The sequence below is a fragment of the Aythya fuligula genome, chromosome 4 (genome assembly GCF_009819795.1).
Source record: "Aythya fuligula isolate bAytFul2 chromosome 4, bAytFul2.pri, whole genome shotgun sequence".
Classification (NCBI taxonomy): Eukaryota; Metazoa; Chordata; class Aves; order Anseriformes; family Anatidae; genus Aythya; species Aythya fuligula.
The window spans coordinates 67,106,822-67,231,175 of record NC_045562.1 but is presented as its reverse complement, the minus strand read 5'-3'; the positions used below and the strand labels follow the sequence as shown (position 1 = coordinate 67,231,175).

Here is a 124,354-nt window from a genome sequence, read left to right as displayed (position 1 = left end):
TCCTAAAGCTTAAGAGTTATACATTAAATACTCCAGTGATATAAAAGGACATAGCACCCATTAGCTTTACAACTTTAATTCTTTTTTCATGATTAAGTGATTCTGCTCCTATTATTGAGGGAAACATTAATATTAGTCTCAACACATTGTGTGACTGAATGAGGATATGTGCTGTAAGAATAACTGGTGTTTTAAAAACTTCCAAGATTAAAACCCATTTGAGAGCCATGCTAAAATCACAGTGGTGGAGCAATGTTGGATGTTAGGGGAATTCACAATAGCATTTTTGAGGCTGTCAGTGCTAGTTGGTAGCTGAGTATTTTTTTCTCATGGCAGTGAATAAAATGAGCTGGTTGTCTGAGCCCAGATCCCACTGCAGCCAGGTATCCGTGCCAGGGAAACACAGCTGGCAGCAACTGAAATCAGAGGTAGGAGTGGGTGAACAGGCTTGGAAAGCGATGCAACTGGATCCCACACCGTGATGAACTGAGCTGCTGAAGCAGAGCCACAGTGCGGTGTGTGCGGGTTGGCTTTGCAAGCACTCAGCTTGTACCTGGGCTAGGGATAAAGGGGGAATAAAGGGATAAAGGGGGAAAGCTGTCTGTTCCTTTTGATCCATAGGGTAGGTAGCTTTAAATCATACTGTGTATCATCTGTGCGGGACACAACAAAGCAGTGACAGCACAGTGGTTATGAGAAAATGTTTAAAACATCTCTGTATTTTAAGTGGTTTTCCCATGTTTGCTTCTTATTGTTTTGGTAACATTTAGCTAAGAATTGCTCGTGCTAAGTTATTTCTTTGCACAGATAAATGGGCACGTTTATCCTATCTTCCAGCAAATGAGTAGCTTTGTTCTAATCAAGACCAACATTACACCAGTAAAGCTCAAGAGAGGGCTCAGTGACCTGTGACACATTTTGTACTTTTTGTGTGTTTTGGAAAATCAAATCTTGACCTCAAGCAGGTTAAAGCTTGAAACTCAAATACAATAATTGCTGTCTTTATAAAACCTTGATCAGTATTTTAGATGAAACCATCTTACATTGTGGAAGTGTGCCTAAGTGGTGTTTGGTGAGCAATATACAGTTATTTAACTGGAAAAAGAGACAGCTGAGGGGAGGTATAATGATGTCCTAAAACCCTGAAGTGCTATGGAAAGGGTGGATAGGGACAGACAGTTCACTCTCTTCTAAGACAAGAGTTAGGGACCATCAGGAGAAGCTGGTAGAAGCCAGGTTCAGTTCAAAGAGGTGGTTCTTCACCCCAGAGTATGAGACTGGTGAAGACCTTAGCCAAAGGATGTTGGGGAGGTGGGAAATTTACATGGGCTGCACTAGTAAGTAGTTGAAAGAGACGTACTGAGGTTTGCTAAACAGTCAAAACTCATGGGATCGAAGAAACCTCTTGAGCTTGAAACCCCACAGCTTAAGCTGGGTTGTTACGCACGTGGAGGTTGGGTGGACACAGCTGAAGAGCATCTGGTTATCCAGCCTCTGTGCATCCTTAGCTGGTAGAGCTAGTTGGTTAATTTAAGATAACTGAAATTTGGTCTGTTTTCTTTCTGAAAGCTGGTAAACTGAAGAAAAAGAAGGCAAACAACAACAACAAAAAAAGCTGTTTTTTAAATACTGAGTGCAGCAAACTGGGTCTGACTCTATCAAGGATTCAAAGGAGACTCAGGCTGTGTGCAGGAAAATGAAGGATGTGGAAAAACGGAATTTTCTTTAACATAGGGAAAAATCCTGGCACAATGCCTGGAAATCCTGTAAACAAGGGAACATGGGAAAAACATTCCTCCCTGCTCTGCACTGTTATGCCAGCTATTGACATATTGTTTAAAACAATGACTTCTTAGCTAGGACTTGTGAAAATTCATTACTTGGACTTAGAAATAATAATATTAGTTCTCCATTTCAATATCTGGCAGAAAAGAAAAATTAAACCTGCTGGAATAAGTTGCCACAGATCATGGAGTTAACAAAAACAAATGTGGAGAGCCTATCTCTGGCTGATGTTTTCCCCAGTTTTGCTAAGGATATTGTCCAGTTTTAATTACCCTGTGACTTCAGCATTATAATATGGCTTTAAGTTACCTTATTATCCTGTGGTTTCCACTACTAATGAAATCGACTTGCAAGTAAAAAAGCAGCCCATTTGAAGCACTCCTTGGCAGTGTAATCCTTTATCTTGCCAGTTAGTTCTTAAAGATAATCAGGCTTTATGTGGCTTTATTTCTCTTTCACTTTTCCCAGTTTCCCCTTGTTGAAGCTCCACTTACAAAGTCAGTTCCTCTTAAGGCCACAATGACACATAAAACAGGAATTTGATGTTCCCATCCTTTTATGTGGATGAGGGAGATCCACTGACCTACAGCCTCAAACTGTAAAACATAGTAATGCCAGAGATAAAAACAAAACAAAACAAAACGCTTAGAAAATCCTGTAGCTTTCTAAATTTTATTTAGTAAACCAGTTCTCTCATATTTCACTCGTTGTCATGGCATCTGAGCTTCAAATTGTAGTGGTTGCAGCCTCACAGGCTCCACAACAGTGACAGTCTTCTTGTTTATTGTTTTAAAAGCTCTGTGAAGAATAGAAAATACACATATAGGCAAACTTGAAAAGGGACTTTCCCCTCAGGATTACTCTAGCAGTGCGCCTTGTCAACAGATTTGTGATATAACAGACATGCAAAATAAACCGCTGCGCAATTTAGCTTTTGGGGCCTGCATGACAAATAACCGCTGTTTTATGAAGGCACATAAACAGGCTTTGCAAAGGGACTTTGCAAGAGATTTACTGCTCCATGGGAAGGAGCCAATACCTGACTGCACCATGCACTTTCTCATGCCCTTCTGGGGGCTATTTAGTGTCTTTTAAGGATGCTGGGTCCTTCTTGCACTACTTCTCCTCCTGAAAGTTTTGGGCTCTTTTTCTTGCCTTTGCTGTCATGTGCATTGTTTGATTTCTCCTCATCTTGTGTTGGAATTTACTTTCTTGACAGAAAACTGCCAAAAGGCAGTGGTTCAGCCAGCAGCCTCCTTGTCTCTTTGGCACAGAGATAATCATGAGCCCATTTTGCTTTTTTGGAAGTAGCTGATTTTCACCACAAAACTGAAATCATTGACTGTAGTTGTTTCTCTGCAGGGGTGTTTCTGCTCATACTACCTCTGACACAGTATTGCTAGTGAATATTGTCATTAAAAATCGTCTCTCTTAAGGTCATCTGTGGCTGGCAGACCAGACTGGTGTGTGGTAGCATGCTGCAGCATCTGCAATGAAACAGCCTAAGGCATCTTTTCTCCAGTTCTCAAAGATTTTGAAAAGCTTCCAAAGGCTCTGCTAGAGAAAGGCCCCAGCCCAACGGCAGGACCTCTTCAATAAGTGTGAGAAGCCAAAACTGTTGCAAGTCCAAGCCACTGCTCATTCCCCACCGCAGCTCATTGTGCTGGGTTTAGAAACGGCTGTATTTTCTGCATCACCAGGCAGATTTCCAAGCTCTGTGAGAATGTAACAAGCCAGTGTGACAACAGGGCTGCTCTGCGGATGGTGTGGGTGTTTGCCCTGCAGCAAAAACAAGTGGCACATCCAAACAATTCTCTGCCTGTGCTCTTGGAGTGTCCCAAGGTCAGCATTGTGGAAGCAGGGTACTGAACAACTGGTAGATTTGTGAATCATAACCCAATGCCAATTAAAACACAGGAAAAAACTTTCATTGATCTTACTAAAATATTTCCCTGCTGTAGACCCGCTGTTATCTTTCACCAGGTCCCTCTTGATTTTTTTCAGAAGACCATTATCTGCTGGGAAGTGCTGGATGATCAGGTGTCTGCAAACCTTGCATGCATTACTCAAAATGTTATCAAATCCAATGCGTTACACATGAATGAACATGTTTTCCGAATTGCTTGTGTGGAAGATAAGGAAAGAAAATTGTTTATATTTTTTCATCCTAAGTGATCATTCTGTTGAATAGTCTAAATATTGTGTTGTACAGTTTGATTTGTATTCTTGTTTTATTTGTGGTTGTGACTTTAAACTTCTCTATAATGGATTTCTAATATGAAAATGCACATTGAATTAATTTCTCATGCCTTGTCTTTCCAAAGTATTGAGAGATCTGTACCGCACAATGATGTGTTTATAGGATCTTCAGTGTGTCAAATATCTAAAATGTTAATTGTGTATTACTAAATAAATAATTTATACCACTGAAACTGATAGTGGCTTGTTGACATCTAATTTCAATGTAGGGGAAAAAAAAAAAATTTTTTTTTTTTTTTTTCCAGTTATTCACAAGGAAAAAAAAACTACATTATAATGACTACTGTACATGAACTTAAGTCGATGCATTTTAGAAAGTTGGCATTTTGTCCTCAACACTGGTTCTGGTGGAGTGTGACTGAGCTGGGCACTGGCAGCCATGCAGTGAGCTCTTGTCCCCATAGCACAGCTGATGGGACCTCCTGCCATTTGGACCTAGCACTTACATACATCACAACTTTAATGACAGTATGAGACAACTTGGAAGCAGACTGCACTTTATTAGAGCTTGCAAAAGCTCTATAGAGGAGCTTCTTAAACCTGGCTTACATAAAAAAATCCTTTAAAAGAGAGTTTTTAAGAATTCCTGCCAAATATTTATATACCTTAAAAATAACTCATCTTCAGGAATTTAATAATAGTGGGTTAGATTTTTAGCCTTTAATTAATTCCTTTTGCTTTATTCGAGCAAGACAAAGGAATTGCAGTCCTAAGGTATGGCTGTGGCTGCATGTTTTCCAGGTACAGACTAATCCCTCTTTGGCTGTCCTGTTGCATAGACCTGGGGTTGTCCAGCTGTGCAGTTTCTGCATGGATATATGCACTAAAACTTCTCTGCCTAGCTGCAATGTATGAATGCACTACCAGCGATCAAGAGTGGAACAACCTAGGGCTCAGAGGGTCAGTGTTTGTGTACATTGATGTTAATCAGTGATGTGATAGTCCTTAAATGGTTCCCATCTCATTCACCACCCTTGTCATTTGTGCTTTGAACACTCTGCCAGCAAACACCCTCCCAGAGCAAGGGTCTGTGCAGCAATTTGGTTACTAACATCAGAAAATAATAACTGATGGGGATGGGACGAAAAGTAATTCTTCAAATTCCATGCCAACACTGTGTTATCTGCATGACAATCTGGTACCAGTTTCCAGTAATGGTGCTGAATCCCTCCCATGCATCTACGCAGAGCTGTAAAGGCACAAGAGCAACTGCAAGCACCTATAGCCTGCACCAGGTATTCTTAAATACTTTGTGACTGCTTTGCTAGGACACACTGACCTGTGTCTCTCTGCTCACCTCTCTGCTCATGGTCTCAAAACAGTGTATAACTTAGCTCAAGCCTCAGTTTTGGAGCAGGCTGGCGAAGAAATGAAAGGCCAGCTAGAAGTACATCTAATTTAAGTTAATCCTCTTGGAGTGGAGAAAACTTAAATCACAGCACAAAAATGAAGCTAATGTCTGTCTTCTATCCTGTGAGAGAGAACTAGGGCCTTAATGATTTGAGTCTTTCCTGAAAAGATGAACCCATGTTAAGGGAAAACTACCCTTTAATTACTATTCTCCCTCATTTAAGAGACTTGCACAAGAATCCCTTTCAGTAACTATATTTGCTACTTTATGAATGACATAAACTCACATACCAATGATATTCACATAACTTCCACCTCTTCCACAATTTTAAAGTTTCCAGAGCCAGTCCTACAACTAGGATGAAGCAATGCCTGGCTGAGATCAGTCCTCTGTATGTAAAGCAGTTAGCTGAAACTTATTTGCAACCAGGAGATAATTGGTGGTGGTGGGCACATATCTTTGATCTTGTCCTTGCTAATTGGAGCATTGAGTAAAATGTGTGCATGTGCGTGTTAGAAAATCCAGCACAATGCATGCCACAACTGCACTCCCTGGCGAGGGGGTGAAGGCAGAAGCACAGTGGTGCCAATCTTCATGTTGGAAGGTGCCTGATGGCCAAATCAGCCATCACAAGACTGACGCCATGCCAGTTTCCTGCAGAATGATGATTCTGCCGTTGCATTTTGTCTGTTTGATGAAGAACCTTTCCCTAACACCCAGCCTGAATCTTCCCTGTCCCAGCTCCATGCCGTTCCCTCGGGTCCTGTCGCTGTCCCCAGAGAGCAGAGCTCGGTGCCCGCCCCTCCGCTCCCCTCATGAGGGAGCTGCAGGCCGCCATGAGGCCTCCCCTTGGCCTGCTCTGCTTGGGGCTGAACAAACCAAGGGGCCTCAGCTGCTTCTCATATGTCTTGTCCTCTAGACCCCTCACTATCTTTGTAGCCCTCCTTTGGACACTCTCTAGTAGTTTTATACCCTTCTTACACTGTGGCACCCGCAGCTGCACACAGTACTTGAGGTGAGGCTGCACCAATGCAGAGGGCGAAAGGACTTGGCATAAGACATAGTATTCCTTGCTGTGCAACTCCGTAACTAACAGCACTGGGCCTTGTGAGAGCAAAGTCCACTTAAATTCAAAATAGGCTTAACAGAGCGGATCTGAAAGTCATGATTTCCCTCCTAGGAGACACTGTCTGGGATCTTTTTGCCTAACTTTAGGTGTCTATTCTAAAGCTGCCTTTGTGCCCTGAACACAGGTGTTACTTTATGTAGTTGATAGAGATATAGTTCATCTTGTCTGTGGAATAAATGTGGAACAACAAATGAGTTGAAACATACATTTGGATGTGTGATCTGTACCTTAAATTTCATTCTTCTCTATTTTCTAGGTCTCCATTGGAGCCTCAGTCCCTGCCTCAGATGTAGATACATATGCAGCAGGTCCCTTGAAGTTAGGTGGGGTGAATCTGATCTGCCAGTTTCTCCTGATGTGTGAACAATGTAAGTCAATGACAGCTCAGATTGTTTCTGCAGCAATTACACAGAGCAGCAATTACATTTCTGCAGCAATTACAAGGAGTGGCACTGGAGTTACAGGGAAATGAGGGGAAAAAAAGAGAGAGAAGGAAACACAGCAGGAGTATTGGCCACATTGTGCAATCTGTAGCCTAGACCTATTCTTGGGGCAGGCAGTGAGGCAGCGAGTGGTACACAAATCACTTCTGAATTCAGGAGTTGTGCATCAGAGAGAGAGCTGCTCACTGGTAGGAACCCCAATCTCCTCCTTTTATGCTTTTCCCTGCCTTTTTGGGGGGAGTGCAGAAAAAGTGTCCTTTAGGCTCTGTCAGGGACAGCGTCCCTATTGCTTTGGTGACAAAATTAACAGACAGAGTGACCAGTTAGGAGATGATGAGGGGCAAACATGAAAACAGAGAAAGTTTATGTACCCTCTGGGCTTTCTGCAACATGAAGGCCTGGGGCACCTTCTGCCTCTGCTGACCTCTTGAGGGCTGGTGGACCTCAAGAGGATTTTCTAACATGAGCGTAGTTGGGTTTGAACCCACAGGCTTTTGGCCTCAGCCACTCCCTCTGGCAATGAGTAACTATGCTGCAGTCTCTGAAAGGAGGAGGCTGTGGACAGATGATGGCAGAAGGAGGTCATACAGAAGAAGGGGAGGCCATGAGTAAGGGGGCTTTTTGTAGGCAGCAAGAGGGGAGCCCTGGATGAGGGACAACCATGTCCCTCCCCACCTTTCCATTATGTTACCAGCTTTCCCAAATGCACTGGGATCTATGGCACTGAGAACCAAGGGTTGTGTTTCCATGTAGATACAAGAGCTCTGGTGGGGAGAAAGGCAGTGTGAGGAGGAGGCAGGAAGAGAAAAGAAGAAAAGGGACATTCATGACAGATGGGGAAAGAGATGGCAATTTGTCACTGAAATAATAATTAGAAATACCTTCTGAGGACATCCCCTTAGAGGTTTGCCACAAGATTTGTAATGTAAAAACCCCAGGGAAAGCCTGGGCAAACACTACGCTAAATTAGCAGGTGGAAAATACAGATTAATAAATCCAAAGCAAGCATCCTTATGGTGACACTGCAGCATCCAAGCAGCCCTGCTGGCCCTAGGCAGCTGCTGCAGTGACACCGAGTGATGAGTGTGCTCCCTGTTCGTGGCTTTAGCAGAGGATACCTCATCGTGTGGCCTTGCCTGGTCGCTGTACTCAAAAGGCACAGTCAGAGGCTCTCCGAAGGGTGTTGCCTGGCACTCCAACCCTTGCCACGTGAGCTACCTACAAAGCACAAAGTGAATGCTTAATAAGGCATCTGGTTTCCATACATATATACATATGGGAAAAAAAATATGGAAAAAAATATATGGTTGTGTATGTGTAGGTTTCCATATAGGCTATTATTCGAGCTGCAATCAGAATAAATAAAGTGATGTTGTTGACCTCTGCTCCCTGTCCTGCCATAGGCAATAACCCTGATGCTGAGGCAAGCTGCAGAGCTTGCCTCCTTCCCGTGGGGCTGACCCTTACCCCTGAGTGCTCTCTCCAACCTTGAGAGGGAAGATTTCAGCTGCCTTCAGCTGCAGAAGTGGAGCCACCTTCCCTCACACATGCCTGACTTATAGACCATTTTAAAGTACGCCATGGGGGCGTCTAATATGCTAATGAAGAAAGTGGGTGGAAGAGCAGGAATTTGAGCACAGCTAAAAATGTACATGCCTAACAATTGCAAATCAGCCTGTGCTGAAGTTACCTAAATGGGTTGGCATCAGTGGAAGGTGGGTGCCTCTACACCTCTTCTTGTCAGTTTGCTGTGAGTACACGGCTAAAAAAAAATCATACGCCTCTCTATATGGACCTGCTGTTTCAGCCAGGGTTATCAGTAAAGGTTTATATCAAAAAGTCCCTACTTTCCACTCTTACTCAAACAGTAGGAGGAACAGTGTCTTCATGTAAAGACATCCCAGACTAGTTGCAGGCATAGTATTTCAGATATGCTGTGGCATCTGGGTGCATTAACAGATCTAAGTATCATCTTGAAACGGACTTCTAAAATATTGGTTAATTTTTGCAACTGGATTCACGTCTGGGTTGTGTCAATGAAGGTTCTGCATATTGTGGCTTGTAGTAAAGCCTTAAATCACTCACAGATTTGTGTGATTAAGGGTATAAAATCCCAGCCTGGTTTCCTTTTTGAAGCTCAAGCTCAGCTACTTTTATATGACTTGATTTTTCAGATCAGAACTAATGTTTTTTGGATGCATGAAAGAAACATTTGTAAGTACAGCTGCAAGTAAAGGCAGGACTCTCATAATACATAGCTGCAGTTGCAGTGGCTGAAATGTGATTTTACAGAGTAGAAAGCTTGAGGCCATTACAAAATCAGTAAACAGAAAGGCGGCCAGTTGAAAAGAGAAAAATCACAAGCAGGATATTGTCTGATACGACATCCTGCCAATGCAAAGCCAGGTGTGCCAATGGGGAAAAAAAGTGAAACAGAAGGTGGTGCTCACAGGATTGCATTTACATGCTGCTTAGTAGCACCCAGGGGTGCTTGCTGCTGCTGGGAAGGCTGTGGCTGCTGGGTGCTATGTGAGAGTTGTATGTCTGCTCCTGATATGAGCAGGCAATGAACTGTTCAAGTTGAGCTGGGGAAGGGAGACCAACACAGAAACCCTGTGTCTGGGGAGGGACTGCACTGCTGGTGGAAAGAAAGGCCAAAGAGGTAATCTCTGAGGGATTGCAATGACATAAAGGGCTGGAAGGTGTAGGTAAGCAGCAGGATGTGGGGCATGGTGAAGAGTGACATCTAATGAAAACACACTGAAGATGGTGAGATGCAGGGCAGAGGACCCTAGGGAGATAATCCCCAAGTCCAGGTGCAGATGTGTTTTCATGGGGACTCATGACAGCAGCACAAAGGTCTGCAGAGCCTCCAAGGGAAAGACCCAAGCCCTGCAGAAGGCAATGGTGAAAGGAAGACCAGCTAACACGTGTACAGAAGATGTTTGCTCTACCTGCCAGGTGCTGGGGAGGTAGTGGAGGCTGCTGGGGAGGTCACAGTCTGGGATGGGACACACACAGCTAGCGTGTTGGGGTGAGGGATGAGGGTGGTGAGGAACTGACATGAAAAATAAACACGATAGATCTAAGAACAGATTCAGTCCCTGGAGAGAAATGGGAAAACGGTGCAGAGAACCCCAGAGCTGTGAGCTCATGGTTGAGGGAAGCCAGGAGAGGCGCTGGAGGAGCGTGGGAGGTGAGAGGGCTGAGGAGGAGTAAACATTTGGGTGAAGGCGTATCTTTCAATCCCAGCAGGATCTGCTACAGCGCAGCAGCTCCAAATCCGTGTTTGCTGGATCCCAGCTGCCCAGAAACCAGACTTTTGCAGCTTCACTTTTACCAGCATTGTTGCTGCTAGCAGCAGGGGGGGGATAGTTTGAGAAGGGATTGGTTTGCTCTCTCACAGTGTGGCTGAGGTTATGAATGGCCGAAAATATTACCAGCAAAGCCTAGTGCAGGAGAGGATGAAAAAAGAAAAGCTACAACCATGTATATTCAACATTCCCCCTCTCTTCCCCTCCCACAGATTTCTGAAGCTCCCAGGAAGAGGGAAGGAGATGTGACACCTCAGGGTGTTTGCGGTTGCAGTGTGCCCATGTGGAAAGCGGTGCCTTTCAGGTGCTACGCTGTTTAAGATTCGTATGAATAACTCATCAGTCTGGGGCACTTTCCAGCTCGATTTGAGCCAAAGCTTTTCTTTTTTCTTGCTGAAGTAAGCAAATAAACAAAATGATTTCAGCTTTCTTCCATTGCACATGGCCTCAGTGAACGAGGGCAATGGCTTTTCTCTGGGCTCCACTACAGAACAGGGAAGAGGAGGTGGATGGAGGTTCACTTCTTGCCCAGCAGTGAAGACCCTGGTTTTGGATGTCAGCAATCAGGTTGAAGTTACTCTGTTTCTTGAGACAGCTTTGACCTGTGCTCCTGGCACCAGGGTTCCCATCTTGTCTTATTTTAAAATCTTTAGAAAATCGGTAGCCTTGGAACCCAGGAGCATTACCCTCTGTTTTGGTGATTAGGATAGTCAGTAAGAAGGACAGCCACATTTTGATAAGTACTCCCAAAAGCAGGTGATGGGAATGATCTCAAGCCACAGAGGTAAAGTAATCCTGTCCAGCAGTGACAGCAAGGTTGTAAAAACAGAGGACACCGTTGAACCTTCAGCCATAGGACATTCCTCCCCAAGTCTGCTCAGTACCCGATACACAGGTGTAAAAGTAAATGGATGCAAATATGTTTGAACCTGTCTTCTCCATTTACGTCTAGTGAACTCCTTGATGAAAAAAATGCAATTTTATTATTTAATGCTGGTGGCTGACTCAATTTACTTTTTGTTAGTATTGAGTGATTAAGGATGGTTGTTAACATTGCTTCATTATTACTAAATAGTTCAGAGTCTGGGCTCAGTCTGGGCTTTTACTAATTATTGCTAAATGTGAAGAAATAAAAGCCATTGCAATGTGGGAAGTGAGGAAAAGACAAATGTATGAGGCAGCATAATCAGTATGTGATATACCCCCTGCAGCAAGCATTTCTGTCTCTTTCTGCTCATTTATTGTGTGTTTATTTGCCTTTTCATTTTCCCATGATGATGTTAATATAAAGGGAAAATGACTGCTGAAACTGAGGGATTTTAGCCTTTGATACAGAAGAATTACAGCTTGCAAACATGATAAAGACTTCCCAGTCTTACTTTGAAACCTTTCATTGACTTCAGCAGTAGCAGAAGCTGGCTCTAAATGCATTTGGATTATGTGTGCTCCACAGGAAATGTTCAATATTATGTGCAGTGAATTTAAGAATCAGGACATGCCTTTCTTTAAAAGGAAAATGGAATTTTCTTAGAAAACAAGAACCAGACTAGCTGCAGTTTCACTGGTGGAATGAGCTGCAATACAGGCCCCATGCTTTGAAGCTGCCAAATAACATTGCTCCAACTCCAGGTCTTTCCTCTATTTCCTATTTTCAGATTTCCTCTATTTATAACATAAATATTCCTCTATTTATAACATAAACACTGAAGAGATATATATATATATATATTCTCAGTCTTTTATGGAGCCTCAACTGAAACAGGCACTGAAAGAATTCTGAAATTTAACATTAGGGACTTTATCCTGAGTGTGACAGGGACTGTTTCCATATCACTGCTTCTCTTGTTGATGTTATGATATCTTCTCTGTCCATACACAACTGTTTTCTCCCGTTAGGGAAAGTTTCCTGCAGTATGCTGGAAATGATGAGTCACAGGCAAAGCGGTTCGAGAAGGCAGAGGAGAGCAGCTCAGTGGGCTGATCTGCCTGACCCGTGGGTCATCGTGTGGTGCTCTGCCTCCATCTCTGCTTAGTCGAGTCCCGAGGTCACGCTGCAATTCCCGTAAACTGCCTGAGCACCCGGGGTTGCAGCACCAATGTACATGAGTAAATAAAAAAGGCTGCACTTGCTGGAGAGTCCTAAGCTCCGTGCTGCTGATTTTGTACCCATTTCTGTTATTTTCATGCTGGAAGCTCTGTGCAGCTGGATTCTCTAGAGAGTTAAAGAGTTAGGCATGAACATGTGCTGGGAAGGGTTGTCTTCTCTTCTTGGTGCCTTCGGGGTCTTTCCCAGCTCACCCAGCACTGTGTAAAGGTCTATGAGTGTTCTTGTGTCTCAGCTCTCTTTACCCAATCTGTTCCCAAACTGTCCCTGTGTGCAAACTTATGCTGCTCATGACAAAAGCGTCAGATGGGAAGACACAAATATCTGCAGCCTCCCATGTTCTTCATTCTCATGAAGTCCCAAGTTCCCAGTACCCTGTGAGGTTTCTAAGAATTGAATACCAAAATTAAATCTCCAGTTTCTCCAGTTTTCTGAGTAGTTTCTTGCCAATTAAATATTTCTTCCTCTTTAAAAAAAAAAAAAAAAATTTTTTTTTTTTTACAGATTCTAGAAAAAGCCTGTCAAAGGCAGGCAGACTTTCTCCTGGTTATAAAGAACCCATAGGGTCACTAATCACTTAATGTAATTTAAATTTTTTTTTCTCTCTGGCAGTAAGATCTGCTCAGACACCTCTCTGCTGAATCTCTGTAGAGCTTAGGGATATGGTTTAGTGGGGATTGTTAGCGTTAGGTAGAGGTTGGACTCGATGATCTTGAGGTCTCTTCCAACCTAGAAATTCTGTGATTCTGTGAATCAATGCAGGCAGTGTTCCTATAGTAGTTGGGGTTTTTTGGTGGTTCATATCTGTCTGAACCCTGAAATCACTGTTGGGTGATTCAGAGCTCAGAGGTGATTCCCATTACATGGTGATGCTCCTTGGGCGGCTCCTGGAAGCAGCCATGGCAACTGCTTGCTTTGATGTCTTCTTTTGCTTTCTGCCTGCAACATCCCTGGTGTTGATTCTTCCTTTTCCTTTTATTAAGGAACCAGTTTCAGCCAAAAGCTAAGAGTTGTGACTCCCCAGAAAGATGTTCTGCAATTCTTGCTTGTAGTTCAGTGCCACCAAACAGCAACCAGGAGCAGACACACTGAAGGGGGACAAATAATTTATTTTTCTACTTTCTTCCTTTTAGATATATGAAAAAGCTTTCCTACAACCTGTCTTGGTCACCACTGAAATGCTTTTGGTCCCAGAAGTAGATGGTTTTTATTCTGGAAAAGGATGGAAGGAGATTTTGAGTATTAAAGAAGCATCTTCCTTCTTCTCTTGCTGTCCAGGCCTCACTCTTCTCTCTTTCTGCAGAGCTTTTGGGGACTTTGGATGGAATACTAACCAATGGCTCCCCTGTCCCCCCTCCACCCCTCCACAATTTTAGGAGCATAGATGCTAAGAGATGTCTACAGGTCATTGGATAGGAATTACTAGATGGAAGTGTAATGACCTAAGTCAAGAATGAGGGTAGGAAGTGGAAACCTGTGTGCCAGCTTTGCTAGGTGTCTCCAGACAGACCAGACTGTCTCTGCCTCTCATTTCCTATTTGTAAAAAGAGGAAAAATTAGACAGATCTGTTCTGTGAGTCCACTCTAAAGCTTTTTTTTTTTTTTAATTTCAAATCTTCAGGCAACAAACAATGCATAATGGCATAATCTTTTTCTGCTTGTTTGCTCTTTGCTAAATTTTGAAGGAGACAGTTTAAAATTTATGTGGTTCCTGCTGTTTGAAGCCTTACTGACAGTAGGAAAGTTTTGTCTATAATTCTATATCTGCATAATTGTACTAACAGGAGCTATTACTGTGATGACAGACACAGCAGCGTGATAGCACATCCAGTGGAAATTCCCTCCAACATGATAAACCATCATAGAAAAATCGTGCCTCTCAGTCCCAGGGCCTTAATGCCATTGTCGTGTTGGGGTAAAAGAAGAAATCACGCCACTTCCATAGCTGTGCCGGTGAAACTTCTAAGGGCAGAGCAAAACTTAAGCAAGGGCCATGTTATTCCTTCTACTGCTGTGGCTCTGTGGATGTAGGGTGTGAAGAGGTGTGGTCCCTGATTGACAGCAGATGGCTGGCAAGAGCCTCCAGCACAGGCACAGTTATACCAGCCAAACCTGTGGATTTTGGTTGTGGGGCAAGGTGGGGCTGGAACAGCCTCCACTGGCGAAATCTCAGTTTTAGCAATACTCTGCATCCCAATTAGAAGAGCTTCTGTGCAGCTATCGTGGGCAAGCACTTGCCAGACAGATGGCTTTGCTCAGGTGGCTGCAGAAGGGAGATTTTTGGTACACCGACTGTTTTGTCAGTGCTGTGTGTTCTCTCTCCTTTTAGTTTTCCCAGTCCGTTGCTCTGCAGGGCTGTTGTTGTAAGTCACAGCTGGGCAGGTAACCATCTGTTAATGAGTAATTCCTCTGTCTGATACTGGCATTGATCTGTTCCATATTTTGCAATGCAATGTTGTTTCCTGAGTGGGCTTGTTGGGAGCTCCCTGTTATTGCTATACCGTGCTTTTAATTAGCTCGTGAAGGGAAGATGGGAAGTGTCTGGGTGCTAAATGATTTCTGTTACAGGCAACATTGGATCAGCTGCTCTCGAGGTGTCCTTAGCTATTTTATGAGCCCAGGGGAGGGAAGGGAGGATACTGCTGTCTATTAGAGGGACAGGCACTTTGTAACCTCTTTGCTCCTTGTGGTTTAGGCAGGGTATCTCACTCCATGGCATTCCCATCTACCCACAAAGACATTAATGATTAACGATAAGAGCTCTGCTTACTTAGAAAACTAAAATACCCTAAAGTCAAGTAAATTACAGTGCCTTGTGAAAGTTCCTTGCTGATTCACCCTCCTGCTTCAGCCCAGCCCTGGAAGCTTCCTTCTGCCAGGAAAAACCTTTGTGAGAGGAGAGTGAAGATGAAAGCCTGTGCTGCTTTCACTCTTGTCTTGGCTCTGGCTCTGAGTGGTGACTGTTTGAGGATGGTAAGTGTGATTCCTCTGCTTTGGAGTGGCTGATCTCCTACGTGCTGCCTGGCAGGACGATGTTGCCCAGGGGCTGAATGAGTGATGCTGCTGGCCAGACGGAAGGGAAGAGTGCTTCGAGTGAAACACAAAAGGGGTTTGTTAGATCAGGGCTCTCAGCAATGCTGACTAACCAGGGGCCTGTAGGATGGCTTGTCCCTATACATTTAAAGCAATTGCTTACATGCATGCTTGCTAGGGGCAAGAGTGAGGGGGAGTAGGGACTACTAAAGTTGTAATACTTTGAAAACGCATCTCAGAAGTGTGTTGGTGCAAGCAGGTACCTGCAATAGCATGGAAAGAGAGTGCTACCCCACCAGGCTTCGCTGCTAGCTGGTAACAACATGATGGCAACTATCTCCTCCTATTGCTGTTTTCATGCCATGCCTGTCAGTGTTTTAAACACGTTTTGTGTCCTTTTTGGGGAATATCTGCAAGGCAGCTGTGGCACTGCATGGCCATGCCAGCTTGACTTTGCCAGTTTGCTCGAACCCTGCTGTGGCCCGGCATCCACCATGGCCTAGCTGATAGCTCTCACCCACACTTGCGTGTGGCACGGTTAGTCTTTTATCACCAGCTAGATTAAAACTAGCTCAGGTTTTCTTAACTGATGCTATAATCCTGACTGTCCAAGTGAAGTGCAGAAGTATTTCTGTAGATGTTGTAGGTTGGAGCAGAGAGGGACATTCACAGTGCCAGGGACAAAGATCAGCCTTGGCTGAAGCCATCAGGGACTTCCCAGTGCAGACAGAATTAGCACAGAGGGTGAGTGCTAAAATTGTTTCTTCCCCAGAACTGTTCAAGCCTACCTATATATCTTAGCAACAGCTTGGCTTTACTGCTTGCTTACTACATTTTCTGCACTGCTCTATGTTCATCATGTGCTGCTTCCTTGACTGCTTTCATTATATTTTTATCTTTCTATGGTTCAGCTGTCAGCAGCTTTGGTAGCAGCATTTTAGGTCTATTACCTTTTTTATTATTTCCTGTGGCTTCAAATCAGCTCAGCCTAGTGATCTTTGCTTGCTGATTGGTGAACCCAGATAAAGCAGAGGTTGGTTTTTAGCTAATGTCCTGGGGCATACAGCTAAATGGAAGAAAAAATCAAAATTTTGACTTTTTTTTTTTTATTTAAAAAAAAAAAAAGATATTATTTGTAACTGTCAGTTGGCCCCAAAATGCACGTGTTCTGCAGAGAAACAGGGCATGTGTCTCTTGGCAGTAGAAAGATATAATGGAGCAGGGCTTCAGACTTTTTTGTACTGTGCTGGGTTCTGGTTTAACAGAGACCTTTCACTAGCCAGTGTTTACTTACCCTGGTTCATCAGGTTGTGCCCCCAGCTAAAATCAGGTGCAAATAATGAGATCTTTGCAGAAAAACTGAGAGAAACACAGCTTGAGGGCACCTTGGAAAGCATGTTTGTCTCTACAGGATGGTTCCCAGAGTGAATTTCTCTCTCCAATCCACGTTCTCTTTTTCTCTTTGTAGCACTACAAATCTGGGGCAGGAAGAGGCTCAAAACATGAGTTCACTCACCCACAAGGTACAAAGTCAAATCCAATAGGTTTCATGACAGTAAGAACGATCTGCCTGTCTGCATCCATGCTGTGCAAGCTGGTAGTAAGCCTGTCTTTGTTTCAACATGAATAAGGATTATGGAATGGTTATGACAATATTAATGTCTGCGTAGAGGTGAATTTGGGATTAGCTCAGGCATCTAAGATAATTTCCCTTCAGGTGGGGATTAATGCGAAGGTGCTGATGGGATTTTCATTTTTTTGAGCTGGTGTGACTTATGTTTTCTCACAACACGGTCAGGCTGTAGATGTGCAACTCCCTTTATTTTAATCAGAGCTGTGTCTGCCCTGCATTTTAAAGTACATGAACTCTTTGTATGTATGGGTTCAATTTCTGACACAGCCCTTGATCTCTGTGTGAGACGAGGGTTTGAGTACCATGCAATTTGCTGCACTGCCTTTATTTAGATGGCACATTAAAAATCAGATGTCCTGGCTGTGTGCGGGCATTGCAGACTTCCAGTTTTAAAGCTTTTATTGCCCTGCATTTTTGCCATTATGGATTATATGAATTGGACCATTAGTGGTGCCTTTACATCTCAGAACAGTCTTTAACGACCTATGGGATGAAATATGTCTTCTGGATGGATGTGTTTTCACAACTGTCCTTGCTACATATAACAGGAACTATCATACAGCTAAGGTAAATATCTGAACATTTGCTCAATTCGTTCAGATAATTTTCAAATAAATTTGAAAACCACATTTCAAATGTTTCAGTGATAGCAAAGGGTCTTGTGGAAGCTATTTTGCAGTGGCAATGCAGAAGTGATGGGGTGACTGTAATTCCAATTGGCCAAAAAGGGCTAGGACCACCAGGCTGGGTTATTTTTTTTTCCATAGTGCTAACAACTGGCCTCAGCAGCTCTTTGACATAATATGACAGGGCTTGAAATGGTTAACAGATATTGCAAGAGTGTGCAGGAACCCCAGCCATAACTGCAGGGTAAGCTCAGGACATGGAGTGATTGCACGTCGTCACCAAGAAATGGAAACATGCTGTGCTGCAGGCTTGGTTGTACGCCCCATTTCTCACCTACAACAGCTGTTGGCTTCCCATTCATGCTCCTGGTTCTCAGAATGGATTGCTTTTAGTTTAATGGTTAAATAAGCTCTGACAGTTTTCCATTGTCTTTTTTTATCTTCAGTCTCTTTCATTCTCAACATTCATCTTGAAGGATTTTTTTCTGTTAGACTCCCACCACCCATCCTTACAAAACTATCGCTGACTTGGCAAATGTAAAACTTGCCCTTTTCAGACACCAGTCCCATTGATTTATCTCCATTTATCCCAAAGGGATACAGAATTATCCGTCACCCCCTAACCTTTCCCTACAACCTTTAAAACCTTCTTTCCCCTGGCTGTTTCTATTTCAGTTTGTACTGCCTGGTGCCTCAATTGTTTTAAACAGATATTACAAAGTGAAAGGTAGCCTGAAAGGATGCTACTTCAGAAATCAATTTAATATGCTATTACAATACTCCATAATTAGAAATGATAATTGCGATTAATGAATATAATTGGCATTTGCTGTACCAGAAATTGTAATGTATTTTGAGCTTGAAATGATCTGTGATCTTTACCACATAGCCCATTACTCTCTGTTGACTTAGTCATTATGTAGGATTTTTGGCCTCTTCTTATGCACTAGAAGTTGCAAAGACACAGAATCCAAAGCACAGCTGAAAAACTTGAAGTTATCTATCTTTACAATTTCATATAATAACATACAATACGTGTATATATACCTGTGGGCTGGTGTTCATGTGCATGATGAGGTTTTTATTCTTGTATTGCAGTGTTTACGGAGGATGGAAATTTATGCAAATTTCCTTTCCGGTATGGCGGAAGGCTTTACCACTCTTGTTTATCAAATATATTTTCCCGAAAGAAATGGTAAGTTAATGTTGTTCACAAATGAAGACAATGTTCAAATGAAAGTGTCATGCTTTTGGTATTTTAATCTTATTTTTGTAGTAACTAAAATGGGCTCATTCTTGCGCCCACTGAGGGCAATGCTGTTCCACTGCTGATACTCATGGTCCTTGGACCAATAGTCGTGCACAAAGGGGGGTGAACCCAGTTGTGGGGTCCTTAAAACCACATAAATCTCAACAACTGCAGAAATGTTTTTTTTCCTTGGCCTTCAGATTGGAATTGCAATTCTATCAGTGAGGAGAGCTGGTACAGAATGAGCCACTACCAGACAGCAACCCTCTGCTGAAGGCCAAAGGAGAGAGATGACCACCTGTAAGAAGTGACACTTTGTTAAGAAATTGGTTGATTTGTGTGGGCTGTACTTGTAGTGCAGCAGGGACAAGCTGATTTTTGAGGGAAGTTGACTTTTTCCCCCGTATCTCTAATTTCTATTCTGATTGGCACCAGACTCCTTTTGCATGGTGCATTACTCCTGAGTAGAGATTTATTCTACTAGTATGTTTAAGACCAGGTCTCCTAGTTTTGAGCAAAGGTTGTTCTTTCACATGTGGAAGTTGTTAGTATTCATTATTCATTTAAGGTTAAGGGCAGTCAGGTGGGAACCCTACTGCAGCAAGCACTGAATAAACAAGACTAACTTGCAGACAAACCTGTCTAATGAGTGTATTAACAGAAACCAAAGGCATCAAAGCAGGGAGTATATGGGCACCAGTAACGTGAGAATATATGCACAGATGACCTATGTGAAAGGCACATACATACACATTTTCAGGATGAAGATGTTTTGTGGAGTGTGTATTGCTGGCCCATGCAGGACAGAACTTGCAGGTTTTATGCTGCACTATTTTTTTTTATTTTTAGGATCTTTATTGTCTTTCTGATGGCACATCTGTTTCAAGTGCAAGGGCAGGTGTAATACAAACAACACAATGTGTTGCAAATGGACACAGAGCTTCAGGTTAGGAGAGCACATCTGATTGTCCTCAGCATCCAAAGATACAATCCAGACAAGAAACACCTCAAGGATTCAAGAACTAAAGGAAGGGAACTGGAATAATTTTCTAGTGTGAAACCTGTCCTTGATGGACTGCAGCCACAATGAGCTTGACCTTTGGACCAATTTAATCTCATGCAATGTTTAAGATGAGTCTTGTTAATACGTGACACTCTGTGTATTTGTTTTTAGCCAGTTAGGCTACAGAAATGGAAAACCCGTGAATGTATGGGATCCAAGGTTAAAGCATACTTTAGAGCTGACCTTGGACACTTCGCAGTTGTGCTTCCTATTTTTTTTAAAAGCCATTTACAAGTGGGTAGATGAGGAGGGCAGCTGGAGCTGTTTGGTTTTGACAGGCCATTTAACCCCATGGTTGACCTTCTGGCCAGTGTTTACTCTTCTTTCATAAGATAAAAGCAATGCAGTGTGTGACTTCAGGCACGCAGATGCCAGGAACAGAGCCCTGAGGAACTGTTGGGAAATGTGCTCTGTGCATGTTTGTGTGTGCTGGCATCAACCCCGTGTGGGCTGATGGTGAAGAACTGGTCCCAGGGGACAGACAGGTGAGGACAAGGCTTAGCTCCTTCCTGCTGCTGCCTGTCCATGAGCTGCAAGCAAGGATGGAGATGGTGGGAGGCTGGGAGCCACCTGCCTTTTGGGAATGAGACCAGACCAGGAGAAATTGCTCCTTTTTAGATATTTTGCTTAGTCTGCAAGGGTTCTCTGTAATAATTGGCTTTCTGTGCTTGATCAAGACCAAGAGAGTTCTGGAGTATGCACTTAATGAGTACATGTTCTTACTCCTCAGGTCAAACCTTAAGGCTTGACTCAAGGCTAGACTGTGAGCCAAAGCCTGCTTCCACTGGCTTTAGTTTTGTTACGTGCGTTCTTATACTTCCTATGAAGCAGGTATAATGCACTAACCCGTGATGTTAGGTTTAATAAAAAGACAGTCCTGCTTCAGAAAGCATTTAAGAGCAGTGTCTATCTTAACACAATGCAGAATATCTCACTTATGAAAGCTGAGATGTTGATTAAAAGGGCTAAAAGTGTTAAGAAGATCAGACATGACCTTGATGATTTCTAGCATTAAACATTTCAACATAAGTCAGAGTTCTGACTGCAGTAACCTCTCCCTACTTAATTCTGAGTGCAACAAACAACATTGTATCTTTATAAATATTTATCGAAAACACAGGAAAGAAGACAAAATAATTGCAGTATTCAAATAACAAACTTCCTTTAACAGCATCCTGTATTGCATTCCCCTTTAATTATAATCTGTTTTCACAGATAAATTCCTATTTAGCATTCTCTTACCAGGTACTAAAGATGTCATGTAAATTCGCCTTTTGTGTTAGAGGAAAAAAAATGCTGGAACTGGTGATGAAGCTCATTCCCACCTCCAGAAACACAAAACAATGTAGGGATGGACAAAATGGGGGTGCAAGTGCCAGGGACACCTGTGAGAGCAAATGTGGCTGGTCTGAACTGATTAGATCCTGTGGCTGCAGGGCTGCTGCTGAACCCTGTCCCTTTTGCTAGTGGTGGGATGAGCTCCCCTGAGATCTCAGGGCTCAAATCCTCAAAAGAGGGCTTTTTGTCCAGCTGGCAGAAGACAAAAGGTAATGAATTTCAAGCTGGAGGGTTTATGGTAGTTGACAAAAGAAGAAGGATATGCAGGGTGAGCCAGGAGACACCAATCATCAGGCTTTGGTTTCTGCTGGTGCTGGCGGTGGTTGCTTTGGTGGTATTTGGCAAAGTCAGGCTATCTCTCATGGCTGGGACAATGCCTAAGGAGGCCAGAGGGAACCTCCAGGCCTTGAACACAGTGATAGCACCAGACATGACCACGAAGCTCTTTCCTTCCACCTATCTGGCTCCAGCTCGGTGCTTTGTGTGGTCTCCAAAAGGTTTTATTATTAAGGCTCCCAAAATGCTCCCAATAGATAAAACAATGGATAAAATAGCCTTTCTTCCATTTGTTCTACCTATCAGTTAGGCCACATCTGTGGTCCACCATTTTGTCTGTCCATTCCTGGTTCTGTTCCGTGTTGTTTATCACACATAGGTTAAAGTATTGGTTTAATCAACCCCTAGTAATAGTGTACTACTGATTCTGGTGTAATTCAATATCTGTGTATTTAAGTTTTCACTTTTTTGTTAACAATTTTATGTGACAGGCTGATGTAAAGACACTTGTTATCCCATAAATTTTGAGAGCGGGCATAAGTAAAACCAGCACAAAGAAAAAATAAGCTGATATTGGCTGGTCTGACAGCTGGAGGCAACATCCTGTGAAAGACCAAAATGTTACCACACTTTTGGAAAGCCTCCCAGTGAATAACAGATATGAAAAAAGGAAAGGAGGGAGAATAGTGAGGTAGCTTTGAGGATGTGCAGAGCTTGTCCCAAACAGTAAGAGAAACGTGGCAGAATATAAAAAACTTATATGAATGTGTAGGAAGCCTGGCACTGAGGAGGCAGCCTGGCAGCCCAGGGCATGATCAACGCCTTCGTAGTCATAGTCACTGTGGGATGATAAGGAATGAGGGGACAGATTGTGAAGAGCATTAGGTGAGAGAACCAGTGGGTTGCAGGAAGCCACTGGAAGAAGCAAAGGCAGGACCTCTTACGACAAAAAAAAAAACAAACACACAACAAACCTTTATGAAGAAAAAAATTGAGCTCTCTATTTGCTTCTAATGTGACACCTGCTGGACAGAGTCCAGAGAGTATTACTTTTTGTATAATTTTTCCCCCTAATGACAGGAATTTGCTCCAATTCTTTATGACAAATACTCAGTTAGTTCTACTTTTAGATGTATACGGAACCTTTTCCATTTGCCTCCCCCATGCTGCTCAGTGTAACACCACTCTGCTAAATCAATAATTATGTCATTCAGAAAACTCTCCTTCCCCATCATTACTGGCACAAATGAAATGTGAAGTCTGAGGCCATTTTGCCAACAGTAACACAAGTAACACACTGCTGAGAAGCACTTAACTCACTGCAATCTTCATGTGCTGTCGACCATCCTTTAAAAGAGCATGATGATCCACTTGCCACCAAAAGAGCACAGGGAAATTTCCATCAACTCCCCGCAGAATTGCAGGGACCTTAATGCCTGTGAGAAAGCAGCATCTTTAAGAACATGCTGAGTTATTTTGCATTAGAATACTAAGCACCTTTCTTTTCATGCACCTTATATGATTGAGGTCAACTAACTTAACATGCGTGGCCTATTCAGAATCTCCATAGGAACCAAAGCATTTTAAATACCACATAGCATCTAGTTAAGAAGAAAGGTAGGGCAGTTAAAAAACACAGATGTGCTCTACAATAAAATTTTGACCTAGCTTCTAGGGTCCTGGAGTAGAAAGATAATTTGATAACACGAGTGTTCAAAGTATAATGAAAATGCAAATAATAAAAACAGATTATCTGACGTGTTAAATAAAGAAAACCTCTATTTCTTCCAATGCCCTGTAGCCACACATTTCCCTATGTGGTGACAGATGGTACAGCTAATATTTATTACAGAACCATAGAACCATTTGATGGTTTAGGTTGGAAAAGACTTTCAAGTTCATTAAGTCCAACCATTAATTGACCTACTGAGCCCTATCACTAAACCATGTTCCTAAACTGTGTCCCTTAGGGCCATGTCCAGCTAGGGAGGATGTTTTGGTGGATGGAATATTGGGACAGGACGTGGACCTCTGGGGTTCAGGCTTGATTCAGTCATGTACTCCCTGCATGACCTTGGGGAAACCTATAAGTAAGTCTACCTCTTCAAGAGGGGAATATGAACTTAGTGCTCGTGAGAGTGCTATGAGTCTTGGAGGCAACAGACAGATAAAGGCAAAAGTGCACAGACTAAATGACCGTCAAAGTCTGCCCGGATGGTGCCTTGGTAGGGTTCTCATAGGCAGTGTAGGGTGCAGGATTCAACGTGCTGCTCTGCAGAAAGGAGAGGGTTTATCCGTGCCTTTGGAAACCACCCATACGTCAGTTATTTCCTCATTTTGTCAGGCAAACTAAAAATTAGAAATACTTTAAAGGAACTGAGTGTAAAATATGTTTGCTGCTGCAAGCCAGGAGAAAGTCCCTCTGCGGACAGTCTTCTGCCTCCGCAGATTATTAAAGGTAACTGGCAGCCATCAGAAATGGGTTGGGTCCTGTTTGGCTTGTTCTGTAATGAATAAAGGAGACATAATTTATTGGCTTTGGTTTTGGTTTTTATTTCTGTCTTTTGTTTTCTAGTCTTAGAAATAGAAAGCAGATTTTTTTTTTTTAATTTTCCTTTTTCTGGAGGATTCATTGGGGATCTTAGGTTCTGCTTCCACATCTCATTCTTAGTCTGTATTTAATTTGAAACAGATGGGGCAGAGCATCTTTAACAACAACAAAAAGGCATATATTTTCCTCTGGTGTTCAGAGAGTTTGAATGAAACAGATGCTGACTAGGAAAAAAGTATGAATTTACATATTGCCAAAGAGCAAAGGCCATGTAGTTTCAATGTAAAAATATATTCTTGGCCTTTCTGGACTGAGAGCAAAAAGACGGTGCCTGGCTATAATGAAGCAATGTTTTGAGGGGCACAGTGGTCTGTAGTAGCCCTAAGCCTGTGAACCCTCATAAGCATCTTCTTCTCTGTAAGATCTTTATTTAAAGCCAAAAATCCCAATATTCTGTGCACAAATTGCTCCAACAACAGCCGGGGTGAAACAGCTTCCCATGCTTGCCCTTCATTCTCTGTGATTGTGAGGGGTCCTCTTGCTTCACCTGGTGCAACATCCATGCTGTTTGAAGCTGCTCTAAGCTGCATCTCTAATTCCTTCCAGGTGTTCAACAACGCATAACTACGACCGCGACAGGAAATGGGGGTACTGCAAGTTGTTCTCCAAAGAGCAGACAGGTAAGGCAAACCATTGCCTAGTCACACCATTTACCTGCTTCCTACTTTGCCATCTACAGCAGGAAGGGAAAGTGCCTTCTGTGCAGCTTTTATTTGGTATACACAGAACAAGCCTTCACACTAGCCATTTCTGGGGTCTCTCTGTGACTCTGCATAACCATAGCTGTGAATTCATAGCCATTGAATATTCATAACCACGAGGCTGTGAATATCACAGAGTCTTTAATTCACTGTTGACTAACCCAAAGCCATGGAGAGAAATTATGGCAGAGCCAATATGGAAATCTGAGCTCCTGCTGAGCACAGAGGTGATCATCTTCTCCTCCCTCATGCTTTGGAGGTGCCTTTTAGTTTTTCCCTAATCTAATCAGCTACATTTTCTGTCTCTTTGATTATTATTTTTTTAGAAGGTACAGAAACATTTCACACTGTGTACAACATACAGCCATCGCTTTACAGCTGTCCTGCCTCAAGATCTCAGAGTAAGGGGTAGGCCTTCAAAACCAGTCTTTCTTGGGCTATGGGCTGCTTCAGAAAATACAAGAGGACAGATATTTCATTGCAAGAGAACCGAGGGAGAATGAAAGGGTTATTTAGCCAAGCAGTGCTACAGCTTCATGTGGATCACCCCACTCAAGTGCTATGATTACCTCATTGTGAAAGTCTGTCTAAAACGAGAAGCCAAGATCTGTGGCAAAATCTCCTTTCTATATAAGTCACTCCTAAGTGACACAGTGGGTGAAAGCACCACGTCCCAAGCATTCCTGTGGGGAGCATGCATCCCTGTCCTCAGCATTACCTTGATGGCTGGCTCTAGCATGGCTGTCTCCCCAGCTTCATGGGCTGGCTGCTTGGGGATCTTATTTGGCAGCATATGACATTCATTTTGAGGCATCTAACTCATTCATTTTGCAAGGAATATACACATCTAGTCCTCAATTTATACAGTGACAGGGTGGCGTTGAAAAATCGTATGTAGCACTGATTAGACTTGATGCCCCTGTGTCTATTTTTGGATCTGTGTCTAAATGTTGATCATGTTCCTCTGTTCTCCTTGATACTGCTTTCAGATGTGACCTGTCTTGTTTAGTCTGTGGAATCTGGCTGGACAACCTTATATGTTCCCTTCTCACTTTCAAACAAAGGACATTTTCTGCCATCCCCTTGCAGGGATTTCTCCATCCTGTCAGGAGACTCATTGTCAAACATATTACAATCTACCAGAGCACTTGAGAAGCCAATGCTGGCTGAATCATCCTGAGAGTCTCAAATTAAGCAGTGTGCAACATCATCATTTTAAACTTAACAACTTTAAATTATTTTCCAGCCTGGCTTTAAAACAGATCAACAGTAGATCAGAGACAAATGGCCTAACCCAAAACAAGCAGCAGTGCATGTGCCTTTGTAATGCAAGTGTGCCAGACATGAACACAGACTTTATAGACAGTTCATGCTTGCAAGAGTCAGGTCATGAAGGTTCCACTTCCTTATTCATGGGTGTCCTCCCAGAGCGTGAAGTGTTGGAAGCAGTAACTCATGACTATTTTAATCCTCCAGTGAAACCGTGTCACAGTGGTGTCTGGCTGATGGCAGGAGGCTGTTTCAGTGACTGAGGAAGCAGCTCGCCAAGCCCCATGCTTTGCATTTCCATGTTAGTGAGCATCCTGGCAGGCACAACTCAGGTCCAGCCCCACCAGTGGTTCTCCGGCACCTGAGAAATGCCCCTGGGCTCTGCCCTAAAGTGAATTTAAAAGGAGGGTTCCTGCCTCTCTCTTGTCTTTCCCCATCCTTACTGCTTTTATTTCCCCACTCCATTTCTTCTCAGAACAGATCTTTCAGCCCTTTTCCTTTCCTTTTCTCTTTGAAGTCTTGGGGGTAGAGTTTCTGTTGTGCTGTTTCTTCACTGCTGTGAATGAGTCCCAGACCACCCTGGCATCACTTGCTGCTCCTCCTATACAGAAAAACACAGGGCTTATAGGACCTGTGTCCTTTTGGGACCCAAGATAGTCCATTTGGCCAGGAAAGGGAATTCCCCAGTGGAGGATGGATTTACTGGGGAGCCCTCCATCTTCCCCCTCTCCCCACTGCTCCTCCAGGGGTTCCTCGTGCCACCTCTGTCCCGCTCCCTGCCCATCACTGTGGTCCTGGCAGCCCCATGAGCAGCTGTCTCCAACTCTTCAGCTAATTTTCAGCTGTTACTCTCTGTAGGGTGGTTTGCTAAAAGAAAGGCTTGCCAGCCCATCTCTTGATGAGGGCTGTCAGTGTACTACAACCCCAGTAAGGCCTTTCCCTGGTTACTGGTTCTTCTCCAGAAAGCAAGAGTTGTGTGTGTGAGAGTGAAAAGGAAAAGAAAGAGAGGGATGGAATCATTGCAGGCTGTTACAAAGAAAATACTTTATTTCTAGAAGCGTTAAGGATTTTGTAAAATTAAATATAAAAGTATTAAGATGTTTGTTTATTTATAAGCATAGTTCTATTTTATTTACTTATGTATGTATGTATGTATTTATTTATTTTTTTAAGCAGCAGGCACTGTATTTGGACTTGGAAAAGGTTTAACAGATCACCAGCCATAGGTTAGAGTAAAAGTTTATGTTGAGTTCTAAAGGGAGGAGTGGCAAAATGGCTGAAGGGTATTTCAAGCAAAGGGAGGAGAGTTCACTTGGTGGGGAAAATAACTGGGAAGAGGGCAGGAGTCAAACTGAATAATGCTGATCTTCTAAACATGGAAAGTATACCATTTTATTGTGAAAAGAATCCCATTAATCTAACCTAATCGCACTTTTGGGGGAGTCTCAGCTGCTTTATAGGCACCTGAAAAGCAGTTAAAAGTGAAATTCTGGGGGGAGAAAACATCCTTGGCTGACTAGTGAGAAGTGTGCAAACTGGGATGGGAAGGATCAAAGACTGAAGCATGGACTCTCTCCAGGCCCAGAATGCCCTGTGTACGTGGGGAGTCTGCTTGAACCCATTGAAGCTGCTTGCAAGTTAGTGTTAAGCAAGCATTTGAGGCATCGATCCAGAAAAATACTTCTGCCAACTTCCAGAGAAAGTTTTACCAACAAGCCTTTAGCTGCAGGGTGAAGTTAAGCTTGGGTATAAAGGCTCTGCTGGAGGGAGATGTTAGCACTGTGCAGTACAGAGCCAGAGCTCACAGAAACAATACCTGGAGCGCTTGTTCAAAACCCCCTGAAATTAGCAGGAGCTTTATCGCTGCCTTTGGGAGATATTTGTTCAGGTTTCTAGAGGATCTGCCTTTCCTGCCCCGGAAATCCTTTGGAGAGCATGTGTAGTATCCGCCCGAGGTGAGCACCTTCATGGACATGGGCCAGGCTGTGCCTGCATGGCTCAGATTTATACAAATATATAGGCATACATGCACAATGCCCTTATGTATGGGACCTCCAGATCTTGGGCAGCCTGTTAATATTACTGCTCAGGCTGCTGAACGTCTGGAAATCTTGGACGAGTGGCCAAAACCCTGATTTGGAAAAAAATGTCAGACAGCCAGACACCAAGTTCTTTTTTTAAGAGATGTTTGGACTGATATGGAAAGAAGAACTAGAGAATTAGTGCTGTGTGGGCTGCGCAGGCAGGAGGAAGAGGCACCACTGCAGGGGGGGCTGTGAGGAAGAGCAGCCCCTGGGAAAGGTGGGTGGCAGAAACAGAAAGTTTTTGTGGGCAGATACGGTTAGACAAGGCAAGACAAGGCTCCTGCTCATTCAGCAGAGCTTCAGAGAGGTGAAGCTGAAGTCAAAGTGACTGCTAGCAAACACAGAGTGTTTTTCCCATGAGAGTGGGGAGGTAATGCTGGGTGGCTTTAGACATTGGCTGAACAAGCAGGGACTTGGTACTCCCTGGTTAATGGTGGGCAGGATTCCTTACAGAGAGGTGTGAATTGTCCGTGTGCTTAGAAGCATCTCTCAGAGGTAGAAGTTGGTCCTGGGCTCCAGGACAAGAGGGGAGGGATGCAGAATACCCTGGGGAAGTCTGGCAGTGCGTAGGTGTGATATAGTGAGGGACCTGGACTAGGAAGGAAAGGAAGGGATGTTAATGCTCTTTGCAAGTTTAATGAGGGTACTGAGCACTGCTGCACCAGAGGATGGCCTGGAGACCAACTCATGGTTTGGACTTGATGGGTATAGGAAATACAGAATTTGCCTTTGAAGAAACATTACGTCACTACAAATTTCATAACTATCAAGCAGCATGAACAGGAGAATCATCACTGCCTTTACTTGCTTTCCCTTGATGTTATCCTGGAGTGAAACTACCAGTGAATACACCCAAGGCTGGTATTTACACCAATTACACCACTCTGTCCTGAAGTAAATATTTTGATAAGTGCAGGGGAACCTTCCCATTTACACTGCCATAGCCAAGTTCAGGATCTGCTCTTTCATGCTTCACCTCAGCTCTGTATGTGTGTGCCTGTGTCTTCATACATTACCTCCCATATTTAGGACCACACTTTAACCAAAGGAGCACTTGGGTTGAATAACTCTACAGCTGCTCTTGTAGAGTTGGACTAGCTTTAACAAAAAGGATTGAAATGCAGACAAGATGTTAGGCTAACTCTTCCACGGGTGTAAAATATGTTGTTGGTTGACTTCAGGGGAGATACTGTCCTGGATACTATCTGGAATCAGGAGCTCTGGGTGGCCAGCTAGACTCACAATTTTTGTTTTGATGGAAGTAGAGCTTCCATCACAGGGCTGAGAGAGTCGTCCTGGTGCACCCTCTTCTCTTCCAACCTATTTTCCCATGATTTAGAAAATTCCCGTACAAACAGATACACTACTCCGGTCCAGCTCAATTTCATTTGGCCTGATTTATTTGGACGTGCCCTTGTTTTGCTTCAAAAGTTTTTTCCTTTGTTCCGGCTGTCCTTTCATTTTAGACATAATCCAAAAACCCATAGCAAATTCCTCTGTGGAGGATCATCCTTCGTGTCATTTGAAAGAGAAGATGCATAATCCCGGTTATTTCTGTTGAAATGCGAAGCATGCAGGGCGGTAATCCGGGCAGAGGCAGAGCTGCAGCCTTCCCTCCCCAGTGCAAAGGCACAGCTCCATCTTGTGGGCATTCAGCCCATCTTCTTCCTCACCATACAACTTCATGCGTGCCTGAACCCACCACCATGGGACAAGTTACTCTGGTGGAGAAGGTTCAGCACAGTGGTTTGCTCTCCTTTTTAAAAAAGCTGGGTAAGTATAGCTGCTCTGGAGCTTAAAACAAGAACAACGTGAATAGTTTGGATAAAGACCGTTTTAGATTCATAGGTGGTATTAAAACCACTGTGCATCGAACCAGAATGGTTAAGGTAACCAAGCCGACGCCTAACACAACAAAGCACGGCTTATCTGGCAGTCATTAACAGCAGCTTCTTATGTGGCCTGCCTAGATTACTGCGCAAACAGCCCTTGCCAAAATGGAGGGACCTGTTTTCTCGCTCACGGCCATAGGATGTACCACTGTGCCTGTTCTGAGGAATTCACGGGAAGGGACTGCCAGATGAGTAAGTATCTTCTTACACGAGTGTTACAACATGAAATACGAGCAGTAAGTAGAGCTCATTAAAGTTTGCTTAATGAAAAGGTAGTGTTGTTGTGATGGGAGAGACCACTGCAGCATGGATGTTTGTGTAGGCGGATTTCCAAATGGTTATGACAGACAATCCATTAGTGACAGGACAGCTGAAAATAGCTTGATTATACAGTTGTAAATCCAAGCATGCTCTGAGCCAGTAAGATATTAAGTTATGGGAAACACAAAGAGCCTCTTCCCCTCCCTTTGCTGTTTTTAAGATTTAAATATCACTTACATGTTTGGAGAAGACTAATAATACCATCTAGTAGGTAGGGCAGGGAGACATGAAAAAGCAGCAGCATTTCAGGTGACGCCTTACTGCTTGTGCATATGCAGACACGGGGCCATTTCAGCTTCTCCTATGATGTCAGCCTTCCACCTGTACAGCTTCTCCACCTTCAGGGGAGTCATTTCCAAAGGTGGAGGAGATTCAAGCCGAAGAACTTTGCTTGGGTCATTTCTCCAGTTTTGTGGTGGTGTCACTCCCAATTTACTGCATGTCAAGGGAGGAATTTGGCTTTTACAAGGGCTTTCAGGTACACTTGCTGTTGTTTAATAAAGGCTTTTTCCTGAAGCTCTAGACTGTCTCCCACCATAAGCAAGGATGCCCTTTTCAGTGTTGGTGCTCCACCATCTCCAGCGCAACCCATTGCCTGTGACTGACACCATAAAGTGTGACAGACACAGCAATACATCACTGATTTTATTTTTTGTATTTGCTGACTGAACTTTTGGGAGGGCTGAAATGATGCTGCCATGTTAACTGAGCTTTAGGAGAAAGCCACCTCTGCCTTGAGGTCCTTAGAGCTGTGGCTTAGCGCAGCCACACCTTGGAGGCTGGCTTCTTTGAGAAGCACCAGCTGTCAACAAACATACATCAATTCAACAAGAAAAAAAGGGAGAAAGGGTATGTGGTGCCGCCTCCTGCAAGAAATAATCTCAGAAAGCCTGTGATGTTTTTTAAACTGTGTTTTAGGGAAATGTTTTGACAACAGTCTCTATGAGTACTTTGATGTGGGCATGACCTGGTCAAGAGTCCAACAAGGAGCTGTGGAGCAGTGCACATGTGTGGATGGCGAGATTGAGTGCCAGAGTATCAAACATGAACGTAAGCACACTTTTTTATTGCAGCTCTTGACCAGCATGGGGGATAAATGATAGTAAGGGTATCAGGGTCTGAGTGGTGTTACCAGAGCCAGGCTGCTATTGCAGCTCACGTGCCCTCCCCAAGAGGGCCATATCCTCCCATGTGTGAGCAGTAATGCTGACCCAGGGAATCACTTTAGTGTGTCCATCTTTATTAAATGAATTAAGCTGAATTTTAGTGACAAGCCTTAGTGCTGTCCTTGACGGAGATTCAATCCTGAACTGCAGTGCGTAGGAATATGCAGCAGATGATACAGTAGAAGTGCTGAAATTTCTGACTTTTCTCTCTTCCAAAGCTGTAATGTGCCTGAGAGACACACCCTCCTCTACTCTTTCCCTGCACACCTACAATTACTTGAAGTTACTGTTTCCTCTGAGATTTCTTCCCAAGCCTATCCCAGTGTGTTAACTACTTGCCTCCAGGATCCCATTGCCCTGCATCGAACCCAGAGTCCCCATGACTTTAGGCTCAACATACTCATTTCCAACCAGGGTGATGCTTAAGTTGTGAAGCCTCCACCTTGTTTTGGGCACCCAGGTGCCAGACAGAGTTATCCAACTAGCTGCAGGGCATGTGCTCCAGGTTGTCACCTATCTGATGAAGCCATCATGGCACCTCCCTTTTGAAAGGATAGATGGTGGGAAGCAAAAGTATGCCTTACCTCTGTGTGTATGCTCCAGTATGGCTATTGTGTTATTCAGTCTGGCTGACTGGATCCACCCCCCTAGACTACCAAATAACTTAGAGTACCAAGTAAGCTTCACAGAAGCCCTTTGAAGTAACTAGGTGCTTTTATTTCCACCTTACAGAAGTGGAAATTGACATATGGAGAGAGTTGGTGGCTTTCTAGGACAATGGGAGTCCTTGGGAGAGCTTGTAAATTTAATAGGACTTCATATTTCCTCGTTGGACACCCTAAATATTTGGCTGAGCTTCCTGCTAGATACCTCATTACAAATTTCAACACAGCTCTGTGGCAAACTTGGAATTGGCAGAACCCTCTGTACAGAACAAAATGCTAATGCCAACATCATCACCACTGGTAATAACAATCACCACCCCCTTTTATCTATTGTTCATTAATAATATTTTTCAATAGCTATGCTGACATTATCCAATACAAGTGAAAGCAATGAGACAGACCTCAGTGGGCAGAAATCAGCGTAGTTTCTTTTTCTTCAATTCATATCAGGTGTAGGTCTGAGATGAGTAAAAAGGAAAATCTTCCTCAAAATATATATGCAGGAAGAAGATGTACTAAATTAAGGTAAAATGGACGGATTCTCTTGAATTGCTTGTATCTTTGATTTAATCTTTGTCTTCTGCTTGTAGGTTGTGTTCGTGATCCTTGCATGAATGGTGGAGAATGTAAAATGATTACCTCCAGTGGGGAAATCGTATGTGATTGCAAAAGAAATTTTGTAGGAAAATATTGCAATATTGGTAAGTATAACAATGTTCTGGCGGGCAGGGAAGTTGGAATTTTCATGTATGTATTAAGCGTAGGGATTTTTTACCTCTTTGTTGTATTTTACCTTTGCAGACATTTCTTGTAATAACAGAACAGTAATGTAGAACTTCACAAACAATTTTTAATGTATTCCTCCAGTGTAGAACGTGACACACTCTTCTTCACTGAAACACTGCTTCTAAAAATATTTGTTCATGTCCTTAACTTTATGGAAAATTAAACACAGAAGTTTTAATCTAATTACTCATGTCCATAAAACTAAGTGCATGTACCCATTTTGTAGGGTCAGAGTCACAGAGCTGTTACCCAATACAAATGCTTCCCCATGGATTCAAGCATCTTGTGCTGTCCCCTCATGAAATAAGGAGTTGTGCTCTAACAAAAGCTAGCAGCTGGCTATATTTGGTAGCACGAGGTTGTTGTGAGATGTAGACAGAGATAAATGTACACCCTTTGTTTGGATTATTTTGTACTTCAAATTAATATCACATTTAGCTCTGTACAGCTTACCTAAAAAATTCTTACTTGTACTGGTGGGTCAGGGAAGAGAAATCTGCCCTTTGGTGTCTGTGTGCTAGCTCTCTGCTGCTTCTTATTTGTTGCTGCATTGTTTTTGGTATAACTTCACTGCAGAAGATTTAACATTTCTCACTGCAAGGGTTACATCTCTTTGTAAAGCTCACCTGAACACTAAATCTTAAGTTGTATCAGTGGCTGCTTTTTAAATACCAAATATATTAGGCATAATTTATAATACACCTGCACTCATACCAGCCTGTGATTCCAACTGACTCATTGGCTGTGGCTTTCAGTACATAAACCCCAAGACTTTGATCTAGATTTCATCAAAATCGAAGATAAGGCTTCTGGAAGATACGGTGGGCACCTATTTGGTCTGATTGAGTGCTTGAGTTAAAAAATAAACAAAAAATGAGAGCACTAATATATAAGTTGGTATCTGGTAATCTTCTCTGTTATTCTGGGGGTTAACAAATTGTGCAGCCATCTATTCAAACTGGAAAAAATCTACTTGGGAGACTGGCAGTACAGCTAGAATAACAGATATCAGGAAAGAATTGGCAAATTGAATGGTTTATGAACTGGTCCTGAACCTTCATTTACCAGATACCTGATTAATCATGTGAAACAAGTTTGTGACTCTTGGAAGTAGCTCACTGTAGCTCTGTTTTTGTCCTTCTATTGCCCCAGTGAGATTTTTCCTGGGCTTTGCTGCTCCATGGATTTGGGTGGCAGGACTGCATGTATACAGTGCATTTGCAACCTAATATCCTGGGGAGGACTGCACACTGCTTCACATGAAAACACTTTCCAAATTCCTATTTAGTTATCAACTTCCCATGCCCAGAGCTGCAATGCTGTATGTAAACATCCGCCAAGCATGTCTGGGATTGGGAATGTCAGGATGGCAGTGTTGTAGCTGTAATACTGGTTTTCTGTTAGACTGGCTCAGAACAAGAAATAAGCAGGTGCTCTTGATTACTTGAAAATAATAAAAGCAAACATTTGGTTTGCTAAACAAATGGCTTTAGATGCTTACAATCCATCTGCATTCAGCTGCCTAACACCCCCACACAAAACGGGTACTGAAGGATTGTGTTTATGTGTCAAGGGCTTACAAAGAAGTACAAAAATGAAAAAAAAAAAAAAAAAAAAAAAAAAAAAGAAGCCTCTTTGCCAGGATTTAGTCATTCTAAATTAATGCAAATAAATTAGTTCTGGAGTCTACTGACCTGATAGTGCCACCACTCAAGTGCAATGGTATTTTGGTGAAAGCACAGGGAGTTTGTGATCTCACAGCACAAGGAACAGATTTCTAAATATGTGTTGGATTAATTTATTCTTCAAACCTTCAATTTGTTGCTGTGAGCACAGCTGGCTTGTTTTTTTTTTTTTTTTTTTTTTTTTTTTTTTTTTTTTTTTTACAGTCTTGTAGTTTCCTTTGTCTCACAGGACTGAGTTGGGAGGTTGGTTACTCTTTAATCTCAGTAGCCTCTGGTTATAATGCTTGATTTAGAGAAAGTTGCAGTGTCCCCATCCCAGTGTCTATAAAATTTACTTTATTCTAAATTGTTCATTTGTGGAGGCAACTTTAAAACCAAGTTGTGATGTAAAGATGCCTTAAAAAAAAGGAAGGAAGGAAAGAATGAAGGAAAACAAAAACAAAACTATTTAATGGACGATAAGTACCCCCAAATGTTATTGGGCTGTGATGTGATTGAGATCTCTGTGATCTGCCCTTGACTTCTACAAAAAATAACCAATCTTCATGTATTTCTAATAGAAAATCAGCTAATTTGTCTTAACATCATACTCACAAATATAAATAAATGCAGTGTTATCCGGGGTGAGATCACAAATCTGAGTACTGTTGTGCCTTGAGTACTGGTAAAGTAGAGGATAATTGAGGAGTAGCGCTACTAGCAGGAAATTACAGAGAAATACTTCTGGTCTGAGGAATTTCTCAGCAGACCACTGGATGTTCATATTTGATAGACCTTTACTTGTTTTCCACTGAATTTGTCTGAACTTTATAGAACTTTATGATTTCACCTTTCAGAGCATGCCATGACAAGAAGTTCCAGAATTTAAATAGATGTGAAGAGAAACAGTATTTTCTATTGTTAGCTTAAAACCTACTCCCTGATAATTTCATTTCCCCCCACTTTGTACTGTGAGTAACAGAATAATTGTAACTTTGCAGATACCTATTTATCTGTCCGTTGATGGTCTCTTTTTCAGACTATGGGGTCTTGATCACAGCTTAAAATCATTTTTGACAATTTTTATCATTTTCTTGCAAACAATCATTACAGATATTGCCAAGCTATTCTCATAATGGCCATGCAGTTCTTGGCAAATTGTGAGATGGATTAAAAAAAAGTATGGGTGGTGACAAATGTAACATAGGACATGTCTATAACAAAGGGGATCTATATACAAAAGACAGTTTCTAATATAGATTTCTATTTTTTTGGTAATAATAATTTATTTTCTAACCCCTAAAGAAGAATCCATCATTATTAAAGAAAGACCTGACATTTAAAAAATGTTCTAACACAGTTTCTGCATAAGATTTTTGGAAAGGAAAATAGATTACAACACTAAAAAGTCCCTCCCCAAACAGATGCTGTTTAAAATTATGCAGGTATACACTTTTAATTAAGCTTAATTCATAATAATTGCACTTACATATGTATTTGTAAATTAAAAAAAAAGAAACACAAACAAGATTTTGTATAAAGAGTAACTGTGTTCACTTTGGAGACAGAGCTCTTGATGAGGGAGCTCTGAATCCAAGCTTTAAGTGAAAATTCAGAATTAATTATCCAACCAAGAGTAGCAATGCTCATCTTACTGTACAGAGAAAGTCGCAAAAAGGGTTCAGAGTCAGCACTTTGGCAGTAATAAAGGTGAGAAAGAAATGAAAACTAAGAGGCATGTAAAGGTGATACTTTATCTGTGGCCCAATCTGGCATAGAGAGTAGGGGAGAAGGGAGGGAATTGTGAAGATGCTGAGGGAGATGTTTAACTTGAGAAATGTTTAACTTCATTGGAGGCAATAACTCATGACAAACAGTAATGAAGATGTAATTGTAAAATTACTTTGATATTTCAAATTTCTTTGAACCAAGAGAAGCTGTGGTAGAAATGTTCCCTGAATACTAAGGGACACAAAGAATGAGGAACAACTTGAACAGACGACAGATTAATCATTTATACTTGGCATTTATGCAGATATTAAAGGGACTTGGAAGGTGAAGGAAAGAGACATAGATTTATTTATTTATTTATTTTTAAGAAATTGGTGCCTTTAGGCTTTTGGGGTCGAAAAAGCACCATTGTATTCATACTGCAGGCCTTAGTTGAAGTGCAAGTAGGAACTGGTGTATATTTGGCTTCCTTTCTGCAATAAAAACAGTTCCTTCTGACTGTGGAGTGCTTGCTTTAGTATTGTTTTGGGGTTTGGGTTGCTAGTTAGTTTCGTGGTCTCAATGGAATTTTCAAATGTATTCTCAATTTATTGGTGAATGTTAGTGGTGTATCTTTATCCTCTAACTATTTGCCAAGCCTTTTCCTGAAACACTTCCACAAAAAGTCATCTGCAGATGACTTTGTTTTGCTGACACTGAGCAGAGAAATAGTTTGCAGTCATACGTGGATAACTGAGGTGGGTTTCGTACTACATATGCCAATGGTTTGTTAACTTTTAACTAGATTTTTGGGGTGCATTAGGTGGTACGATGGTTTTGATGGCTAGCTGGGGTTTATTTCTGTTTCTGTTATTGTGGTATTAGGATTTAGCAATAATTCAGGGTCTGTTCTTGTGGAACTATTTACAAAATTTAGGTAGCTGTGTATTAAAAAATCAGAAATAGCGTTTGCTAGTAGTTTGGTCATGGTAAAGCATGGGGTTGTTGAGGGTATTTCTGAAAACCCCTTATGTTTTCCAGTGGTGATGGTTTTTCTTTTCTTTTTCTTTTTTTCGTTTCCTTTTTATTTTTTTTTCCCCTGTAGGCTATTGGTAATGGAATTAGAGGGACAACATAGCTTTAAAGCAAGTATGAGTTGGAATGCTAATTGTGGAAGGTTTATGGTTATATAAGGAGATGTGTTGGTTTATGTCAGAAGTAGGTTGAAGAATTTTAGAAAAGTAAAATGACAGAATAGATGAATATATAATTATATACAAGAAAAACTCTTGGCCACATCTTTGAGTAACTGGGGGTGTTTGAGTTAATAAAAGAAGTTGAAAAAAAAAAAGAAAAAGAAAAAGACAGCAAACCCACCCTCTTAGTGGCTGTTTTACTGACATAGTGTGTTTGCAGTTTTCTGCTAAAAAAGGTACTTTCGTAAAGGAAATCTAGCTCTGGAGGCTGGAGGGAAAGTTTTAAATCTTTCCTTCTGAAGAAGATAGCGAGAAGATAATGAAAACTTTTTATGTTTACCAATGGCATTCTATAGCATCATTATGGTTTGATATGGTTTGGAGAAGTGACTAGATGGTTTGCAAGCATAAAGTTTATGGGTTCCCTAGGAGGTTGTGCAAGGTTAGGGCAAGGTTTATAAAGGCAAGGATAATGAAGAGGACGCCTAGGGTACTGTTGCAGAAAGTACTGGTGCAGTAAAGGTGGCTTGGATTTTTACCAGATTTTGAATTATTTCCAAAAAGGCTGCTGGAGCTAGTTTCATGGAGAAAAACTAGGTCTGGTAGGCTAAGATCTGAAACGGTAAATGGTAGGAGGAACTGGAAGATGAAGTACATGAACATGTCATTATCAGCTGAAAACGCACCTCTGATTCACTGCACTAGGATATATAACAGATGGTGGACAGGAGACTGGTGACAACTGTGGCTTCACAAAGCAATGTTCATTAGGCACTGTTTATGGAGATGATGAATGTGAGTGGAGATAGAGAGGCTACTCTGATATCTCTGGTTTCTTTACAGAGTTAGGAATTATAATAAAGATTTTGGCTTTTATAGAGGAAAACACAAGCAAAGAAGGGAGCACCATTTGCATACAGGCTGTGTGTCAGTCATTTACAGTGGGCATAACAAATCTGGGCTACAGAGGAGAAAGCTAATGAGCTATGCTATCTGTGGTATGGTGTCTTGCAAAGATTAACTTTATGAAGATCAAATGATAAGGACTAGGACTAGACAAAAACTTCTGAGGAGACAGGAGTAGGTTGGAGATCAAAAGAAAACTTTATTTTTTACAAATAAATGTATTTTTCAGATGTTGGTGGGCACTGAAATTTCTATGGTACCTTCTGTGTGCCTGCATTGGTGCCTTTTTAGTTGATTAGTCTTTGTCATAATCCTAGTATAAAATAATATCATTAATATTAGCAGCTGATAATATGAAGCAGCTGCTTAGTCCTTACTCTTATGATAGGTGGTTAAGGGGGATGTAGTGAGATGCAGGAAGATGCAGACTTGTGGTAGAACTCAGAAGTTCCACTTAGAATATCCACTACAGTGTTTGCCTCTCCTATTGTTTTCTTTCTCCTACCAGGCCACTCTGCATGCTTCAGGTGCTTCAGAGAACCCCCTCTTATTGCTTGCTCTTTAATGAGCAAGTGCTCGTCTACTGGCCATCATTAAGTGCCAGAACGTCTTTTTCTGTCCAGAGTGTATAGAGTAATTTAAACCTTTATACAGAAAGACTCAATTTACTCAGAAGGTAGATTTATACATTACTTTTTATTAAAATAAAATAAAAACCCTTCAGTTTTATCTCAGCTGATTTAAGTATTTGCAAGTGCAAGATTACAAAGATAAGTTGAAAGACAAATATGTTAAACAATAAGTCCAGCTGCAGTGAATGGTGTGTGCAATCCTTAAGTTAGGATGCAACTTAAAAAGATCTTTTGTGCTATATAAATCACTGTTTTTCCAGTCCTAAATTCATTCTTGTTTCACATGGTAAGTTTCTATTAAATTTAATTCATTACAAAGGGATGCCAATTTTCCTACATTGCTGCATCATTTTTGGCTCAGAGAGATTGTTTTTGTGTTTCATAATAAGGCTGTGGTTTCAGTGGGGATTTATTTCAGTGTTAGGTGCTGTCAGACTGGAGGTTTTATTGCTATTCAACAAACTGGAAAGCTGGTTCATAATATGAACCGATTATTTGTTATAAATTTGTTATGTGTTATTTTCTGTTGTATTAAATCATAAGCCCAAATAGAAATATTGAGATCTAGGTAAATATTATAAATATGTGATAGAATTACACAGAAATATACATCCCCTTATATTTCTGTTATGGTTTATATTCATTAATTTGCAAACTCTGAAAATGACAGTAGTTGTTATTATTCTTACTTTCGGAGACAGGGATTAGTGCATGGCAATATGAAGCAGACTGCTTGAAGCCAGGGACAGCCTAGTCCTGGGGCTGCTGCCTCTGTGCCTTAGACTTCATATTCTCTTCATGATAGTGTGAAAAAGATGGCAACTGCTTTCTGTGCCCACCTGGCACCTTCTTAGTTATTTACGGAGATTTTCAGTGGAACAGGGAGGGAGAGTTTGTTCTGAAGAAGAAGCAGATTTTCTTTTGGGAGGATGATGAAGAGCAATGCCAGGTTAATACGTCCTTCATAGATCTCAGCATGGTGTTTGCTATACTTTATCCAGCCAAGTCTGCCTTGTTGCTCTCAAAACACCCGAGAATTCTTCAGATTTTTATACAAGGAAGCAAAATGCCTATAGGAGCAATCTGTACAAATGCTGGAGACTCCTTTATGTTACACATTCATTTATCCTGGGAACTCACAGCTACCCAGGAAAGGAGACTGAGGAACCTCTAGGTGGATCAAGAAAAGACAAGCCCTTCCAATGAATCTGAGCTCATATTGAAATGAAACTTGACTGTAAAGGACTCCTTGGGAAGCAACAGTGCTGAGGCAGTATAAGCAATAAATTTATACTGAGGCATAAAACTTCATCGTTCATTGCTATTCATCTTCATTGTTAATAGATGAAACATGACATGTAAATATAAATTGATAGACGCACTAGAAAGTTTTCAGACAGGTATGAATGCCCTGTCTTGCAAACAATTTACTGTCTAGTGAGTGCCAAAGTGCTCGCTATGCCCAGCACAGGGATAGTAGGGCATGCATTTGGCTCCGGGGCTTCCTGAGACACTTACACAGTAGTGGGCATTTGCTCCTGGAAACCTCTGAGGATGTTCTCCTAATTCTACCAAGGTTTTGCTTTTCTATGATTTTCTAAAGATCTCTTCTATCTGGATAATTGATATTTAAGACACAAGAAAAGACATCTTGTAAGGGCAAGTTTAAGCAGAGAGGGGACTTCAGCCTTGTCCTCTTACCTCTCTCCCTTCCTGCCATGCGCTCACATAGAACAATACAAAAAAAAGAAACTCATCTCACATTGTATTTGATAAAAGCATTATAGGTTGCTCATGGATAAAACAAAGCATTACTGGATGAAACGGTTACTTAAAGCTATCCTGCCCCAGGATTAGGACCATCAGAGGAAAAAAAAATATTGGCAGAATGAAACAAGATATGCATATCTGAAAGAAAAATAAAGTAAAAGCTCAAAAACATTAGGAAAATCGTGATGAGATATTTGGGAAGAAATATGAAAGTTATGTTGTTTTCAACAGAAAGACTTCCAAAAGAAACTCATAAAATATTCAGGTATGTAACTACAGAACCTGATACAAGGTCTGGTGATAAAAAGGTCTTGTTAAATGTTTTCAGGAAGTTATCAATTAGAACTGGTTGGATAACTGCTCTTTTTGGTTGCTTTTAATTTTAAGACCTGAAACTGCTTTTTATTGGAAAACTAAAAAATCAATGAATTGGTGTGACGTGCTGATAAAACATGCCACAATAACACAATAAGAATGTTTTATGTGAGTTATTTAAACCTCTTGGATTTTCAAAATATAACAAGAAATTATTTTAGAATTTTAATGATTTTTTTTTTTTTTCCTGAAAATGAACAGTGATGATAGCGGTATGGGTCCGCAGAATAAATTGGATCTACATTTTCATCAAACTGAAGTTTCAGATGAAACTTCATCTGAAGCTTCAGGCCACTTCTACTCCAAGGCTGATTTGCAGTACTGCAGGAAAGTGAATGAACAAGAAAAATACGTATATCATGCCCTCCGTTACTTTCTTCCACATAGGAAAATAAATACATTTCAGAGATATGGGAAGCTGCAGAAGCTATAAAGCATTCAGAAGGAATAACTCCCAGTCAGAGAAATCCATTAAGAACTGCTGAAAGCAGACCACCTACACACTGCTTCTGACAGAGGCAAAAGGAGATTTTTCAGTTCTAGTTCAAAAAAGACTATTAGAAACCAAAGATCTATAAGACTACATTCATTCCAGAACACATTTCTGAGAACTTTTTTTCCTGAATTATAGGTATAAAATGTATTAGACTTTGCGTATACTTCTTAGTGGCTTTAGATACATAATGAGCTGTGATGGGGGTGCCATGGTGGTAATGTAAGCCAGTAATGCAAGGAAACAGCAACTCTGTTAATTTAGATGCTTCTCCGCAAGATGTGAGATTAAATTACTTTACTCCTGTGCCAAAAATACCCCTTAGAAAACCAAAACCAAAGAAAAAGTGTCTGAGAGATATTACTGTTCCTCTCAACAAGTGCAATATGTAATCCAAACTTCTTAGAGGAGGAAACATGAGGGATGATTTAGAAAGGGGCCAAATTCTTCCAGTTATAATTTTCTGGCAGCTTTAGCAATGACTGGCAGACATGCAGATACATAGATGCATTGGATTTTAAGCCTGACAAGGTTGAGCGCAACTTGTAAACACCATCTGCAAGATGTCCAAACCATTGGTGTTGGAGAATATGGCCCCAGTTCTGCACTGAAACAGAATCTTCTTTCATCCTCATAAAATCAGGCAACTCTAAATCATTTCTGAATGTAATAAATACACCACAAATAAAAACAGCACCTGGCATTTCCTTGGATAAATGGAAGATTTTTGCATGCAGCATGATGGTAGTATTTTCATGACACTGTTTCAGGCAAATAAAGCAGCTTAACTTGCAACTTGCCCAGAAAATAAACGGCAGGTCGCCAAGAAATGGGTACTATTGCTAACAATGCAAATGGAAGACAAAAATCTTTCCCGTGAGCTCTGAGATTATGGCTGTTAAAAGATTTGTTTGATTGAATGTTATATTCCCCTGTTATTGAAATAAAGGGAGCTTGATTTAAGGGGTGGGTGGGAGGAGGAAACGTAGGCTCGCCATCTCAGGTGCTTTTGTTAGGCCAAGCTGGAAAGACAATTTTGCCAACTATTTCTGTGCTGACTCATGTTACATTCTTCCACCAAACTTTTTGACCTCCAGCTCCCATATTTATGCCATATGCTTGCTTGTGGTTTTGAGGTCTGTTGCTACACTGAAGACTTGTAAGGATAATTGACATCAGCAGTTCACTGCGGCAATTCACTGTTTCGGTGCTGGTTGCGTGTGCCAGTTCACGTGTCACCTTATTCGGTCAAAATAAACAGATCTTTGGCAATAGTTGTTCACACTGTGCAGTGTGATTGATCATCCTCATAATGTGTTTTTCAACACTCAGGCAGTATTGTGATGCTATATATTTCAGCATGTTTACAAGAAGATTCCACTAGCCTTGCAGATGTCAGGGATAAGTCATACTGGCATGGCTGGGCTAAGAAACCCTCTGAGGCTTGATCACAATTAATACTCTTTGTACATTGGATGGTTTTGTGTTTCCTTTGGGATACTCTGAGCCATGTTTTGAAGTGTAGACTTTCTGCTCAGTGTAGCTATTTGTATACAAATGCATCCCCATATGCTTTTCAGCCATAGTGCTGGTACGTGCTGTTCGTAGACCTTGGCAGTACACAGGTCATAGAACAAGTACGTGTCAGACCTATCTGAAGAAATAACTCATGTTCAGGTGACAAAGGAATGGAGTTAGAATATGAAAATTCAAACTGCTGTTTTCATTTTTGTAAAATTGATATTTTTCCAATATGTGTCTACATATATATGTGTATAATATGTATGGGTTTGGTACGTATATGTATGGGCATGTACGAGGCCAAAAAAGAAATATTTTACAAAATCTTTTAAGCACTTTTAAGCACTTTCTGGCAGAGCAGGATTGTTTTCACTAATTTACAACACAGATGTCTCTATCTGAACTGGTTGACTTAAGCTCCCTTTATTTTCAATGGAGATTCAGTCAACATAGCCAAGAGCATACATCAAGACTAATCACATCTCAGAAAAGTCACCTCAAACAAGCTAGATAAGTTTGGTGCTAGAAGTGCCTGTTTCTCTTAATTGACTGAAATGGGAGTCTCCAGTGATGAGCTCAGCTGTGTCTAAAATTAGACAGGATGAATCCCAGCCATATTGCTGACTTCACTGCAGATTGCTGACTAAAATCCTCCGTACACAGCAAAAATCTTAGGTCTAATTCTCTGCCTGTTTAATAGTTGTTGTGCACATGTAAAATGAGGCTAACTCACAACTCTCCTTACATGGAAGTTTTAAATGCTTTTTTTAAAATAAGAGTAAAAATCCTCATTTGATATAATAAATTCCTGGGAAAGATGAAAGACACTGCAGAGTTGGGACCATTCATTCTCCTTTAGGATTTCAGATGTGAAATAAGTGTTTAACAGGTAATTAGCACTGAATCCTGACCAGTCTCCTATGCTTTGCCAGCTCCTTTCCAAATGTGCTATCGTGGCAATGGCACAGGGTACAGAGGCACCAACAACATGACTGTTTCTGGACACAGCTGCTTGCCCTGGAACTCAGACTTACTCTACCAAGAGCTTCATATCAACGGTGTTGAGGAAGCAGTACAGCTAGGCTTGGGGCCCTTCTCTTACTGCAGGTGAGGAAGGTTCTCGTTTGTCCTGTATTTCTAAACCACAAGGTGGATGTATTGTGGGAACACATTTGGAAGGGAGAAAGGACATGAATGTCAAAGCAGATGGCACCTTCTCTTGGACTGACTTAGCAGGCTGAAACAAGAGGTGTAAGTCTGCAGAAGATAGGATCTGGTGGATAGGCTAGATCAAAACTTGGGTCTGCCAAGAGAAGCTTAGACACAACCTCATGTTGGAAAATCCTGGTTCTTTTTCTCCTGCGATTTTTTTTTTTTCAAATGAGACTATCATTCAAATGATAGTGCAAAAATTTTGAGATTGTTCATAATTATCCAAAAGGAGATAAAAATGCACTATTCAAACTGAAATGGTTAACCTATATTTCAATGTTTAAATTGTGAAATATTTAATATAAAGGAAAACATTTTTAAGAGTGAAAGGTTATTTGAAAATGGAAAAAAAATCAAAGTTGCTGTACTTCAATAATGCTGAAATGAGATGTCAAAATTCTTATATTTCTTCCAAAGAGAAATTACTGCAAAGTAAAATTTTGGCATTTCAATTTTGATTGAACCATATGTATAATAAACTAAATTTCTGCTCAGGTTTTGTGTTCATCTATAATGAAAATATTTGTGGTATATAGGCTTTCTACTCAGTCATGTTATGTTCCCCTGTCTGATTTCTTCATGAGACCAATGGCTATCCATAAGTAAAATAAATGTTTCAATTTAGATAGAATTCTGGAGCTGAGCAAAAGGAAGAAACACCAAACTTTAGATGCATAGCCGTAAATTGCTGGTTGATTTCTAGGATTTTTTTTTTTTTTTTAATTAATTTTTTGAATGGAAGTTAGACAAGTATTTCAGGAAGATTGGAATGCACTGCACTTCCTGATCTGTTTGGTGATAAAAAGCATGTATGCATGCTCAAAGTATCTCTTCTCTATCTAAAACAGATTAATAACTAGTTCCTAAACCCTCCCTTAATCCAAATTGGCTTGCTTTCCAAGGCTTGGTCCTTATTCAAGTACTTAAGTATGAGATTTATGGTGTCCTAGCACATCATGGCAATTTATTTGGCATTTATTTTGTGCTTTGATAAATCCTGATCCCTTCAATTTGCATCATTTAAGCACAATATTCACTTGCAGATTTGAAATGCAAAGAATAAAATGGTGTAGGAGCTGATGTGTTCATGTTCTGTAGAGCTGAGAAAAAAGCTTTTCACTTTTTTTGTCAGCTTGTTATAATTTCTTGGGATATCTCTGCTGCACTATATAATCCTGCAGATATCTTCTTCTTCAAATAGTCTAATTTAGAAACACTGTTGGCGGAAGATGACTCAACCTGTGTTGCTTCTTCGGTTCTGAAAATTTGAAAGTGCTTTAATCTTTTTTTGAATAGCAGTCAGGTTAAAAAGAAAAAAAATATTGAAGAATCTTGAAATAATAGATAATGCTTTTGATAAATCCAACTGAAATTAGAATTATGATTTATCCAGAGCCCTGAATTATCTTGTCTATTTTTCTTGGCCTACTAAAGATCTTTCTGGGTCTTCAAAGTTTCACTACATTCTTGGAGGAGTAAATTGGACAACTTTCTGGTTACTTATGCAACATTGATCATTGATAAAGACAATTATGTGGCACAATGGAGAAATCCTAGTGGAATCTACCCCAAATCTGTTTAACATCAGAGTAAAAAAGGACTAAATTGACTGTGATATCTCTCTCTCCCCCCCCTTTCTTTTTGAGAAGCATAGTATTTTCTCGAGGTAGTTCTTTCATTTCCTCAGACTCTCTCCAGGGAATGTGAACTTGAGCATCTCAAATTCGTTTTTGCTAGCTATTCTTGTTATGGATTTTCTATGAATCTACCTGTGGTGGAATTTCCTTGCTTTAAAATTCATCTAAAAAAAGGAATCTCTCCCATGGGACTTAGTCCTGAAAATAGCTGCGCTGATATCTGTTGAAGCACTTCAGTGTGGGCTGTATTTAAACCAAGTGAATATGCTCATGCATCCGAATACTTGTAGGCAAATTCTACAGATGTTTAGTCATGTGGCTGTATTTTAGTTCCTAAAGAACTTGATTTTTGACTAGCTTTAAACATAAAGAACCCTACTGAAAGGCTACTAACCCATTTAAGAGTTAGCAGGTGTTTCAGCACTTCATTAGATGGCTCAAACCCAAGAGTTCTGTCCTCTGCATGGTACAAGAGGAAAATGCAGAAAACGTCCAGGCAGCTTGGAACAACACTGTGGTTAATTCTTGCAATTTTTTCTCCCCATAATTAATTAGAAATCCAGATGAAGATGAGAAGCCATGGTGTTACATCATGAAGGACAACAGTTTGTCTTGGGATTATTGTAAAATTCCATCTTGTGGTATGTAGAAGTTCTCTTAAAATCCATGTCATGAATTAATGAAGAAAGGGTTATTGATACTAGAACAAGCTTTCATTATATAATTTTGAATGTCCTACTGTTCCAAGGAGTGTAGAATATTTTACTGTTTGCAGTAAATCCAATGAAAACAAGTTTATTTTGCATTTTTTTTGGAGTTGTGATACAATCTGTGATTTTTGCCCTACAATAGTGTATATAAGCAGTGTCACACTACTGCTTTCCACTGCAGTCATCCTGATATGAACAGAATTTCTGCTAGAACATGCAAGACATCAGAAATAAATGATGCTTTGTTACAAATGTGAAGTAGGCTCAGAGAGGTGAATGAGCCTCTATGAGCAAATAGAAGACATATGACACAGTATTTAATTCTGAAAACTAAAAATTCTGTTTCTCCTCTAAATTAAACAGTTGTTAATATTAAAGCTCTATCAAATTCTTGCTAATGTTCAAGCTGACCTTTAGAACAGAGATTTAATCTGAAGTCAATTTATAAAGTGGTTCTTTTATTCTCCATTTATGGTTCCAATACATTTGATTGACGACATTAATACAAACATACTAGTCCTTGCTGTTGGAATGGCGATGGCAAAGCTCCAGAATCTGAACACGATGATGTGATGTATTATGCATTGTGTTGGGCCTCCTCCATCACTAAAGGTTATATCTGTACTGGTAAATGAAACAGTGTCCAGGAATTCTTTAAGGCACAGTTAATTTACGCTAGTATGTGTGTAGCCAGACTGTTGGGAATAGGCATAACATTCAGTCTTGCAGCTCTCCCGAGGAACTGAATGAGCTTTATTTGCATGTGAACATTTAATGATAATTAAACTCCTGTAAAAGTTCTAGTCCTTAGAAATCACAAGATTTATAGTCTGATGCCATTTCCCTTTATATCTTAGAAAGCAGGGAAAGGAAGCCACCAGTTCCAGACCAGGTTGATACTTTTGCAGTTGCCAGAAGACCATGTGGAAGAAGACACAAAAAAAGAAGTTTTGTGAGACCTAGGATTATTGGGGGTTCTTCATCTTTGCCTGGATCTCATCCCTGGACAGCAGCTATATATATTGGAGAGAGCTTCTGTGGTGGAACCCTTATTCAGACATGCTGGGTTGTGTCAGCAGCACACTGCTTTGCTAACAGGTAAACTCACGTGCCATTAGTGTGACAGTAGGTCTTCTCCTCATTGTCACTGTGTGCTTGTGAATCATGACAAACTTGCACTGAAACAAGTGAGAAAGAAAATGAGATTACGAAAGGCAAATATTTCACAGGGAGTTGCTGGCAATTTGAGTGCAGTTAAGCTAACAAATAGCGTGGAGTCCTGTTGTCCCACAGGCCCATATCTGGTTCGTTACAGAGTGTCAAAAATGCTAAATGACCTGACTTAAGTAACAAGGTAGTGCTGAGTGTAAGGACAGGAGGACATGGAATAGAGCTTGCACATTCAGGCATCTGCAGGGGGATAGGAGTGTTTCTCTTCTCAGTTACCTTTTTGCAAGTTTATGCCTGCTTTGAGGTGTAACAGAGATGACTACGCTCATTATTGTGTTTTGTTCAAAAAGGCTGAAACAGCCAAGTAATGATTTATTAGAGGCAATAAATTACTGTTGTTTGACACAAATAGAGTAGGCTGAGCTTTACAAAAATCCAAAGGGAAGAACTGAACTGCTGTTAAATTTTTGAAGCATATTTCCTTGAAGGGTGAATTGGTTGTGTATTTTTTTTCCCTTTTTCTTTTCTTTTCTATTCTTTCCTTTTTTTTTTTTTTTTTTTTTTTTTTTTTTTTTTTTTCCCCTCCAGCTGCAGAGCACCGGGGAAAATATTGACTATAGGATGGTCTTACTTTATTCTAAATATTTAATTTTCTACAAATGCTGATTTTCCTGATTTTGGTTTGATCACATTGATGGTAAAAATATTACATCATTTCATACCCATTGTTCCTTTGCATAGTAAAGAAGCCAAGAGAAACAGAAAACCTCATGCCAGAATACATACACTGATAGCTTGTAGAGCTAATAATACCATTGTGAATGCTGTACTGAAGCATTTGGAGCTCGATCCACAACGCGTTTGTTTTTCAAATGTTGTGAAATAGCTACTAACTTTGGCAGCTATTCAGGACATTTCCACCCACTTCCAGCTGGTGGTTTGGTACATACAGATTTTCCATAATTGCTGCATTGTAATTTGCACTCTTCCGTATGTTTAGTACCTCTAAGTTAGCCACAATTTCAACTGTTTTCCACTAGGCGACAATAGATACTTATGCAGCTAGATAGATTTTTTCTTTTTTTTTTTTTTTTTTCCCTTTTCTGTGGCCTCTCACTTTTTATTTCTATTCCTGAATGAATCACCTTTAAATCACAGTGCAACCATTTAGTGCTTTTAAAATCTTTTCTAAATACTGTCCTGGGAAGCAAACTTCCACTCTGTTTTACGTGCCCCAAATCTGATTTTCAAAGGTATCGGTATACTACTGCAAGAACACTGAGAAAATCCTGGCCTTACATATTGATTGAAGCATTTTTCATCATTTTCTTGTTTTCTAGATGAAAACAAAACAAAACAAACAACAACAAACAAAACAAACAAACAAAAAATAAAAAATGCACAACAAAACAAACCCCAGATTTTGAGCTTCATTAACCATACTCATAGTAATTATTGCAGGGTAGCTGCCTGCTCTCTGCACTGCAGTTAGTCAGAATCTCTCTCCCCTAGTTGTTGATGGCTGCTTTGTGTTCAGTACTGGAGGAGAATCTGCAGTGCTTTTATATCTGACAGTTGCTGGTGATGCACAGAATTATAACTAGGGAAACTTTGGAATGATGTTGACCACTCTGGATCTGTGTATGATGCACGACAGATATTTTCCATTTCTGCACTGGATAACAAAATATCTGAGTTCCCCATGTTGAAGATACTGGCTAAATTCATTGTAGATTTATGAATGTGCAAATTAAACTGCTTTTAAAGCAAGAGAGTAATTTGAGTTCAATCGCTTTCAAAGCTAGAGAATTTATTGTCTTTCCAAACTCTTGCTGATTTTTCACAATTTTCCCGTTCTTCACAACTTTTGTACTGGTTCTTATTGGTTCTCTGACACAGGACACTGGATATGAGAGGACTGTGGTAAACAATCAGTAAGATGGTGTGAATTACAAAACCTATATTCTGAGTGTGTTTTTTCCTATTAGATCAGTCTGCTTTTAAACCTTCCTCTACCAGAAGAACGCTTTTGATTCTAGACAACAGATTAAACATGGATTAGTCTAATCTCAGAACAGAAGTGGTGATAGTTATTAGGTGGAAGCTGCCCAGATGCTACTGAGTTGTCAGTTTGTCAGATGTCAGATGTCCTGAGTTGTCAGGCATCTCTAAAATCTTGATCTATACCTATAATATTTTTAAGAGTTTAGTCACCCAGAGAAATGAGATATCCACCACTGACTTGTCCTTTGGTGTCTCATTTCTTCCTTAATTATTTTGTTACTCATTGGCAGAGTCTGGTCAAGGTTGACCCAGTTAAGTTCATATAACAAGAAGTGCTTACAGCCTCTGAAGATGCTTGTAGCCAGACAACAGCTGGGCAGCAGTGCATGTGGCTTGTCTTTTCCTTCTGTCAAAGAGCAACAGCCTTTAATGAGGTTAATCAGGACCCACACAGCACGGGACTCCCTATAACATTAGTAATCTTTTTCCTGGCCCACTGTAGGTAAGAAGCCTGGGTGACAGATCAAGGCATAATGAGAGGGTAAATAATGGGTGTGGTGGGGACCTCAGTTTACATGTATTAACAGTTCATGGTGCACACAGCCATTGGAAATAGGTTTTTATTTGTCCTTCTAATCACAGAATTGCTTGTTCTCTCTTTTGTACTACAGTCCTCTAAAATCCACTATTACAGTAGTTCTGGGTCAGCATATATTTAATAGAACAACTGACGTAACACAAACATTTGAAATAGAGAAATACATCTTGCATCCTCAGTATTCTGTGTTCAGCCCTACTGAACACGATATTGGTGAGTATTTTTGTTCTTACAGTTTTATTTCCTGTTTAGCTGACTTAGTTTCAGCCTTAGCTGATCTGTTGAAAGCTGCCTTCATAGTGGAAGGATCACAGATGTTAGGAGAGGCTTCTGAGAACAGAGGGTTCTTAGTTCTACCAGAGTTATAACAGCAACTGAAAGCTAGACAAATTCAGATGAGAAATAAATTGCAAATTTTAAATAATTATGATAATTACCCTTTGGAGCAATTTACCTAGAGGTATGGCAGATTCATCATCGCTTCAAGTCTTGATGCGATTAGGCATTTTTTTTCAACCAAACCCAAAACTGTGGGCTTGAAGCAGGAATTGCTTGGTAAAATTTTATTGTCTGTATTGTATAGAGCATCTGACTAGATGAATATAATAGCCCCATCTGCTCTGAAAAATCTGTTACTAAGAATCATTTTTTACAATAAGGAGATGGATTTAAAAATCATCTGTCTTATCAGTCAAAAGTTAAATGCCCTTCTGCCTGACCTTATAGTATTAGCCAGAATGACAATAGAAGAGAAACTTGCTTCTTATTTTCTGATCTGCTGTTATGGAAGCTGGCATGTCTCCCTGTGGTATCAAGCTGTATGAGCACTTTGTCTATGAAACTGTTTAATAGTCTGGCACTAGGGATATCTTAGATCGGGAATGTACTGGCTTTTTTGCTCCCAGATGGTGAACATTTTTCACTATGTAGCAAAAACCATTCAGGTCCTGCATTGGTGGGAACTCTGTCAGAGCATACCAAGAAATTAACTTCATTTGGGGTATTGTTCTGCTCTGAAATATCTTGGTATAAATCACAGTTTGTACTTTGGGATCTCCTGACTCTTTAGATTGCTCTGAAATTTGGCATGACTCACATGCACAGTGTCCAAATTTAGGGTTGGCTGAAGATGGAGTTCCTAAGACATGCCCCGCTGCAAGCAAACAAACAAGCAGGCAGAAACTGGGGGCAAAGATGTGTGGGCACATTCTGCCCTGTCAGTGATTTTTTTTTTTTTTCTCCTGATGCAGCAGAAGATTTATTTGGTGCTGAAACTGCGTTTCAGAAGGAAGCAAGCATAAGTGTTTGTTGGGAAGTATTGGGAAGTATGGGGGATTCAGAAACAGGCAGAGTTGGAGGGGGAGAGGAGGCAGGTGAGGAAGAGCAAGCTGCTGAGTGTTGGAGTGGTTTGTGTGGGTTCCTCGACCCATGAGATACTGCTTACACATTCCACCAAAGCCAGAGATGTAGTCAGAATAGAAATAAGATTATTCAGTGGGATCTCTTGCTTTCCACACAGCTGTGCTCAGAAAATCTGCAGGTTCTGAAAGCCATGATAGGAAGTTTAAATAGGTGAAACCACAGGACCTCAGCTCTGTCCTCTTTGAGTGGTGTGCCCAAACCCAGCACACTGCCCGTGTTACACCAAACACAACATCCCCTCGCTTGCCCTACTGCTAAACACAGGAGGTTTGCTACAGGGGAAGTGAAGTTTCTGCTACTTTTGACATCTCTGTTCACTCCTGAGTTCATGATGCTGCACAGCTCCATATTTACACTGTTTTCAGCCTCATGGGGGGAGACTAAAGGTTGTGTAGGCTGTGTAACTCTTGATAGCTTTCAGAAGCTTGGTTTTGAAATAGCTTGATTTTCTTTTCCTTGATTTTTGAGAACTTGAATTTTGCTGAACTCAGTGATAACAAGGAACATGAAATACACTGGCTCTCGCAGTAATTATTTTTTTTTTAATCAAATTGGAATGAGGCAGGTGGCCAGACTTGCAGAAGCAGCGAGCACTTGCACATCCCACTTATTTCAGCTGAAAGTTGTGGATATGTCACTGTTATTTAACTTCGGGGTGGGAGGAGCATGTGTATTTTCTATCTTCCCTCTTCTCTACAAAGGCAGTGAAGCAAAATCTGCTCAGTGAGTGCAGCATAAAATAAATATTCCCACAAGGGGAGTAGCTGAATATTTCAGCCTTCAATTTAGTGTGAAATCAGGTGCTGTTGAGATGAGTCTGTCTGTCTTTGATTGAAATATCTTAATTAAGAGAGGCTTAGGGGATAATTAAAGTTTTATCTGAGACCCATTGCTGCCAATCCCATTAAAAAAAGGGAACAGTCACTTTATTCCTGGTGTATTTTCTGTTCTGCAGCTTTGATTAAGCTGAAGAAGAATGGCCAGCGTTGTGCCGTCAAGTCTCAGTTTGTTCAGCCCATCTGCCTGCCGGACAGTGACACCATTTTCCCCGAACAGTTCAAATGTCAGATTTCTGGATGGGGACACAGGCATGAGAGTGAGTGAAATGACAAAGTTGGTACCTGTGGAAAACCCTGGTGATAACTAAATATAATGCTCAAGGATGTGCTACACAGCTGACGGTTTTGTAAAATATTTTCCAAGGGACTTATTTTGGGATTCATTTTACTGGCCTTTGGATATTTACAGCATTTACATCTGAAAATAGTCATCCTGAACTTCCTTTGTAGTCCCTGGAATTTGGAACATGATTCCCATGACCAAATATTTGTATCTATTTAGGATAAATTGTTCTCTAGCTAGACCTCCATGGACAACGAGGGGAGCTTGGAGCAAGCAGTTTAGCTGTAGGGGCCACCAACTGTCAAGTGAATCCGACTCCTGGTTTCTCAAGGTAGATATCAAAGACTGCAAAGCAAACACAGCCAACTTACTAGTCTATGATGGAGGAGGTCTTTACCTTCACCAGGCAGAAAACTTAGGAAACATCTACTAGAGAGGGCCTGAGGGACTTTAGGCTAAGAAATGCTTAAATATAATTTAAGAAAGGTGAGCAGAAGGAAATACTGCTTCTCTCCCATCCTTTGAGATAAGGAATTTCAGGATCATAAATCTTGGCCATGTTGCCTTGATGTGGAGATAGCAGAGACCTATGCAGATAGATGAGAAGGATGAGAGAGCTGGCTGCCTCATTTTGGTAAAAGACAGAATGAGCAAATGTCATCCTGATCTAACTGTGCAATTTAAAGGCAAAAAGAGGTAATGGATCCTTGGATAATTTATGATTTAATATTACACCTGGAAAGAGGAGCGCTGGGGAAATGTTCCCATGTCTCTAAGAAATGAGAGAACCCAAAGTGGGTCAATGTCTGAACTTGAAATACTGCTGTTTTAAAGGGCAGGGAACCTGACTGTAGAAGCAGAAAGTAATCTGATCACTAGAATAATTATTATCTTTTAAAGAGGTTCACAACTGAGATGTGTTAAATGTGTTTATACATTGTATCTTGCATTGTGATTCCATGTTATGCTCTTCACATTTTATAAAAAATACTTTTTTTTTTTTTCCCTGTTTGGGAATTTTTTAAAGATATTTCTGGTTACTCGGATGTCCTGCAAGAAACACTGATTCCAATTATTTCTGAGGAGAAGTGCAGAAGCCCTGAAATTTATGGAACAGAAATAAGTGAAAATATGTTCTGTGCTGGCTACTTTGACAGCAAATCTGATGCTTGTCAGGTAATGTTGTGAGTCACCTCCAAGTGAAGAATATAAATGTATATTATTGGAAGAAATGTTGCAGTGTTACAGTGCTTGCTTTTGACATTACAGTGTTCCTAAAGAAAAGAAAGGTTCCTAAAAAAAAAAAAAAAAGAAAAGAAAAGTTCCTAAAGAAAAGATATTTATGTGACTGCACTGTTTGCTCCCACATTTTTTAACCTGTTCAATGTCAAGTTCTATATTCCTCCTACCTTCATAAAAGCTAGTAGTTATACACTGGAGAGGAGGTCCTTCAGCTCCTGTCTGAGGGATGGCACTGTGTTGGCAGGTATGCTGGCAGGTATGCACTGGCAAGCCAAATCCCCAGCCCTCTTGCTTGAATGAAACAAGGATACTTGGGTAAGAGGTGGGAGCAGTGGTGAAGTTTGGAGGAGGTATGTCCTGAGGTTATTAGAGTGGAAGGGCTTTAATGGTGTAGGATATCTATCCATTGGAAACTGTTTCATGACTTCCATCCTTCATGGAAGGACCTCAAATCTGTACTACTTTGTGTCTCCTTTTGAATTATGACACACTTTGGCTCTGAAAAAGGTTTCATAATTGTTGTGGTGAGAGATGAGAGGTTTTTTTTAATCATGACATCATTATTAGTGAATCAACAATTCATTTTTTCCCTGTTGGACAACTTGTAGTGTGGTCTAAGGAAAAACAGTTTAGACCTCTTAATATCACAACAAATGTAGCTGACCTCTGAATTTTCTTAACATATTCTTATGAAATTATCTATAAACCATCTGTAATGTATAAAAATATTTAAAGACCAAGAAATGTCAAGTAGACAGTGTGTTCTGCTATTTTCTTGGAAACTTTATATTTTTTTTAAATCAGTGCACGGATACTGAAATTGCAATCAATGAGCTAAGTTGTGGAGACACATGCAAGTTTCTGAGAAGTAAATTAATCTCAGATAGATGTCCCTGATTTATCAAAGAAATCTCCTAATAGGAAGGCAATACAATTTTCCTACTTACTTTGGTCTCAAAAGCATTCCTGTTTAGAAAGCAAATCTCAAGGATTTTCTTTTTAAACAGGAAAAAATGATTTATCCTTAGCTCCAGATATCTGAGATGTGGCTCCTTTTACCAGTCATGCATTTTTGTTTCATTTCAAACGTTTCCATTTCTGTAGGAAGTCACTCTCAGAGGAAGAATAATAATAAAAGCACCCCCTTCCCTGAATATCTGCAAGGTTTTAAATAAGTAGAAGTGTTCCCAATTCATCCTTGCTGTAGTGTGTCATCAGACATTAGTTTGGCCTTATTTTCAGTTTATGGCTTTAATGACAAGGTAATGCTCAGTAGCATTAAATTCAATAGATACAAAACTGGGTGTACACCACAAAATTATAGCATTGTGCAGTCGTATGGAAAATTATGTGTATGTGTGCAACGATCTCTGATGGCTATAATAAACTGTTTTAAGAAACTCTCCAGACCTTCTATGGGCTATGTAATCTGTGCAGAGCCTATAATGCAATGCAGTATAAAGCTTAAAAACTTGCTTACTCCTACTGAAGGGGACCCCAATTAATCATGCTCTTCAGTAGATGTCTGAATCCAGCAGAATTTCAGAAAATCTTTCAAACAAAATATGACATTTTGATATTTCTTTTTAATGTGAAATTTAAAAAAGCCATTATATAAGAGGTATGATTTTTAAAAAAAGTTTTCTACAATAAAATTTCAGCAGACAAATGCTTCCATATTAATTTTTTAAAACTAAATCTCACATGCAAATGCTTTCAGTTTGGAACTTTCCCAAAATAATCTTTTTTTCCAACTCTTTTCTGTCAAATTATTTAATCTTTCCTTACTTTTAACACAGGGAGATTCTGGTGGACCTTTGGCCTGCGAGAAAAATGAAATCTCTTACCTTTATGGAGTTATCAGCTGGGGAGATGGCTGTGGCAGAGTCAACAAACCTGGAGTGTATACACGAGTGACAAACTATGTGAACTGGATTAATGAGAAAATATCCCCCCGAAAAACTAGTTGAACATTTTAAATGTGATAACATTTCAAGCGTGGTCCTGGAATCTTTTGGTTTCATTAAAGTGGCATAAATATTTCATTGTATTATGAAAACTCTCCTGGTAATTCTTAGAAATTCCAAACAGACCACCTAAAACAGACCTAATCCCTCTGATACCAGCAACTTTGAGCTGCAATTTTAGGGCCATGGATAGCTCAACATATAAGACTGTCTTTATTAGCGTAATAAAACAAACATGTCAAGACAGAGTGTACCGAAATCTACAACTGTTTATCTGCTTGGTGGATTAGGTGGAAAGAGTTATTTGGAAGTTTCTGGTGGAGCTGTCATTCCTCCAACCAATCTGTAACAATGTTGTCTCTGTATTCTCAGATGTTTTAACAAAATAAAAAGGAGGAGCATCAAAAAATAAATTCCCTTTCCTTCAGAAGTGATTTCTTTAAGTGCAGGTTGAGAGAAACCAGCAGAGCAATACAGGTGAAGTGGCTCCTCAGCTAGCTACAGGAAACCAGCTCTGGGCAGAAAACAGAGGATTTAGATTTTGATTCAACAAAATATGTAAGCACATTTCTGTGTTCTGCTGACATAGACATCAGGAACATGCTTCAGAGCTCTGCTGAGTTTGCTGTGCAATTTTCCAGCAAAGTTTAATGGAACACCTGCTGAAAGCACAAGTTTTTTGCTGAAAAATGTTGAAAGTCAGTGCACCTGATTGCAGACCAAAACATTTGGGCCTTTTGCAGACCATCAGCTGCTCCTCACCCTGAGGATAGCAGTAGAAATACTTCTCCTTGGGTGATAAATGACTAAATATTTCTTAAATTTGACAATGTTTTGGAGATGTCTTAGGTTTTGTACTAACAAGTTATTTAACTGTTCAGATAATTCAGGAGGGTTGTTAGCAGAGTTTTAAACTGCCTGGATGTGGGAGCTGCTTGGTATTTTCCTTGGGAGGCTGGTGATAATCATAAAGTCCATGTGCTGCTGACATGGTCTATGGAATTATTATAAGAACAATTAAATAAATTATTACAATATACAAGTGGTTAGGGCCTGTATAGCCAGCTGTGTTAGCAACGAGGCAGGAAATGATTGAGTATAAAACAGTTGAATCTCATAAAGAAGAACAGAAAATTACAACTTTCTTAATACAGACATCTTTAGCCATGTCAGATATATAAGTTTTGGAGTATTGATGTAAATGTTTTTCTTCTCTGATAGCAAACATTTTAAAATTCTCTTAAATGTTCAAAAAAAGCTGTATTCTTTACAATATAGAAATGTAAACTGGTGCTTGGGTACTCATATGTGTGTTTACTGGTGGTGTCTTCATGGGCTTCTTAGTGAATGATTTCTGCAGCTAGAACAAACTTTGAAAGGAAAAATAACTAAAAGCTGATTTAAAGTAACTACAAAGATAAAAACAATGCTAATTTGGATAAGTGATATAAACTATTAAATAAAAATATTTACCCTCTGTTTCTTGGACTTAGTCTGTTGTGTATATAGTTACAATTAAATCTTTGAATCACTGTGTAGGTTGTTCAACAGGTTGAGAGCTGGTAGAAAAAAGAAATAACACTTCTCTGTGCCAGAAGGCATCTGAAAAGCTCTGCATAAGAATCATTTCCAGCTGGTGGTGCCCCCAGTTTATGTAAGTGTCGCGCAAAATTTCCAGTAGACAGATGTAAGAGTGAAGAAACTTGAGTCACAAAACTTAGGTAAGATTTTCAGCTATAAATACTGCGAATGCTAAGATCAAAGTCTTTAGCTCTTGATTCCAAAACAATCTGAAGGCTATTGTTGTCTGGGTTTGCCTTCCTGGCCATTTACAGTACAAGTCTGGCTTGCTTAACACTGTGAAATGAATGTGACTGTTTAACAAGACTAACTGTACCTGCTGATGAAAGACAAGTACTAAATGAGCACGAAGGAACTATTTACTCTTCTTTGGAAGTGATTCATTTGGAACAGGTTTCAACACAAAGCTTATGCCATTCTGAACATCCATATCTGTTCTGTGACTTCACTTTCATGTTGAAATTAATATCCATCCACACTGGGCATGATTTAAACTGCTGGATGTGTGTTATACATATTCTCTCAGTCTTCTCTTGCTGTAAAAAGGGTGGCTATTTGTCAGGAAAGGTGTTACACTGGTGTTTCTGGCAATTTGTATAGAGCTTTTAAATTCTGTTTTCAAAAATGCATGATTATTACCACTATGAAGCGACAGTAACATAAAAAATATATGCATTTTTAAAAAATATATTGAATGTTCATAAGTGGAACTCTCTCTTTTCTGCCCTTAAAGGTCTAAATGATAAATCTTCAGTCAATTGTCATACTTCAAATTCACTAAAATTGAATTTTTGGTTTTCAAAGCAGCCTGCTTTTTTGTTGTCACTGCATAATCTGGTGGAACTAAATTTCCTGATTTGAGGTTCTGCTGTATGGTGACTAGCCCTGCACTAAATCCACAACCTCTGACTAGGGGTGGTGAGCACCAGCCTGGGTGGCAAGCAAATACTTCAGTTTAGCAAGAGGTCCGTGCCTGACCTGTCACACCCCTGAGAACATCGGTCATATTCCTATGGGTACTCCAGCAATTTCTGCCACTGGCCTTTCTGTTGAGCATTTCCCCATGGAAACTTTCCCCCAGTTTCTCCTCCTCTACATAAATGCTTATCACTTAGGTTGAAATATGGCTAAAATTTACTAGAGGAAGTTTTTCTGATAATTTTTCCTCTAACGTTTAGCTTGAAATTGAATTGGAATGCAAAACCAGTTGAACGAACACATCCCTAATTCATTATGAAGCATGCTTAAAGATGGTTTTATTAAATTATATGTTATTCCATGCAAACTGACCGATTCAGAGAGAAGAAATAACTGCAAACATCTAAAAAACCCTTCTATTATGCTATTGAAAGAAAAATGTGCTGTGGTGCCGTTTAAAAAAATAGCTGAAGGACTAATTACCATCAAATAAGATGCAGTAGGAGTATTTTTAGAATAATGGACTCTAATTAGTCCATCGCTCGTTGAAATAAATCTAAGGACATCATTAACACATCTTATTCTATTAATTGTAGCAGCTCTGGGTTTGGTATAAGTGGGCTGTTATCTCGTGACAGTTGCATTGCAAAGGGGAAAAAAAAAAAAAAAAAAGAGTATTTTTATCCGGGGTGGTTGGCTGTATGTCTTCTGGGAGCCAAGGGGAGTGGTAATTGCACTTTTTGGAAGCAGAATTGGGGCGCTACAGGGATGCTGCGAGGCCAGGGATGTGTCAGCGCCAGGCCCCGCTCCGTTGTACAGGGGGGCGGCCAAAATCCGGTCCGGGTTTTCCTGCGGGCCCTCGGCCGTGCCGGGCATGGGGCTGGCCGCGCGGTCAGCTGCAAAGCTCGGAGCGGATCCGCGGCACGGGGGGGCGGCGGCGGCCTGGGGTCGTGGCTGGAGGGGATCGGAGGGGGCGGGCGGAGCGGGGCTGCCGCGCTGCGGTGCTGAAACCCTGAAGAAAATAAAATAAAATAAATAATAATAATTAAAAAAAAAAAAAACACCAAACCAAAACAAAACCACGCCACAAGCGCACAACACGATAAAATAGTTTGATAAAGCACCAGCGGGGAGCTCCCCGGGACCCCTTTTGCCCCTTTTCCCCTCAGCCCGCTGGGGCGGGGGGCGCCGGGGAGGGCCGGGCGGCGCTGGCCGCTCGCCCGCCCGCCGCGCTCCGTGTGCCCGTGCGGGGACCTCCCGAAGCTATTTTGAAAGTGACCCCTCGGCCGGAGCGCGGGGAGGGAGCAGCCAGCCGGGCGCAGCTGTCCGGAATCATGACTGAAGATGACGGATTCCGCGGTGGTGGAGGGTCACGTCAAGTTGAGAGATGGAAAAAAGGTTCCCCGCTCGCGGCGCCCCTTCGGGACGGGGGGCCCCGACCGACGCCCCCCGCGTCCCGCCGGCGGGGGAGCGAGCCCGCTCTCCCCTCCTCCGGCCCTGCCTAACCCTGTCCTTTTCGCCTCTCGTTGCAGTGGAAGAGTAGGTGGCTGGTGCTGCGCAAGCCCTCCCCGGTGGCAGGTAAGAGCCGGGCGGCGTAGGGGGGCCCCGGGGTGCCGCTGCCCTCCCTCCCTGTTCCGCCCGACGACGGGTTGGGGGACGCGGTGTGGGGTCTGCGGGGCTCCCCTCGAGCCCTGTCGGCTGCGGGAGACCTCCGCGGCCCTCCGCCGTTGCTCTTTTTCCTTTTTTTTGGGGACACACGCGCACACGCAAATTACGGGCTCAGCTGGCAGCCAGCCAGGCGGCCAGAAATAGCCCGACGGGTATCGAAATAAGAAAGCCCCCGGGACGAGGCTTCGCTTTTCACCCCCGTGTTCCTCCCCGGTTTCTCCCTCAGCGCAGTCCCCTCAGGGGCCTCAGTCCCCCCTCAGGGCTCGCAGTCCCCCCTCAGGGGTCGCAGTGCCCCCCTCAGAGCCCGCAGCCCCCTCAGGGACGGTCCCGGCGCCCTGTGTGTGAGGCCGGGAGACGTCCTGCAAGAAACCGGCCGTTTTTCCTGAAACTACCCCAAAACCGCCCTCCGATCCGGGCGTTTCGGGGCAGGTGCTGAATAAAACCCGTTTGAGAAAGGTGGCCTGTCAGAGCGTAGTTGCGTGGTTGTGGTTTAAAGCGCGTGTTATTTCTTCAGGGTGGCTGTAAAAGGCTGGCGTGGTGAGCTCTGTGGTTATTTTCGATCCGTGTTTTGACATAAAGCATCGTTTTGATTTAAAAATAAACTGACATCTCGGATTAAAAACTTCTCTTCCACGTTTTTGAAGGGAAAAATTGAAAACGTTATTCAGAGTTGATGATTTTCTGTTGAAGAGGGAAAAGTAAGTTTCAGGTTTTCCTGTCTCTTTCTCATTGGGAAAGCGCTTGGCCCCCAAAATATTATTTCTAGAGTTAATTGTTGTCTGCACTCAGAAAATGGGGACCTGCATAGTTTCAGTATGGATTATGGAGCCTTTTCTAGGCTGTTGCTGGTAAAGCGGATGTTTCTTTACTAACTGAAGCTCTTCAGACCTACCTCCCTGGTGCGTGGGTTGTTACAGGTATATGTTAGTATTTTAGAGACATCTTGGCTGCATCTGTTAAACTTCTATCTACAAACAGGCATCTGTACATCCTAAAAGTTAGTATCGAGACATGTAAGTATGGGTCTGGATTCCAAACATAAGGGGAAGATGAGGGGGCTTCTTTGAAAACTTACTGACACCATAGCTTATTCCCCAAAAATACTGTTCTAGTAAAAGTAGACAGGTCTACCAGAAAACAACCAGTGATTTGCTTTACTTGGTCTGTAAACCACAGTAGCTCTTCCTTCAGACACACAACTGTATTGCAGAATGCTTAATATCGGGCTTGCAGCTGTTTTTGCTAACAGGTGCAAGAAAACAATTGGAAGTGTGCGCAGAGCTCCGCATGGGTTAGCAGATGCTTCAGTCTTTCAGTCATTTTTCACTTCTTTGGAGATTTGCCCAGCTGAGCGACACAGGGCACCTTGCCAGGGCTCAGGGCACCACACCCCAACATTCATAAAATGGTGCACAGGGAGCTTCCTCCTTTGTGGTATGCAGGTCAGCAGCAGCTCTGGATGCTGCAGCTTGGGTATTTACTGTTAATTTCAGCTATAATTGAGTGCTGTGCAATAGGAAGGGGACTTGGGGGAAGATGAATGCTCTTGTTATCATCTGCAAAAGGTTGAAGAGGGCTCTCAATTTTTTCTTGTCTTTTGGGTTTGCTTGTGGAATGTGCTTTTCCCAGGGCACCGTGATGCTTGAATTACTTTCTTTGATTACACAGTTGCTATGTAATTAACACCTCTAAGAAGGGGTTAAAAACAAATGGTGACACATGTGAATATGAAAAAAAAATAAAATAAAGGTGTGGCACATAATGATTATTTAGCATTGACTACTGTGTAACATTTAACTAGGAAACCTGAGCTGACACAGTCTCTGGCAGTGCAGCCCGCTCACCATTTAGTAGTTGAGTAATCTGTGAACTACTGTAAGAATTTCATTTGTGGTTCAGTATGTTCTAATGGAAATATAGCTGACAATAGCCTCTCAGTCCTTGGTGTTCGTAACATGAAAAGCTGTCATACTATAACTCCCAGTGTTCAGCATTAATGAGTGGGTCCCGTCCAGACTTAGGAGACGATATGAAAAACCACTGGTGTTTTGTAAAGTAAAAACAATTGGGAAGACTTTTTACTTGCCTTCCTTTTTCTGAGCCTGAAGATTACCCTTGAAACATGCCTTTGGTGTCTGCTCCCTGAAAACGAGGACTGCAAACTACCTGGGCAGGGGTGGGAAAAGGAAACAGGTCTTGCATTGACTTGATCAGACTGACCTTGTAATTGTCTAAAGCACTTTTGTATTGAAGCAGGGTACTAAGAAATGTGTTGTGTTCTGTTTTGCCTCATCATCTCTGACAGTTTTGCTTCTTTTAGACTGTTTGCTCATGCTGGTGTACAAGGATAAATCTGAGCGAGCGAAAGGGCATAAGGAGAGGAGCAGCATGACCTTAGAAGACATCTGTGGCTTGGATCCTGGGCTCTCCTATGAGGGCTTGAATCACACGCTTGCAATCATCTGCCTCTCTCAAGTTGTGATGCTGGGATTTGAGAACAAGGAAACAATGTATGCGTGGGATGTACGAATCCGCTACAGTCTGGGGGAAGGTAACCTTTGTCTTTTCATACTCCCCCCTCTTCCTCCCTCCCACCCCCTCCCCCCAGGAAAAAATCAAAGAAAAACATAGACAAAATGCAAATAAAAAAGTATAGTTAAGGAGAAGACTTGCTCATCTGAGTGAAGAGACTGTGCTTCTCCTTAAATCTTAAACTCTTCTGACAGGTTGTGATTACAGTAGTGCCCAGTCCCATTGTTTAACCGAGAGAGCATTCAACTTCATTTTTCACTTTGGTACTGAAAGTGTGTAGCTTTGAAGCAAAGTGATCAGAGCTCTACTTCTGATAATATAATTTACTTTGGGATTTTGATGACAGGATTCAGAGGGGGTCCGAATTAAGAGAAAGAGAGTCCTGATTAGAATTTGGCTAGTTCATTCCCAGTTTTCTGAGCAAGCCTATCTAAAGGTGCTGCCACTGATCCTTTGTTTTGCTGTTAGTGTCTCCTTGTGGGAAGAGACATCTCTCAATAAAAAATGTTGTTAGGCATGGTCTTCCCAGTTATCTTCATTCTTATACATCCTATTATTATTATTATTTCGTAGTTAGCAGCCTTAAAATATACAGTGATGAAGAAAGAGTGATAACATTGGTAATCCATAGTAGCTGTCTTATATTTTTTAAGTCATATCTAGGAAAGGAGGGTAGGTGTGTAGGAGATGCTCATTAGCTGTCATCATCGTTTGTTACATATGCTTTGCCATCTGTTGTAGTTACAGACTTGTTGCTTTGCAAAGATGATCAGGGAATTTTACACTGATAAAATATAGAGTATCACAGACAGGGATGCTTGGAACTATCAGATATAAAGCCTTGCACGAGAAAAGTTAGAGGGAGTCCCTGAACAATATAGGCAGTTATAGCTGCAGCAGTGGGCACATTGACAATGTAGCTGTGTTGTGCACTAGTTCTACTTCTTTACAAGTTTTGGGGTCTCTGTACAGCATAGGCTGTACGTGTACATGAGGGGAGTTTGCATTTGACAAGGGTGGTCTAGTTTTCATGAACTTGCTTTGGCGCAGTTCTGGGATGGAGAGAATATTTGATCTCAAGCTGGGTGTGAGAGTTACGACTGTGATAGAAGGAAATGCAGAAGTGTTTTTTAATGCTCTGAATGAGGGGATGATTAGAGCCTATTGGGTGAAGGTATTGTTTCACATGTAGCCCTGGAGTAGGGACAGGTGGGGATAGTGTGTGAGTGGAGGTGAAGAAATGACAAAGGGAGCAAACATGATTGGTTGAATTGACAATAATTTGTAGAATGTTAATTGCAAAAAACTTAAGCGAAGGAGGAAAGACCAGGGTGTGGAAAACTTTTTCAGGGTTCCATCTTCCTGTGCTGGGTCAGGTAGGTGAAAGAAGTCAAACAGAACAGAATCTAGCTTGAGTTGACAGAAAGAGAAAAGTGTGCAGACTACAAAGAGAAGATGGCGACTGTTTGTTCTTTTTTTTTTTTTTTTTTTTTTCCTTAAAGACTAGTAAGGATGCCTTTGTGTGCCTTGGAAGTAAAGTAGCTGGATGCTGAAAATAGACTGTGGACAGATGACCTCAGAGTCTGGGAAGCAAGAGGGGAGGAAAAAATGAAAAGAGCTGATGCTGTTCTTGAATGAGGACCACAGAATGGAAGGAGTGTTCACTGGAATTCCCATTGTTTTCTCTTTTTTTCCCATGTCAGGTGGATGTGATTTGTAGGACAGCTCAAGGGAATATAAGAACCAGCATTAGAGAAAGCAGAGGAATTAAGTGAGTGAGGTGTAAGCCATGTGTGAGAAGAGTGCTTAAGTCTACAGCTCATTCTGAGAAAGTTAGCATACTGTGAGCCACTGAATAGCTGTGAAGAGAAAAAAAAAATAGCTAAAGGAAATGAAAACCTTAGTATTAGCTTCTGCTCACAGACATATTGAGCTAGGTATTTTATGGTTGATTTTTTATCCTAGAGCAGGAGTTGTAGATGGCTGAGGAGAATTTTTGAAAAAATTACAGTTTACCAAGAAAGCATATGGAAAAATCTTCATGTCCAGACTTGATTTGCCCTCTGCTTTGGCTTTGCTCAGATTGAGTATGCTGCTTTCTAACAGTGCTCTAGACTAGTTGCAGTTTTTCGTTTTTGGCAGCTATGATACTTTGTAACTGATCGTGTCTGATCATGGTCCATTCTTCCTTTATGAGGCTGAAATTATGCTGATGCTTCTGCTCTTATGCTTTAATTGCTGGTGTAGTACCTCTGAAGTTAACTGTGCAGTGGTGTCCAAATTATATTAAAGATTACTTAATAGAACATCAGTCATCAAGGTGGTTTTGGTGTCTCTTTCATATTTTATGTTTAGATAGGTTGTATAACATAACTGTGTGCCCAAAAGGGGACATTGTGTGACTATTGACTTGCTCCTCAGCAGTACCACTGGCAAAGCTGTAAGGAGAGCTGTGGTTAGTTAGATCTATCTCTGGCTCCTTGCACATTTCACTCAAATGACTTTGTGGCTAATTCTGCTGGAGCCTTAGGGAATTTAGCAAATGTATGTCATGGATGAGGAGCTGACCTACAGCTAAGACGGTAACTAAGAATATAGCAACTATTTAGATGAGAAGCAAGGCTCAGACCTGGCTGACATTCATGATGCTTGAAGAAACACGGTCAAGAGGCAGGGAAGAAATCAGACTACCTGGAAATTACCCTCTAGATGTCATAGCAGTGAAGCTGTTTGCATGATCTTTGATGAATAACCACAATCTAAATCTTTGTGATTCCTGATAAATGCTCTACTGAAAATATGACTGGAAATGTAACATTTCAGATGCTTCTCTGTGTCAAGACAGATTTTGTGTGTGTGTGTGTGTGTGTGTGTCTGATGACAAAGTGAAAGAAACTGGGGGAGTAGTGGTCAAAACTATTGTTTGAAAATTGGTTGCTTGCTGACTGAAATAGTTCCCTTTGAATCTCCACTGTGAGATTTGAGCCTTTGAAGTGCTCCCAATAGCTTACTATTCAAAATGCAACAACTCTGGAGAAGATGGGAGACCAGCCTAGAACAGCTGCTGCTGTAGGTAAGGACCATTGCAGTGTAGGGGACACAGGAGCTGGGATTTGAACCTGAGGTTTGTAAACTTGAATGAGATAGGTGTCTGACCTTTTCCCCTACTCTGCTGGAGTTTAGACAGTGAAACATGAAGAATTAACTGTCTTCTAAGAGTGTGCATTACTTATGAATCACTTAATTTTCTAATCACTTGAAATATCCAGGCATCTACCATCACCAACTTGCAAAAGATTCACAAAGGTGGGAAAATGTACTTTCCCCCTTTTACTGCCTGCTAGGGAAGGCAAAGTGCAGAAAGGATTAAAGCAGATTATTAAAGGTTGCAAATGAATCAGTGACAGAGCTGTGGTTAGAACTGCTGCTTCTTTGAGCCTTGACTTTTGGTCTGTTCAGACACTGTGTTATGTGTCTGTGTGCACACAAGTTGGAAAGGCTAGGCATGGGCCATTTGGAGGAGGAGAGAGAAAGAAATCCCTGTACTGATGGAAGAGGTGTGATTTAAGCATGGGCTGGATAACTAATTTGAGGTAGGGATTATTCTGTTAGACTTTGGATAAATTAATGCGGCATTAAGTTGAAGCATTACAGCTTAATCTTTTGTAGTATTAAGCCAACATATGTTTTCTTATACTAAATTGACATAACATAGAATAATGAGCTTATAGCTACACACGTGGGGTTGTTCAGGCTCTACCTAGAATCCCTGTGTGAGAGCCTGGTGGTGTGGGCAGGGATCAGTCTACAGCTGAACAGAATGACTTGTTACATAAATCACAGTACCTTACTTATATTTTCTGTAGTAATTTTTTTCTTCCTTATTTGATAGTTCATAGATTTCAAGTTTTTGTAGCACCTGGCACTAAACTTGAGAGTGGGCCTGCTACCCTGCACTTCTGCAATGACATCCTCGTCCTTGCCAAAGACCTCCCTCCTAGCGTCATGGGGCAATGGAAACTCTCAGACCTGCGCCGATACGGAGCTGTCCCAAATGGATTCATCTTTGAAGGGGGTACCAGGTGCGGCTTCTGTAAGTACAAATGGCCCTGTCTTCTAAACGTTGTTCGCAACCTTTTTGTGGAAATGCAAATGCTTATTTTGTCAATGTGGAGTTTGTGGCACCAGCTCTGTAGCTTTGTCATACAGTCAGCTTCATGTCAGAGGTTCCGTTCTAGTAAGTAGGTTTCTGCTGGCCTCAACCCTGGTATTCAGTAGAAACGTGACCACGTGGAGTTGTGGCTGAACATTGCTGTGTGGCTCTCCAGAAGATGTTTTGTCAGTTGTTGCTGGTAGACTCAGAGCAAGAATAAAGTAGTGAAATTTTAAGACCTGTGTCATCCAAGAGATGAGGCAAAATGATTTAATGTTGAGATTATTAAATTATAATTGATTCTGTTGCCAGCAGAGGGAAAATGACGCTGAAGCTTTGAGGTTACCTGCAGAATCAAGGCGCTTGTGTAATGCTAATACCTAAATCCAGTAGAGAAATAGTTCGTAAAAGTTAGAAACTTCTGCTTGTTAGCAGCTTTGTCACTCTATGGGACCATAGCATTCATGGGTTCAAAATGAAAGCAAGCAAGCTGAAGATGGAGAGAAATGTCTTGTTCTAGCGTCTTGTTTGGGACTTTTTACATTACCACTTCAGATAAAATGCAAACAAACAGAAGAGCTGAAAAGAAAAGATGGTTAATGCAGTAGATATATCGTATACATCAGTTAAAAACCTCAGATTTTAACTTCCAAAGCAGAATTTAAAACTGTGCTATATTGATGATCTTTGAGTGCAAATGGATGTGCATATTGCCAAACTGGATGTGAAGTTGTGTGACTTCTGCATAATACAATGTGAAAATAACTGATTTCTTCAATTACTAAAATTAAAAAAAAAAAAAACAACACACAAACAAACACATAAAGTTTCCAAGTTGATTGAAATCCAAAAATATTATTCTTTGGTACTTCTAGCAAAATTTGTGTAGGAAAGGGGAATAGTTTTGTCCACTTTACAACAGTGAGAGTTATTTGCTTTGTTGAAAAATAGAGCTGAGTTACAGAGGTGGTTAGTATGGACTGAATGGTCATACCCTGATTTCTGATTTAGGACAGTTCTTGTAATGCAGAAGACTCTACTTCAAATCTTTCCCTGCCTAATGTAGATGTTGGAGTTGAAGAGGGGTTTCCAGTGTCTGAAGGAATGGGTTGTAGGTACAGCTGGTAAGGAAACAAATCTGCTTTTTTGTTAAGGTTATTGTGTTTCAGTTAAAAGGTGTGGGAACAGGAACACCAGTGTCTTGTTTCCCAGTGGCATGGTTCAGGCTGTCAGCTAGATGACTGGTTATAAAGTATAAGGGGAAGTTAGCACAGTCACCTTTTTCCTCTCTTGTGATTCTGCAGATTCAAGTTTAGCCTGTGTCAACTGCAATTAGTGTACATCTGCCAACACCTGCAGTTTTGGTTTGAACAGGCTTTCTTCCAGGCAGAATAAAGCATTTGCTTCTCTGTATGCAAGTACCATTTTACTAGAACTCCAGCTCGCATTTAAATGTGTGCACTTCTGTGCAGACATAATTTGGGTCTGCTTTTTGAATTCTTAACTGAAAATAGAAAATCTTCAACTAAGCATTCAGAATGCTTATGGGAAGAACTTTCCAAAATTGAAACAGTGTGGTTCTTTTTTTTTTTTTTTTTATTATTTATTATTTATTTTTTTTACACTGCTGTACTTTTTAGAGTAGTAGGTTTTGAACTAATAAAACCTAAGATCATTTAACTGTGGAAAACTTATATTTAAAAAGTATAGGCAGCTGAAAAAAAAATGCTAAGCAATCTTTAAGTAAGATTAGCAATGGATTGGTAACTTGTATAATCTGTGTAATTTATGTAATTCGTCCAATGAGAGAATATAAAACTTAACTACAAGGGTAATTTGTAGTCCTGAGGCTCTCTAGGGAAGTAGAGCATCTGTAATTTTTAGGGAGTAGAAGGTAGAGCAGTACCTTCTGTGGTATGTTAAATTCAGTTTTTCCCTTAAATCCTAAAGTAGGTGCCTCAGAGAAAGAAGACAGTAATTTCTTACTAATAAGGGCTTCAATTAATGGCTTAATTTTTGGAGCACGTAATTGATGGCAAATAGAATACCTGTGGATCCCACACATGTTTTATGCAGACTTTCATTAAAATATGGAAGAAGACAAAATAATATTGAGAGCTACCCAAAAGTAGAAATGACCAGCAGAAGACAATGATGGTTGTTGGGACTGAGGTTCTCATTTAAAAAAAATAACTGAACAAAACCCCCACAATTGGCTTTTTTTCTTTCATGCTTTTTCCAGAAGGAATGTTCAGCACCAACTGAAAAAGAATTTTCCCCACACATTCCTGAAGAGTCCGTTTGTTGGATATACTATAGTTTTGAGAGGGACGTTGTGATAGGGTATAGAAAATAGACATTTACCTATCCTTAATGTGTGATTTTTATTTTAATGTTGATGAATGGATACAACGTCAGTTCTGGCTTTCATTCTTTAAAGGATTAAACTAAGGGGTATTTGCAGATCAAAATAGCATGTGCTGACTTATTTATCACCTATCTTGTGTGGTAGTATCTTTCTTTAGTGGCTGCCTGAACCAAATCTGTGAAATGTGTGGTTCGCTATTTGAACACTTATGTGTGCTGGTTACCTTGCAACTAGTCAGGAAATTGCTGCCATGGTGTTTGCTGGTACAGTCAGACCATCTCAGCATGCAACAGGATTGCAAGGATGTGCACAGGGTGAGGCTGGGTTTATGAACACAGTGCTGTCAGGAGTGGTGGATGAGTAAGCAAGTGCCTCTAGTACAAGACCTTGTTCCCTGCCAAGATTCCCGGAGGATGTGGGTACCACTGATACTCCTTTGGTAACCAGTGTGGCCTTACGGGCACTGCAGATCGGCAAAGAAGGCGGTCTGCGGGAGGTAAGTAACAAAAAGTTAGATGGCTGAGCCACTCTCCTGCCTGCTGGACTCTTGTTTGCTTGAAGGTATATCTATAACAGCTTTCTAGGAGGTCCTCTAGAGCCTTGCTTTGAGGCACGCAATATGTGCTCCTTGGTTGTACAGCTTACCCAAATCATATGTTTGTTTTATATTTGCTGTTGGAGGGTTGCCTGTGTCCAGAAATCTGAGTATAGCATCTCCACAGTAACTGTTTTGATGACAACTCAATTCTGAGTATTCAGCAATACGGCACTTGATATTAGCATAAAGGAAGAAGGTACATTTTGATAGGATCTACCTCAGTTTAAAAAACAAACAACTTTTCTCTTCCTTTGATTTTTTTGTAATGAAATTGAGTGGGTCTGTGTTATTGGCCATGTACTGTTATAATCTGTATTTATAACTGGAATGGAATATATTAGATTAATAGTATATCACCCTATAATTCTATGCATCACTCGTGATGTTGTTAAAGATGTGTATTTCTCCAAATAAAGTTAGAGGAGTAAGTAATACAAACCGTGTTTGTGATACCAAAGATGTGAATATAGATGACCTTCAGTTTGTATTTCATTTTCATTACAGCATCTAAGGAATAACTGTTTCAGTCTTCTTATTGGATTAGGTAGCAAATGCAAGCACATATTACAGCATTACTAACATACAGGGACTTTCATTTACTTTACTTACGTTGAACATTTTAGTCTTTTTCATGTCCTTTGTCACCAGGTCCACCACCCCATTCAGCAGTAGGCTGAAGCCTGGCCTAGTTTTCCCTTTTCTGCTAATACACTTGTAGACACCCTTCTAGTTGCTCAGTCAGCTGGAATCAGTCAGCTCTCCTGGATCCATTTTCTCTCCAGGACTGCGTACCTTGGGGTTCTTCCAAGTAGATTCAGGGTCAATGAACAGGCTAAATTCTGCTCCTGCAGACTAATTCTGGGAGGTGGGAGTGAAGATGTTCTGGGTCCCTAGGTGAGCATTAAAATGATAATAACCAAACAAACATGGAATCTTTTTTTTTTTTTTTTTTTTTTTCCCTCTGTCAGTTGCCTTACTGGAGAGGACACTGAAACATCTCTAGAAAAGTTGAAGTGGTGGTGGTTGCGTTGCTCTGTGTGTCTCTTCTGGTCACAATACTACTATGGAGTGGGAAACCTCAGTTCCTGGTTTCCTTCAGGGCTTCAAATATTTGGTTTCTTCCTGCTGAGGAGAAACTGGTGCTTGCAGAAAGAAGGGTCTAGGCTCAGTACGGGGCCTGGAAGGTGTCTCCCTGGGATTAGAAGAGAAAAGTGCAGTATGCTTCTGTATCCTTGCAATTGGGAGCACAGCTACAGGGACAGATCCCGTATTCTGGTCGCTGCTCCCAAACTTAAAGCTTGGTTGTGTAAGAAAGCCCCAAATTAATAGGATATATAAATAGCTCTCAATTTACATTATTTAGTTTAATTGTGGCATATCTTCTGTAAGTAGTTCTGGATTTGATACAGTTGCTGTGCTCCAAGAATTTCAGCTGATTTGGGCTTATTGATTGCGGCTGTATCTTATTTCCGCATTGCAGAAAACCTAAATGGTTCGCTTCATAGGCCAGGATGCCAGCTGTGTAAAGAACGTCTGGTATGAAATGTGGATGGATGATGCAAATGTGAAGCTATTGGTGATGGATTTGCTCCAGGAGCTTGAAGCACTAAATTACCTATGTTATGCTGTTTTTTTCCCCAGCCTCCCTCTATCCTTTAATCTTACCCTAATTTCTGGGTGCTGCTTTTAAAGAATGGAATATTCTGTGAGTGTTTTTTTTCTTTCTTTCTTTTTACACTACTGTAAATTGGGAGTATTCCCCAGAAATTGAGTCAAAATGTTGCAGGTGAAAAAAGGAACAAATAAGATACCTTATCTTTCAAGGGAAACTTTTCTGGTTTCAGGGAGGTATTCTGCATTTCTTGATATACCCTTAATTAAAATGCTGTTTGAAGTTGTGGTGAGGCATACCCAAATAACGAATGTGATTTCTGAGTGGCTCCTGACTGTTTCTGAAGGTCCATTGCTGTTTTGAACACTGGCGTTGTTGTGACTCTCTAATCCTTTAAAATGCGTCAAAGTGTGCATTAGGCTAGAATGTGGTCTTGAGTCTTGTAGATCCATTTATATCCATGGTCTTATAAATTCTTTTTAAAAATTTTCCAGCCTAATTTTTTGTTCTTATATCCAAGATTGTTGTACTGTCATTGTCCTTTAGCATCATGTTCTCGTTCTCTCTGATGCTTACCTCTTAGGACATTTTTAGAGCCTTTATTTATGCTCTGTGTCTCTTTTGCTAGGCTAAGTAAGCCCAGCTGTCTTCCCTGTAAGATGCAGCAGCTAGTCAGTAGCTCTCCAGTGTACCTGTTTTTTTTAGTATGAATTAATCTTTGGCTGCCGGCCACCAAAATTACAAAGTATTTTGAAAAGGGTCCTACTATATTTTTGTGCATGATATTAACATTTATTTTTTTTTCTTTAGAAGTGTCTGTCTTGATACCTGGCATAGTTACAAACCTTTGATTGCCATGGCCAGATGTTTTTGCATCTTGTCCCCTGCCTGTACCCATTCAAAGGAACAAAAAGCATAATAATTGTGGTACAAAATAGCATAACATGGTAGGAAACTCTTAGTGAATTCAAGCAACTTCTTTCACTGAGTCTCTTACCCGAGGGAGGAAGGGGGGGGGAAAAGGGAGAGAGTGCTCTTCAGTCTAGCAAACAGCTGCATGGCATTACAGTGATGCATACCACATATTCCTCAGCTTCCAAATGCTTGTGAACCAAATCTGTTCCAGCACATGGCTGAGATGTGTAATTTCCAGTAGTGAATTTCACAACTTTCACAAGAAAGTGGAGAACAAATGTAATTGCTGGCTTTTATGTATGTTTTCAGAACATAACTTCTTTGAACCTTACCTAGTCATTCATCTCACCTGATGTATTTTGCAAGGACTCCTTAGCTTCTTCTCTCCTAGTTCTGTCTAACAAAACAAGAAATAAAACGTATCTCGTGCGAGTTGATCAGCAGTTACGGTGATCAAGTGAATAATGAAATCTGTAAAGAAATGACGGATATGTGCATATATTGGATTTGAACCCCTGGGCTAGGCATGTGTATACACTGCTTGCACAACTTATATAAAGGCATTCAGATTTGTTTTTGGAATTTCCAAATGTGTATTAGTTCTCCATAGAAATTATGCCTTGAATTAAGTAGCCAATTCATACAGAAGTAAATTTCTGCACACATTTACTTTTTTTGTTTAAAGCTACAGGCTTGTAGAGCCTCCCAGGAGTTTAAGAAGCACTCTTCTTAACAATAGTGATACAAGAACAAGCAGTCCAGATGAAATCTTTATGTGCAGAAATATTGGAGCTATCTTCTTTTCCTGAGTGGTAACATGGATGTGTAGGATTCTTCTGAGATATTAGGCCACATAGTCCATCACCGTGCTTTAGGTATGAACGTTCTCTGTTATGTTGTCTCCATACCCTGTCTACTTATTGTGAATGGGATGAGAAGGTCATGTTTAGCAAAGCCTTGTGCCACTTCACTTCCTCAAGAAAGGCATGTCCTTTGGCATAGACATGATTCACAGGGGAAGAGTCATACCCTTTAAGATGAGGCAAACTGATTTTTACTCAATGGGGGAAGGAGCACAGATCAAGAGCTGAATTTCAAGTTTCTGAATGCATACTTTGCACCCAACTCTTTCTAATACAGAATTCTTTGATTCTTGGTCATCTCTTGAAGAGGGGGAAGTGAGACAAAACTGTGTGTGAGTCACCACCTGAAACTTTCACACCTGTCAGACTGCATGGATAGTGTTGTAATCTCCTAGATGGTTTTTGATACTGAAGCCATTGCGTGTATATGTGCTGTGAGAAAGTGCAGGACAAATAGCTTAAAAAACAAAACAAAACAAACAAAAAAAAAACAGTATCAAAAATGTAAAGTAGGATTTACTCTGGCTTATATTTCATGAGCCAGTGTGTGTGTCAGTCTTAATTCAGTTGCTTAAACATAGCTTCGTGTTTTAATATTTGTCTAACTTGAGTCTCAAGTAATGTTTCAGACCTTATACTCTGGAAATGTTGGCAAGCCAATTCTCTAGTATGTCTGAATGAGTACCAGCAAATGAATTCTAATTCCAGTTGTGTTTATAGCAGTTTGCCAAATGAAATAAACCGGACCAGGAGCAGGATTTCTTTGTTTCAACTAAAAAAGTGTTGATCAGTAAGATCTGGAGAGGAACATATATGATGGTGTGATATAGCAAATTAGAAGATGCTGCAAATTAGAAGAAGCACCCTAGTCTTGAACAGATTAAAACAAAGCAGGCAGAGACTCAGATGTGACAAAAACTAGGAATGACACAATTGTGAACCAGAAATCGCTTTTTCCTGGAGTAGTCCTTTATTCCTTGCTGGCTATATCTAATTTCCTAAAATACTTTGTGGTCTATGTTTTATTATCACCTTTATTTGAATCCAATAGCTCTTTGTCAAGCAATCAAAAGCATATCCATTGCTCAAGTGAAATGTGGATCCTCTTGGATAGACTAGGGATATGTGTGGAAAGTGGTGGGCGTGGAAGTGTTCTGGTCAAGACCGGTGCTGCTGCTTTAAGTAAAATTGACAAAAATATCCATGCAACTCAGAAAAGGCTAGAGAAATATATCAAAGCCAAACTTATACCCAAATTAATGACCCAAGCCCCTATGAAAGTAATACATAAAATTCTTTGGAGGACTAAGATTTGATTTCTGGTTTTCTAGTGTGCTAGGTTCTGGTGAACTGGCAGCACTTTTTAAAAATCTATATGCTAATTTCACTGCTTACTGGGGTGGAGGGTATTTTGCCTAATGTTTTCAGATCATCAAGAAGGCCAGCTACACTTCTTCTCTGATGTGAGTACGATTCGGGCTGACGGTTCTCAAACAAAATGTTCTGTGGAGCATTTTTAGTCTCGTGTCTTGTTCGCGTAGCTATATATCATGCAGCTCAGAACTTGTTTGTTTATTTAGTGATTCTCATTCTAATTTTGCTTGGGGCTATTCTTAATGAATGGAAAGCAAAATATCAGAATAGAGCGAAGGGTAAAGATCTGATGACAACCTGTGGAGTCGTGTTACGTTCTGTTAATAATAGGCACATAGGACTTAGTCTAGGTTGTTCTAACAAGTAGAAAAAAATATAATATAATGCAGCAATATAACAAAATCCCGATCAATATAGGATATAAAACACTATTCTTTGATATAATTGAGTAAAAATAGAATTAACCTGGTTCATTTTGCTTTAACACTTTCAGTATCTCTGACACTTACATAGCTAAGATTGGATCTACAGAATTCTAGGGGTAACTGAGAGTAAAAGACCCAGACAGCTGTAGAGCATATGGTTTGCATTTTGGCATTACTCTAACTGTCTGCGTTGCAGAAAAGCAGCTTAAATGATTAATTAGCTGTTGAATTTATGTGTATTTTCATGACATACTGTGTATGCTGACCCATTTTTGGTTTTCTGTTTGCAGAATGTCTTGTTGATTTCTTTTCATGGCTTGCATTTTATATGGTTTTGATTGCTATGTTATAAATAGCTTCAGCTAAATATATTTCTGATGTATCCAGGTGAAAAAACACGCATTTATGTTGTGCTTTCTTGCAGGGGCCGGTGTTTTTTTCCTTTCTTGTGCTGAAGGGGAGCAGATCAGCTTTCTGTTCGACTGTATCGTCCGTGGCATCTCCCCGACGAAAGGCCCTTTTGGTTTGCGTCCAGTCCTACCAGGTTAATATAGGAAGTACAGCGTGACCGAGCAAAGTAGGAACTTGCCATGTCTAGCACTTACTGCTCTGATTGTAAGAACAGCTTGCAGACACTAAGGGTGCAGAAAGTGCAAAGCGTTTTTCATTCTGAAATGTCACAGTACAGATGTATCAGTTGAATGTACCCAGTTTCACCCTGTTGCTCTGGCTCATTCAGATTTCTGTTGATATTGCTATCTTTAGCCTTCTCTTTTTTAAAGGTTCTAAAATATAGCAGTTTGAGTTGTGAGGATTCCTAACCTTTAGTTTTAAACTTGCACAGTGCAACTTGGTTCCATGTCAGAATTACTATTTTGATAGTTTAGTGAACTGAAACCTGGAAAACTAACTTCTGGGGTATTTTGAGTTCATCCCGAACACTTAGAAAAGTCTTGCCAACCTTAAGTTTTGTCAGGCCTCTATCAGTTTCAGTTTTGCAGCTTTTTTTTCTGATGTGCAAGGATTAAATTCATTTTCTTATTTCATGGTAAATGCTGCATGTACTGTAACGGTTGGAAAGAAAATTAGAATCACAGTAAGCCCTGTTGCCTTTTGACTTCAGCAGATGAAAAAAATACAGTGTTGAGTTGGAATTACCCTGTCAAACAGGGCAAATGTGTGGAAATAAGATTGCAGAAAAATATCTGTGTATTGGCAATGTGATATAGTGGGAATAGGCTGAAAGAATGGTGAAGGACAAGGCAGGATGTATAGGAAATATTTAAAGTTTCTGTTTAAGTGTTAGACATTTAATAGGTGTTTTACAAGGTTTTATCACTGTTGTAAGATAATCAATTTCAGGAAGGAAGTATGATGGAAAATGTTAGGTCTGGATACGAAACTTGTGAAAATAAACTGCAAAAAGTTAGTTAAGGTAAACAAAGTAGCCACAAGGTTGATTTTCTCTTCTTCCCATTATTGTAACAGCAAGGTACATTAAACAACCAAGTGGCATAGTAGGCAATGAGATCTCGTTCTTCTTATATGATGATGTGTGTTTACATTGAACTAAGAGGAGTGGTTAAAAAACAAACCACAACCACCAAAAAAACAATCAACCCGCTTCACTCCCCCTAAAACAGTGCTAATACTTAAAGCTTTGCCATCTAATGCGTATTTTCGGTATTTCTAAAACTTTCCCTAAATCTTTCATTTAACAAAAATGGATATCCAGAAAAGTTATGCTTACAATGACTTTTTCATTTAAATTTATTATTACTATTTTTTTTTTAATGATGGCACATTATTTGAAAAATGTTTTTTTCTGGATATGTGGAAGTAAATTTGCTTTTGCATCTTAATTATCAATTCAGTTATCGTTTGTACATTGTTATACATAGTTACATACCACATTCCTTTCCCTCCTTCAAGCATTCTGATCTCAGTGAGCAAATCCAGTGGATGTGGAAAATCCTGAGGATGAGTTGGTGATTTGTGCAACCTCTTTTTTGGGGTCTGTTTCATTTGTCTTCTTGGCTTGATAGACCTGCCACTGAGATGTAGTCAGCCACTGGATTTCAGTTTGTTTCCTTGGTCAAGACGAGACCAGTGTTCTGTAGGGAACTGCGCTCATGTTCTTGCATACTCCTCTGTGGCCCCTTTCCAAGCTACTTTGGTCCATCTGTTATTTTACGGTATCTCTAACCTTGTCTCTTCCATTTTTTTGTTACCCATGTTATACCTTCTCCTTCGTAGAAACTTTTTATTTTTCATGTTCTCCTCCATTTATTGTCCCATTCAGAAGCTTACACAGACCTGTTCAATGCACGTACACATATACGATACTAGTGATTCATCCATAAAATAACCTCACTTATCAAGTATGCTGCTGCACAAAACCTGCTGTATTGCTTGAAAAGGTCAAGTCTCTACCAGCTGCATACTGTATCTGGTAAGAGTACTGGAATGCATGCAACCTTTTGAAAGGGATATGGTAAATAAATTAGTCATCTGCACACCTCAGATAACTAGATAAAAATCCACAAACTGAGGATTTTACCAAAAACCATCAATATTATTCATATTTACTGCAGCGTGAAGTGCTGCACACCCTTGACTGTGCTTTATATATGCAATGTTCTGTTTTTCTATAATTTATTTTGCTTAAAAGCTTTCATAGGTAGCAGCTTTTTCCACAGTTTGCCAGCTTCTTGCTTTTGGCTGTACCTCTCCAATTTAAACATGAAATACGCTTGAATAACTATTAGGGATTCCCAAGAAAGGCAAAGACACAAAACCAATCTTATGTAGAAAAAACATGGTGAAAAAAAAAGTCATATTGACAGTGTTCTTGGGTTCCAATACATGCCTGACAAATATAATTATACAGTCAGCATTTGCTTAGTCTGCCATTTGAAAAGGGTAATGAATGACACCAGTGGCTCCTTATGTACAAACACCTCATTTAACTGTAGTTAAATGGAGCACTAAAGTATATAAAGATATACATGTACACTGCATGTGCAAAGGAAATTTGATCAAGTACTATATTCACATCTTCATTTTGGGATTGCAATTTTAAAAAATACACCCTATCTCTTTAAAAGCTTGGTATTCTTATATAGATGCATTTGATTATTGTGTGTATGTATGTCATCTGTAAAATATATAGTAAATGAAAATGTTGTGGAGTGGAACTCATAAACTTGACTGACTCTATAGCAAGTCGCAAAATCTGGTCTGACATTTCATAACTGACCTTGCTTTGAGCAGCAGGTTGGACTGGAGAACTCCTTTGATCCCTCCCAACCTGAATTGCTCTGTAATTTTTTATTTTTTATTTTTTTTTTTGAAATGCATAGCAAGTGAATGGGAATATTATCATGATAAAAATAATTCTGTTATGTGTACATACAAAATAAAATAGAAAATGAAAAGAATGTTAGCTCTTTTACAGTTTACCACTGTATAGTGCTTATTTTGGAAGCCCACCAATTTAGAAGAAGCATACCAAAATGCAGTTGATTTGTTAAAGGCTGTGTAACAAGGTCTCACGTTTTAAGACATGACATTGAGTGGAAATCCAAAGGTAGTGTATGTATCTGTAGATGGTTTTAGGCAGTGTAATATTTTAATAAAGGATTTAATTGAGTGACAGGAGGTCTTTGGACTGCTTATTTTTCCCCAGCTGCTGGCTGATATAATTGCTGTAATTGGCTACATGCACAGTCCTTTTTTTTTTTTTTTTCCCTTGAGAGGATATTTAGTAAACCAGGCCAGAGAATTTTTTGTTCTTGTCTTGACAGAAGTCTAGGTATTGACAAAGTACTGAGTCACTGATGGCATGGTTTGTAATCTATACTGAATTTTCACGCATGTTATCTGAGAACTGTTTGCTTATCAGGTGTGTGTTGAATTCCTTCTTTTCACTAACAAGAGTCATCTTTAATTCCAAAGATGAACACAGCAAAGGGCCAACCATCTACTGGTGATATCCTTCTTTGTTGCATGAGACAGATCTGTACCCTGTAAACCTGGCTAAGGCTAAGGGACAGCCTAGTCTTGCAGGCTGGAGAGACTCCAAGTGTAATGTTGATAGTCTTGATGCTCTCTTTTAATTTTGGAAGCTTTTTCAGGATGCTTTGTGACTGACTGAGAATGTACAGTGCTGCTTGCTGAGGATCTATCTGATGCTCTTTCTTTTTGTTGAAGCTTGATACACCTTTGACCATTGCAAGACAGCTCTGTGGCTGCCTTCTGCAGTTATCTGTACCAAGTGGATCCTCCTCAAACTTTTAGGACATCTTTGCATTCATCCAGACATCTTACAGGGTGTGGAGATGTTAGCATGAAGGTGAGGGGCCAGGCCTGATTTGCAAATATGACTGCAGTTACAAAGGAGGAAAGGACAGATGTTCAGCCTAATTTATCTAACTTTGTTTAGCAAAGTAATTAACCAGTTGCATTTTAAGGATGCATATAATCAAAAATATCTTAAGTAGCTGCTGACTTAACATGATATGATGCATTCTTCCTGGCAGGTGCTTACCAAACAACCTTGGAGCTTTGAATTACAATGACAATTTATTTGTGTATTACCAAAGTATTCAAAATCTCCCACAATGAGCAGCTAATGTGGCTCTAATGAATAACCACCAACATAATATAAAAATAAAATCTCCATCAGAGACATTTTTAGTCCAGCCAAATTTGATGTAATCCTTTCCTCTTTGCCCCAAAGCAGGGTTTAAAAAACTTTTGGTGACTGCCTCAGACAAAAGATTTTTCTTTATAGCAAGGAAACCGTTTCTGGTTGGGAAATGATAAAGCACTTTTGTAACTGAAGAACTTGAGCGAATCTAATTGCCTAGATTCCATGGGAGTAAATAACATTATAGGATACATTTGCCTAGAGTTTGTGAAATGAAGGTACCAAATTGCTCTGAGTTGTTGGAACTGCTGTAGGATGTTGTGTGGGCAGAAGCTGCCTGAACTTCCTTGGACAGCTGCCTCAGTACAGGTCATGCTGCTGCTGTCCTCCTGAGTTAGTAATATGGCAAATTATTCCACAGTTACTTAGGAGTTTTGAGGTACAACTGTTGAGTGAAAAAAAAACCACTTTTTATTTATTTATTTATTTATTTTCTTCTTAACCTAATTTGTAGGTTGATACAGCAGGAGAGCATAGGTTATTCTGGGTGGCTGCCAGTGACTTCAGACCTTAGACTTATGTTGTAATAAAACCTCCTGGTGACCGATAGGTGGTCTATAATCAAAAATTCTGGTGTAAGACTGCACTCCTGGGAAATGGTATTTTGTGTGTTTTCTATAGAAGTCCTGCTTATTAGCAGAGAACTTCAAGGTTAAATGTGAAACAAAGACTGCAGTAAAACGGACAAACTACTGCTAATAGTATCTGCCTAAGAGTTTAGGTCTATGTACACATGGTAGGCTTAGAATTGGTTTCTCTAGATGTCTTCTAGTGCTTGCTGAAAAAGGGTTCTTATAACCCTTTTTCCCCAAGGCTGGGCAATGAGAGGTCAGAGCACGTATGAACCCAGTTTTCAGATAGCAGTTTCTATCTCACGAGTGATGTGGCAAGGAGGGTCTTATACATAGGGGATCTGTGTCTGTAGGTGTGTATTAGTTGATTAGGAAGTTGGTTTCAAGAAGCGGTTGAGCACCTGAAATGTGGAGCTTAATGATTCACTTCTAATTCCCTTCTACCTCCCTATCTTGTATTTTATTCAAGGCCATTTTTGCAGGAGCAATTTCTTGACCAGTTTTTTTTTTTTTTTTTTTTTTTTTTATAATTTCAGTTATAATGCATTTTTCTTCTGCAATAGGGATAGCAGTTATTAAAAAGCTTGTAGCTGTGTATGTGCTCTAGTAACATTCTGAAAATCAATATGCATCAAGCGCTCAAATTTGTGAGGAAAGGGGAAAGATCTTTCCTACTGATGGTTCTTTGTTGTTGCAAGGACTGGTGTCTGTTGCATCCTGGTTTGACTCATTTGCGGGTCTGTTACGCTAACTTTCCGTTCCAAGTGCTCATGGAACGTTTTGAACCTTTTTAGACATGAGAGCATTTAGCTACGTACAGTAGAGTAACTGGAGCCGAGGACATCTGAAAACAGACTCAAGCAGTAGCCTGTGACGCATTTTGCCACTGAGGAGATCCTTGCATAGACCTGTCTGAGTTGCACCATAGGTGCTGGTGGCCAAATCTCGGATCTGCCTTTGGCAGAGATCCATGTGGAAGCACTGGGGGTTTCATTTGAGTAAGCAGTGACTCAAGCAGGTTTGAACTAGTCAGTACTTAATGTGAGTTGTATTGCAGGGGAAATAGGAATGGAGACCTAACAAAATAATAATTAAAAAATACATATAAAACAGTCCTCTTTTCTATTCTGAAAGGTAGGTTTGGAGGGTGTCAGACACTGATCTCAAGTGCTGTTTCAGCTGGGAGAAACAGAGGTCACATACTTTGTTTGTCACAGGCTGTCACAGGCCTTGTTGTCCTGTCCCTGTTAGAACATCTTTGATTTCCAACATATGCTGTTGTAGCAGGACTGTGTGTATGCCTGGCTTGTTCTGCTAATCTCATCTAGATAGCTAAATATGGAAAATCCCTCTGCGTGGAGAAGAAAGTTCAGCATTGTCACTTTTGCTACTGTGATGCAGTCCCGTCTGTCCAGGACAGGTCAGAAAGTGTGAATGGGGTCACAGAGGAGAAAGAATTTGTGATGTAGGCACTTGTATGGAGCCTCAGCTCATCTGGAAAAGCCACTTCCCCTGACTATGAGCTTGCTTTGACTTTTGTGTTGACAACATCAAACCCAAATCATTAGAAATGGAAAGACCTGGGCTGAAAAGGAAACTGTCCTTTCATCATTTCAACTATTTTTTTTTTCTTTTACTAACTCAACCATAGCAATGTGTAGCCATTTTCTTCCTTTTCCCCTTATTAAATGATTCAGTGATTAAATGTTTTTGTGGTGTGCTGTTATTTCAAAGTTGATCAAATATACAAGAGCCACAGCTGTGAGGAAGCTAATCTGCTTTATCTGTCATTAATTCCTTTCCCTGGATAATTGAGGGCTTCTGAAACTTCTGATGATGAGCAAGTTAGCAGACCATATCCTTTGCAACTGCTGAACATGACACAATTGTTAGTGCTGTTTGAAGAAATCTGCAAGATTTCTCTTGGGATGATGGCTATGATTACTTTTGACATCTGGTTTTGTTTCTACGCCTAGTTGCAAACCAAGTGGTTTAGAGGAAACTGGTCTGTTTTTCTGATGAAAGTTCTCCCACATTCTGTGTAACTTCTGGTCTTTCTGTTGGAATGGAAAGAGCCTTCTGCAGTGAAGCAATTTTAGCTGGAATGGCAAATACACTAAAATGAATAGAGAAAATCCCCTGCAGCATATCTTAGTATTGTTTTTTTTATCGTTTTATCTTATCTTGTATTGAACAGGAACACGCTCACCACACTGCTTCTCCTCTGACTTCTGAACTCAGTGATGTTCTGAACATCAACCTTTAAAACAATGTCTTTGCAAATAGGTGATCTGTATCAGTTGTAATGTAAGGGTATCAAATATTTTAAGCACTATGACTTTAACTTTATTCACTAGATTTATAAATTTGTAGGATGACAAATTCTTTCTTTCTTGGTGATAAAATACCTGGTGAGTTTGGTGAAGTCAGGACACATTTTACAGGTCACATACATGTATTAGCTTTTAACTCCTCTAGATCTGTAGATATTTCCTCCAGTGCTGTGCTCTTCAGGGTTCTGTCCTTGGTGGCAACTCTTACAGATATCGGGTATAATTTCCAAAAGTCTTTGACATTTAAAATTATGACTGGTTATGTAGCATTTCTCCAGGATGTGTTTGAAGGCAGATTGTCCCATATATTTTCCGATCAGCATTTTCCATCTCCTGTAACACAAGAATAGAGTGTCTAACATAAGAATGCTTTTTAAATTTCTATTTATATATTTTCCTGTCATCTTCTTTTTATTTATTTATTGTATGTTCCTTTTAAAGATCCAAGTACAAATCCAGCCTATTCAGAAGAAAGATTGGCTCATGAAGCTTTGCAATTAGAGAAGCGCTTGAGCTTGCTGTCCCATACAAGTCGCCAGGGCAGTGGAGGTGAGAAGTGTCTTTAATTAAATAAAGATAAACAGTGTTCCCTTCCTTTCTGGGCTTTAGGAATGGCCATGTGTATATGATTATAAGATGGTGAGCTTAAAAGAAAAATAATAGAGTGATGGTCAAGATTTTTCATTTGTGCTGCTGTTGCAGTCTGAATTTTGGATCAAACAGTATTAATACAAGAAAATCTTTTAATATGCTGAATCCTGCTGAAACTCTTCATGTGTAACTTCAAATGAATTGCCTGTGACAAGTTTGGTATCTGATTAAGTACTTGACTAATGCCAGCCTGTGAGAGGAACTGACTTGTGTAGTTCACATAGCAGGCTTACAGCAGATATCTGTAGTAAATCTGAGGAATCCTGCGCTTTAGTTCTGTGTTCCTTTTCTTTTTCTGGTGGTATCTGTGCATGTCCTTTCTGGAGTTATTTATGTATCAGAGAAGAATTGGTGTCTAGCACTAGATTTGTAAAAGGGCCTGTGCCCTGAACTGCAATTTGAATTGCTTAATAACAAAAGTTATATTCTCAAAACATCTGCTTTGCTCTTGACTCTAAATAGTCTACAAGCCTAAAAATGGCTAGTGAAGGAAGTCAAGAGCTTAATTATTTGGTTCTACGCATGTCTATGGTTACTTTGGTCCTGATTTTTAGTCACTGCTGAATAAAGTGGTTTGTGACTGAATACCACTGACACTTCTTTGAATATTTCTACTAGATTGATGTACAACAAATGAAACTGGATAGTGAAGCATGCATGCTGTTTAACCCAGTCACTCTGGTTAGGTAATGTGTGGCCAAACTTCGTGTACATTCTCTGCTTGAGATTTACTTGAATTTTTGCCACCATTTCCCTAATGATATTATAATCCTCAGAGAATGAGGAATCAAAACAAGCTTTTTCATATACTATTATTTGAGTTTTGCACTGGAAAATTAAACATTTGTGTTTGTGGAAAATTATAATAACAAGAACATGGGAGGGCATTTGCCTGAATCTGGACATCTAGGTTCTGCCACTGCCTTGGAGCTCTGTGTTCTAGTTTCGGCAAGTCTGTGGGAGAGCTTACCTTCCAAAGTTTCAAATTACCTAATATATTAGACTAGGGGATGTAATTTCAAATAAACTAATCTTATTTTTTTTCAATTAAAAAGGTATTTTTTTTTTTCAGAAGATTAACTGTTTTATTTAGCAGGTATTTTTCTTCAGGTATCAGGCATACTGCTGAGAACTACACCAATATTTTTTGTAATTCATGCCTTCTGTCTAGGTGGCAGCATAATGTCATCTTGGGAGTTACATTTGTGTAGGGGTCACAAGCTATTGTCGAGCAGTGGACACTGCGGGAAAAGAAAGGTTAGATTTCATGGAATAAATGTTACTATTTTGTGATAGTACATAACAAGAATTACTCCACTCAGAGTATGAAAATTGTTCTAAACATTTCCCCCTAAACTGAAAATAGAAATAGTTTAGCAGCACCTGCAGCTTATGCTGTGTTTTGTGGTGGACCCCTTACATATCTTCCTCATTTGGTAACTTTTTGCCCAAGATTTAAAATTAAGTAAAATTAATACCAACACAGTGATCCTGGTGTTGGCTTTTGCCGTATTTGTCTTAATAAAATAGGTTTAACTACGAATGAAGAAAATAACTTTGTTGCAGGAGGGTGGTGTTGTTTTGTGTGTTTGAAAATGTCCATAAAAGTGCCCTTTTATGCTGATGTTTATTCTTTTTTTCTTTTATCTTCTGTTGTGGATAGCTGTAGATAGCTGTAATTGTGTCCTTTCAAGTATCAAGAGGAAAAAAAATATTGCAATGTATGCATAAATTAACCATGGGAGATCTTTTACTATGTAGATTTGTAATCATTGTCATAATGGTAGTATTGGCATTTTTATTTGCGGCTATGATGTATTATTGCCTTTTGGTATGGATATTATGGAGAAGTACGGTGTAGGGAGACATGAGTGGACAGGACAGTCTTAAGTTTGATTTTATTCTTGCTGTCTCTAACATGCACTTTATCATTCAGGTAAGATTTAAGTAGAGGGGAAAAAAAAGTATGAGTAACCATTTGTTTGATTCAGATAAAATAGAAATATTGGAATTTCTTAGGTATAGTGTTGGGTTACAGTGACTAGTTGTTTTTCAGAACACCCTCTGCTGTTCTGAGAATATGGGCCTCTGTGACTATGTCCTGTGCGGTAAGAGGAGTGTCTAAAATAAAGCCAAATAACTGTATAGGAGTAAAATATGTTTGAAAAGGGGGGAACTGGGTGCACCAACTCTAAAAATGTAGCCCTGAATGCAGTGTATTCCACAATGTGCTAGGGTTATGGTAAGCTAACATACTATTGCATTTTATTTTTCCAGTGGGGATGGGAATTATTACAGGAATCCTGGCGTTCTGACAGAACTTTCCCTTACAAAGCAGACAGAATTTTAGGGTCCTTTCTGTGCATACTCGTTCTGCTGTCAGTCTCTCCATTGTATTTTAAACATGGGTTGATCTGTTTTCTTCTTTTCTAGGAGATGATAGAAGTCTTTCAAGCTCGTCTTCAGACACCAGCCACTCAGATGTTAGCGTTGGGAGCAGATTGACAATTTGGCCTGAACAGTCTTCAGCCAGCACCTCACAAGAGAGTCATGGACTGGCAGCTGCAAAGGGCATTCATCTTGGGGAAGAAAAGACCCTTCCAGAAGGGGCACGTGGCATCACAAAACCACCTCCGAAGCCCCTCCGATCCAGACAGCTGCAGGAAATAGGTCGTCAGAGTTCTTCTGACAGTGGAATAGCTACTGGTAGTCACTCCTCTTACTCTGGAAGCTTCTCTTCCTATGCTGGGAGCTTGGACATTTGCCACGGTGATGAGTTTGGATCGTTGCTAAGCCTGCCATTGAACTTTCCTTCAGATCAGAATTTATGTACTTGTCCTCACAGCGAGCCTCAGAGAGGTGCGGGATCAGAGTATCAGATTCCCAGCTCTCTCAGACATATTTATGACACACCCAGGAGTTTGTTACAGGCAGCTGCTAAAGATGTGCAACCGAAGAGTGCAGATTCCACACTACCCAAGGACCAGACCCTGCCACCTCATGGTGCTAGTGACCCGAAACTGCTACTACCACGTCTAGAAGCACAGAGGGCGGCTGAGCACAGCCAGGACCGAGGGAGGCCTTCATCCTTACTCCCAGAAAGCACCAAGGACTCAAGTGATGAGACACATGTGGATTTTGTTTCGAGGTGGTCAGATACAAAGCCACAAGGACAGGTGTTAGACTCCAAAAGTAGTGAGTTGGCACCACCTAGTGGAGTCTCAGCTGACCCCTATGACACTTGTAGCCCCCACCTTGGGATGACAAGAGCTCTTTTTTCCGCTTGTCCAATCTGTGGTGGACTAAAGGTAAATACCTAACACTGAGCAGATGCTAACAAGCCTTACTTAATGATAGAGCATGATTAATTTAAAATGGCTTAACTTGCAAGTCATAAATATTATTTCCTTTATAATTGTAATAGATATTTACTTTTGTGTCGTTTATGCTCAAGTTCAGAGGCTTAGTACACAAGTTCCTCAAAATCTATGCCTGATCAAGAAAACACTGAATAATATAGGCCATCAATCATTGCTTTTAAATTGGCCAGTTTTGTCTTTGAGTGTATGTGAGTGGCTTGTGGTGACAGAGATGGAAGCTTTACAGGCACACCAGAGGGCTGAATTTGTCATATAGTAACAATAATTTAGTATGGAGGTCATTGATCTGTCTTGCTGCTGGCACTTCAAAAGAGGAAAGAAGAGAGGCCAAATAGCCTGTGCTTAAGGATGGCCATGGTGCATATTTTTATTTGTTAATGTTTCTATTTTCTTTATTAACGGAGTTTGTGAGCGTATCTTGCACAATAAAAAGCTAGATTAGTGAAGCTTCTTACTGGGGAAAGAGAAGATAGCCCAGTTAGTGTGGCACTCCATAACAGATCACCGAATCCATTTATTATAAGTATTATAATAATATATATAAGTATTATAATAATATATATAAGTATTATAAGTATTTATTATAAGCCGGTATTTATAACTGGCCTCTGACAGATATTTTGAGGAGGTATACAAAACCAGACAGTGTTCTTGCAGGGAAAGTTATTTTTGATCACCAGTCACAGAAAAACTTAAAACCTGAAGCATGGAGATTCATATACCTTTCTAGACACGTTTTTATCTCTATCGCTATCTGTTACTGTGACTTTGTTCCCAAAAGTTTTCTGAACCCTGTTAAATTCTTAAATTCTTGGCTTTTTATGACAGTAAGCTTTATACATTGCGTGAAGAAAATATTTCTGTTTTTATCTATTCTGGAGAATACTTTTTTCTTTTTTGATAAATAAAAAGAAGGCAAAGCTGTGTTGGTGAGCTCTTGAAGTGCTGGTAAAGTCAGAGGAGTAAAGTCAGGGAGTGCTCAAATTAGGAATGTGTGAAGTAAGGATTCAGCAAGAGAGACCTCTGTATGAGGAATTAAGTACTGCTGTTGAAGTGTATACTTCTTAATTCAGCATGTGGGATTACGTAAATCACTGCTGTGAGAAGGATTTGAGTGTAGAGTAAGTTAAGAAAGAAATTAGAAGTTTATAAACTTTAGGGGCTGTTTTCTTCTCATGTGGTGTTTCATGTATTTGCATCATTGGCTGTTTGTGCATCTGAAACCTAGAACATCCTTCGTGCCTGAGGTGCTTGTGTGGTTCTGTAACAGCAGTGCGAGAGCACCTTGGACATTTCTTTGTTGTGTACTTGTGGCATTTGGGAGGAAGGGAAATGCTGGTGTAGGAGGCGGAGGTTGTGCCTGTGCTGCTTTTTAGGATCAGTGCTCTTCTGAGGCCATCCAAACCAGCCATCTGCAAGCCCTCCAGCCTAATTTTGAAAGCTTGGCTGGATGCAAGGGCCTGAGACTCAGCCTCCCACTTCTGCTCTTCCTGCAGTGCGGGTGGTGAGGTGCTCTCTGGTGCTCAGGCTCCAACTTGGCTTTGTTGGAGGCAGCAAGGAAAGAACCAGTTGGGCTGGGGTTAGCTTATATGGTCTAAATCTTTATGGGTGCTCTGAATTGTCAGTTTAGAGATGATTTTATCTATGCTTTCCCTGGACATCAGTGGCAGACAGGCAGTTGAAAGTAAGCATTCTGTGACATACAAACCCATTACTTTTATTTGTATGTGTGTATATATATATATTTATTTAAATGTGTGTATATGTATAAAAATATATATATTATTGTGAAGGGCTGTCAGGTTTCACAGTGACTCTAATAGCCCTAATAATATCAGTTGGCAAGAATCTCAGGAATAGTCACTAAGCAAATTTAGTGACAGAGAAACGCTGGTGCAACATTTCTACTAACTCTTGTTTTAGCATCATATGCACTTTTTTTTTCCTTACCCAGTTGAAAGTATTTGGGAAAGAATTTATATTAAATTGAATGATTGATGGATTTATTTTTACTTTGGAAAGAAAAAATAACCTTTTGATACATTGTCAAGTTATTTCTAGCAGTATTTAATGGGTACTGTGTTTGGCTTTTCTCATGGCAAATGCATTGAAAGCAGAAATCCATTGCTGTAACTAAAAAATAATTCTTATTTCTCATGCTCTGAACAGAATTTAATTGAGATACAGTTAGGGCCAAAAGGAGTTGACTTATGAATTAATGAAGACATCAGGTTTTCACATTTATTCGAGTTGATGTTCAAAAGGCTTTAGTGTGCCAGTGTTTGGAGTGCCTTTGCAATTTCAGCTTAAGCTGTTAATTAAATTGTGTTGATGGCTTTTTAAATGTCTCCTGTTTCGAGTGAGTGGGTGGCCTGAAGAGAGGAAAGCCTACAGCAGTAATAATGCATGGAAGCATTTATTTTCTGCCCTGTATGAAAACTTTGGCAAATGAAAGCTAGATTTGGGGATGTTGTCTTTGTGTTGGAGTTCAGCATGTGAAGAGCTGGAGACAGGGTGCAGGATGAAGATGTGCACATGGGGAAGGGCTGGTGGCATTCGGGATGGGGACTGACTAGGTTAAGAGCCACCTGCTCCCCTAATGACATGGTTGATGAGGAGCACAGGGAGAACATACTCTGGGAGAGCGCTGGGGTTTAAACAAAACAGGGGAAGGAAGCCTTTCTGTTTGACTCTGGGTGAAGAATAGAACCAGCATGAATAAAACCACTAAATATTGCTTCTTTAATTTCTATATTATGTTTCACATTAGACACTGGGGATTAATAAGCAAGCATGCAGGGTGATTTGCTTTCTATTTTATGTTATTGTAGTGTGCACAAGATGTTCCTCATTATAAACTTCTCAAGGTGTGCCTTTGCTATGTAATTTTTGCCTAGGTGATTTCAGTGCTATAGATTAATGCAGAGATGAATTCTGTGTGTATTGTAAGAATATTTTAAGTTCAGAATGTTGAATTGTTGTGGGATTTCTAAGTAAGGTGTAGAGATTTATTATTAGAGTTAATTTTCAGCTACTTAGCTGATACTAATTGAGGAATGGCATTATACTGTAAGTTTGTTGCTCTGTAACTTCATTTGATGCTGTAGTTTGAGAAACTGTCAACGTTTTTTTTATAGGGTGTCTTTTTTTACACCACCACTGTTTGTAAATTTCTGAAAAATAAAATTCTTTTCCAACTGGTTTTGTCCTTTTCCATCTGACAAGTATTGCTTTTATTTTTGCTTTGCTTTTTTGTCCCCTGACGTTCATCTTCTTGCGATTTGAATTAATATGGATTGACTCTGGCTTTCTCTTTGTACTGCTTAGTGTTGGACTCAAATCACTGTTGGCAGCTCAAAATGTGTCTATCAGTAGGAATTACTTTTATGTATTTCTGGTTCACCTAAACTCATACCTACGTTAGGAGTTCTTACATCTGTAGAAACACAGGCTCGATTGCAGCTTTGGTAGTTAACTTGCCACCATCCGTTTGTATGTGTCTGTTGTCATCAGTCCTGTACTGGCACTCAGCCACCTATTTTAGTTGATCATTTAAAAATACCAAAGCTTCCTTGGTGACAATGGTCCCAGATTAGGAGCAGATCCACCAAAGCCCTCTATGGGGGCCCTACATACTATTTGCATGGTTCCTGCTGCCACAGTAACTGTGTGTCTCAGACTTTGAATCGCCCGGCGTATCTGTAGCAAGCTGAAACACAGGGATGCTGTGGCCACCATGCACAAAGGAGTTTAGGGACTCTGTCAGGTAGCAGGCTCACAGCTCTGAGTGGCTGAGAACCTCTCCCTACACAGCACAGGGAGACCTGGTACCTGCCTTGGGGGGCTGTGGGGGCATTGCTTATATGGGGAGTTGCTTTGATTAGCTGATACGAAAGTCATCTCTGTTAGTCTGTGCTGTAGAAACTGCTTTATTTTGCACTGTAACTTTTAAGAGAGGGCATGCGCATGTCTGTGCTGTGATCATCACTTCATGCAAGGTCCCTGCAGAGCTTCTTAAACAAATGCAACCTTCTTTGAGTGCACAGTCTCTGGGTAGGTGTAGGGCTGCTGTGCATATGTCTGTTTCCATCATGCTCTACAGGGAGATGATGTCTAGAGAAGCCCAGGCCTGCTTTGTGGTCTTGCCTGGCCTCACTTACCAAGGTCACGAGAAGCCTGTAACTGGGTTGGGAATATGGCTTCTGTCTTCCAAATCCTGTACACAGCCGCAGACATGGATTTTGCTGGTGCTTCACTGTAGACACTACTTCTGGAAGGGGTGGAAGAGAAGGCCTGTAAGGTGTAAGCTCCTGTGGTGGGACTCGGGATACAGCAGCTGCAGCCTACACTGTCACACTCATGTAACAGCAAATATTTTCCTTTTTTTTTTTTTTGTTGTTCTTTTTTAGCTTTTAATCGGGTACTTTTCTAAAGCAGTATTAAAATAAAGGAAGCACAGTAGATCACTATATATAACTTTATTGTAGCAACTTTCTCCTGTTGGAGCCATTACCTTTTTCCCCATGAGGCTCGAACATTTTATGTTTATTTCCTTATTTTTCTCTTAAAATATAGGAACATGATTATTAGTAGCTACACGCCTTTTACATTTCTTTTCAAAGGTTTTATTATTATTGCTATTTTCTATTACTGATGTGTGATGCCGTAACATCTTATGCTTCCTTCCACCTTCCAAAAAGCTCCAGGCTGTCTAAATCCTCAGTTGAGAAGGATGCATTTGTCATCATCAGTGGTGCTATTCCTACTTGTCTTTCTGTTTTAATCTCAAAGCTCTGGGCAGTTAGGCAACATGTTCACTGTTAAAACTATAAAAGGAACAGCTCACATCTCAGAGGAATCTGAAAGTCAGTAGAAGTAGGTATGATCTCAGTAATGATGTTTGTGAGGTCTCTTATGCTTTGGTGACCCCTAATTATGGGTACTATTGGCTTTTGGTATGAATTAGAGAGTTTGCATTTGTGCTTGCTTCTTAAGTTTTAATTCCACTTGCTTTTCTTTAAGTTGTGACTGTTATACTTAAATCTGCAGTGAGGTGCATCTGCCATAACATGGGTCACCTCTTAATGAGGTAATTGTATGCATTGGACAATGATTTGACAAATATTTTTATTACAGTTATTGTAAAAGGCTCTAAAACTTTTGCTGTAAACTAGTGTTATTTTCTGCTTTTCATAGATTTAAAGAAATCTTTAAAAACATTCATTTCCCCACAACATTTCTTTGAAATAGAAGAAATCCATTATTACTGCTGTCCTTGACAATAAAATGCAGTCACTTTTAGAACTGGTTTTCTGCCCTGACAATGCTGCATACAGCATTCGTGTTATTTTTTTACAGCATATGACATGCTGCATACAGCACCATGAAAACCAAAGATTGGAGGAAAAATACATTTTCCAGTTGAAACTGGCAGAGGAAAGAGCACAAAAGATGTGAGGGGAGTGTCAGGCTCAGAGCTTTTGTTTTGTTTTCCCTTTTCTGGTTTTGGCCAGGACCCCAGGTATGCCATGGAATTAGCAGCCTTCATCTTACCAAAGTGCTGTTGGGTCTGCTTGTGCACTGTTTTGAGATGTTCCTTATTAGCAGTTCATAGAGGAACGGTGATGATTTACTTTTTTTTTCTTGTACAAAATAACGGCAATAAAACAATACTATAACACTTATTGGCATCAGGCTTCACTCACAAATTACCCAGAGACCAAACTTCCTTTTTGCTTTGCTCTTGCTGATAAAGGCTTATACAGATGACCTTTAGATTTTTTTTTTATTATTATTATTTTTTTTTTTAGAATAGAAATTTCTATTTTAGAATAGAAATTGTCATGTAGATGTCTTCCCTTAAGAAGGTCACTTAATGGGTACAGCTTGGATTTGAGATATCACAGTGAAATAGAAGATGTATGCACCCTACAACAATTGTGCAGATTGCTTTTGCCACTTACCTCTTATCTAACAAATTACATTGGAGATACTCTCCATCTCATCTATCACAAAAGAATCTCCAGCATTTGTGCTAGGAGCAAAGATTCAAATCCGAATTCAGAATAGCAAGAATTCAGCTCTTAGCACTTCTTGGGATCAGGCACTAAAGTGAAACAGACACCCTGTGCTCTGCAGTGGGAAAGGAGGTACCTGCCAGACAAGCACTGGTAAGTGAAATGGCATTAATAATCTCGAGAGAAGCAAGCATCTTCCCTACATGCTTGGAATGTAGACAACGTAGCTCAGCAGAACTCATTCTTCTGTACCAAACAGAAATGTTGCTGGATTGCTTTTCTGTCAGAGAGCCACCGAAGATACTGATAAAACCACAGTATTGACCTTTCATACCCATCAGAATGAACAAATGGGAAAATCTACTTCCTCCCCTAAATACAATTGAGCTGGATAACAGCTTTTATTATTACTACAGCTGATGACTACTTCTTCCTCTGTTGGGAGCAATAGCTTATCTGAAGAGAGAGAGAAAGAAATGTTTTGAAGGAGGAGGAATCTGACAATGAAAGCTGGAAAAAACTACTCCTTTTGGAATGTAGGATTTACAGGGTTTTTGTTTTTGATCCAGTTGTAGAGAGACTCATCAAATTGCTGGGAATGTGGCCAAAATGGAAAAGTGGAAATTTTTTTTTCCCTCTTGTTATTTCTCTCTCTTTCTTTTTCTTTCTCACATACATCCATTTATTTCTGGAAAAAGTCTAGAGAATACTCTAAAATGTTAGCAGACATTTTCCGTCTTTATTTTCTAAAAGGTGAAAGTAGAATTCACCTGTGGAGGCAGATAACACAAAAAGATTGGGAGAGGGTGGATTAAATTGCACCATACTCAGAGGGAAATGAACAGCTCCAGTGTCAGCCCCAGACTGATTCCTAGGTTTGATTCCCAAGCAGTTCATTTCCTTTTGTAATGTCGTAAAAAAGTAAAAAATCTCAGTTACTGACTTGCATTTTTGTAAATTGATTGTAATTTTAATTAATGTTATATTTCTAAGATCATGGATTGAAGAAGGCTAAGCAGAAAATACTGTGCTTTGATTAAAAGTTACTGATACTAAAGTAATTGCATGGCACAGAGAAGGAATGGGTGAGTGTCAGCTGGATTGCACTCATTCAGATGGGATGTCTGAAGGCTTGACAGCAACTCACTGACAGTAGATGGGAGGAGTGCAAATAGATGCTCAGTATGTGTAGGGCCTTTCCTACCAACTCTTTTTCACACAGCCACTTAAAACTAGAAGTGTGGAAATTAAAAGGATGAATGTGTTTTGACAAAATTGCACTTACTTACATTCTTCCATGATCCATGACAACACATACAAGGGGAATTAGTTTGGGGAATTTAGGATGCCCTGTACACTAAATACTTCATGATATCTGTGGAAATACTGTCAAGTGGGCTGATAATATCCTATAACACAGGATATAACGCAGGCTGGGCAGAGAATGGATTGAGAGCAGCCCAGAGGAGAAGGACCCGGGGGTGTTGATTGATGAGAGTGCAACATGAGCCAGCAATGTGTGTTTGCAGCCCAGAAAGCCAGCTGTGTCCTGGGCTGCATCAAAAGCAGCGTGGCCAGCAGGGTGAAGGAGAGGATCGTTCCCTTCTGCTCTGCTCTTGTCAGACCCTACCTGGAGCCCTGTGTTCAGCTCTAGAGCCTCCAGCGCAAGAAGGACATGGATGCATTAGAACAAGTCCAGAGGAGGGCCACAAGAAGGATCAAGGTGCTGGAACACCTCTCCTATAAAGACAGGTCAAGAGAGTTGGGGGTGTTCAGCACGGAGGAGAGAAGGCTTCGGAGAGACCTTACAGCGGCCTTCCCGAACCTGAAGGGGGCTACAGGAAAGCTGGGGACTCTTTGTCAGGGGGTGCAGTGATGAGACATGGGGGAATGGCTTTAAACTAAAATAGGGGAGATTTACATTAGATGTTAGGAGGAAATTCTTCACTCAGAGGGTGGTGAGGCCCTGGAACACGCTGCCCAGAGAAGTTGTGGATGCCCCATTCCTGGAAGTGCTCAAGGCCAGGCTGGACGGGGCTTTGGGCAGCCTGGGCTGGTTGGAGGTGTCCCTGCCCATGGCAGGGGGTTGAGAACTAGGTGATCTTTAAGGTCCCTTCCAACCCAAACCATTCTTTGATGTAGATTTGTAGTACTCAGATTAGATCCATAAACTATCTGTCATGTAGAGGTTGTGATATGAGTAAATTCTTACTGTTTCTAACAGAAATGTTCAACCCTATACCAAGCAATGCTACTTGGCTCATAAAGAGCAAATAATGTTTTCTAATATTGGCTTAGCAAAGTTTAATAACATGGTAATGACATATGGGCAATGTGATTTTCGCGTTGGTTAGCAAAATGATAGCAGTTGTGCCAACAAACCTTCCGAAGATAACATTATTACCTGCTCCACAAAAAAATCGACTACCACCACCACCAAAAAAAACAACACACTGAAATGAATTTGAAGAATGAATCATTGGGGTATATATGATCATAACAGAAGGAATACTGGAATACTTTCCTTAAGGAGAACAGATAGAAAATGTGGGTAAACCACTCTAGTATAGAAAGAGAAACAATACGTACCCCAACAGCTTTCAAAAGGGACTGTTTTAAAGTTGCCTTGCAATTTCATGTATTGCTTTATTATCATAGTTGCAAACACTTCTGCTGAAAGGACAGGGGATGTGCCCAAAGGAGTAAAGAAAGGCAGTTCTTCAAAATTCCATGTAGCAGAGACTAGACAGCTGGGGTCTATTGTTCTGGACCTCAGGAAATACAGAAGAAATCCATCCTAAAGTTTGGTGTTTTGCCCTGCCTGGCTTAATGTTTGATGTGTTTTATGAACTTGGTAGCTATTCTTTAAAGCCAGTGGTCTAAGGCAAACTCCTGGTAGGAATTTGTGATGGTGAAGTGCAGATGACAGTGTTTTGGGTTTTCTCTCATTTTGACAGGAGGGAAATTCCGGGGTGTGCAAGAGCGATAAGAAATTTGATATTTATACTGATCTAGAAATTTTGCATTATGGTCTTATGGTGGCTCTGACACCTTCAGTCTGTGAATCTGTACCTGGATAATATTTGCTTACCAAGGCTACTGTCAGGATTGATCAGATGCTGTTTCTACAGTGCTTTGAATATGGACAATTCTATCTGAGTGCTAAATCTGTTATTAAATCTGATGTTTTCCAGGCTGCAGTGAGAGAGCCAGAAAGTTGTTTGTCTTTCACGTGAACTGTGAACAGAGAAGGAACTCATTAATAAGAGTTACTAAAGAAGAAAATCAACCTGCCAAGATGGAGCAGCTGCTCTACATTTTTTTTTTTTTTTTTTTTTTGACATGCTGGAAAGTCTATCACTAATTTTAATAACTTCAAGAAATAGTTCAAAGCCATTTTCTAGTAAATGAGAAAGATCAGAGTAGTGGCACCGAATATATTATCTCCACAGAAGATTTTTGTGTGACATAGAACTTGAAGAATGGGGTCTTTCAAGAACTGCAGAATTACTGGGAAGAAGTTATTAATGCAGGAACCTTTGCACTCAGTGTATTTAGAGTCTGAGGACATGGCTGTTGAAAATCAGTTCTTTATAAACATGGGATTAACTAGAGGGTTGAGGTATTTTTATAGCATTTAGAAAGGTCTAAGATATCAAGAACATGCTCGAGAACAGGACTAAAGTTCAAGCAAAGTTGCAACAACAGAGGAAGAAAAGAAAAACATAAAAGCTGGCAACATTCTTATCCAATCAAGAATTTCTGTGTTCTGGAGAAATTTGTCTTTTCAGAATCCAGAGACGTATGCCCTTAAATGACTATGGAGAAGCATATTGCATTTTTTAAAAAAATATTATTATTGTTATTATTTTCTTTGAGGTCAAAAGCAGTTTTGCCTGACTAGGGAATAGCTAAAACTCCAATGTGTGAGAGCCACAGGGAACTTTTGGAGCAGTTCAAGGTGTCTGCAGCTGAGTATTTCAGCTAGTCAGCTTGACCCATCTTAGGTACGTAGATACTGACTGTTGAGTTTCTCTGGTGCTGGTTAAACTCAGATCTAAGCCAGAACTAAGCTGACACAACAAAACCTTAAAGTTACTGCAACTGAGCAAATCCTTTTACAGTGTAAAAAAAAAAAACAAAACTATTTACCCTACTTTTTACTAGTTGCACACAACCTTTCTGTACCATTCCTAAATGATGTTTTGGAGGGATGGACTTCCCTTCATTCTGGCCATTCTTGCTAGGATAATAACATCTTAAGTGTTGAAGGATCCATTGAAAATCTTGAACTTGCTTCAGGGAGTAATCCTACCAGCAAGCATAGGACAGAAGTATAGGAAAAATGTTATGTGGAGCAATTATCCATCCCATCTTCTTCAGCTCCAGTGAAGTTTGGTGCATCAATGTCTGTGACAACACGCATTTTTTGTGTGTGTAAAAGTTAGGCTGAGCTTGCTGGGGTAGGCTGGGGCTATTAAGATCAAAACATGTGATGGTTAATGTGATCCATGTGATAAATGACAGCCAGGATGGGGTGAGTGAATGCCAGAGTGCTATGTACAGATTCAAGGCTGCAGTAAAGCTTCTCTGTTGCTCTGTGTTTATGCCTCCCTTTGCTTTAGCTTTTATGTGCTTCCATGCTGCCTTTCCTAAACCAGGGCAGATGAAAGAAAGCGGTCCATGAGACTTTCTGATGCAGCATATTCCCACATGAGTCCAAAGGGTGGATGGAAAAGGGGCTTTGAAAGGGACTTTGTGCTCCTAAGTCTTGTCACATGAGGATATTGTGCTATTCGCAGCATAAACTGCAGCAGCCAGCTGTCAGTCAACTGAAATGACTGTTTCAACAGCTGGGAATCAGTGGGACATGAGCTCTGGCCGTGTTCCTCTCCCCTAGCCACATCCTTTGTAGTAGTTTGGATTCTGTGGAATCCTCTGCTAATTCAATGCTGATTGGAAGCAATTTTGAATGCACAAGAAATTTGAGACCGGAAAATATTAAGGAAATATAAACCTTTTCCAGAGCTGGTTTATTGCAAGGACAGAGAAATGTTGAGTGGGCTGTATCAGGGCTCGTAACTGTATACCTGAATCCTCTGCAGCACTGGCAAAACTTTTCCAGATGAAGTTTGCAAATTCAACTCGTTCCTTGAGACTGAAAGTTAAGCAGAACACATGTGCTATGGAGATAACTGCTATAGAAAGCTTTGGAAAGCTACAGAAATAATTATACCTAATAATTTATAGCAGTGCTTTCCGATGTAGGAAAAGCCTGTGAGCAGCCCCCATGCATAGTTAAGTATCTGTATCCTTTGAAGCTGTGCAGTTTAATTATAGTTTCATTACCTTTGACAAACCATAATTTCAGTGATGGCTGGGCTTGTCTTAATCTTACTATTTTGAGCTTTCTCTCCCTTGTTTGTCCTTTTAGTTCCATCCATTTCTTTCTAGTGTTGATCACTGATTATCTTGTTAATCATTTTTCTGGCAGAAGTTGACTAACCTTAGCTACAAATGTGGGATTGCAATTGAAAAAGAAGGAAAATGAATGCAAAGATGGTATGCAAGGCTTTAATCTTTATTCTTCATAGGTTCATAATTAAGCCCACTCTAGTTCTCTCTTTGTGCGGAGCAGGATGCACAGGTTATAGCAAGGATTCTTTTCTTCATGTCTTTATGTGAAATGGGCTGGGAGGAAGGAATCAAATAGCTAGTCTAATGCAACTTGGCATGGTTCCTTTGCCTACAGAACAGGCCCAAGTGTATTTTTAGTGCAAGTACAAACTAAGCTCTCACTGCCGAACACTTTGAGGGAAGTGGAAGAAGCAGCAAAGCTTTCTTAGGGCAGTCCCTAGGTAAACATTTCAAAACGATAATTACAGCTTAAAATAAACTTTCTCCATCTCTAAAAATCAGTAGACATAGGTTTAATTTGTCATAAATGTTTGAGCTTTTACTTTGCTAGCTGTTGCAATATTTCCATATTTCAGCCCTTCTTTGTTTATTGTTTTTCACTGTAGCTGTGGTGGTATAGTTGAATCCATGAGTTCCATTTATTTTCAAAAATTTCCATTTTCTTCAAGGACAGATGACTTGGTTTTACAGTCTTGTTGCAAGCAAAAAACTGTGTAAAAGGAAAACCTTCTGCATTTTTGTATAATATGTGGAATTAATTTTCTGCTAATCAGGAACTTCTTAATAAGCGTAGTTTTGGTGCGTTGGAATGCCTCTCAGTACAATTGCATAAGAACTATATGTATACATATTTGAAATATGTAAAATGTCTTACACATTTTTGGTTGAAGTCATCCCCATTCCTCATCAGAGAAGGAATGGTTCTGGGTCAAGAAAACGAATTATTAGAGCTTTTGTATTATACATCTCTTCCTGTGTAAATTTGCCATAAGGCACCCTTTCCTAATTGAGAAGGCAAGAATATCTGAATCCCTTTGTGTGTGCAGGGGTGTGTATGCTAATGACTGTCCTTTGCATTTACATGTATGTTCAGTTGCTTCAAGCTTCCTGCTAGGCAGTGCTTTCGTATTGACTTTTAAAATCCTGAAATGGGCTAGCATTCCTGCTGCAGCAGAGCTCTTTTTTTTTTTTTTTCTTTTTTTTTTTTTTTTTTTTTTTTTTTTTTTTCTGGGATGTGCTATTGTAAGAAAATGTAGAAAAACACTTTCTGTTTGTCAAGCTGTCCACATTTCTCAGGTGTTTCTATGCTACTGATATCCACAATGGTGGAACTGTTAATCTTGTGAACTTCATAATACGAAAGAGATAGATCGTGTGAGGTGCTGCATACTGTCTGTGTACACCCTGCCTCTTCTGTGTCTTTTACATACGGAGCATGAAGAATGGGGTTAGGAAACCAAACTGCTTATTATCTGAGCAGTAAAATCTGCTTTTACTTGGACTTACTTGGGCCCCATCTGAGGCTTATTTTCAGTGGTACAGTAGTTTTGTCTGAGTGGATTTCATTTTGTACAGAATGAGTGGAATTTAACACATCTGTTGTACAAGGAAGCTCAGACCAGCAAATGTGGGGAAATTGAGTGTATTTTAAATATAAAATGTTCTTGCAGTAGTGTAATGCTACCCCCTGTTGGAAATTAGAATATACGGAATTTAAACTGGAATATAGGGAAGTGAAGCCTGTGTGACTTTGTGTGTATGACTTTCTTTCTATTATTCTTGATAGGACTTTAGAAGTGCCAGTGTCTATTAAATAATAATAATAATAATAATAATTATATATATATATATAATATATACAATTTTGGAGGGGGCTTAAATAAAAAAGATTCCCTCCTCCTCAGTCATCAGAACTGAATCCTTTTTGAAATAATCTTTTCATGTTAACATAGGTGCTTTTCTTTTTTTCTTTTCAAGATAGGTGTGATATCAATATGCAACCTCATATAGTCAATATTGATTTCTATTGTTGATAAACATCCATCTATTCATAAAAGCCTTACCACTTTTAAAAGAGAAACACATTCTGTCTTTCTGCATGGCTGAAGTTATTGTATACACTATAATTCATCTGCGTTATTCATAACACACTCATGTTCACCTGTGACAGTGTGAATGGTTAAAGCAACGCTGTGGGTGCACTGCTGAACCTTTAACAGTCAGAACAAATGCATATTTGAACTCTCTTCCTTAAACATCACAGCTGGAGTTTCTGTATGTAGCTTAGGAGGGTGGCTTAACTAACAAGAGGCTGGCTGAGCAAGGCTCTGAAAGGGGAAAAGGGAATGTAATGTTATTATGAAAACATCCCTAAAAAGTTGACATAACTATCATGAGTTAGAAAAACTGCTGAGTGTCTTATGCTTAAGTTAAAAATTGTTAATTTTTATAAAATTCCAGAACAGGTCTTCTGCTACTCTGAATCACCACAGCTCAGCTGAGGGGTCAGGGGGAAGGCAACGTACCTGATTTTTACTGCCTGGAAGAATTCTCCATATTTATTTTGGCTTTAGGAATATATTATATGCTGAATTTAAGACTATATCAGGAGTATCTGTCCTGAATCTTAGATCTGAATGCCTCTTGAGAGGAATCTCATAGCTGGAGAAAAAAAGTTACCATTTCAGAGCTTGAATGTACTTGATGGTTTATTTTATTGGCAATTGTGTAAAGAGTCTTTCTTGTCCTGAATGGCAGAATGATTTTATGCAATGCTGAAAGATGAGGCAGTAAAGACTGATATTAATGAATTTTATTATCTGTCTAGATTATCTGTCTATCTAGGTGTATTTGTTCAGGGTTCTGTGCTCTGAAATGAGGCGATAAGTACTATGCTCTGGTTGTTGTGTTTGATGAATATACCTTATGACATTTACATATGGTGTTTTTATTTCTTATGAAGACTTGTTTTTAGCTCCTGCTTTCTAACTCCTGCATCAATTCTAGGCATGTTTATCACATACAGAAAATGAACATTATTTCAGAAGCCATTTGCTGTCTCTTGATTAGCCATTTCTTCTTGTTGGTTGAATTTTACAGCTTAGCCATAGCTCTGGCTATGAAAGCCCTCCTCTGAGGTGAAAGGTGTCCTGATCATACTCCAATGTCTTAGTGGTGTGAGGTCTGTCATGAAGCTTAGATGAGATCCTGTGTTCAGGGACACTCATAGTGTCTGGCTTCTGAATGGAATGGCTTATATTGATTCACCCTGAGGATTTGCTACTGCAGTATCTCTCTCTGCAGCTTGCCACTGTGCTCATCACTGTAACACCTCTCTAAGACAAAGAAGTGCTTCTACCTGCATAGAAATCAGTGCTTCTGATTTTTCCCTGTGGTTAAGGATAGATGGATCAAATTTCCAGGGGAATTAAATCATCTGGAACCAAAATAGCCATTTTTTAAAAGTACTATAAGAAAAATAAACCTTATGAAAGTAGTTCAAAAATGTAAGACTAAAAATATCCCAAATCTCTGTTTGAGGGAGGTGGTGGAATGTCTTTATTTACATCACTAAGGCTGTTGTGGTTTGGGGCATTTCTCTGTAACCACAAGCATGAAAAACTATCTAGCTGATACTGGTGCTAGGACTGTTGCTGTTGCTTTAGTGTTGTGTGCCTTCAGATTCTGCTCAGGGTGAGCTTTATTGGTTTGTGTCAGCTATTTATGCCCTTGACTTTTTTTGGTCTAGCCCAAAAGTATGCAAGATTGACTTGTGTTAGCGTCTGGAAACAGACACAAACTTCATTGATGTGTTTATGCCAGCTATTTTATATGTACTGGTTGGGATTGCATAGCTGTCTCCTTTAGCATTCTGCCTAAACACTTTTGCATGTAATGTGTGATGTTAAAAGGAAGTTATTTAGGTTGAAAAGCTAAACCCCTTACTGTTAAGGAATTGACAGATTTACAGTTGCTCCTGCTGTCTTGATTTTACCCACATGTGTCTCTCTTAGGCAGTGAATGGGGCAGATGTCCCATGGAAAAGAGGATATGTGGCTACATAATTAATTGCATTACAGTCCAGTTTGGCACAGGACTAGTGTGACTCTTTGGTATATACTGATTCAAGGTCCATTTTTGAATACCAAAACAAGAATAAACCACGTTACTTGTTGCTGTGTCAGCTTCCTCGTGCCAGTACCATATTGGTAGCAGGGCACAAAATTTGACCCTTCAGCATTGCAACCCAGACTCCTACCATCTGAATTTTGGGGCTATGGCCACCAGCTGGAAATGGCTTTCATCTCTGGGTGGAAGCTGGGTAGCAGGGTCCAGGTACTGGCTTTTGTGGCAGCCATGGCAGAGGGCTCAGCCCAGGCTTTCTTACTCTCTTCGAAGAACAGAGGGTAATAAAGGAAAGGATTGTTTATGTTGTTCTGCTGGACTGTTGCGTGCTGGTGACAGTGCCTTTGCGGGCCTCATGGCGGCCTGCAGCTCCCTCATGAGGGGAGCAGAGGGGCAGGCACTGAGCTGTGCTCCCTGGGGACAGCGACAGGACCCGAGGGAACAGCATGGAGCTGGGACAGGGGAGGGTCAGGCTGGGGGTTAGGGAAAGGTTCTGCACCCAGAGGGTGGTCGGGCCCTGGGACAGGTTCCACAGGGCAGCAGTTACGGCCCCAAGGTGCTGGAGTTCAAGAAGCATTTAGACAATGCTCGCAGACATGTGGTTTGAGTTTTGGATGGCCCTGTGTGGAGCCAGGAGTTGGACTTGATGACCCCTGTGGGTCCCTTCCAGCTTGGGATATTCTACGATCTTGTAGAGTGTCATTTTCAGAGCTGCAGTATGATGTCAGTGGTCGTATTGTGGCAAATGGCTCACATTTGCAGGTGGCTGGGACGCTCACAGCAAGAAGCAGGAGGCCCCTCTCAACAAAGGCCTGTGACCGGCATGGTAGTTCATTGTCACCACTGAAGTGTTCCTCTGTAAAAATACAAGAACAGTACACAGATCTGGACTAGAACTAAACAATACTTTTAATTCTTTCTCATCTCTTTTGGTTTAAATAATACCTCTAACCTGTGGGTTAGTGGGGTTGTGACTATTCTGCAGGTTTCAGGAGACACATTTTAATGTGACACAGGGCACTGCTTGCCAGTGCCACTAAACTCATCAGCCTCACGCTTCAGAAAATAGCTGATGTTTAGGTTTGGCTGAGCAAACTGAGATGTTTCTGAACTGACTTCAGCAATCCTTCTGTAAGCCAGCAGTTGGCTTGCAACAGATGAAGCTGAGTAATCAGAAGGTTGCAGCTGAAATTGGAGCCCTGCACCTGAAGCATGCCATGGTCTGGAGTTTCTGTTTCATTTGGAGTTACGAAAGACTGTAGAGTTTAATAATTTTGTATTGTTTGTTCAGAACCTGATCAACTGCTGGGCATTGTGAAACAGCCCAGCAAAGCACATGATCTTTAAAGGTTGCTCCACGTGTCCATATTTATTGACCTTTCCTGGGAACTCTTTTTTTTCCCGTGGCAGCCTAGGCATTTCAGCTTTAAACTTTTCTTTTGGTTTGCTCCAAGAATAAGTCATAGCCTTTAATCCTCATGATAAAAGTACATTAGCTGTGAGTTTCATTAGGAACGGATTTATTTTTGCTGAAGTATCTGAGCTTTGCAGAACTTTGGGCATGTTTGAGGCATTTTCTTTTCCATTTTCTAAAAGCAGTTTACAATTTTATATTTTTGTGATGCTAATTTCAAAATCCTCACTCAGGATTTCCCATTGAATCCTTTGCTTCCTTTTTGAAGTTGCTTATAGCTCAAGATGCTATAGTCATAAACATAACTGCAATCTGCTGCCTCCCTCTACATACAAACTATGTGAAGCAATCACAGGGATACTGATGAAGGGCTATCAGCTGTATACAGCAGGCATGAGAATGTTTGTTTATTGTTAGAGAAGTCCACTTCGTTTTTCTCTTTTCGGTGACCAACCTATGGATTCTGAGTCATGATTTTGATGGTCTTCTTTTGAAAAACTGGATGCTTTGCATGGCCTTGATAAAGCACAGTGGCTTCAAAAATATGGGGGGGAGGAGGGAAGAAGAGAAAAAAAATTAGATCATAACCTTCTTGAAAAGTAAGCAGATGGACAGTGTTGCATTCCATCTTCTCCAATTATGATCATATTTTTGATGTGTGCAGGATAAAAATCTGACTGCGGATAATTGCTCCTATCACTGTTTCCTCTTTCCAAAAAAGAAGATGGGGTCTTCTCATTTATGTTGAGCCTTTCTTCCAGTCTGAGGATCCAGGCTGTGGCAAAGCTTCATAGATATGCACAAACAAATGCAAATGACACTTAAACCCTTGTACATCTAGCTCTTACTAGGTTCAGAATAACGGAGCTATAAAAAACTTAGATGAGCTGAAAGCGAAGCTTTAGTTCCAAAGATACACAAAGGGAATGACATAAGCTGTGGCTGATGAGGTGTGTCTGAAATGTTGACAGTAATCAGGCAAATGGCATTTCATTTCTCTTGCCAGTGATGATGGAGACCAGCTCAGCATTGCAAACTACAGAAGCTGATGTACTCTTTCTTGGAAGCGTGGCTTCCTCCTTTTTTATCAGCCGTGTTTAAAAATATGAAACAAAAATCTTTTGTCTCTTTGAGAATGTATATGTTTTATACCCTTGGAGCCAGTAGGAGGAGGAATTAGCTGTAAGAGTGATTTGTGTATGTAAAGAAATGTAGACATGTTGCTCTTTAAATGGGACAGTATTTGTTCTGCTTTTTTTTTTTTTTTTTTTTTTAAATGAGGACTGATTTAGTAAAACATGTATTTCATGGAAATTGAAGTGAATCAAACAATAAAATCAAATGAAACAAAAAAAAGGGGGAGAGATATATCAAATATACACGAGACAAAATAACTAATTTTTGATTGTAAAAATAATTGTGATGGTTATTTGCACACACACACACACAAATAAATGCCAATGCTTAGATTCTGTTCAGCTGTTTAGGGCAACAGAGCTAATCTGTGAATAATGATCCAGTGTATCAAACTAGTGGTTCTCCTAACATCTATCATTGAACCCTACCCAAGTTATTTGGAAGCAGAACATCAAAAATGAATGTCATCTGACAGCAGCCAGATCACTACCAGAGTTAAAATAGCCCTGGACATGTAGTTCATGATGTGTGATATACAAGTGGTACATATCCGTTTACTGTGGGTGTTGTAGTGGTGAGGTTGTTTGAACTAACAACCATGCATCACATATTTCAGCACTCAGCTCGTGGGTCACAGATAAAAGAATCCACATTAGAATGATGTTTAACTTAAATTATTTTATAAGTAGCAGTAGATTTCCAGGATTTAGGCACTCTCATCATTAGTTATTGTCTGAATATCACATCAGGCATAACAAAAGCATGTAATATGAGTGAGGTCACTTACTCATTTTCTTCTTTGGCTTAATGGTAGTTTGAGTTCTGTATTATACTCTGCATATGAAAGCCGTGCACTTACATTATGCCATAGTAATTTAAATTTTTGTTTCCTGCAGACCAAAGCATGTTTTGTCTTTGTTATGTAGAATAAAAAAAAAATTAAGTCTCTAATCTCATTCTGTCTACTGGGTTGCCTCAGCAGCAGCCACTGTAAGTCAGTGGAGGCTCTTTCTTCTTAAGGATTGTTGCAGGAGGCCTTGCAGTTGCAGAAATAATAGAATAAGTGCAGTGAAATGAAAATGAAAACAACAACTTTATAGTCTAGAAAAATCACTTGATGACAAAAGATTGGTTTAATTTTTTTGTTATTATCTTTGACTTTTTTTTTAAAATCTAATCACATCTGATTCTTCTGTTTATTTGTTGTCTTCCATCTCTTCACTATAATTCCAACAATATTTTATCAGTGTCCCATATCTGATGAAATTTCACCCATCTAACTTCTTCTAGCCCTTTTGCATCTTTTTATCAGGTGTGATCTAATCTTCTAATAATGAGTTTGAAGGTATATTTGTTTGATATTATTTGTCTAGTCTTTCATCAGTTTTCTTATCTTACCCACCTAACCCATACATTTTTATGAAAAACTATTTAGAATTTATTTTGTAAGAGTGACTAGGAATTCCAGTCATGAAATAAGACTCCACTGTTGAACAAACTGTGCATATGTTAACAGAGTGACATCTCTATAATTTTGGCTATTTCCACACGATATATGATGCACAGAATAAATAAAAAGTGATGGTTTGAATGCTGCACTAACATTCAGAGGTCTGAACTCCCTGTTGATTTTATTATTTTGTTTGGAGTTGTGCTGCTTAATGTGAGTTAAAAATCAAAGTTTCTGCAGCTGAAACATTCAGTGTTGCTAGCTTTTTAATCCCTCTGTTCCTTGCAGAAGTGCTATACTTATGCAATGATGAGAAGATGGAAAAAGAGCAAAAATTAATTTGCAAGTAAATCAAGTAGTTACAATTTGGATTTACAGGGGAAACAGAGCTACTTAGCATGTAGGAGCCAATGCTATTTTGCAAATAATAACTTTGCTATAAATTGAGAAAAAAACCTATTCTAGTGAAAATTTTCAGTTTATTTGTTTCTTTGCATCACTGTTGCTTGTAAGGTCTGTACTGTTGAAAGAGTTCTCTCTGGGAGACTCAAAGAATAAACAAGTGCCTTCTTTCTTTAAAGAGTTCTCCATCTTCTTTCAGGTTTTCTGCTTTCTATCCTAAGTTTCTATCCATGTTTTTACCATAGTTTATGATATTCTGATGTGCAATGCATTTATGGGAAAAGAGTTAAAAATATTTTTCAGACTTGCTATCTAGTTTCATGCATCAAGCACAAGCCCTGAATGACAGCAAGGCTGTACAGATAATGAGTCTAGGGGCAAAAGGGAAGATAAAGGCTTTTTTCCCCTCCCCAAACAATTTGTGATTGTCTTTGTGAAATGATAAACATATGGTTCTCCCCTACCCCACAAGTTACAAAAATACTCCTTTGTTTGTAAAAGCAAAAAAACTGCAAGAAAGTTGTGAGACCCCTTCTCATTAGCAAGATTTGAATTTCATGTGATTCAGCACTGCAGTCTGACGCTTTCTATTTCATTAACTAAACTAGCAGGTGTTACCGTAAAGACACCATAATCTGTTTTACATCCACAGACACAAAAAAGTCAGGATTTTTTTTTTTTATTTTATTTTTGCATTCTATATTAACATACCCATAATAAATTATTGGAGACAGGAGAAATGTATTTTTGAAGTCTGATATAAAAAAAGAGACAAAAAATGTAGAAATTCTATTGCAACAGAAACGTATTATGTTACCTAAATATACATGATATTGCTCACATTGGATTCCAAAGTCTTCTGTATGTTACCTGAGCAGATAAGTATGCATACCCCCCAGCTGAAATCAGCATCTTCTGTGATGGCACACAGTAACTATAGGAACAAACAACATTCCATATGGTTAAATTAATGTTTTATTTTTATTTTTCCGAAATACTGCAGGATGATATTTTTCTTGTTTCAGAAATGAAATCTGGTCTATGTTTCTGATCCCTCCACCCCCTTTCCACTCTAAACAGTTGCTCACATTCAGTGTCTCTTATGTTAAAACATACTGCTAGCACAAAAACTCCATAAACACTGAGGCTGGAGATTCCATGTCTGCAATAGGATCAGGCTGGTCTCCTGTCTGATGTGTGCTATGCTACTATTCTAGGCTGTTTTGTGTTGCAGATATCAAAATGGCATTCAAAAAAAATTCCTTACACCCCCAAAGGTCCAATGAAGCTCTTTTAATGTGTATTTTATTGTGTGAAGCAGAATCACTGTAATCTTTTCTAATCTTTTCCCACTTCAATGCAAGTTCCATCAAAGCCAAAGTCTTTCCACTTGCATTAAGTGAAGTTGGATAGATTTGCTAACTCTGACAGTTTTTCTTGTATGTCACATTTATAGTTTCTGAAAAATGGAAGGCAGCTCAGAAAAAAAGATTTTTTTGAAGTAGTAAACAAAAGGAAGCCTTACAGTGATTAATATACCATCAAGAAAATAATCTCTGATTCTTGAATCAGAAGCTACATCACCACTTGAAAGCATCCTGACACATAATTTCCCAGAAAATATTGCTTCTGGGAATTTCTGTGCTTAGATTTTTATTTTATTATTATTTTGTTTTTCAGGTAGAATGAATCCTGTGAAATTCTTTTTCTTCCATCTCACTGTTCAGTGGTGTCACCTTGTTCTGAATTCAGCAATGCGTTATGTAATAAGATTTACATCTTAATATGTTTGCCTTAAGAAGACTTTGTGCAGGAATTAGTATGGCTTGAACTTTCTAGTACATAAATAAACTATTTTGTTTTCTATTGAGAAATTTTGGGGAAGTTAAAACAGTAAACAGTGCTTGTACAGAGGTGAAGATAAGTAGTATATATAAAATCCTGATAGCTTCTCAAAAGCTATCAGTTCATAGGAAAGTGTAGGAAACATATCAGAGGTCACAAGAAAGTCTGTGTGTTTAGATTAAGAAAACCGATGCCAGGTGTTAACATAAAATGGAATTTTACTGCTTTGGAATTGAGCAGTGTTATTGCTCAGGTCCAGGAAGCATAGAGTGTTTTTCCACTTCAAAGTCCAAAAGATGCATTTATTAATCAAAAAGAATAGATCGTGATGATGAATTATTGCTCTTGTGAATATCCCAGAAGTAAAAGAGATCTCCTTGGCAGAGTGGTGGTCTGCAGCACAGAACATGCTGGCTTCATAGCCTACCTTGATGTTTTAGTGTAGGAGCAGCCTTGATGTTGTCTGGAGATCAAAGTGCCAAAGCATCCTCCAGATCATCTTTGAATGACGTAGCATAGTTGGGAAAAATGTGTCCTGCATATTTTGGAACGTGCTTACTGTTGGGTGTGGATGGGCACTGGTACTCAGGCTGCCTGCTTTGATGTGCCTCAGCTGCCACTGTACTGATACCAGTAACGTAAAGTAACTGAGATGGCTCAAAGCTTTTCTAGAGACATACCTTGATGTCTTGAAGAATTTGAAGGCAGTCTGAAGTCAGTCTGATCTCCAAAATAAAATGTGCTGGTTTTGTGCAGCTGGGACAAGCACACACAACTTTGGTCTGCTCACAGCACCTACCATTTTAAGCAAATATAGACATGACCTTAATTAATCTGTTAATTATTTTATCTGTTACTCCAACTCAGTGCTAGCTGTGTCTGAATACCAAATTTTGTTGCTTTTTGTAGGTTGGTTCATGACTGATTCAATTGTGCTAAGCCTCATTGTGCTTGTTCCAGCTGTTGCAAAGCAACCAAAGCAAAAAGTTAGCAAAGTTAGTTTGCTTTTACTAAGGTACATGAGGGTTTCACAACTTATGCCTGTTCTAAACACCTCCAGGTATGAACACTTTTGCCTGCTTGTGTTCCAGATTTGAATAGCACGTATTAAGCCTTTGTGATGGTGAAGTGTTTTTTCTGCCATTCTTCCTATACTTTGTATACTTTTTTTAATTTTTAAAATTTAATTTTTAAAGATTTTCATTCTAAAATTTTCTGTTTTCTTTAGGGATCAGCAATATTACAGTCTGGAGTCTTACCAGCTATACCAGGTAGGAACCACTTAGTTACTTGTTTTGTTAAAAAATAATGCCCAAATGGTCCCAAATGGTGATCAGCAAAACAGCAGACTTATGGAAATAGAACTAAAGACTGTATTGAGAAGCATCCTGCTTGCGGTAGGCTTTGCTGCTGCTATTCCTGAGACTGACATTTATGAAGTACATGTAATCTGTAGTATCTTCTGTTGCAAAGATTAATGTATTTGACTGTTTACTTCATTTTATAATGTAAAGAGGTTCAAACTTGTCAGTTTCTATAGAAAGTTATTTATTGCTTTTCCTGCTTACATTCTTGAAGTCAGGATGAAGTTCTTTTATGCTATATTAACATCAAAGGCAAGCTTGATTTATATGTTTTGTGTATATAACCAGTTTTCTAACTAACACAAGACCACAGGAATGGATCCTTACCAGAGGCAATATAGTGTGGCTTCTCTTATGCCCATGAAACTGTTGACTGACACAGTCAGTAAATTATATCATCATTTTGCTTCACACATAACATTTTGTAAGGCTTTAAGTATGCTTGTTTTTGTGTACTGTCTCCATTTCATTCTTTGAGAGATCTGTGTAGGGAAGTTGTTTAGTTTCTTAAATATCTTTGTATTCATTAACTATCTACTTGATAATTCAATAGATCCACTAAATTTATCACGTACCCTTCTTCAAAAAGAACACTACCTTGTGCTCGGGTTTCTTTATTAATTTAAAAAATCTTAAAAAAAAAAAAAAAAAAAAAAAAAAGAAAAAAAAAGTAGCTAACTGATGCTTGTGTGAACAAATCCAGTAAGATTCCTAGGATCAGGAGATGTCTTTGGAGAAGGTCATAAGTAATTCTATTCCTTTGTTTGCCTTAGCAGGAGAAAATCCAGAAGCATGTAGCAGATCTTATTCCTAGTTATTCCACTTGAGTCAGTGGAATTACTCCTGATTTATAGAGGTCTAAGTAGAAGCACAAATTGGATCATTACATCTAATTTTATTTTTCTATCTAATACTCAGGTTTCTAGTCCTTTAATCAACCCAAGGAAACCACAGCAATTCTTATGATGTAAATTCTTATGATGTAAATGTAGGGGCACTTGCATCTACAGCTAGGTGTGGTGGGTACAATATTATTTCTACACTGAGGTCAGTGGCAAATTAAGTGTGCATGCAAACAAGATCTGCTGAGAACTTGATCTCAGGGTATTCATGCAGGTGAAGGAGTTAGATGTTTTGAAAAAAACTTATCAAAAGCAAACTGGAAATGCAGATAGAAGGCAGCTTTTAAGATCAACAAAAAGGGAAGATGCAATGCTGAAAAAATGGGTTGTTTTTCATATCTGGTACACTAGGAAAAGAAACGACTATTTGTTGCAATGCATATAAAATGCTTTAGGTGGATACAGCAGCTGAAGTTTTTAACTGTCTTTGTGGGGTCTTCAGCTCTCAAATAGTCTCATGTGATTCTGTTACTATGTATACCTGTAGAACTTTATTCTTCAATTTACATTTTTCATGTAATTTTTTTCATATTCTTCAGTTTACATTTTTTTTTTTTTTTTTAAATACAAATGCCAGCACACCTCTTTTAGTGCTACTGGTGTCCACTTGAACCATTCAACAATTTTTGCTCTTGAGTGCCTCAGTTTTGTACCAACAAATGGAGTTACAGAGTCAGGATAAGTTGTTTAAATGTGTATCAGTATATTGCTTGTGAGTGTGGGGGATGATATTCTCCTGCTACTCTCAGTTATGTATGCTGGGCAATAAAATAAGCTGCTTCAGAGAAATGTGTCTAGTTCTAATGGCAAGCTGGAAAATGTTCATAAATATGAACCATATGTATTTTGAATTAAGGGATCATGAATGAAGTGCACATTCAGTGTTGAGAGCTGGAATCAAAGGACAGCACTTTTTGTCACAGGATGGTCAGCTAAAGAGCTCATTGCTTTCTTGTTTGTCCTTCTGGTGCTATAAATCACTGTGACGTGTTTTACAGGGAGTAGGAAAAACAAGGCTCGAGTGCTTGTCTAGTTCAAATCTCTGTCCCAAGGCTAGGATGTGCTTCTAGGTATGTGTCTGCTTGGTGTTTGTTTAGTGTGTTCTGCAGTGAGAATTCTTAATCCGTCTAATTTGTCTGAAGTCCTTTACCGTTCTTACATTTAGAATGCATTTCTGAATAGTTGAGGTGTTTCTTGCTGTAACTGAGGTCTGTCAGTTAAATCTTGTGCTCTTTTGTGGAAGCTCTGGTCTCCTTGTTCTTCTGTGCTGCAGGCTCTGGTATTACAAAAATCAGTAGCTGAGTGGGAAAATACATCAAAAAATGTTCTCTTTTGGAAGCTGTATACTTGAATATTGTAAAGTTTTGTTACTCTTAAATTTCTTTTATTTTTTATTTTTTGGCTGCACAGTTCCATTTTTTTCCCATATTGTAAATGAGCAAATTCATCAGCATTGCGACAGACGCTCTTGCTATCTGTCAGCCTCTTTGTTGTAATACCTACACAATGCTTGACTGAAGATGTTCTGAGAGGCTGAATTAAGGAATAAACATAAAACAATGCTGTGGATTGGAATTCAGCTGAAAAGTCAGGGAGTTGATTATGAACACAGCATCTCTATTACGTTATTCTTAGGTAGATAGGGAGTCAAGGGAGATTAGAAAAAAGAATAAAATTAAGTATATAATGGTTGATGGATGCTGAAAATGAACTTGTCTGTCTGACAGCTTAGCTTTTATGATGGAAAAACAGGCTTTCTCTCAGGCATTTTTAATATTTTTATTGCAAACATGTTCAGCTTGATGCTTCTATTCCAGGCTTAGGAGTTTCAAGGAATTAATTGAGAGTGGTGAGAAAGAAGAATTTGGCTCATACTGAGTTGGTTATTGTTGCTTAGTTTGGAAATAATTCATAATTCACATAATTGTATATGTTATCTGTTCTTCAGCTGTAGAAAAATAATATCCACAATGATACATTTATTGAGCCAGTAAAGGACTGTATGCTGAACAGTGTCCACTATACATCACGGGGTTAAGCATTACAAGAGCCATAAGAGCTATTTTCATGGCTGTTTCTTGTGGTATGTGTGCTGTAGGTTGTGCTTATTTTTTGAAGAGTGGACATAAAGAAATGAACATACAGTTGGAAAAACTTTTCAAATAGTGGTTGTCTTCACTGAACTACACTGGAGTTTTGAGTCTAATCATAGGTAGGAATGCAAAATATTCTGGAAGGAGGCAACTTATTTTCATTTTTTTACATTTTGAATATCATTGTCTCCTTATACGTTGAAGGAAGTAGAATACAAATAGCTTTCTTGATGAACTATTCAGTTATAACAAAGACATGAACGAGTCAGCCACACAGAATTGGATGGCATAGGAAACTGCAGAAATTTATTCTTAACAATCCCTTGTAAGATGAAAACAACAATGAAAGGGATTGTCTGTCTTCTACTGGATGCTTCATATGTTCAGAAGCTATCTTGCTAGCTTTTCTGTTCCTTCAAGTGTTATCCTAGGATTCACAAATGAGAAACAAGACAGTATATGTGGTAGCTGTAAAGGAGAAGGAAGAAAATAGGTCAAACTCTGTTGACGTCTGTTTATACAGTGCAGTTCAAAGCTTCACAAGAATTCCATGAGAGATTTGACTATGTAAATATTTGTTAGTTGCCAGATTTGAAAATGAGGAAAATGCAACAGGTCAAACCCTGAAACATTAACACAGCTCTTTTAAAGCATCTTCAAATCGGAAAATTTCAACTTGACGATAAATGGACTGGAACACTTTATGGTTGTAAATTTCCTTTCCTGTTGTGTGCGCTCTTCATAAATCCTAAAAATGTTGCTTAAAAATCCATATTTCCTGTAGAATGATTTCTATTGAATTGCATAAAGTTTTAGAGGGGAAAAAAATACCAGTTTTGTGATGAAGCTGCAATTAGCATAAAGCTGTAGTCTTCTTCTCAAAGTGAGATGAGACTTTCAGCTGCATGAGGTATATTCAGATATACTTAATAATGCAGAGACAGAATGTTCTGAGATGAGAAAAAGGAAAATCAGTCACAGTGAAAATACAAGTAAATCAGCTAGTCCAGGATGTCATACTTCTCTGTCCTATTTTTGTATTTATTTATATCAACAGCCTTGTTAAAAACAAAAGTTCAAACAATATTTTTAGTGCTTAAGCTCTCTTCAGGATACATAAAGATTCTACAATCTGAACTCATTGGTTAAAATACAAAATCAGTTTTTTTCAGGATGGCATGCTTGAAAATTCTTGTAACCTTGTGTTACCCTAAACATGCCTTTGAGTACAAAGCAAAAAATGCAAAACCAAAGGTTTTGGTTCAGTCTTGTGCTTTTGAAATATGTTCACTACTTTTTAACCTACCATCCTCGATAAGTGAAATTATGTGTACTTTATTTAGATTTATTTTATAAAAGTGTGGAAATAATTTCATAAGCATGAAAATGATTACAATTAGAAAATAAAATCCATTAATATATACTTTATGCAGGGGAAAAAATAAAGAATTGCCATTTTCTTTAGGTTCCTAGGTCATGTAGGTTTCTTAAGCACTTGAGATTGTATTTATCTTGAAGAATTTCTTCATGTTGCTTATGAATTATGTTAATTTTTGGATGCTATTTTAAAAACAATTTGCAGAGAGGTGTCTAACCTGCTCCGAGACTATTCATCAGTTTTGAAGACAGTATTAATTTTATACCTGATCCCAAACACCCAGCAGCACGTGGCATAGCTGCCCTGTCACCAGTGGCAGGGTTACTCATAAGCACAGCCTCCTACCTCATTTCTGTTAAGTACCACTTACTTGCACAAGAAGTTCCCTTGAAATTATTCATGTCAGGAAGTAAATGCCACTCACCTTGATTAAGGCGCTCATTGTAAGAACAGCAGAGAGAAGAAATTCATGGCTGGATAACAAGAATTCTAACTGAACAGGTAGGTATAGTCCTGATTAGTTTGCTGGTTGTGTAAAGAAGGGATATGGGGATACAGACAAACATGCACCACTTTGTATGTTTCCGAGCTGCTGGCTTATCGTCCTTCAAGCTTCCTTATCTAGAATTGTGTTTGGGACATTCATGATGATCTGAAAACGGCAGAAGAAAGAAGACTGAGCCATCAGACATGCCCTTGGTAAAGCTTTTCTGGCTGCAGCACTCTAAAGCTAGATCCTTCACCTAGCCTTCAGCTTGCCCCCGTTCATGTATTCTTATATCACTAAACAGTGGACTACTGAACTGAGATACAGTTATTCCTGTTAATTTTGTTAGGTTTTGGATCCAGTCTGGTGAGATTTTAATGACAGCTTTAACTTTGTGGCTACCAAAGCTGTGTTATGGATTGCAAAGGCAACTCCTCAGTTTTTTACTGCCATTTTACTTCTCGATTGAAGATGAACTTCTCTGTGAGTAAGGTCACCATGAATAGGGAGGCCAGATATCTCAAAGTTTTATAGAAGGCATCCTCTCTTTCTAAAAATCAACAACCCAACCAAAACAAGAACAACAAAGTTAGATTATAATGCCACAATCATCTCAGGATAAAGAATTTTGCAAAAAACCATACTGCTTGAAGGAAGAACAGAGACTTGTATTTTTCACTAGAATTTTTCTTGATGTTTCAGAAACACTTACTAAGAATGATGATGCACAGCAGGTATCTAATAATAGCAACAGGTATTTAGGTTTAATGTGAATATCTCTCTGAAAACAGGTGCTTCTTCTGTCATGGCATCTTCTGGGTCTCTGAAACTACATAAAGGGCACAGTCTCCAAGCTGGTAGGTACAACTGGTTATGAGGTGTGTATGTGCATGTAAGTTTAAATTAATTTCAACTTAAAATATTTTAAACTTCAGAAACGGTAAAAAGTAATGTATGATTTGATTCCCTATTGTAACACTTACATATCTTTGGGTTTTTTACTTTGCAGGTTTTTGTTAGAAAGGCATTGACAGATGGGATAAGTTTAGAAGAGGCAGTGACAGATGAGATAAGTGTCAGAGCATAGGCAGTAATTTTATTCACAGCAGTAAAATGTTGCCAGCACTTTAGCAAAGGGCACGCACCAAAAAAAAAAAAATAAATAAATCAAAAAACAAAACAAAACAAACCCCAAAAAACATAAGCCCAAAACAATACAACAACAAAAAACCCACCTCAGGCCATGAGACATTTTGTACCCTAGCAAAGAGATGCTGGAAAAGAAAAAACAAACACATTTAAAGATACTTATGGTAATGGAGGAAAAAAACAACATTAGCGGGTAAAATTGTGAGCATTTGTCATTCAGATTTAATACCAGTACGTTCATACTATGGGCATAGCTTTTCAGCTTGCCTTACTTGAACTGGGGTGGAGTCTGAGATCACGATGGAACATGGGCATCTTTTTTCAGCTTAGAGCTCTGGAAGCACCAGTGATGTTGTGCAACCTGGCTTCTTGCAAAGATGACGATTTGCACTTGGAATGAGAAGTTATCTTTGGAAGGGCTAGTTTAGGCACTTTCTACAGAGCTTTGTCAGAAATCAAGAAGTTATCCATCATACTGGAGGTGGAATTTTAACAAGAGTCTTCCAGATGCTCCCAAGATCACCCACGCTCTTCTCCCTGATTCATGCATTCAAGACAGCTCCGCTCCCACATCAATGTATAGCAAAACATGCTGTTGACTTTAGTGGTCTTCAGTGTGAATACTTTTAAAAATGCCCTATTGTTTATTTATTTGTTGTTGCACTCTGTAGAAAATTCTGATATCATCACCACAGAAAAGCCAACACTAGCCACTGTTATCCTTTCTTGGATTTTTTTCAGTATGACTATTTAGATTAGAAGGTTACAAGTCCAAACCTAAAATTGCGTTTTCATTAAGCAGATTCCCACCTTTGAAGCCATTGATGGTTTTCCTGTATTCTAGGTCCTAAAAGTGGTTATGAGATGCTGACACTTCATTCAGAACCTGGAACTCCTACTAGCCCTGAGGAACCTGGTGAGTAAAGATCTTTGCAACTAGTTACATCAGAGGACTACACTAACATCTCCTGTTTCTTTCTCCTTATTTGCTTTTATATTGTGATCTCTTCTAAATGTTGATTTTTTCTGAGGTGATGGCCTTTGAACATGTCAGTTTTACATGTATGTTCATACACTCACACACGTGCACACAGTTAACTTCGGGTGTTGGTGTTCTTTCTGCGAACAACACTTGTTGAAAGAAAGGCTGAAACACCAGTTTCAAATATCATTCTCTTCTTCTCTCCACAGTCATACCTACGTTTGCCTTTCCTTTCTTTTTCTTTTCACTCTTATCAATGCTACTCCATTTCCTGTTTTTACGCTTCTCCTGTTACTGATTTAAATATTTCTTTTGGTTCTCCTTTTTCTCCCTTTCTCAGAAAAATTATCAGATATGACATTCAGCTTCCCAAAGCCTTTCACCTATTTACCCCTATAGTTTGCTAGTTCTCCTGCTAGCTAGCTTTGAGGGCACTTGACTTAAACTCCTGCTACATCACTTTAATAGTGTATAGAAAGACTTCAAAAATTATCTTTTCCTTAACAGCTATTGCGCTGTATCAGTCCTTACGATTGTCATTTGCTTATGACTTTAACTATTTTGGGGTGCATGTTTTCAGTGCTATGGATCTGCCAAATTCATATGAAATACTCAAGACAGAATCATTTAGCTATTTCTGATAATAATGTTTGGTGCAGACTTAAAGATTTCTCCTTTGTTGTTGTTCTTGTTTTTTAGTTCGCTTTTGTTTTCCTATTGTTTTTAACATTTGCTCACTTGCTTTGGAACAACAACTTGTCTGATGGTCAGAAATTGGTTGGTTACTTCTTGGACGCCCCTGTTTTTATTCATTTATTTATTTTTAAAAAATGAAAATCTATCAGAAAATTGGTCGGTTTACAAGTCTTTAAAATTTTTGGAATGTACAGTATATTCCTTTGATTTAAATAGCTTAAGTCTAGAGAGATTACATTATTGTGGATCCTACTGTAACCTCTGACAACTCTTACTGTTACCCAACATTGTATGAGCTCTCTCTGCTGTTCATAATGCAGTTCAAGAAGAAGAAAAAGTCCCCTTTTATTAACAGCTGATGCTGTTTGGATATAGGAAGTCATCCTCTTCTGTGCTCTAAAAAGACCACCTACTACCTTTCCATTTATATCCTGACAAAGTCCGGATTGGATTAAAAGAGACATAGTGATTTGGACAAATAAAGTTTTGATATGAGTATTATGTGCGGACAAAGAAAGGAACTTCAGGGAGAGGAAGAACCTGAAAGTGATACCATTTTTCCTCTGCACTCCTCTGCCTCAACTTAACCTCAGACTCTAAGGTGACCTCTCTCTAGTTCTTAGCACTCAGAAGCTGTCACTCCTGCAATCTAGTGAACACACAGGAGTGATTTATGATGCCTTATTTGGTATGGGATTTTACATTTCCATTTGAGATGGACCTTATAAATGAAAGTCAACATAATTTGATCAAGTTTATTCCTTTCATAACAGCTGATGAACCACACATATGCATCTTATTACCCCTTCAATTTAGTACTCCTTTTGTAAGTGATGACAGACAGAGCTTGTGGTACTGAGTCTTCTGCTTGCTTATGACAACTGTTTTTCCACCAGCTTACTCAGATATATGTAAATATATAGTTGTGGAATTATTATGCTTTGGTTCTGGAGAAAGCTAGCATTAATCATTGACCAAAATGTTTTAAAAAGCAAAAACAATCCCCCTTCATTTCTCCCTTCCCCCAAGCTGTTGCCAAAGATAAACATGGAAGAAAGAAAATCAGAAATGCATTGCTTTAAAATGCAATAGCAATCAATCAGTAGTGATCATTGTATTTATAAAAATATATTTAACAAACTTTTTTTTTTTTTTTTATTAATAAAATGTAATGGATGATGGCATTTAGGCAGTAACAACAGTCAAAACCCATCTTCTCTGGAAACTCACTTGACAGAGGCATTTTAATGTTAAGTACTTACTGACCTCTGCAGGCCATGGAGCACTCCTCCTGGCACTACCTGAAGTAGGAGGCAGTGGCAGTAACTCACTTAGTTGTTAGTTAAATTATGACTTCTTGGGACACTGAGGACTACACATCTGCATCTTTATCGTGTGATTGTACTGTGTAAATATCATTGATGTTTTCAGGGCTTTTGCTCAGCTACTTGCAAATTCTAGGCCCCAGACTTCCTTAATTGAATACCTAACATGATGCTACTGGTCACAACCAAAACCCAGCAAGCACAGAGTTCCTCTTGATACAGGCAAGCTGCTCAGAGTCTTCATGCAAGATCTGGAGAACCTGAAAGAGGATTCTAGGCTGACAGAAACCTGAAGTTCGACAAAGGGAAGTGCAGTGTCCTGCACCTGGAGATGAACAAACCCAGGCACCAATACCTGCTTAAGAAAAGGACCTAGGGGTCCTGGTGGACACCACATCAAACATGATCCAACAGTGTGCCCTTGCCATGAAAGTGGCTAATTGTATTCTGGTCTGCATTAGGCAAAGCATGACCAGCTGGTTGAGGGAGGTGGTCCTTCCTCTACTCAGCACTGAGGGGGGATCTTATCAATATATAAATACCTAAAGGGATGGTGCAAAGAGAATGGAACCTTGTTATTTTCAGTGGTGTTCTGTGATGGGACAAGAGTCAATGGGCACAAAATAAAGCAAAGGAGGTTCCCTCTGAACATCAGGAAACACTTTTTTACTGTGAAGATGACAGAGCACTGGCACAGGTTACCCAGAGAGGTTGTGGAGCCTCCTCCTTTGAGATATTCAAAAGCTGTCTGGACATGGTCCAGGGCAAGCAGGTTTTGGTGGCCCTGCTTGAGCAGGGGGATTGGACAGAACGACCTCCAGAGGTCCCTTCCAACCTTAACCATTCTGTGATTCTCAAAACAGGCTTTCCATTTTGGCCTATAAGGTGACCTGAGTTGGGTACAACTCACAAAACAAATGATGGGAGAGAGTGTGCATAGGTGGATCCTGGTGATCCTGGTGATGAGCATGTAAACTTGCAGTTTGTCATCTCTCTGTGCTGACCTGAACTATGAATTCTAAGTTACCCATGCCTTGTGAGAATGTAGCAGCCATGGTACTGTAAGCTTGAGCACCGCCCTAGAAAATGTTTAATGGTAAGAACTCCAACAGGCCTGGGCAGACAGGTGATAACTGGCTTTCTGAATAGTACCATAAGGGTGGGACTCAAAGCCTTGTCTAGGTACAGACAGAATACAGCTTTGTATTTGGGTCTCCTATAGCCCAAGTAATTCTGGGAAGTCTTTCTGTTGGTATTTCATCAAGACTGAAAAGCTTGATGTAGGTGCCTGATGTCAGGTGGGGTTTGAAGGCTGAAATGCTTGGCAGGCCAGTGAATGGAACATTAACCTTTTATCTTCTCTCTTAGTTTCACTTCTGACAAGATTAGAATAATTGGAAATAGTACTAGAGGGGGTCTTGAGAAGTCATCCAATAGACAATATAGTCCCCTTTAAGTCACAATTGTTCTATAGAGAACTATTTCCTGGTAGGCATTAACATCTCTCTTTTTTAGACAATTCTAGATGCAGACATTCTTCAGCTTCTGTGGGATTATCTTTAGTGTTCTTGTGATCTTAACTATTAAAGATATATTTCCAACTGTCTAATTTTCTTTTTTTTTTTCTTTTTCTTTTTTTTTTTTTTTTTCTACAGTTGAAATCTTTTATTACTTGGTCTGTCCCCACTTGGCATCAGTCCTCCTAGGAAAGCTGTCTGCACAAGATTGCCTTTCCCTTGTTTTAAGCAGTTCTTCAGTCTCTGTTTTTGTGACATGCTTTCTGAACTTCTACTGGTTTTGGGTGCTCTCTTGCACGTGCTATAATAGTCCATATCTTCCTAGAACAGGCTGCTTCATGTAAGGCTTTATTAATCTGAGATATAGCTGATAGCCTTGCGAAGTAATGTTGCATACCTTGCATCTGTTAGAAAGATTCTGTGCAGTGTTTGTTTTCTGACACAACCCAATGAGATCACAGGCAGTGGTCTGTGGTCTTCTGCGTAGTTCCTGATTTGATCGGTCTCTGACAATATTTTCTGTAGAAGCTTTGGTCTTCTCATGTCCCATTTAGGATTGACAAATATACCATTTGGTGAGCTGAGTTGTTACTGCTAAATGTTTTCTTTCAGAATATTTGACAGAACAGTGTGTTTTATGAAATTGATCACTGGTCATCACAGTGTCTATAATAACATATTATTTATTTTAGAAGGGGCAGTAGGTTATTCAGCTGATGTACCTGCATCAGATCGACCACACAGTGAGACAGCCACCTATGTTAATATTCCTGTCAGTCCGACTTCCAAAAAACAACTTCATTACATGGAACTGGAACTTCAAGAACCTACCACAAGCATAAGAGGTAAGGAAGTCTACAGTACTATTTAAACAGCAAAGGATGCAGTAACGCAGAATGTACATGGTATGGGGAATCTTAATTTCTCATCTACCCATTTAGCCTCTGGCTAACTGTGGAGTTGTACCCAGGTACGTTTGTGAAGCACTTCTTGTAGCTGCTGACTCTTTTGAGAAAGATTTTGAACTAACAAGGTTCTATAAGATGTTGCATCCCTCTGACAGGTGCATTGTATATGCAATCCTAAAGTGAACATTTCTATGTCTGTGGAGTTTGACAGACAGTAATTTGCTTCATGTTCTCAAGAGTTTTATTGCATGTATTAGGACTGCATTTGTTTAATTTTCCTTGCTTGGCTTCAGAGACAGGGTTGTGGGTGTAGGTGTACAAGGCTTGCTTCTAAAGGTACTGAAGAAGACACTGCCTGTAGAGCCATGCAGCAAATGCTTAAGAACAGAAATATGGTGTTCTGTCTGCTTTCCATGTGAAAAGGCTGCAGAGAGGAAGCTAGCAGAAGCATTTGATTCCCCTTCACCCCCTGATTCTTTGGTCTGCATATGGGTATTTACTTCTAATGCTTCATTTGGAGAATTAGCACATAAATGTGCATTATAACTAACATGTACGGTCATTTAGAGGTGTAAGGAGGAATGCCTTACAGACAGCTAATCCTAATCAGGATTTGGCATTCAATTCCTTAGTATTGATAGATTTTCCATGCTTAATTTTCAGCTACTGACATTTTAATTTTAATACCTTTAATATCAGCATGTTTACAATTTTGAAATGCTAGCACTTTTTTTTTTTTTTAATAAATATAGATCTCTGTATAACACCCTGTTGAGATATGAGAGTGATGTTTTATTTTAAAGACAGTAAACTAAGGCATTAAGAACGAAGAGATTTATTTCCATAAACTGACATGAACTTTCTTAAATGTCAAACGCTAACCCATGCTCAACTTGTATAACTTTGAAGGTGCTGATAATAACTATTTTAATGTTTCATATTAAAGTTTTTCCAGCTTCTGGAGTTGTATGTCTGCACCCTTACAGAACTGTTCTTCTCTTGAACAGGCTGAGCAGCTTTTATCTATCTCATTGCCAATTATCACAGAATCACAGAATCACAGAATTTCTAGGTTGGAAGAGACCTCAAGATCATCGAGTCCAACCTCTGACCTAACGCTAGCAGTCCCCACTATTATTGGACTAAATTGTCATTTTATTCAATTTTGTCATCTACTGGGAGGAGCAGGGGTGAAGATTAAAACTTGGAGCAGAAATACAAGCATTTCAGATTCTCATTTGATGAAAAGCAAATACCTGAAATATCTAGATAACAAAGCTTCTTTAGTTGTGTTTATCATCTTACTCCATTATAGAGACTGCTGCAATGCCAGACCAAGATCCACATAGAAAATCCAAGGAAGAAGTCTCTCAATAGCTTAACACTCAGTCAGTCTTATTCTGGACTGTGTGGTATTGTCTATTATACCATTTTGTTTGGTGTTTCAGGGAGTGGATCATCCCGATATGCACAGATTGACATCACAGCCACCGAGACAGCCCACAAAGTGGGAACACAGCATGCGCAGTGCAGGGAGGAACGCTTGCAGGAGCTGGAGCAAAAGAAGAAAGGGGCTCAGCAGTGACCTGTCTAGCAAAGAACATTTTGCTCACCATAAGCTGGTACTAATTTAACTTCCAAAAGATTCACATTTATTGTTAAAAATACAAAAGCTGCCACTGAATATTGCATTTATACCAGATTCATTCCAATATATTGATTCCTAATTGGAAAGCTGGTAGCTTGAGGGGTGTGTGCGTGTTCTTTCTTCCTTTCGTTCTTTCTTCCTTTCGTTCTCTCCTCCTTTTGTTCTTTCCTCCCTTTGTTCTCTCCTCCTTTCGTTCTCTCCTCCTTTCGTTCTTTTTAAAATTTGGTTGTAAATTCCAGAGTTTTTTTCCATATACAATAGATGTAAGTTATCTTTTTGTGTAAGTCTAAAGTCATGTAAGAACCTGGAACAAATCCCAGCATTTATGAAATTGTGGCATTTTCTTTAAAGATAAAGAACTTGAATGTGTGCAGGTAAGGGAATGTGAGTGTGTGTGTGGTATGTGTACACATAAGTTTGCATGCGTGCATTTGTATGTATGTAAGCACACATTACAGATAAAATATATGTATATATCTGAGTGTATAAATTATGTAAAACCTTTATTAATATATTAATGAAACTTTACAAAAGCAAGAAAACTCAGTGCCTGATTTTTGCAGGCACAGTTTTGTTTAATTTATATGCTCTTTTATGGACATGCTTAAAAAGATTTATGGGTAATTCAGTTTTATACCTCACCAAGAGTTCTGTAGCTTTGGCTAAAATTGCTCAGCTTTAAAAGATGTGGTGTCAGGAGTGCGTACAGACAAGGGTGCACACAGACAAGAACACATACACACATATATAACATAATTTAATTATACTTATAAACCTTAGTAATTTGAAGGGATGTTTAGGGTGCTTCTGTTCTTAAAAGCTCCGTTTTAGACAACATGAACTTTGCTTTCATCACTGCTGAGTACCTGTAATTCTTGTCAAATTTTACTGCATCTGAACATACACATGACTTATAAAATGAGGTTTCACGCTTCTCATACAGAAAAGCTTAAAAACAAGTTACTCAAAAGAAACAGTCACTTTTGAATGTGAG

General features: G+C 39.7%; 2 protein-coding genes across 2 annotated transcripts; both read left to right on the top strand.

The window, feature by feature from the left end:
- Positions 1–15,292: 15,292 nt before the first annotated feature.
- Positions 15,293–56,803, top strand: HGFAC (HGF activator). The gene is made up of 14 exons (XM_032187055.1): positions 15,293–15,358; positions 16,887–16,941; positions 18,776–18,872; positions 24,761–24,834; positions 30,239–30,352; positions 31,400–31,531; positions 32,903–33,013; positions 44,298–44,472; positions 46,770–46,855; positions 47,782–48,022; positions 50,770–50,909; positions 53,074–53,214; positions 54,268–54,416; positions 56,282–56,803. The coding sequence occupies exons 1-14, from the start codon at positions 15,293–15,295 to the stop codon at positions 56,450–56,452; spliced, it is 1,752 nt and encodes a 583-aa protein (XP_032042946.1). The 3' UTR covers positions 56,453–56,803.
- Positions 56,804–60,292: 3,489 nt separating this feature from the next.
- DOK7 (docking protein 7) lies at positions 60,293–123,469 on the top strand. The gene is made up of 12 exons (XM_032187140.1): positions 60,293–60,346; positions 60,481–60,526; positions 62,922–63,167; positions 67,041–67,241; positions 75,881–76,000; positions 83,514–83,621; positions 86,157–87,031; positions 110,140–110,182; positions 115,927–115,992; positions 117,129–117,200; positions 121,497–121,649; positions 123,161–123,469. The coding sequence occupies exons 1-12, from the start codon at positions 60,293–60,295 to the stop codon at positions 123,295–123,297; spliced, it is 2,121 nt and encodes a 706-aa protein (XP_032043031.1). The 3' UTR covers positions 123,298–123,469.
- The last annotated feature ends 885 nt before the right edge of the window (positions 123,470–124,354 follow it).

What these genes read in the sequence shown, in the direction of transcription:
- HGFAC (XM_032187055.1), top strand. Translation starts at nt 15,293, where the DNA reads ATGAAAGCCTGTGCTGCTTTCACTCTTGTCTTGGCTCTGGCTCTGAGT. An exon ending in GCACACTGCTTTGCTAACAG is followed by an intron (nt 48,023 to 50,769) that starts GTAAACTCACGT and finishes TTTGTACTACAG; the next exon opens with TCCTCTAAAATCCACTATTA. An exon ending in GCAAATCTGATGCTTGTCAG is followed by an intron (nt 54,417 to 56,281) that starts GTAATGTTGTGA and finishes CTTTTAACACAG; the next exon opens with GGAGATTCTGGTGGACCTTT.
- DOK7 (XM_032187140.1), top strand. Translation starts at nt 60,293, where the DNA reads ATGACGGATTCCGCGGTGGTGGAGGGTCACGTCAAGTTGAGAGATGGA. An exon ending in TTTGCGTCCAGTCCTACCAG is followed by an intron (nt 76,001 to 83,513) that starts GTTAATATAGGA and finishes TTCCTTTTAAAG; the next exon opens with ATCCAAGTACAAATCCAGCC. An exon ending in CAATCTGTGGTGGACTAAAG is followed by an intron (nt 87,032 to 110,139) that starts GTAAATACCTAA and finishes TGTTTTCTTTAG; the next exon opens with GGATCAGCAATATTACAGTC.